The following is a 142,182-nucleotide window of genomic DNA, read 5'->3' on the forward strand; positions in this document are numbered from 1 at the left end:
GTTTCCCTTTCCCAGAAAGCAGCACAGAGATCCATGGTCCTTGTTMTATTTGAAATGAGGGCATMATCGCTGCTCSCCTTATTTACCTTCAAGCCAGCTTGGCTGAGATATCCCTTGCAGAGGGACACCCAACACCCCKCACAGGTATTCACCCCTTCCCTTGGAGGCTGGGGACGCTCCCAGGAGCCTGACCCACAGAAGCAGGAGAGGAGTGGGAGGGTGCTCAGCTGGGCTGCATKGGCTGGGGAGGTGGAGGGGCACCTGGGGAAGGAGGCACCTTTTCCATCTCTCAGCCCCTCAGTGTTCCCCAGGATCAGCTCCATGTATCCTGTATCAGGAGTTGCAGGGTCTGGTGTAGGGCCACTCGCAGGGGCAAAGGGGGCCCTGCTCACCCCATCACAGCCAGAACAATGTCGGGGCGGTCGCTGCGGTGGGAGTTGGACACTGATGGGATGGGACAGCCCGGGAGCTTGTGTCCCAAGGGCTGCTGAGTTGACACTGTCCTTTAGTGCCCTCTTCCCAATCCAGCGGAGCCCAGCMCTGGTAGAGCTGTGGAGCTGCCAGCTGCCATCACTGTCCCTTCAGAGCCACGCTCTGTGACAGATCTGCTTCCTCCTGCTGCTGAGCCCAGCTCTCAGGCACTCCCTGGCCTCACTGCAGGGTGTGGGGGGCCTGGCAGAGCCACAGTCCCTTTGGTGCTCCCTTTCAGGGCTTAGCTGGTGGAGCAGGGCCCCAAAGCATGGTGGTGCATGTTGGGGGGAGCTGGGTGCATGCTGCCCCCACTGCAGCTCTCTGCCACTGCCTCCCTCAAAGTCTCTGCTGTGTCCGGCAGCATCGCAGCCAGCTCGGGGAGAGCCACTGGGCTTCTCTCCTGTGCCCCATCGCTGCATCCGGATTACACTGGCAAAGGGAGCTGGGCTGGCATGCTGCAGGCTCTGCCGGCAGCTGCTGAGCCAGGCTGTCTGGAAACCCTACACTTGAGGATTTGTTCAAGGGTCAGAGATTGCCTGACGCCTGCAGGGTGCTTTTGAACCCGTAAGGAGGAACCTGGAGTGTTCCCAAAGACTTCTGCAGTGCCAGCAATGTGCAAGGCCAGCTGCTGCCTCTGTGCCTGGTCCATCCCTGGGTTATGCCCTGCGGTGCTTCCTCTGAAGCAGCGGAAAGCTTTCCATCCCTCATTTCTAAGTCCAGCTGTACCCCTCTACCGTAAGGTCTCCAGTTCTGCCTGCTAGGGCCAACTCATCCCACTCAGCTGTGGTTTTTGGCTGCACTGCCTGGTGGCTCTCTCCTTCCATCTCCCTGGCTGGGTGCCCAGGGTGATGCTGCTCCTCCAGGGCTGGGAACCCCAGCTGCAGAGCTCTCGCTCACTGTCTTTTCCACAAAGAAATGCCAGTGTGAGAGCTCCGTGGCCCTCAGATGTGGATGGGGGATGTCTTCTCCCAGACTGTGCCAGGACACCCCAGACATCCCAGCTTACCCTGCTGCTGCAGAGCCGTGAGAACCAGAAAACCCTCAGGTCACTCCTGGGGCAACCAGCTCCAGCAGGGAGCTCTCCTGGCTCTCTGGATGTCCAGCCCACTCCAGGTGGGTGATTCCTGTGTTTCTAACAAGGCAAGGGAAGAAAATTAAAAGCCCAAGTGAGCAAAGCAGCCAGGCTGAGCCAGGAAAYGTCAGAAATGCCTCTGTCAACACTGCAGCTGAGGCAAGCAGGCAGGCAAGCAGCTTCTTAATTATTGATGGTGCTTATAAATAAATGCTGGGGCAGRGAGGAGAAGGTTATAACAGAGCAGAGGAGCCACTTCTGGGTGGGGGAGGGAACCCGAGAACTTGCTTGTTTTAAAGGTCATTAAGTTTTGCCTCTCTTTTCCCTTTTTTCTGTAAAACTCAGTGATATTTGAGTTGGTGGATAATCTTCCTTGTGCATCTTCTTCTTGCACCTGCCTAACCTGGCCAGGCAGCAGGAGGAGAGAGGAAAGACACCCATAAGCGAGGGCAGTGAGAGAAAGAAGGGGGAGGGAGGAAACACTGTGTGGAATGTGGGACAAACAGGCAAACGAGGAGACAACAAAATTAGTAGAGCAGCAAATCCCAACCCAAGTGTAAATAATTTTTCACCATGTGAAAAGAAGGTCTACGTAGGCTCAGATTTATCTTCCTGCTCCTGGAACTGAAGCCCAGGCAACCTCTGGTGCAAAGCAAGAGGAAAGTGCGTGACACAAGGCTGGGCAAGRACTAGAAGGAGATGCAGGGATCTTGGTTGGGGACTGGAACAGTAACCCAGTGTCTGCATAGCCTCAGGGACTTGTGCAGCAGGCTCAGGGTGGTGTGTCCCAGAAAAAMCAGACTATCTGGTGGCAGTAGTTCTGGGATAGGGATCCCACAGCCAGCTGAAAACACAGGAAGGGTTTTGGGTTAGGATTTCAGATTGGAATTACAGCTGTTCTTTGAAAGCGACAGCCCCCACAGGAGTCTAAAGTGTACAGCAGGACTTTACAACGTGGTCTGAAGCTCTCCGGCTCACAACAGTGAACATACAAGCACTGGGTGCAATAGAGACTCAGGCACAATGGAGCTCCTTCTAGTCTGGAAGGAGCTGCAGATCCTACTGGATCACCTTCCATCCCTGCCCAGTCTCCAGGGARCCATTACACCTCAGTGCCTGGGGCTGCTCATGGGTACAACTTTGGGTATAACTTTGCTCATCTTTCCACTGGGGCCTGCCGTGTTTGCACACCTGCAGGATGAGCAGCTCTGCAGTGCACAGGGGATACAGCAGCACGTGGCTCTCTGGATGAGGGCCTGGATGCATTCTGGGTAACACCAAGACAGCCTCACTGACACCCTGGGACCCCACAGCCACCCTCCAGTGATTCAGAATGACATCAATCAAAATTCAGCCCTTGATGGAAATGGGCTGCTCCCTGTCAGGAGGGTGGGCTCAGTAGCAGAGTGCTCCAACAGCAGGGATGGTGATGGGGAGGAGATGTAGGAGGCAGCAGAATAATTGTCCCTGTGGGTTTACCTGGTGCTTTCTGGAGGAGAGAGGAGCTCTGGGTCGCAGCTGAGCAAGTCACGCCTCCCTGCAAGCGGCATGGAAACGCCAGCTGCAATCCAGGCTGAGCAGCTGAATGCAAAGTGCCAGTGCTCTCACACAGGGWACCAGCTGGCCGTGAAGGGCACACAAAGGCGGGCTGCTGGGATTCCCCAGGAAGTGCCTCTCCTGCCTCCTTGGGCATTCAGCACGCTGTGCAGAGTATTCTCCTGCGGTGGAAACGTCTCTTCCCCAGGAATGCTCCCCAGAAGCCAGGSACCCAGGGCTGGAGGGGTGATTCAGCCATGGGGCTGTTCCTGCCCAGCTCATGCTGCCTGTGCTCCAACTGAACACCTCTAGCACAAAGCATTTCCTCCTTTCCCAGGCATCTGGGATGCAGAAGGTGAGCAGTAGCAGCAGCTCGATGTAGCCCTGAGCTGCTCCCRAAGGATGGGAAGTCTCGCCTCATCGTGGGTGCGGAGTCCATGGTTCCCCTCTGCAGCCTTGCACATGCTGCACAGCAGCTGTCCACGAGTGGGTGCTGGCTGCTGAAGGAGCAGGGAGCCCGTGGTGCAGGGCAGTGTSAGGGTGAGCCCACAAGTGTATCCCAGAATTCCACAGATCCGTGGATGTATGGGTTCCTGGATTACATGTGTACGTGTGTGATGTGACCAACTCGTGTCACTACACGTGTAGAATCACAGAACTGKACAACAGTTTGGGTAGGGAAGGAYCTTTAAAGGTCACCTCTGGTTTCCTGTCCCTGAGGGGCTCTCCCTCCCTGCGGGGCTCAGTGAGGACGTGCTACATTATGTTCAGTGTCTCTGGGAGACRGCTCAGCTCCAGCTATGAGGGACCAAGCTCCACAGCTTTTAAGCTTGTGGCTCAGCATGCTTTAACATCCTCTGCAACTCTGCTACTACCACTGCAATCCCAGGACCTTCCCTAGGTGAGTCCTAYGGCACCCAAGGTGCAGCATGTCAAGGTCTTACAGCAGCCTGTCGCACGGCTTGGGGTGGCAGGGGTGTCTAGGGAGAGCTGGGCTTCTCCCAGACACTGTGTGCCAGCCTTCCAGTCTGCAGCCCAGAGTGCAGCTCCCAGAGCAAAGTGCAGGAGGAGAGACATGCAAGTACTTTCTGCTCCCCTTTTGCCAATGTCAGGTAGCTGCTTGGGGTTGAAGCTGGCAAGCGTTTGCATTTCAGGTGCCCTTAAGAGACCTCAGGGTCCATCTGGCCTTACGGAGGTGCTGCCAACCTGACAGCACCTGCTCACAGCAAAAACCCCATCATCTTTTAATTAGTTTCCCATTTCCTGCCATCCCTTCTGAGTGCATGCATTTGGAGGTGCGAATGTGTGCCCAGGATACTTAGATCTGTGATGTTAATAAGGGAATGTAGGCTGCAATCTTGGCCAAAGAACTCTATTTTAAGCTTGTGTTTARTTTCCTGAAGCCTTCCCAGCTGAGCATTACCTAACCTGCTGCTGAGATGCAGGGCACGCCAGGCACAAATGTGGCAGCTATCACAGCTGCAGCACAGGATGTGAGGATCTTGTCCTCCTGCAGCAGGGACAGACGACAGGATGYGAGTCTGTGCACAGGTGCTTTACCAGAATGACAGGAAATGCCCGCTCCTAGGATCAGCAGCAGCCTGGCATGGCTGCAGCACAAACCCCAGCATTTCTACTGCAGCAACCCACTTTACCAGCCTGAGGTGATATTGGCACCACAGATGTCTCCACAGAACCACTCTTTGGTAGGGTAAGATCCATTTTSTCCTTCAATTCCAGAATGGTTTTAGTTCTACTGCACTTACAAGATCAGTGGTTATGCTGTGGCGTCATTGATTCTTGCGAGCTCAGAAAGGGTACGGGAAATACTGAATTTCATGTCTATAAAAGCCAAGTGCAGCAAAGGAGGAAGAAAATGAGTTCCCAAGACTGCCTCAGCTGAGGCAGAAGAGCACCACTGAAGCAGGCTGAAGCCCTGCTCACAGACTAGGTGGTTCTTAAGGTTTATAGGAGGGTGGTGCAGGAGATGCAGCAGCCCTGGGTGTGGCAGGTGCTGGGGCTGCTGCAAATATCCTGGGAACAGAGAGTCATCCCTCTATCGGAGGGGACATCAGGAAGGGACAAACAGAGCTGGCATGCCAAGGCATCAGTTCTTTGCTGCTCACTCATCACACAGTGCTGAGAGCCCAACAGCACCCACAGCAGAGATGGATCTCTTTCCAACAGCTCCAAGAGCCACTGCTCCATGGTGCCTCTGTAGCAGCAGTCCTTGGCCTTCCAGGGAAGTGGTGTCAGTAAAGGCTTGAAGGGCAGCACCCAGACCTCCTTCCCTTAATGGGTTGAGGGTTAGGTTCAGTGGCTTTTAAGCTAACAATCAAGCCAAAGCGGGTTAATTCTGTAAGGCTGCTGCTGGCAAGCTCGGGCTCTGCTTTTGGAGCATCACGCAGGAGCAGCTCGAGCCAGCATTCCTTTCCTCCTCCTCACACCTACTCTGCAATACCGGGAGGAGACAACATCTCCTGTAGCAGCTATTAATACACTAACACAACAACACTCCAGGAAAGCGCCTTCCCAGTGACACAGAGCACCCCTTCCCAAGCCCACCTGCTGCTGCTGCGGCCCAAGTGAAGCACGGGAATTGTGCAACAGGGGCCACTGACACTGCATTCAACTGACAGCATGAACCATCCTCTCCAGCACCCTACCAGCCTTGTCACAAGGGCCCTGAAGCACTGGGCTAGGTATTCCTGCTCTCCCYAGGGCTCTGCATCCAGAAATGGAAAGAGATTTGACAAGGCACCAAACTGCTCTGCTACAGTGGAATGCAGGCAGGGGCAAGCAGCAACCTGCCCTACTGGCAGTGATGAAGGAAAGGGGCCTATACACCCCTCTGATGGCTGAACTCTTGCCAGGAGGGGCAGATGCCCTGAATCCTTGGCTCACAGATCCCTTTGCAATAAGCCCCGCTGCTTTAAGCTTCCTGGCTTGAAGCAGCACTTACTGAACCAAAGGCTTAAGGTCTGCACTCTTGCAGTAGCTGCCAGTGATTTGAGGAAGGGAAGTACAGTTGTGAGCACCACCAGCCTCTAAAGACTCCCCATTCCCTCTGCCTCTGAGTCCTCATATTTATATCTGGCACTTCAAATGCAAAACCAGCTGCTGGCACTTTGCAAAGATGARTAGGAACCACACTAAGCCACAGGGATCACATAGGAGATTTTGGGCTGGACAACCACTGAGATATGGAAGAAAACCCCTCGTCTGCTAATGATGCCCCAAATCCCCATCCTTTTTCCCCGAGATGCGCTGTTCACTGGAGAGAAGGGAAATAACTCTTTGCTCACAGCAGCTATTCACCCTCCCTCCCTGAGGCAGGCAGTGAAGTGGGAAGTCTCTCATTTGGACACAGCCATTCCCTACCACATCCTCTTCACTAATCGGTATCTTTGTGACAGCCATTTCCTGCTACCCATCCATCAGCACCACCGTGCTCCTAGCCCTCCTCCCTCTCTCCCCAAAAGCAGACAGGTGGTCCACCACCTTCCTTCAGAGTGACAGGCAACTCTTACCTGCTGGTGAAATTATTCTGCTCTTGCTGCTCATAGGGTGAAAACCTGCTTGTATCACTACCCCGTTGCACTTTTGCCTTAGCTACCRTTTGTGATCTCTATTTAGGTCAATTCTGTATCTAAAATAATGTTTTGGCAGGAGCTCTCAACATCACTCTAACACAGAAGTCTGAAATGTCTTTATATATTGAATTTGCTGGGTCCACCACTGCTTGTGAAAAATAACCAGCTGATGAAACCTGCTCACCTCAAGATGAAGCATCCTGCCCCAGGGACTTCCACGCTGCAACACAGCAACATTTCCATTCTCACAACTCATTAGATCAGTGTTGGTTTTCAAAGGAGGTGGTAAGAAGCCAGAARGAAAGCGTTACAAAGGAGTTGCAAGAATAAAGAGAGGTAAGAACATTCATCCAAAGCAAAGAGATGGAGAGGAGGACAATTCTGTTCCCTCAGTGCTGAGGACTGGCTTCAGCACCACCCATTCCACAGCCTAGCAAGCCTGAGCCCATAAGCAAGGTGGGATTTCTCTTCCCATTTCTAAATTAGAGTAGCATTTTTCACCAGAGGAGTGTCCTGAGTTCTGCAGTAGGATGGAACTGCTTAGACTCTTAGAAGAATGCGTGCTGACTTCTAGAACTGCAGGGGCAGAACAAGCCCCTCTGCCAGAGCAGAAAAAAAAAGGTGCAGCTAACAAGAAACATCAGGTGATTGGATACTCTCCACCCTTTAATGGCTTTAGGATAACACTGCRCCAGCTCCCCATGTTCTCAGAAAATCTCTGTGCTGGTCTTGCAACAAGACTTGCATTGTTCCATGACAGGCAGGATCTGCTGTTGCAACTATTGCTTTCCGARGCTCCATCCCCATATGCTTGTGCTGAGAACAGGCAGCATCATTCTGTCAGTGGGGTCTGCTGCTCCTGGATGGTCACAAGTCAAATGCTCCAGGACTGGCTGCAGCAATGTTCAGCTGCTCATCCTTTCAGATGGGCCGAGTATGTGGTCAGTACCAAATGTCCAGCTGGGTGCATACAGCATCAYAGTTTGCTCTGAGCGAACTCCAGTGCCGTAGTCAGAGCTCCCTGCATGCCTTTGGCATTCCCACTGCCCTTAGCAACGACAGGAGAACCTCCTGCCTTCCCTTCCATCTGTGTACAGACAGCCATGGCCCAGTCAGCGGCAGAGAACGCAGGGAGGCAATTCTGGGGAGGAGACACAGGTAGGTTATTGGTACTGTGGGGCACTCTGCAGTCTATGAATAAAGAAGGTAACAACATCCTCTCCTYACCCAGCCTGGGCCCCCACCAACCTGAGGCAGTCTTGACTGTGAGGACCACAAAGGCTGAGCTTACATGTTAATGCTGTGTCTTGCCCCTGGGCAAACACCTGGAGGATCCAGGGATATCTCTGCTATTCAGCAGAGACTGAAAGCACATCAGGTCCCAGCAGTCATCTCAGGTCCTGCCCCTATGTGATTAACTACCAATCTCAGGCAAAACCCCAGAAAAAGCCTCAARCAGGACCTGCTGAGCAGTGAGTCCWGTCCCCCTTTGCAGGCAAGCTCCCCTCCTCTCTACCAGGACTCTGCTTACCTTGGACACTTGACAGGCACAGAGCACCTCACCMGAAGCCTGAGGGCTGAGCAGCAGGACTGATGAGCCAGGAGATTTGTCACACAGCTGGTTCACTACTTTCATTAGGATCTAGGGAGAAGAGGGGTCAGGCTACAGCAAAAGAGGYTGGCATCCAGCAGAAAATGTTCCCAGCAGCTCCCTCTGGCTGTTTGCAGCACCTGAGGTATCGCTGGGCCAACAAAGAATGCGGTTACTCACAGAGAGGGAATCAGCTGGGACAGTGTCAATGATGACAGGCTGGTTGCAGTATTTTGCTAGCAAGACTTGTGCCTTCTTTTCAGCCTGGAGGGAGAAACACACAGCACTTTGAAGGGCTACAGGTGGCACAGGGTGGGCTGGATGGGAGTATCTGCGTGTCATATATACGCAAAGGGATTGCAAGCACTGCTCTGTGGGACAGAGGGCTGATGTATGATAGCAGAATTTCAGCCTGGCCGACTGAAATCTCCACATAGAGACCTGCACAGCCCTCCTTCTCCAAATATAAGCAGAGATGAACCCCTGTCAAAAATGGAATAGAGTGACTCATTCAGTCTACAGACTCTCTTCTGGACCTTTACAGCACCACACRTCTCAGGAAGGCTTCTGTGGCAAGATGTTGCTACTTTAAGAAAGATAGTTTTTCCTTAGTTCTCTAAGTTACCAATAAGCATTTCCACTCTGCTTTTAATGTAAATTGGCAGAGCATAAACACATGTGGGAAGCACAGCAATATGCATGTAGCTGGAAGAAAGACTCTGTCCTGTCTGTGTAACATTGTTAAGCCCACTGTGAGGATCMTCTCATCTTCTCCATCCATAAACAAGGTGATGCTCATGGGCCTATTGGTGTTGGCCAAAAGTGCTGGTATAGGGCACTCCATTCTCACAGGCAGGGACACATGGAAATGCAGCAGCTAAAAACCCAGTCAGTCATTCTCTGCATTTTAAACAATGGCCCTGGAAAAAGCCAGTGAAATCAACCCAACACAAGGCTTGTGTAGCACTGTGTGTGATTTTATGGGCTTTCTTCTGCCTTCTAATGAGACCCTAATGACTGAGTGGCTGTGAAGTGTGACAGAGACATCAGGCCCACTGGTGTGTCTATCAGCTGGCTGCAAGTCAGCGTGCTGCTGCCTCAGTACCTGCTGCAGCTCCAGTTTCTTGATGGCTGTGTTGGCCGTTCGCTGCAGTGCTTTCAGGATAGTCTGTAGCTCTTTTCTTTGCCACTGGGGCATTGYAGTGCTGGCCACCACCTGCAAGACAATTTGCTCCGTAAAAACATTGAACTGTACCTAGGCGTAAAGCGCTGGCTCTCTGGGAGGTCAGGCTGGAGCACGGCCTCTTCCCAGACCCTGCTCTAACTCATGTGCTCAGGGCAGCCAGTCATTGGGGTGAGTTTTCTCTTTTCATCTGGCCCTCTGTAAAGAGCCACCTGGACACTGGTAAAAGCCCTTGGGATCAAAGAGGCAAAAACAAGGAGCAACCTGCCCTTGCTATTGATGGTGGCAAGACGTGAACCTGGTAGGGAAAAAGTCATGTATCTCAAGTGGACAAACCCATGCTGGGTTCTTTCTGTAGAAGAGCATAATCCTTACTTGGGTCAGCTGGCCMACTTCTTTGGAGAGGTTCTGCATCTCAGGAATAGAGGTGATCCTCTGYTTCATTCGTAGGGAGACAGAGTCCACTTCCATAGCCAAGCACTGGCCTACTTCCCGGGCCTGCAGAGGKGGAAGGAATGCATGCTTCAAATGCAGCAACAGAAACAATCCACAGGGATGGAGAAACGGGGGCAGACAGCACGGTCATGAACACTGAAGTGCTRCTCAGGATCCAGTAGGAAGACACCTACAGATGGTTTAGGAATGACTGTTCTTCCAAGACTCTGAAATATAAGATTCCTTTCTAGATTTGCAACCAACACTAGATGGTCACACTCAGGCGGACCAAGCTGTTGAGCTTTATGTGGTATTTATGGTAAAAAATCATGTTTCCTCAAAAATTGGTGCCAAAATGATCACTATTTGCTTGAGGAAAAACTGGGGAGCTCTGTGGAGCATCTAAGAGCTCTTTTTTTCATTAGCAAATGCAATCCTGAAACTACTGACTGAAGAAACAAAAGAAACACTATCAGCCAAGAAACCTCATCAGCCATTCAAGCACATTTCCTGAGTTTAGCTATCTTGGTTAATTTCTTATTATTTTCACCAATCGTGCTACGATTAATAATTTTTAAAAAGCTATTACAAGCTTTTTTCACCAGTGCCAATCCTTATGGTTTGGAGCATTTCCTCTCTGCCAGATCTGTGTCCATGACAGTGCTGCGAGACTTTGGAGAAGGACAGCTGAGTGTGTAAGAAAAGYCATGGACAGTGAGGACTGCTCTGCCTAGCTAGGATACACAACCCTTTCAAGTAATTTCAAGTAATTCTCTCATGCCTGCTGTCTCCCTTGTCTCATGAATACTTGCACAGARCTCCTCTCAGGGGCTCTCCAGGTCAGCACTTCCAGCAAAGCATGCAGATGTGCCCTGCAGCTTTTTGTTCTTCTGCATGAAGAAAAGCCTCTCTGGGACAGATACACAGGGGACAGCCAGCCAAAAAGTAACAGATTTGCAGGGGTGGGCTTTGCCTTTAGTCTTTCCAATTCCACTGACTATGAGTCATTCTCCTCTGACTGCAGCCTTAAAGGAAGGGGGAAGGCTCACGGGGCACCTGACACTTCCAAATACTCAAAGGGCAGAGTGATCTCACAAACACAATAGTAGGTTGCTTACTTTTTATACAGACCCAGCCAAACCAGAATCACAGTTTAGCAGGAAAAAGACTAAAGAAAGGAAGCAAAAGGGCTGTAAGAATGAGGCCAAAGCCCTGTAATCATAAAGTGCAAATCCAGCTGKGATAAGCAGGAGGCAAAATCAATGCACAAAGGATTACACCTTTAAATACCTACTGGGGAATTGAAATTTATAGACCAGACGCTTCCTGATATTTTGTGCCAAGTTTTTACCTTGGAAAAGGGGTTCTGAAGAGACAAATGAAGGTCAAGGAGACAGAAGACTAGTATGGGAGGGAAAGGAGGTGAATAGTGAAGTATAGGAGCAGAGCTGAGTCCAAAGGTGTAACAGAAACCCAGATGAAGCACAGCAGGGAGGCTCCAAACAAAGCAGTGGGGAGCTAATTGTCCGCAAGGAACCTACTAGATTTGGTCTTTCTGGCATTGTCTTCACATGACAGAAGTCTCAGTTCCCTCTTTCTTACCTGTTTGGCTTGTCCCCCTGTCACTGCAATGACACGGCTAATCCCTTTGACAAGCTGACGCTCGCTGATGATGGCCAGATCTTCCACAGATCCTGTTTGGAGAAGGTGCCTAAAAAGCCAGCAGAAAACAGGAAAGTAAGTAAGTTGCTCTTCACAAACAAATATCAGGGAGCCTGCTTTCTTTTCAGAAAACTCTAATGTTCAGCAGTCCTTTCCTAATCCCAATACCTTGAATCCTTTCCAGTCCCTAAAATCCTGATGGTAACCTGTCAGGCAAGAGACAGCAGAGTTGAGGCTACTCCAGAGGAGCCTCTGAGCCTCTGTGCTACCTGCCCAGCAGGCTCCGTCAAATGGCGCATACCAGCCAAGCTCTGCCCTCCTTTCCTCTCCTTTCCTTCAGCAGTGAGATGAATTGGGCTTTTTCTCTTCTAGTCAGCTGCTACTGAACCTTGCAGAAAGGAATATTTTCCTCCAATTCCACCACTCTCYTGTCAGACCAGTTCACAGCCTGGMCAATAGACTCCAGATAAAGGATAGYTGTGCAGTCTCAGGACACTGACAACCTTCCTTTTCCKCCTTGTCTATTCAACAGTGGATATKAAAATTATGGTGTCTCGRGTTCTGTTACCATTCCAGACAGCTTCACAGGAATTAATCATCTCCCATGAAGTTTCCTGTTCCACTACTCCCAAAAGAATGATCTCAGGGCTAGAAAATTGCTCATTTTCGGCTCTTTCTGCTCTAAGGCCAGTTTGTTCCTTTTTTTTTTTTTTTTTTTTTTGTGGTGTCAGCACTATCCCAAGATTGATTAACTCCTACTCTCATTACTGCTAAAAGCAGAATATTCAGAGTCTCAAGTTCTCACAGCTGAATTGGAGTCTCCAGCTGGGTCTGCAGCCCTTTTGCAACTCCAAAGGCAAAGCATTGSAACCCCAGTGTGACAGGTCACACTCAGCTGGTGCTCTCTGGCTTCCAGGTTGGTTTCAGACTATGAAGCAAGGAAAAATGTTGCGCATTTCATTAAAGTCTGCTCACCTTGGACTTCTAAAGCTTCATAACTAGCCCATCCTGTCCTCACAATATTTAYCCAGTGAGGAAACTTAGTTTCACAGGGACAGGGAGTAGTGATGTTTCCACCTCAGCCACCAGTGCCCACACACATGCCTTCTGGCTGCAAGCAAAAGTCACTTACGTCCCACAGCAGAGCTCCACAGAGGTCTGCATTGCAGCCTCGGAGTCACAGGTCAGCACACTCTCCACAGGGACCCCCAGGGACACTATCCTCACTGGATCTGGATACCCCTGACAGAGGAGACAGGGATCAGCAGCTAACAATGTGTTTGTTCAGGGGCACTTACAGACTAACTACATGGCTTCAGGTGTSTGCCCCATTTTCCCCCTATTCTACAGTAGCCCCTGAATCAGGACCAGCACTACTWCTCCCCCACAACCAGCCACTAAGGGGAGAAAGAAACAACTGGTGACRTGACAGGCTTTTGGTCCACAAGCAGAAAGCCTATGCATCTCCAGTCTCCATATTTTACAACACAGTGTCCTGAGATCTCATCTCTRTCCTATTTTCCCTCCCAAGTTTTGGGAGACAATTCCCTTGCAGAAATGTGTCAACATCTCGTGTCCCAGATGATTCCTGCTGAAGGAGAAGGCTCCTGATGATGTGTGCTGCCTTCCTGTCATACCTCATCCACTGCACGGAGTCCTTGAACTCTTCTCGCCAGTGTGAGGGGGACTTCGGCCATATGGACCACCTCATTTTTTTTTATCAGATCCTGGACCACTTGCTCCACTTGCTGCAGCTGCTCCACAGTCACATGGCCCTGAGGAAGCAAATCAGCTACATTCAGGAGAAGCCTCCTGAGAGRTACAGAACAAAGGAGGGAGAACTGGGGCAGAGCCACCAGATGACTCAGCTTGGGCACACCACTCTTCCCCTGCATCTCATCATCTCTGCTTGCAAAAGGGAACTGTGAACATCATGACCCTCCCATCCTCTCCTCCCACGAGGGATAAGGATTTTTAATGCAAGAGCATCAGCTAAAGTCTTCAGAAGAGATACTGGAATGAGTGACAGGTAACTGGGACCAGCACTGAGCCTGACTCAAAGGTTCACAAATACTCTCACCTGAATGTCCAGTACAGACCAGATATGTGCCACAGCCAAGCACCATCTCTCAAAGACCTCTTTACACTTTCACATCAGCCCCATGACCACTGGCCTTGCTAAGTCCTTYCCCTTCTCGATGAGGCCCCCATTGATCCCTTTGGCGGGCCCTGCTCAGGGTCAGGTCAATGCAAAGTGGACACGGTCATGTCCAGAGGACCAAACTTCATTACTCAGATAAAATGTGACTTGTCTCTAAARGGGTGATTATGGTTAGAGGAGAAAGATCCCTGGAGAGAAGACCAGTACTGGAATGGTGGTACTGCTGAGAACAAGGACACTGGATTTCACTCACCTTGGTATCAAAGTCGAATCGCAGCCGCTCTGCTGTCACATGGGACCCTCGCTGCTCGGTGCTGTCACCCAGGACGTGTCGGAGCGCGAAGTTCAGCAGGTGGGTGGCAGTGTGGTTTGTCATGCAGGCCAGGCGCTGCGCCTGAAAGCACACACCAGTGAGCAGGGAGTGCTGGTTCTCCACAGCTCAGGGAAACAGGGGATGGCATCAAGAGAAAAGGAAAAGGCTGCATGTGAGGGGAKGGGAGAAGATGGAGGAAAAACAAGGTAGTACAGCTGTCAGACAGGTTATGTGACAGGGGAGATCTAACTTATTTTTCCATGGGATCATCTTTGTAAAACAGTAATGGGTAGGCTGGATACTCTTGGACAGACCAATGGCTCACAAAGATTACAGAGTCAGTTGTGAGGTCTCCTCCCCATGACATACTATGAAGAAAAACAGGCTCAAGAACACAGGGGACAAAGATCTGCTGTGCACAGGTTACTCAGGACATCACAAGGAAAAGGTTAAGAGCAGTAAGTTATCACCTCATCCACAAAGAGCTGCATTTGGTCACCAGCACGCAGGGTTTCCACAGCAGTGACCTCATGGATGACRTAGCCACCACAGAGATGTACTGACTCTACAGGGAAGAGGACATCCTGAGCAAAGAGACAGAAAGATGAGTTAGGACACAGGGAAGATCCAAATACCTGTGCTATGTACCTGCTTGACCCAACTGAGGAACACAATTCCCACCAATCCCTAAAAGACAAGGATGGGTGGGAAAAGCAGAAGAAGCTTACTGCAAACATAACCAAAGTGTCTCAGACCTTCCCTTTACCCAGCCACTCACTACACAAAATGCTGAGGCTRCAGTGGAGGAGCAGTAACACCACCCAAGCAGATGAATTTTCTTAACAAGTATGCTCATCAATGAGAAAATGGACAGYATCCACCAAGGCAGCTGTCTCTGGCATCCAAGGTACCATTACTGCTTCACTGGGATGGCAACAGAAACTGGACCCCCACTCCAGCTTGGGGAGAAGTGCYGAACAAGGCACCATCACATTCTGCAAGGCTACAAAGACCTAGGGGAGATTATCAAGAGCTGGAATGGGGAAAAGAAAATGCACCCCATGYAACTTCCCAGGAGGGGGTCAAAGACCTCCATCTGGCAAGGCTGAAGGAACATGCTGCAGAAGTGGAGGTCCTCCCTGATGCTCTTGTGAGGGGTAAGAGTTTTGGCACTGGGTCTCATGCTGGGCACTGCTTGCAGCTGCCCAGGACTGAACACAGACAAGTTACTCAGCTTACAAACTCTCTGATCAATGACTGCCTTCCCTCAGCATTATAACCCCAGCTGGCAAGAACACAGCACACTGAAGGGAGACCTAAGAAGATTTTARTCTTCCTCAGCAAGATGAAATTGCAAAGAGCTGTGAGAGACAACAAGAGCAGCAAGTACACCACTGTGAAGTTACTGCTGCTTCTGCCTCACCCCACCAACCCTGATGCTAAGTCAAGGGAACTGTAAAGAGTCAGCAGCTTGCAAATTAACACAGTAAAACAGCCCATCACTTGGAGAACTTTGCCTGGCCTCAGATGCCATGGCAGCCTTGAGCTGGGCAGTAGAGGGCCTTACCTGCTGTCCTAAACGTATCATGTAGCCTTGGTCAGAGTCTTGCCCRCCCTGCTCTGCATAGAAGTTAGTCCTGTCCAAGATGACACCACAGCGCTGCCCTGCCCCAACCTCCTTGTGGAGAGACTGATCTCTGTACAGCATCAGGACAGTGGCCTGGCACGGRCTGAACTCTGCCAGGGGGAAGAAGACAGCAGCAATTAGTGCATACATCCTGTCAGATGCAACAGGAAAGAAGGGATCACTTCCCTACGCCAATGCTGCCAACACCCAGGCTATACTGAAAGCTGGCACTTTGCCTTGGTAGGAGAGGAACAGCWACAGAAAGGACAAAGGGCTGGTCACCCCTCACTGACCTAATGACAGAATTGCTGCGTAGCAGCTAAGCAAGCAGGGACACCCAATCTGGCTCCACATGTGCCTGGTAGAAGAAAATGTGGCACAGACACATCTGCATTTTGCTATACTGCAAGCTTGGTAAACCTGACTGACCTTTATGAAGAGATGACAGACATTGTAGACAGGGGACAGCAGGGACATCACCTTCCCAGATGCAGCAAGCTTCTAACATGCTCTCCTGTAGGTTCCTTGAACCCAAACTTGGGCACTATAGACAAGTGGACCATCAGGTGTGTAACTGKCTGGGCAGCTGGCCCCAGTGAGAGTTGCTCAGTAGTTCAATGTTCAACTGACATTCAGCTACTAGTGGAGCTACTTGGTAGCTGATATAAGGGAAAGCACTACATCCTCATTAGTGACTATCCATGACAAGATGGGATATATCCATACYCCACTTGTATATGTCAATTAATTGGCAGGGACTGGCTGATACATTGAAGAACTGGACTGCTTTTCAGAGGCATCTGAGCAGTCTACAGAAATGGACTGACTGAAATCTTGGGTTCTCAGGAGCAAGCTGAACACGAGCCAGCAGGATGCCRTTGCAGCAAAGAAGGCTGCCTGCTTGCTGGGCTGTATGAACAAAAACATAGCCAGCAGGTCAAAGAAATAGGTTATTCATSCCCATTTAGCATTTGGGAGACCTAGAGTACAGGAAATTCTGGCTGTACATTAGAAAAACACCTTACAGACKAAGAGTGATAAAGAACAGGGAACAGAGAAGCTGTGAGAGCTCTGTCCCTGAGGATACTGAAAACTTAAATGGACAATGCTCTGAGCAACATGATCCAACTGTGAAACCAATGCTACTTTTATCAAGAAATTCGACATCCAGAGATCCCCTTCAACCCAAATTACTCCATGATTCAGAAGCTGAGAAGGTAGGACAGGTTTAGCTTGGAGACTGCAGCCAATGTCACTGCTAGGCTTTTTTCCTCCATTGTGCTCTTGCTGTAGTATATATAGCTTGAATTGCCTCACTTTCTGCTTAGTGTGGGCTGCCACACTAAGTGGCAGTGGGCTGCAGCACACTGAGTAAAAGGGAGTTGGCTGTACACAGCCATCTCTAATTGTCTGTGACAGCCACACCACCTCTTGCTCCCTGTGGCTTACCTTCGTGCCTTCGGCAGAGCATCAGCAGCCTCAGTTACCCTAAATGACAAAAAGCCTGCGCTGGCACCTAGTGGTCTGCCACGGAAACAGCAAGGGCACGGCTTCACACAACGACCTAATCCCCTTGTGTAATTATTCTTCTTTCTCCTGAGCACACACRYCCAGAAGCCTATGTGTTGGAGAGASACTTATCTCTAGAAGAAATCAACAGCCCCAGTTTCACCACTGCACCCAGTGGTGCCAACCCAGAGCTCAGCCTTTTTACCAGCCCAAAAGCCTTCCTAGGGACATACCAACAGCTCCAAGAAAAGCACCCAGTTTGCGATGAAGTATAGGGGTAGGGAAAAGATGCAGCAGCAAGGTGGACAGATTTGGACTACAAAGTACACGTTGTGCATGCATGGAGTTAGGCAGCAAAAACATTCTTGTAAGGGACTCCAGCAGAGCCTGCCTTGCAGAWGGGCTGGGCACTCACCGTAGTTCCCGTGCTGGCCCAGGGTGTAGGCGTACTTTGGAGAGTCATCCGTAGCAGGCACGTTGCTGCTCCGCAGCTGAGCCAGCGAGTGCACATCCAGGTGGGTGTTGGTGTTCCCTGCCTGCCCTGCCTGTGCACCACCAGCCTTTCGCTGCAGCAGAGCAAAGGCACAGTTAGATGGGAGACACCTGCGGGCAAGCAAACAGGTAACTGGAGCTATAAGGCTWGGGATGGCTTCTTCCACCTTTGTGGGAAAGCCTTGCTCAGATCCAGGCTGATGTAGGCTACTGCTAACCAACCCCATCCTTTCAAACCTCCCAAGCACCCAATACCACTCTGTGCTAGCCATGAGCCAGGCCATAAGCACCTGTTAACACATCCCTCCTGGAACAGCTTTTGGTTTAGCTGTGAAGCTTCCAGRACATTAAAGCTCAGGAGAGCAAGGCCTCAAACCAATTACTGCATTGTGGGATTGGGGGTCAGGGGTAGGTAGGGTGAGTTGTCCAGCTCTACAGAGACCACGGAGATTTTGCAAATGCTTCATATTTTTTTTGCTGACTGGCTGTCTAATCTGGCTCTACTTTGTGTGAGGAGTTGGACTCCTTGACTGACAAGAGGACTCTCCTAACCTATATATTTTACAACCTTCACTCCAGCAACAGTCGACATCATAAAATACCCAAAGAAAAACACCAGCCAATACTTCAGTTCCACACTCAAAAACAAAGGGACTTTGATGACACTGCTATTTCAGACTCACTTTCCCTTCAGGGAGAAGGCATWTAGCCCTGTGGTGCTCTGAAGAGCCTCAGCAGTGCAAGGGATCCTGCTTCCATGCTCACAGGAGACAGGTAAGGCTTTGAATTATTTTGACAAGGCATCTCCCTCTTACCTTTGCATCTTCCAGAACAAGTTCATTAAAAGCAGCTGAATCCAAACTGATTCCTTTCTCTTCAAGCATCAAGTCAATCAGATCCAGAGGGAATCCCAAACTCCCATAGAGAGACCAGGCTACTTCAGCTGTGAGACAAAAAGAAAGACAAGAACTCTGTGTGAGAGATCAGACAAAGATCATATCAAGATTTGTCTGGATAGGACCAACCTAGTGTGTGCTTTAGTAACTGGATCCACTGTGTGTGCAATTGTACTGTTTATAGGGAAGAGAAGCCATGCAGTTCTTGCATGGGACTGAGTATTAATGATGCTCCAGAGCCCCATTCTGCTAAAATTCGGTKCAAGCATATCTGAACAGGCAGCCACGTTGGTTGGGTCCTGTTCTACTCCTCTTAGCTGTGTCTTGCAAGGACTAGTTGACCAGGGAATCAAACAGCAAGGGAATGTTTCTAACCTGCCTGATGCCTAGCTTGTTGTGAGGATCAAGTACTAGAAAACAACTGCAATCTGGAGAAAGGAACATCTGCTCCTCTGTCTGGGGCTAGAAGGTCACAGAAAATGCAGGGGAGGCAGACACCCACCAGTTTTGACTGTAATTCTTGTGAGGACCTGGAGCAAACTGTCTCTAAGGGCAGCTTGTTAGAGGAGGGAGAGTCACCTGGGAAATTGGTGGAGGGCTCCATCTGCTGCACTGTCCGCTCGATGATGTGCCTCCCACGTTCCAGGGAGGACAGAAATGCAGCCTCGTTCTCATTGATGATATCCTTGATCTGCCCAAGGATCAGAAGAAGGGTTAGTCACAACATTTCAGGGAGTTCCCCAGCTCAGCTCAGCCCTGCTCAAAGCATATCAAGCAGCCTTTTTGTTCTGCAAGTATCCATCACAACATGGCTCCCATGCATTATTGAACACTGCCAAAGTCAYTGTGCCTCCTGTCACCATTCCTGTCAAGGAAGTATTGAGCATCCATCTGGGGAAGACTTTAAACTGACAAATGTTTCCTATTGGGCATTCATGTCTGTGAYCCAATTACAACTGTGTGTCTGGAACAGCCAGAGAAGTTGCTGTCAGTGGAAGCAAGCTGGGACTAGCCTTAAATCATCACGCCACTTTAGACAAAGGGTACCCAGGCGAGGACATGCTGTACTTGCACTCAAAAAAAAAAGCTACTGTAGCTTTTTTAGAGCAACAGCTGCCTTACAAGGGACATGCAGTCCCGGGTAAGGATCTAGTGCAGCTCCCACATGGAAATCTGCCACAGATACCTCTTGTGCCAGCACATCTCAGCCCACCCACAAGAATATGATAATGGAGGAGACTATGTTAACTCCTCCAGCTAAGTCCCAAGAGCAGACTGATTTCTGCCCCTGAGATAAACCTGCCTCATAAAGATAACGAGACAGGGGGATTCCACRTTGCTCACCTGGTTGGCATTCCTCGTCAGCTCTGGATAAGCATCTCCCTGTGGAAGTGAGCCTCAGTTAGTGATAACAWCCTCAGCATCCTCCTCAGGGGATCTCACAGCACATCACAAACATTATAGAGGTTTCTCAGGCAGGTGAGTGTGAAGAGAGCCCCAGCACACAGCTCCAGGGTGAGCAGTGTAGGGGAACAATCATGCATGGACCATCTCCTGCCCATCTCCCCATGACCAGCCTCTGCTAACCCCTGCACAGCATCTCTTGGCAAACACATCCATTCACAAAAGAAAGCACTGTTGCTGTGGATGCTGTTAGTACTCATGCAGACCAATTTCAGATGGCTTTAACCAGATACAACAGCCTGGAAGTCACTGCCCTCAGAAACAACAGCATGCACTTGCACACACTTGCACATGCTCGTGCGGACAGTACCATTGATCACACCAGGCACCCTCCCTCCCATCACAAGTGATCGGGGACAAGAGATCTTTACTGCTGGAATGCATAGCATCTGGTACACCTTCCTGGAGTTCCTTCATATCCAAGATTRACTCCTGACAGTGTGCAGGAAAGGGACAAAGGGCTGACTAAGACATGTGTGATGACCTTTTTCCCCTCAAGGCAGCAGTTTTACTCACCAGCACTTCCACTACAGTGGGCACCAAGGAGGCCAGGAGCCCAGGTGGAGCCTGCAAGACTTCAGAGCAAAAGCGGACAGCTCTGCGCAGCATCCGACGCAGCACCAGCCTGGAAAGAGGACAGGATTCCTCCGGCACCCTTGTGAATGTCCCTGCCCAGCACCCCCCAGCTCCTCTGGTCTGATTCACCAACACAGACCAGCTGCTCCCCACACTCTACACCAATCCAAACTCTGGCTTGGATGCAGATTGGAACCTGCAGATTGGAGCCCCTTCCCAGCTCTCATCTTCCTGCTCCGCAAAAGCTCATGCACTCCCTATCTTGGGCCCACACCAGAACCTCTTCCCTAGCTGTTCCCTTTCCTCYCTAGACCTACCTAACTCCCTCCACCCCATGCCATTTCCTGATGTCCTTACTCTGCTCCAGAGAAGCCTGGGTAGATGCCATCAGTGATGCACACGCACAAGGTGCGCACGTGATCTGCCACCACACGGTAGGCCATGTTCACACGCCCAACATCAGCATCCCCGACCAAACCTTGGTATCTGGGTGCCCTGCAGCCCTAAAAGAGAAAGCAGSGAGACAGATCAGCAGAAATTAATGGCTGCAGAAGTTTCAACGCAAGAGGCAGCCAGCCATGCTTGACATAATTTTTTCAACTACCTCTGAACCTTGTACACCTGAGATRAACTCATTAAATCCTTCCACAGCACTATAGATCAAGACTTGCRTACCTAACACAGGTTAGCCAATGCCCTGGCACTGAGAAATTTAAGACACCTTGAAGGAAAAAATGAATCAGCAGTGCTGATATTCCAGCAGATTTCCAACCTGGAATTCTCCTGGTTTTCTACAACACTACATTGGGCCTGGCAGGACCTAACCTCTGTCTCAAAATACTGCTCAGTACCATGCAGAGAAGGCTGTATTATGTTATCTTGCAAGCAGTCTGTGCTTAAGGAGCTTTTGCTGAGCTGTGACTCCAAGCAGAAGCACCATCACCTTGTGAATGGCATCCAGGATTGGAGTGAAGAGATCTGTGTCATAGTTGGAGCGTTTGTTCTGCAGAATTGTCACCAGCCTTTCCAGACCCATTCCTGTATCCACATGGTGCTGCGGCAAGGGAAGGAGATTCCCCTCCACCTCTCTGTCAGTCAGACAGGAAAAAGGCAAAAGAGAAGCAAGGATCAGTTCAAGGGCAAAAAAAAGGAACAGGTGAATCAARGAGAATGGGAAAGTGACAGGGGATGGAAACAGTGGGTGACCCAGCACAAGGATGCTTAGGGATATGACTGACAGCAGCCTGCCTTAGCCCTGTCAGCTACCCAGGATCTGAGCATCACATAGTCAGGATAGGCTGGAATGTATCCAGGGAAGGAAAAAGGCCTTCCCTAACAGGGCCAAAGGCCTTCTCTTCCTTCTCCAGGCTGCTGCAGACCTCAAGAGACCTCTGGAATGCAGCATTAAGGGAGAATAGGCAGTGAAAGTTGAAGAAGACAGGGAAGTAAAGCAAAGTGGACCAAGAGCCATGCTGGACAAATCTCCATGGCCTCTCTTTTGCTCCTGGTATTGCCACCTTATGGAAAACAGTGGTAAGTCTGAAMATATACACATGGTTTTGGAGTCAGGCTAGGGAGAAAAGCAATGGAGTTCAGATGAGATGTCTGGTACCTGCTGTACTGCATGAAGACCAAGTTCCAGATCTCCACAACATCGGGGCTGCCCTGGTTCACCAGTGCTGCAGCATTTCTGCCACCACCCACATGGTCATAGTGGATCTCTGTGCAGGGGCCACAGGGACCTGTGTCCCCCATCTCCCAGAAGTTGTCCTTCAATGGGAAAGGAAGCACGTGACTGGCAGGTACCCTGGAAAGGCAAACAACAGAGGTGGCAGTGGTGAGGCACACAGACAAATCGGAGAAAGCTGAAGAAAGAAAAGAGAAAGTTGGAAGGAAGGAATCCTTTCTTCCTACTACAAACTGAATAAGCAAACACATTAGAATTCCTATGCTTCTGTTCACGCAGAATTTCTCTCCCTAGCAAAGTTAAGCTGGGCCAAACCAGACAGGACCCTGGTCTCAGCCCAGAAAAACTGGCAAACACAGCCTGGTCCCTGCTGACAGAGACAGGCTCTCCACTGGGTCTGTGGAGCACCTCGGTCCTTGGMGCAGATGCAAGACCTGACCACAGCACACAAGACAGAATGACAACAGTGGCACAGAGCTGGCTGCCTTTGGTTCAAAGCCCACATACAGCCTGGAACAAGCTCCCAAAGCACAGCAGTGCTCTCTGCAGCAGCTGCACCCTCTCACTGAAGCAGCCACTGCTAGCTTTCTTAGGAGAATGTATTCTTATGATGTGGAGGAAGCAAAGGATTGGAGATCCTGTACACACTTCAACCAGGCCAGCCAGTTTCAGGCACATAGCTGCCCCCACTGACACCATCTGAGAACGAACCAAAAGTTCAAGAGACCCAGTAAGCTCAGAGCCCAGCTGACTTTTAACAGCCCAAACAAACCAGAAACAACATGAATGTAAAACTTTACCTTTGGCCCCTGCAGCTGATGCCCATGAACTAAAGAGCAAATGAGAAACTGTGTAGAGTGAAATGTCAGCACCTGCTGCTCAGAACCTCTTCTTAACACACTTACCCCAGGCGGAGCCACACGTCCCTGCACTCCTCATCTGCGCTCAGCCCCAGCGAGGGGTCTCCACCAAAATAGGTAACATAGAGACGATCTCTAGGGATCTCGTAGACTTCTGTCAAGAGCTCCCAGGCCATGCTACATGCCTCCTCCTGAGCAGGTAGGGGAACACAAAYGAAGCACAGTAATTCAGGAATGGTCTTTAGAATAGGAATAAAACAACAAAGAAGATAATTTCAGCTCTGCTCTCCCTTTCCAATTAGCTGTTCTCTTCCTTTTCAATTTTCAGGTGTATTGCAAAGAGCAGGATGASGTCAGGAGAGTGACACAGCTCACTRCTGCCAGTGGAAAAGTGACAYTCCTAAAGAAGGTTGTGAGACTTTCAGCAAGGTGTGCATCTATGTGCTTACTGGCAGAGTTAATGGATTATCATCTTTCCAGAGAAAAAATATATTTGCTAGCTAAAAAATCTARTATCCTTTATTCCTCTTTTCTTTTCAAACTTTCTAGTAATAAGTATCAAATGAACTAATGACCTCTTTTCACCATATTAAGTGGTCAATGCTGGCATTCTCACAGAGAACTTCGTTTTGTACGTACTGGTTGCAGCTTTGACAGGCTGAGTGCTTGGAGAGTCTTGCAGGGCACATTTAGCAATAGAGCCCACCAGTTGACCACCTCTGCTCCAGGCCACAGAGCTGCCAAGAAGTAATGTGGATCTGACCAAAACACCTTCTACACACAGTCCTATGGCACTACAGGCAGAGCTCTGAAAGAAAGGCCATGTTTTCCCCCAGATAGGGTTCCTTACTCCTATCACCTCACCTTAAAGTAATCCCCAAAGGACCAGTTGCCCAGCATCTCGAAGAAGGTGTGATGGTACGTATCTCGGCCCACATCCTCCAGATCGTTGTGCTTCCCTCCCGCACGCACACACTTCTGGCTGTTCACCACCCGCCGGTGCTGGGCCAGCTCGCTCCGGGGATGCACCGTGCCCAGGAAAATGGGCTTGAACTGGAAATGACAGACACCCGCTATTGACAGATGCCACCCAGCGCAGGGGGCTGCRCCTGGGGCTCCTGAAACACAGAATGGCTGGAAGGGACCACTGTGGGTCCTCTSGTCCAACCTCCCTGCTCAAGCAGGTTGCTTCTAGAACACATGGCACAGCATTGTGTCGACATCTCTTGAATATTGGCACTGAAGGAGACTCCCAAAGCACTACGAGAGGTAACCGGGAGGGCGGCGGCGCGGGCAGCCCAAAGCACCGCCGGAGACCTCCTTGGCWGGGGCCATCCCAAGCCGGGCTGCGCTCCTCCGGAGACGCGGAAGCGCCGGGGAGCCGTAGGAGGGGACGTTCGGGAGCGGGGAGAGCACCTGGTTCATGCCCGCGTTGACGAAGAGGAGGCGTGGGTCRCCGCGGGGCCGCACGGGGGCCGAGGGCAGGCGGCGGTGGCCGTGGCGCTCCTCGAAGAAGCGCAGGAAGGCGGCGCGGACCTGCCCCGCCGGCGGGCAGGAGGCACCACCGCGGCGGGGGCTGCAGCACCAGCGCCACGGCACCGCCAGCAGCACCCGCCGCCGCAGCCGGGCGGCCGCAGCCATAGCGCTGTACGGCGGATGGCAGAGCCGGAGCGCCCGGAAGGGGCGGTGCGAGGGGGAGGCGGGACACGGGGGAGCACGGCCGGAGTGCGGGGGAGCACSGCGGGACGGTGGGAAAGGGCCGCGCCATCGCCCCCGCGGGCTCCTGCGGCGCAAGCGCGGGGTCCGGTGGCGGGCCGAGCTCGGTCAGCGGCGGCCGCCCCGCCCCGTTCCGTCCCGTGCGAGCGCCGTCCCCGCCGCTGCTCAGCGATCGCTCCCGACGATCGCAGCGGGCGGGCGCCATGGCGGTGCGTGGGGCGCCGCGCCTGGCCTGGTGCCTCCGCCGGGTCGGGGCCAGCTGCGACTGGCTCCTGCTGGAGGCCGGCACGCAGGTGAGCCGCGCCGGGCTCTGGGCCCTCGGAGCGGGCGGGTGGGCACGGCCCTCGGAGCAGCGGGCGAGCGACCCTCGGAGCGCATTGTGTCGGGGGTCTCGTTCCTTATAGTGTTTCCCAGGAGGGGAAAGCAGCGCCTCGTCCCGCCTCGGGAGCAGCCGCCGTTCGGGGCTGTTCGGAGAGGCCCAGCCGGAGCGGGCCCCGCTCAGCCCCGGTAACGCGCCAGGGAGGGCGGGGCTGGACCCGGCACTGGAGTCGCCTTGGCCAAGCCTTCGCTTGTTCATATCGATGAACTCTATGTCGTATTTAGATAAGAGTTCTTCGCGTGACGGTAAAGTAAGCGAGGACGGAGGGAGTTAGTTGGCTAAATAACAACGCGATGTTTTGGTGAGGTTAAGAGTCCATAAGGCCTAAGGTATTCAGATGTAAATGAAATCGCGTTTTTTCAGCGATCGTGTTTTTGAATTGAAAAATGGGCCCCGGCACTCCTCTCTAAAATCCAGCAGGCAAACACGTGTGGTGAGCTTGGGGCAGTGTAAGAGGATTGCTGTTCTGGTGGTCAAAACCAGGCAGGTAGATGGTGAGGGTGATGCKGTGGCCAACTCCTTTGTGCTCACACATCGCAAAAAGGCACCCATCGCTAACCAAACGGATACTCTCCCATCGTGGATTTGAAGTCCTGAGGTGTGCAGGTGTGCTTAGTGAAGGACTGGAGGTAATACATCTGGAGAACTTGCAGCCAGGGCTCTGATAATTATGCAGAGAATCCAGTTTGGGGTATTGCTGCTCTGATTACCTACACAGTGGTTTTCACAGGCTGCAGGAAAGCTGACAGGATCCTGGTGGTGCAGGTGTGCCAGGCCACAGAGCACAAACTGAGTTTTCTGGGGATTTAAATCATAGTCACAGAATATTCTGAGTTGAAAGGGACCCATGAGGATCATTGGGTCCAGTTCCTGAATCTGYGCAGGACAGCCCCAAGAATCACACCACATGCCTGAGAGTGTTGTCCAAACACTTGTTGAACCTTCTCAGGCTTGGTGCTGTGACCACTTCGGTGCTAAAGGACACGGCTAAGGTGTGGGGATGTGCTGTGACTTGCTGGTATTGCTGTGGGCAGCACGGAACTCCAGCAGGAGAGTGGACCCCTCTTTGCTGAGTGAACTTGATCAAGGAGGAGTTTTGTGACTGGTCCTGTGTGGTCTCACTCATTGGTGTGTGAGGCCTTGCAGATGTGTGTGACCAGGCCCTGAGGATGCCATGCAGGGACCAGTGCAAAGCTGAACGTATGTTTGAATCCCCATGAAGAGGGGAGTCTTTATCCACCCTAGTCACYGTGCCTCTTACATATGCAAGCCATGCTGACAGAACACTAAAATATATGAAATATTTTAGAGGTAGGTGCCCATGTAGTTAAGTTTGCTTTTGTCATCTTAGTTTGCTTCGTTGCCTTTGGTTATAACATGGGAGTCTGAGTTCTTAAACTCAAGGTGAGACCTGCTCAGGTAATGCACAGATGAATTAAGAGAAGGCAGAGGAGGCAGCAGAGGGAGGGAGAGCAGGGATGTGCTTKAAATGGCAATCTGAAATTAGATCAGATTTAATAAGATACTGTGGAATGGTACAATTAAATTATGTCCCTTCTTCCAGAAGATAGCATTAGAATCTAATGCAATTATTTAGATCACTTTCACTACTGGTTATGGTGGGGCTTAGATTCTGAGCCATAAGACTGACGGTGTGGTTTACAAAAGTGTCATGTATTTAGGGCAATGTTGAGTGTGCACTTTTTTGATGGCAGTTTTCTGGGCTATTTTTTCCTATATCTTTCTTGTTCACAAACAGTTGAACAAATGCAACTAGCAAAWGAAGAGGGTAAGAAGTAATCTTGAGACACACACAATAGTGCTGGTTTGAAGAAATGGTGCTTGGGTAGATAATGAATAAGGTGGGTGAGTGGCTTTGAGCAGCCCTGCTGCTGAGGAAGATTTCTGTGAAACTAAGGCTGTAATGTGCCTCAGAGAAATAAAATTTTCTTCAGTGGGAGAGAAAGATAATACTTCAAACTTTGTAAGCTTYCATTTTCTATCTACTCTTGAATTTAAATGAAAAAAATCATATTTTGCCAGACTCTTTGGAAATAATTATTGGATTTTGATCTAGAGTTTTGCTGTACTTTAATTGAAGTTATGTAAACTGAATTTACCATGTCATTRCTGATTGCAGTTACTAAACTACTTTATTTTTAGGTGACTATAGGCCGAGGATTAGATATCACGTACCAGCTGGTGTCAAAAACCTGTCCCTTGATGATCTCTCGTAAGCACTGCGTCTTCCAGCAGAATGCAGAAGGCCARTGGACTGTCAAGGATAACAAGGTACAGAGACTGATTGAAGACCTTGTACTCTGAGATTCAYTGAAAAGAATCTATTGTTTGGGATCCAGCAATGTATGGGCTATGATACAGTATGATACAAGTGTGATAGAAGGTCCATGAGAATGTRTCTTGCCTGTTGTGCACTTCCAGGAGGAAACTTCAGTCTGCTGCAGTTGGGATGCAAACTATATTACTTTCTGTGTGTAGATCCACCTTTTGGTTTAGCATTTTTCAGACCATTGTGGCCTTGCCAAGGGCACTTTACAGTCTGTGAGCCTGTTCTATGTCACTTTCTTTAAAAAATCCTATGAATTTTGGCATAGGATTTTATACTTCAAAAGGATAATGTTCTTGYAGTGCTAATGAAAGGATAAAAGTGCAGCTCTTTATTGTAATGACACAATTGCTTTAATTAAAATCAACTTCAACAAGAATCTGGTTTAGAACAACCATGCTTCAATTTGTRTTCGAATGAGTTTCTTCTGAAAGTTCTTCTTAGCTGATTAGAATAAAAAGTTGAGATCAGAGTCCCCACTTAGATCTCACTTTAACTACAATAACCTGTTCTTTTATATCGTGATCCTTCACTTTCTGATTCAGTCTGAAAACTGTAAAATGAGTAATTTGCTTTAAAACACTACTGGTAGAACAAAAATGTTCAACGCRTCATCTAGATTTGAAGGATGTTTGGGCCAGCAGCAGATTAGTCTGAAAGGAGTGGAATGGCTGCTATTAAAATTACACTGCTTTTAAACAATAGACATATAAACTTGAAAACATGTTACTGCATGATAGGAAACATCTACCATAGATTAACTATTAACACTTCCTCTCTATTACTGCTGTTGACCAGTTGATCAGCTTGTTTCATTGACTCTCTTTGAGGTATGTCAGTTCCTAATGTTTCTGCAGTTCCTTGTGAGCRCAGATCAGTTTTCCTGGTTTTGAAAACTATTTATTGAGCTAATTTTAAAACCCTTTTTGTGCTTTGAACATTATCTCTAGAATATTTTCCTTCTTCCTTATATTCTTCTTGTATTGATGGAAAATGTTATTTTGTTTTCTTCAAGGAATATAACCAATGCTTCTTTTTCTTTCCTTTTTTTCCCCCTGGAATTTCAGGTAACATTAATTGTCAAGAATAATTACTGCAGTATTCTATGTTCTTGACAATGATCTATGGCAGTCTTTTTATTGGTTAGTTTTTATTTCTGAAGTGCAGTTTTTTTGTGCAGTTTTTTTTGTGCAGTTTTTTTTTTCCCTTCAGAGTTCCTTCTTTTCCTTCTGCACAAGCACATATGTCAAAATGTTTTCTCGGTGCTTGTACACAAAATCTGCAATGCATGAATAATGTGCAGTAAATGATACAATGCAGTAGCTGTAATCAGTGGMACACTGAGCCAATAAATTGGATATTGCAAGGTTTATTTAAAGAGGTGGCTGGTTCTGATTAAAACACTGAAGAGGTTGGTTGTGTTTACAATAGCCAGAAATAACTTGCAGAGGACTCTGTAACTACCTGTTAAATTTTGGTGATTCTGTGTTTATTGGCAGAGTCTAAATGGAGTCTGGCTTAACAAACAACGCCTGGATCCATCAAAAGTCTATCCTATTTCTGAAGGAGACCGTATCCAGTTGGGAGTGCCTTTGGAAAACAGAGAGACTGCTGAGTATGAGTATGAAGTAATTAAAGAGGAATGGGAGAAAATTAGACCCTTTTTAGCCCAGAGAAGTGACCTGGGGAAAGCTAAGAGTTCAAGAATGAAACGTAAATTTAATTTGGAGGAATTGGAGACATCTGGATCAGAAGGCCCCTCAAACTCCAGATGCAAAAGAGACAGGGTAGCCTGTGACAATGAACCTTTGGATAAATCATGGGAACGGGTAGAAGAGGCCAGACGAGTAACTGAGAAGATGGATGTCATGCTGCCTTCTTGTGGACACAGTGAGGGGGATAGTGGTCCAGTGCATGATAGCCCTGTTCACTCCAAGAAAGCTCTGTCTGTCCCTCAAAAGGACCAGAAAAGCTCTGGTCTTGCAGAGTCATGGACTGGCTTGAAAATGTTGAGGAAGTCTCTAGTAGATACAATGAAATTAAAGGTCAAATTGCAGGAGAAGCAGACTGCAGTTCTGAATGTGAAGCAGAAGCACAGGAAGTGTGATCAGAAGGAGATCCTRGTCATGGAACAGGAGCTCCAGGAGTTGCAGAACCAACTGTGCATGGAACAAGAGCATCAACAGCAGCAGGTGGAAGAGCTGGAGAGGACATTCTGTAAAGAGCAGCAGAAGCTAGAGGTATAATAGTGGTAATAATTTTGACCTATGTCTTTACTTCTATGGAATGTGTTGTATAAGACATTGATTCAAAATACCTGAACTGTAAAGTAACATAAATAGTGTTTGTGTGAATTACCCCTTGTCTTGGTTTGAAAGACAAGTGTTTGCCAATGAAGGCAGGGACCCCCCTTGGATGGTGGATATRACCTCCCTTCCCTCCAAATTATTGTAGCTTTGAAAATCACAGGCTTTYAGGCAAGAATATGGGTAAAAGGTAGTAACAGTTTTTGCTAATGTGTATAACAAGGTGAAACAAGTAACAGTAACAATAGCAACAACCAACCCACCCACAAACCCAATGACAGCCTCACACAGACACACCCTCCCCTTTGGTGCAGTTACAGTCCCAGCCGGCAGGGGTGCTGTTGGCTCCCGGCCGGGCAGGGCGGGTGCGATGATTCCCCGGCGGCTGCAGGGGGCGCTGTGCCGCGGGTCCCGGCTGGTTCAGATCTCCCGCGTGGCCAATGGTGGACACAAACCGGCAGAGATGAGTGGAGAAAAGGTTCCTCTGCAAACTCACAGGGGAAAACGCCGATCTTTGTGCTCCTCTGGACAGCAAGAAACCTCAGAATGGCCAGATGAGCAAAGAGACGAGCAGAATCCCGCGGCTGCAGACGGGATGCAGCAGAACTCGACCACTGCAGCTGGAATCTCAAGGGTTCCCAGCAAGGCACGGGATGGGGGGGCAGAAGATCACAGTGCAGCAAACAGGAACCGATGACCGGAGACGCTGGATTCTGCAGCAGCAGGTCCATTGTCCTCCCCTGAGCCAAGCAAGGCAGGAAGTGAAGCTACCTCCCGCCCCACACACACACAGACACAGACACACACACACACACACACACACACACACATACACACACACAGACACACACACACACACAAGCGCGCGCCTTCCCAGAGCCTAAAACTCCCCCTAGAACTTCCCTCTCTCCAAAGAGAGGGGAAAAAAATTGCCAGGCAGGAGGAGTGCCCTTTGGGTGGGTTCTTTTGTCTTCCCCAATGGCCCAGCCATCAAAAGAATGACTCGGCAATCAGTGTATCCCAGCAACAAAATGGGAAAGAAAATTCCCCAAGAAAGGAAACAAAAGGAGAAACCTTAACCCACAACACCCCTGCTAAAATTTTTGTGGAAATACTTAACTTAGTATGTAGCACAGTACCTGTACCAAAAGAAAGTGCCAAGAGAGAAGGGATTTGGCTGCATGGGGAATTTGGAAAAAGGTGCAAAATAAAGCATTTCAGTTGGTAGAGAAGCCTGTTTTTAAGGAAAAAATGAAAGTCTTTGCCTGATCTATTGTGGTTATGGAGAGGACAGGTTGAAAAGTAATAACTTCAAGTGTGAATTTCTTTCTGTATGTGGCTGAAATAATGTCCAGTTTGCATGGCAAATGCACTGTCTTTACAAGCAATGAATTATTGCATGCCTTAATCCCTGTAGGGAGGCAGATTTTTTTCATATATTCAAAAAAATCTTCCTGATAATCTGTAAGTACCTTTAAGCAATAAGTGTATGTGATAAGTAGCTTTTTTGGTAGCAGACTAAAATCTGCTCGAACTTGAGACTGCACAAAATCTGGTTTAAAGAAAGTAAGGATTCATCTTGGAGTGAGTTTAATAATTTGTCAGTTCCTTTAAAGTCTTTAAAGCAAGGTAACAGTACCAGAAGTAGACAAAGTATGGAATTGTATCCTTAGAAACAATGGGAAGTTTACCTGGAGCTTTAGATATCTCCGACCTCTTTGAATGTGCTCAAAGATAGAGTTGCAGCTTTTAAGCAGTTACTGAACACTTTGCTTCTATAAACATGCTGGTGCCTTTAGAGCTAGAATAATATAGAGGTATTCTAAATATGGAACTGCAAATGTTATATCCATTTTAACTCTTCTCAGTAAATGATAATTTCTCTGACACACCTACAGTACTAGAGTGGAACGTCTTGCAGTTTGCTGAAAACCAGTGTTGTTTCTTTAAGCATATCCTCTAAAGGTAGTGTCCAGAGTAGGAGCTTTCTGTCTCTTATGTTCTTCAAGTCATCTTTTTTTTTTCGTTTCTTATCCCACCCAGGGAGAAAAGTGGCAACAAGGGGAAGACAATCTGAAGGAGCAGCTGGCCCAGGTCCTGCAAGAGGCAAGTGGTTATGAGTATAGGTTTGGTCTAACTGTGTAACTTGGATATTTAAATATTCCTAAGTGCTGTGGTCTCTTGGTAGAAGACAAGGCTTTTGCCTTAGGTGACTGTAAAATCTGACTGAAATGGAAGGGTAACCTGGGAGAGGGAATGCAAAGTGTGATGGCACTACGAAGGTCATAAGTAACTGGCAGTATATTCCAGTTATAGGAAGGATATATGTAAGGATATACTGCCTTAACATCTGAACTCATATATGTTGCTCTTCTAAGAGGAGATTAGGAGAAATGAGTATGCTGAACCTTATGACTGTGACCATGTATCTTTAATAGGATAGCTTATGATAGCACTTTTATGACTTCTGGAATGGTATTGTTACAGCATCGTGCTTTGATGGAAGAACTGAATCGTAGTAAAAAAGATTTTGAGGAGATTATTCAAGCCAAGAATAAAGAGCTGGAAGAAACCAAGGTAAGGAATAAGTGCATTCTTAGTTTTATTCATAAATGAAACATGATATGCTGCAGCAGAGGGAATGGTTTATTTAACGTTTGGCTTGACTCTGCGTGGCCTCCTGTAGTGCAAAATTTTGGTGTTGTGGGGTGGCAGTGGACTCTGCTTTCCAGCARTGGGTAAGGGAAGCACCTTGTGCTTTTCATAAATTAGTGTTGAACAGTTGTTACTAGATCTTTCTCCACGATAAAGGAAGTCCAAAGCATCTGAACTGTTTATTATGGAAGAGAAGAGGGCCCATTGCCCCTTTCTKTAAAAAACAAACAAAATAAAACCTAAATCATAAACAGCAGGAAATAAACTGACTGACCAACCAAAAGTGTTTGAAAAGTGAGGTGCTTTGTTTTCAGTTAAAGGGCATTCAAGTAAACTGCAGTGTGACAGCAGTTCTGTAAGGCAGTGTAGGACTGAAGCAACATGGAATTTGAATAATGAATAAGCCACTGTTCTTACTGTCCTTGATGCAAAGTGGTGAATGGAAAATAATTAAGGAGATCCTTTCCTGTGTCTTACTTTTGGAAATTATCCACCACTGACAGTTTTCTTCTTCTTTTTTTTTTTAATGTCATCTTTGGAAATCTGTTGCTATTTCAATTATGGCTTCAGTTAGAAGATTTTTTTTTTTCCTGTTCTTTTTAGAAGATAGAGTAGCCAAATCAGCCCAATTTAACCCTTAGTAATCTAAGAAAAATATTATTGGGCTGTTAAATGCAACTAAATGTTTTAAACTTTAATGCTTCCTTTTTTTTTTAACATTTAAGGTGTTTTGTCTATTGGGTGTTTTGCTTTTTATATCAAACATCAAAAAAACTCTTGATTAAAGCCAAACTTCCCAGGTTGAAAAAGATTCTGAAAAGATTGATCAGCTGATAGTTCCTTTGGGCTGAAGRGAATTTTGGTAACAGTTGCTGTTCTTCTAAGTTCTCTGTAGTGGGTGGGAATATTCTCAATACTGCTTAGAGTACAAAGAGGAGAGACACTACAGACCTGGGTATATAATAGATACCCACTCCACTTGACATGTGGAGATTTGCAGTATGATTTTCTTCTCCTGCACACACACTTCCTGCCAATTGACTAAAACCTTATTCTTTGCTGATAYACAACCATGCACTTTTCCACTAGGAGGAGAAGGAAAAAGTGAGAGCCCAAAAAGAAGAGGTGTTGAATCAGATGAATGATGTGTTGGAGAATGAGTTGCAGTGCACAATCTGTTCTGAGCACTTCATTGAGGTATGTTTAAGCTTGTATGGTTTGCCAGTAAAAAAAAATTGAAGCAATATTTAAGCCTTTTTCTTTGCTTCACTACTTTAACAGTCCCAACAGACCCACAGTGAGTTGTTACGGGAAAGGGTTGATCCAGAAATCTATTCTGTCTGCCCTGACTCTTCTGGACAGCAAATTCAGCTTTAATGTCTTTACCTGCATATATATGAGGGCTTTTCCTAAAAGGCACRTAAGTTTGGAGCACTTGTGTGGATTTTTGAACTGGTGCTCTGAGTTGCTGCTGACAGCTGCTTGGAGAAGAATTATTTTGCAGTGGATCTTGGTTTAAACTGACTAGAGTTGGCCTGTTTGAGGTTGAGATATATGAAGAGGTTATAATAAGAAGAGAGGTACAATATTCAATCAAGTCCTGAGCTGTTCATATTGTTCATWAAAACACTTTCTTTGGGAAATTGGCCTGTTTTAATTTGATTCTAAATATAATAGGCTATGCCGGACACGTAGACTCTTATTTTTTTCATATTTTGCTACAACTTTAGTTTCATTGCATTCTTTTTTACTATGGGAAACCTGATGTGTTAGCCTTGTTATAATGGCTCAAGAGCTAGCTAGCTGAAATTTTAATTTCTGRTTTCTCCATATATTAAGATGCTATCCTGCAGTATCTGAGTTTTTCCATAATTTATCCTTTTCAAAYTGGGGACATTTGTAGTAAAATTAATACATTTTGTCTGTTTCTGACTTGCTATGACAGTGCATTGCTCCATTAACTGACTTGTAAAAGTGGCCTGAGCTCTAGCATGGGAGAGTTTGTGTGTGTGTGACCACTGCACACACACAAAGGCTTTGGGCTCTCTAGTCCCTTTGCTTATACAAAGTACTCACCTAATATTCCCTGTATTCAGTATGTTTTCGCTTTACAGTGCATGTGTGAGCATGCTGTGACCAGTATCCTTCTGCTGAATTCCACAGGCGGTCACACTGAACTGTGCACACAGCTTCTGCTCCTACTGTATCGATCAGTGGACRCAGCGTAAAGTGGAGTGCCCCATCTGCAGACAGGAGATCAAATCAAAGACGCGCTCTCTGGTGCTGGATAACTGCATTAACAGGATGGTAGAAAAACTGGATGTGGAAATGAAAGAGCATCGTCTGACCCTTATCAGAGAGCGGAAAGGTGAGAGGTGGGTGGATGTGGCATGATAAGTACAATCYCTTTCTCTGTCTATTTTGTACTGCTTTCTTTGGCACCTATATACCAAGAAGATGCTTGAGGAATGATGCAGAAACTCTAGAAAAATAATAATGAGATCTCTTGAGTGATGAGCTTTACTGCACAGTAAAATAAAATTAATACAAATTTTGGAAAAAGGCTTCAGTATGAATTCCCCAGTCTAGCTGGAACAATTTAATCATGCTAAAGGTTATGCTCTTTCAAAGAAACCATTAAATAAAAGGAAAATATATAGAACAGTCCCTGAAAAATTTGCCAGGCACTTTTGATTAAACTACGGAGTACATAATTACCCAAACTCAGCAGGTCYGATGAGAAGCTCTGAATTCTTTTCCATGTGCTAGATTTATGTAGGAAATCCCTGAAAGGGACAGTGGTATATCATGTAAGTGTATGGCTGATTGACAGTTGCTCTGACATATTTATTTTTGTGGAATTAAAGCCACTGTGGCTTACAGGCATCACATATTGCCTAGTTGTTGCTAAAACAGTGTGCATGATGGAGATGGCTTTAAKAAAAACACCAGTATGGGTTATTCCTAACCTGCTTCCTTCTTCTAAATTTGTTTCTAGAGCACTTGACACTGGTATCTAGGTGCTAAAATGTAAATGTCTTCCGGCTTCTCCTTAAACTTCTGTTGCTGTGTTCCCTTAATTGTCTTGTTTTCTTCGCTTCATAGAGATGAGTGCATCATCGTTCATTTTGCAATGTGTCAGGCCTTTTACCAAAAGAAAGGTGCTTTTGAAACTTTTCAGATACTTCACGGTGATAKAGAATGACATCAGTAAGCAGTGCTTTAGTTCAAGCCTGAAATTATAACTTATGTAACCCTCTTAGTCTGATTTCCTCAGGAAATGCTGCACTGTTCAGAGGCTGCTAGGCTGAGCTTTGAGAATTGCTTTCACCTCTGTAGAGCTGAGGCAGCCCTTGTGCAATGTGTGCGTCTGTGGAGTGCCACAGCACCCCTGAAGTGTCTCATCAGGTAGCTAATGGGCACCAGCTGAAGGGGTGCCTTTATTGGAGCCCATCATTGCAAAACCAATGTTCTTCATCCTTGTTTGAACAAAAAGCAAATGAGTTCACAGCTTACCTTCAGAAATAACTATGAGCAGGAAATCATTTRGATTCACCCTGACATGCTTCAGCTAGAAGGTGAAATGGTTTCTGTGTGTCTTTTTGTTCAGTGATGGAAACATTTTGATTGATATGCAGATATCTATTTAAAATTAATTCTGAAGAATATACGTGCTGAAAAAAGAATAATGTTGCAAGTGGCACTTGAGAAGCTGTCAGAGCTTCCCAGGAAACCTTTCTAAGAGCCTTATTAGCAGAGGCACCAGAAGGAGAGCTTGCAGTCTTAAACAGATGAAGCTTTTGATGAGGCTGTAAATGTCCTGAACAGTCACTACTTGTTTGAGAGCCCCTTACCACATTTTTTCTTTCCCTCTCTTACCTGGCAAGGCACTGTAATAGTTAATCACTTCTATTGCCAATTGTGTGCCTGTGAATGGGGAATGTCACCTCCTTATGTGTGTTACCTTAATTGGAAAAGACATACAGAACACTTTTAGAACACTTAAGAAAACAAGCAAACAAATAACTCCCAAACCTTTGTTCTTTTATGCTGAAAACAGAAAAGCAAAAGGCCTATATCCTGCAGCTTGAAAGACCTATTGCAGACTGACAGAAGCTATAATATAGTTTCAAAGATAATTAGTAATTTAGCACTTGTGGGTACAGTGGTCACAGTTAACTTTTTTATCTATGTTTTGAATGCAGTGATGGTGAAACCAGCCACAGACAATGACAGTGGTATCACTTCTTCCACCTACTCCATCTTGTCGATGAGCCGTTGTGAGAGTGAGGACTCTCGGGAAGAATCTCATTATAATGGAAGCTACTATGTTACCTGAACACTCTTACTGCAGGCTCATTTGCCTGTGTGCTGCCCAGAACCAGCCTAATGGTGTTTTGTTGACTGCTGCTGGAGGAGTGGACTGGACGCTTGGAAGGAGAGACTCTRTGAAGAGGCTGGAGTTGTAAACTAGCAGCATTTGGAAGAAGGATCTTATTTTCCGAATGAATGTACAGAAGCTTGATCTCTAAAACAAAGTTGCATTTGTGAGAGAGCAGACTGCCATTATGCTGGCTAATTGACATACGAACCCTAAACTTCCATGATAGCTTGTGACCCGCTCGGTGTAATGTAATAGTTTGTATTGCATCATTGCCCTTTTCTTAGTGAATGATATGTTTACATGTGTACGTCAGCTTCCCTTATTTCAGGCAGCAGAAGAAATGTCCCAAGTGTTTTGAGAACTTGGCCATCCCCACCCACAGGTAGGAGATAGGTATATCAGGAAAAAGTGCCAGTGTGGGTGTTTTTCTTGAATTTCATATGGCAACTAGAGTCATCCCAGGCCTTTGCACTAAAGGTAGTAAAGGGTGGGATACGGACGCTGTTGGCTGCAAGTGCATTGTAAACTGAGCTGCTGGCCATTGGCTTGCTCTGTTTATGTAGCCCATTTTCCATTAGATAGGGATGGAGATTACATCTTCCAGAATTCCTTGTGTAGTGTTCTTTTCATGTAGTGTCTTTGGTGTGTTCCCTCTTCAGGCTTTTGCATAAAGTGTTTTAGAACTGAGAAGCAGCACATCCAGAAACTTTAAGCCATGATTTTAAAAACATGTAATCAGCAAAAAGAGAAGAACCTCCACCTCTTTAGGTGTGCTACTCTCCAAATTACTGAAATGTCCTGTTGGCAATTTAGGAAAGCAGCAACCACAAGGCACAGAATGAAACACTTCATTTTATAGTTTACAAGACATAACTGAGCGGTAGGTTGTACTACCCTCACAGCAAATCACTTGTCCCCAAGATSAAGTCTTGCCTCATCCTGTCATGTATTTGTCTGTCAAGTTCCATATTCCAGACTTACACTTTGACTTAGCTGTTACCTGGAAAGGACTGTCACACTGCGAGAAGAGATGGGGAAGCCCTTCTCATCTGTAGTATATCTTTGGCTCTTTGTMCTTTTTTGTTTCTGTATTTATTTTGTTTAAGAACGAAAATATAAATCCATTTCTGCATTTGTCTTCCTTGGTGCAGCCACTGAGATGAATGTATTCTAGTTGTCTTCAGACTTCTTTGAGCAAACAGACTGTCTCATTCAATGACTTTGCTTCATGTTTTGATTGCTGTAAGGAGTGTGACTACTTTAAAGTTACTTGAAAGATTTGGATTCAGGAACTGATAAAAGATAACCCAGTGGTTATCTGGGTAACCACTAGACTGTGACTACCCTAATACTAATTTAATAGCTACAATCTTACCTTCCACCAAAAAAGATCCCATTAAAAAGGTGCATGAATGATAATGCTATCCTAAGGAAGTAGTGCATTCTGACAGATTGAATCAGTAGGACTTAAGCAGGGGAARCCCTGATCTGTGGGCCAGGAAATTTGCTTAAAATTTTAGTTAAAGGTTTCTTTTGTGAAGGAAACATTACATCTTCCATGTTCTTCTTTCTCTTTTAATGTTCACTTTCTGTATGTGCTCTTGAAAGTTTCTTTTGTGAATCTATTCTTTCTAGAGTGTGCAAGAGAAGAGCATTCCTCAAAATGCTCATGGAATAGGCTGATGTGRAACAGGCATTCCTGATCAAGTGGAGTAGAAGGAAAATAATCTGGTTACCTAGGACTGCAAATTCTTCTAGTCTGTATCTCTTTCATATTGCTGTGCTTCCTCTCTCATTTMATTTTGCAAAATACATATTTATTTTCTTACATTGGTGCATATTGCAGAGAAGGATAATGCTTCTCTTGGTAACAGAATGGTAATCTTTGGTTTGATTTCCGAGTATGTCCTTTTTTCACTAGAACATGAAGAATCTAAGTGGTATATCCCAAATCATTTCAGCTCTTAATGGTAGGTGCACAATGTGTAAATGTCCACAGAAAGAGGTTAAGTATTAATACTGTTCATTTTACAAAACCTTCTCACGGACAAAAGCAGCTCTGTATATCTAGCAGTGTGCTCTCCTTTGCTCTAAGATCTGGATCCCTTCTTCTACTTGGTTGTACTTGGATGTGCCTTTGGAGATGTTATGCCCTAAACTGTTACCATCTTGGGGTGGCAACCCTTCCATATTACAGGTTACAACTGAGCTGGTCACAGAYGATGCATGGCAGGCTTGGTGCAGGTTCAAGATTTGYTCTTTTCTCTTGGAATACAGCTGTCAGGGAGTGTGATAATTAAACACTGTCAGAGCAATATGTTGTCAGCATCAGTGGAAGAGCTGGGAGGGGTGCTAGTGGAAGAGGACCATAACAGATGGATGTTTAACTCATGCAGATCTGTGAAGACTGAGTCCAATCTGACAATCTCATGCAAGAAAAATCTACCACGTGTGTGGTGAGCCTGTCACAGGTGAGAGTTGGAGCTTCAGACAAAGTTTATTAAAGAAGCCCTCCCATTGAATCACGAGGTACAGAAAAGGGCCCCCTTGCCTTCTAAAATCCTTCTCAGAGAGGACTCTGGATGTGGCTGGATSCAGTCTTAGCCCCAGACTGTTGATGGTTTATGTGTAAAGGATTATATAGGCGTAATTGAAYCTTTATACAACTTTATCCTGGAGGATTTTTCAAGACAGCAAACCATATAYATTGATATATATGATTTATTATAATGATTGGACAAAAATATCTTAATCAGAATTATTTACTACACTGTATAGGAGCTAGAACACGTATTAGAGTGCTCTGTGATGCAAAATTAAAGCAATTGTTTTAAAGCAATTTTATTAAAGCTAGGAGAAAACCTAGAGATTGATGTTATTCACCCATACCAATGACTGTGGGCAAATCTCTTTTGCTCAGCTCAATGAGGAGTACTCTTGAGCAGCATGCCCAGTCAAATGAGGAATCTCCACTCCTACACTCTAAGACAGGGCATGTCAGAAGACCCTGCCCTGGGCTTTTATAGTATAAAGTTACTGACTTTATATGTCATATAGCTCATATGTCAATCATATGTCTCAAGGCCAACAGAGTCAGCTTAACAACTTTAGGTAAGTTTTCAGTAGTATCACTTGTTTTTTTCCTTTATCTGGGTATTTTACCAGGTCTACCATATATTCATCTCACTATCAGGATGTTTGGGGTTGATGAGTCAGGCTGGTTTTAGCATTATTCAACACCAAAATCACTGYGATGACCCCTTCTTCAGTTACCACAGACAGCTTTTCCAATAGGCCTTGTTCAAGTTGYTTTTATCATTCCAGGCAGAGCATCCTGCTACAGAGCCTTGGCAACAACTGTCAAATTTAACTGTGCAGAACTTGCAACAGGCAGTTTAATAAGCTAGCTGTGTCCCCCTCCCCTTAAGTGAAGCGTGGATTTCCTTTCCTRAAGGTATGCTCTGACTAGTCAATGCTTTACTTCCTCCTCCTCTTACTTCTGTCCTGCCACTATTTAGACACATACCTTGTAGCAACTAGATAACCATGAGTTACACTTCCCAAATGGGATCCTCCTGTCTCTTGATACTACCATATTTTGYTTTTTTGAGACTGGGTGTCCAGGCCTGTATGCTGAGCTGGATGTCCCCAGATTTCAAGCTTAATGCAAAGTACAAGACAGCTCTCAGGATAAGACTGGAAAAGACCTCTGAGATAATTGAATCCAACCCTTGATTGAACACCATCATGTCAACTAGACTACGGCATTGAGTGCCATGTCCAGTTTTTCCTTGAATGCCTCCAGGAAYTTTTCCAGGACTGCCTCCACTACCTCCTTGGGCAGTCMATTCCCATGTCTARTCATCATTTCTGTAGAGAAGTACCTCCWTATATCCAACCTGAACCTCTTCTGGCGCAGCTTGGGGCTGTGTCTTTTTGCCCTGTTGCTGTTGCCTGGGAGAAGAGGCTGAGCCCCGCCTGACTACAGTCTCCTTTCGGGGAGTTGTAGAGAGCAATTAGGTCACCCCTCAGCGTCCTCCAAGCTAAATATCCCAGCTTCCGCTACCATACACGATAGGCACACATTTTCATATCCAATATATGTACAAATTACTGAGTGTGTGTGGCGTTTTACCCACAATTTCGGTGTGCTTTCAGCCGGGGCTGCCCGCCGCCCGCCGGCGAGGACGGGCCCTGGGGGCGCGCGCGGGCGGTGGTCACTGCCGCGCGCCGGCGGCCGGGGAGGCCCCGCGCCAGGGGAGGGGCGGGGCGGGGGCGGTGCCGACGCCGCGTCCGAGCGGGGAAACGAAAGCGGCGGCGGCGGCCTCGCTCCCTGCCCTGCCCTCCCCTCGCCGCGCCCTGCGAGCGGGAGCCCTTCGGACTCGGGAGCGCCTCGGAGCTGCGCAGCCCCCCGCCTGCTCCGCTTCCACCGTCAGCGTTGGCTGCTCCAGCTCGGCGCTCTCCGCTGGCCCCGGTGGTGTGTGGGGCAGCGCGGGGCGCGGCCGCCGGCGGTTCCCGCGGTCTGCCCGCCGCCCGCCCTCTGCCTGCAGGCGCGTCTCGGTTCGGCCTCTGGCACCGGGGGCTGAGCAGCGGGCGGTGCGACGGGGTTGAGAAGCCGGAGAAGGGCAGCGAAGCTGGTGAACGGTCTGGAGGGTAAGTACTGTGAGGAGMGGCTGASGGAGATGGGGGTGTTTAGCCTGGAGAAGAGGAGGCTTGRGGGAAACMTTATCGCTCTTTACAACCACATGAAAGGAGGCTGTAGCCAGGTGGGGATCGGCCTCTTCTGCCAGACAGCTATGACAAGAGGACATGGCTTCAAGCTGTGCCAGGAGAGGTTTCGATTGGATATCAGTAGGAATTTCTCCCCAKAARAGGTGATTAGACATTGGAATAGGCTGCCCAGGGAAGTGGTGKAGTCACTATCCCTCGAGATGTTTAATGAAAGACTGGACGTGCCATGGTGTCGTACACATGGTGGTATTTGGTCATAGATTGGACTCGATGACCTCAGAGGTCTTTTTCAACCTAAATGATCGTGTGAGAGCCTGGTGGTGTGGTGCAAGGGGGTTGTGGGGCATGGGTGGGCATGTGGAGGGGCTTTCCCTTGCAGCTCTGGGGCTCCTGAGGGACTGGGTGTCCCTAACTTGCACTTAATTTTGCATAGTTTGAAATTTGTCAGCAAGGCAGACACRCTGAAGGACCCTTAGTGGGGTTTGGAGGGTGGAGGTCTCAAGAGGGAACTGGTGGGGTGAGCTAAGAGCATGTTGGTCTCTCATTTGACTGTCTCAAAAGCAATATAACATGCACAGTTTGTTAGAGATAAACAAGGAAAAAAAACAAACCCCTAAATTGAGACAAGAGCCAATTTAAAGGTGAGTTGTCTGTAACAGAACTTCTGGTGGAAAAAAAAAAATCTTAGCCGTAGTGCAGTGAGGTTGTGGGATCATTTTGCCATCAGAGTTGGGGATTTGGCCTTATCTGCCGTATATGTGCTTGTGGCTATAAGCTTGATAACTGCAGGTTTGAATTGGTGACCTGGGGCATCTTTTCTACAACAACAGTCCTATGTAGAATAATAAACACTAATCATGTTTTAATTGTGGGGTTTTTTTTCAGTGGCAAGGAGATTTTAGCTGGTGTGCTAAGGACTTCTGCCTTACATTTTCACCTGCTTTCCGTTTCCTTGGTTCTTGTCCTCTGCAGGCCTTCCAAGCTGGCTTCTATTAGCTCTATTTTTAACTTTAGACCTTTCTCTAGGTTTATGCAAAGCTTATCATCCACATGCTTGAAATTTTGACAATGATTCCTGGTGAAAAACACAATGCCCCACAGAACTTGAGCACACATACTTAATAAAATTCTGTTATAAAAGTCATGTGGGAAAGCCCCAAACATTAATTTATTAACAATTAATGTTTGTAATGGTGAGGTCAGAGTTGTTCAGAGTCTCTGGTAAGGAATTGGTTCTACCTTGTGTATTCTCCGTTAGATTAATCTTACATTTTTTTAATGTGTTTGAATAAAATGAGTCTTTGATCCAGTAGAAATAATGAACTGCCATATATTTAAGTTATCCAAGTGTCTTTGTTTGGATTGACTTCATCTACTTGAATGTGAGGGTAAGTAGGTTGTRGAAGTGATTTGAAATTCATCAGTAATAGGGAAACTTCCTTATCAGTTTCCCATTTGATTAGTTAGACTAGCTGTTTAAAAAGTCAGATTCAARCAAAGCCAATAACTTTACCTAAAAACATTTGAGAAGCATAATAATGAACTACCCCTAAYATGATTGATGCCACTATGCTGCTGTGTCTTACAGAGAGTTAATTTGCTTAAGGTTCGCCAAGTGTGATCATCTTCTTTTAGCATTTTAGGAAAAAATGAAGAGAAGGACAGAACCCGAATTTAGCAGCATCCAAACTAAGCAGAAGAAGAGGATAGAAGACTTGGGACTAACCCTCAGTTCTACTTCAGATGATGAAAATCAATTTAGTAATCATACTACTCAAGGTAAGGTTGGAGACCTTGTATATGCTGCTGCAGGGGATCTAAATAATAACCAGTAATTGAACCTGCATCTCCTAAGTCCTAATTTATAGCCTGAGCTTCAAGGGCATGCTCTCTCTTTAGGAAAAAAAAGTACATTATTTCTTTTCGCAACCGTGGATTAGTGTGAATTCTTTTAGGCTTTTTTTCAAATCTTATGTAAACCTTTYCATTTGGGAATTGTATGAATTCAGATGTAGAAAAATGAATTTGAGGTAGATGACATGCATGATCCAAAGCTTTTTAAAGATTCTTGTCATAATGATCTRTTCAGTCTTAGCAGTTGTTTCTGGTTTGGAAATTCAGTAGTGAGGTGTTGCGAGTGTTACACCATAAAGARGCATCATAATTTTGCTTAAGAGGAAAAAAAGAAATCAGTAGTCTTACAACATTTCTTCAGATGGGAGAAATGGACATGAATGCAAAGGGGCCATTTGATTGGGGCTCCTRCATTGTAGGACAATCTCGTTTGCTGGCTCAGTGTGATTTTTCCAGGGGAGAACAGAGGTGTGAGAGCTCACAGGTGTTTTGTTTCGAAAAGAAAATCTGTTTCAGAGTTAACTAATTMCTTCCTTTTTCTTGGAGTGTGCTTTCTCATCTGGAGCTGGGATATACCACAGATGAGGTGCATGCCCTACACAATTGGTATMGTTGTTGTGGGACACTTTAAACTTCCCAGGATGGTACTTCAGGCTGCCTCATGCCTGCTACTTCACTCTTAGGATTTCCCATGGTCATGAAGTACTTGAGAGCCTTAACACATAAAGAAGCATTCCCTTGTGAAAATGGAAGGGGATGTGTGTGGAAGATGAGTGGGTCAGTTTGGGAGTAGCTGTAGTTGTGGGTATTGTGTGTACACCTGTCTGGCAAAGTCTAAGGTGTGTGAGGAGGTCAGAGGTGCAGAATGTGAGAGCTGGGGTAGGGAATGTTCTATGCACTCAGGCCAGAGCTAAAAAAAATCAAACTAATGTTTTTTTCATTTTTCCCCCCTTTTGATTATTGTGGGTCARAATGGGCTCAATGGGCTCAAAATTGCTCATAAGCCATGGTGTTTAAGAAACAAGTTGATACAGTTCAAAGACAACATTTTGGGTAGGGTTAATTGTTYAGTAGTCTGTTACACCCATTGTGGTTTCTGGTGAAAGAAGGGAGGTGGGGAAAAGAAGTGATTTGAGATCTAATCTCAGCTGAGCATGGTTTAGCAAATTAAAAACAAGAAGCGTAGTGAAGGGCTCCCATTGAGACTTATGTAGTGGGTATTGTGTTTGAGGCACATTAAGAGTCTCTAGAAAATAAGACACAACTTAAAAATAGGTAGCAAAGTTAACTGAAGCTGTGTACCGAAGAAACAGAAAGCAGTAAYTGACCTTAAAGCAAAAATAATTTGTAAGCATGTTCTTAGCTAAGAACTCTGTGAAAGAAACAGAAATGTATCTTGTACGACTGATGTTTGAAAATCAAGTTGGGTATAGAATGTTGCAGACACAAGTTGAATCATAGCCTTCCTTGTCTCGAGCTGGAAGACACAAAGGTTGATACTGCAAAATGCTAGCGTAGTAGTTATATGGGGACACAAGTCCTGAATCTTAAAAACTGATAGGTCAACAACAAGCACTGAGGACACATTGAAGGGGTTTTAACTACAGTTGTCTGTTTCACTGTGGTGTCTTTCATTTTTACTTCACTTTCTTGTAATGGCCTTTTTTTGCTAATTTTTCAGTTGTTTCCTGTTACTTCACTGATGCTCAGTTTTCCAGAACAGGAAAATACAGAGATCTGTGAGTTGAGAGAGAAATAGTCTTGTGGTTTTGTTTAAATTAGAGTAATGTAAGAAARCTTCAATCCTTTTTTTAAGTATTATAATCTCTTTTGGGTTTTTTTAACACTTCAGTGGAGCTACATAATTTCTTTTTAAGTAATAAACAAAAATATCAACTCTGCTAACTATTTCCTGTGTTATCTCAGGGCGACTTTGTAGTTCTGCTTCCCCTAATTGTACAAAGTTGCACAAAATGATTTCTAGCACTTGGCAAACAAGGGAGCTCAAGAGGCAGTGKTCCAATGCAGAGCATGGCTGTGCTTGCTGTGGATTGCTGCTCCYGTAGTATGACTGATGAGGCAAATTTGGAAGGAAACTTGTGCCACTGCTTGATCTTCATAGTGATATTACCTCAGGAAAAATGGAAGGACTCACTGGATTGTAGGGCCTCYCTCAGCACTCAGCTGGTGCAGAGGGGGCTGAGACAAATGAAACTGCCATGATTCCTGCCAAGATCCTAGTTAGATCCTGCCTGGAACAGATAGGTTTGGGCACCTCAGAACTGTAGAGCACCAATGAGCACTATACAGCTCATACAGGTCTAGGTTCTTACCAACTGGATCTCAAGGTGGAGCTAGGCACAGACAGAGCTTCATTGTTTGATACCTGTGAACGTTCTGCAGCATCAGTTTTTTGTGAGAAAGGTTTATTTTGAGTGCCTGCTTTGTCTGTTGGTACTTATCACCTTGATTGAACCATTGACTTGAGTCATTAAGTTTTTCCTCAAACCTCTCCTAGGTATTTTTAAAACAATTGGTATCTTCTGACCTTATCTTTCACTTGAATTTCTGTGTATCAGTAAACTCTAGAGGTGAAAAACTCATTTGCTGTAGTGAAGTTGGGGAWCCTTGCTATTTGATTGGATAGTAGGGGTCAAACTAAGTATAATAAGTGCAACTTTCTCTTCTTTCTGCAGGGTTGGCCATTTGGTAGATGCCTGCATACTTGATGTGGGTTTTTGGCTAAATTGGGGATGGATTATGGTTAGGTAGGATATGGAGGAAAATTCAGTATGTTTCATCATGTCACTGTTCTCAGGAGAGAATAGAATCCCTGTGATCCTTCGCAGTTCCTCAGGAGCATTGCAAAGGTCAGGCACACCACACTACTATCGTGGTCATGATGTGGATGCTCTGCTGGTGTGATGGGGTTTACCCAGCCCTTTGTGGGGCCTGGAATCCATTGGCTCAGAGAGGCTGTGTGTGTCCCTGAGGCAGATGGAAAGATAACCAAGTGTTGGTTTCACAGGGTGTTTTATGTTATACCTGCATGCTTCCTAAAGCACATTTGAGATAATCAAGTGTYCTCTGTGTGTCTGTTCAGAGGATTTGAAGAGTCATGCTATATTCTAATGTGTTCACTGAGATGTCTTACTTCCATTTAATATTTATTTTCATTGTCACTTTTTWATTTGTTTTCAGAGTCTTCCAGTAGCACCAGTGGGTCTGACAGTGAGAATGATGAAAAAAGACCAGTCTTCAGCAATGAGTTCAAACAAGACTCTCTCGTGGAGGGTACTTCATCTCGCTACTCCATGTATAACAGTGTCTCCCAGAAGCTTATGGTAGGTCAAAATAGTTTTGGACCAAACTATAAAGAACTGACAAGAACAATGTGAAAATACCAGTTTTTATAACAAAGTACTTTGATTCTGACCTTCTTTGTAGCAGGGTTCTCTGCATATTTGAGCCGTTGACTTGCAGCAGTTGGGGGAAGCTGAGAGATCTTGGTTTAAGGGAATCTTTTAAAAAAGAAAGTTGATYTGTGTTCAAGGCCTGGGAGCAGGGAGATGAAGAAGAAGGAAAGGGTCTCTGGGTCAGTCAGCTTACTGAGCRTGGAAAGAATGTCCTACCATGTCTTGTTTTGCTATGCTCAACTTAACAAATGCTTTGTAAGAAAGGCCTTAGCAAATTCTATGATTGCCATTGATTTATTTGGTCTTGGAGGCTGGCTGGTATACTTTTGGAGAATTATTACCCTAATTATTAAGGTATTTCTTTCCCTTTCAAGTCATACCACTCTGCTTTATGTAGGGCTGGAAATTTCTTAGACAGGGAATTGTAAAGGATAGTGACTGTGACAGCTAAACTTTGAAAGTGATCAGCCACCTCTCAATTGCATAATGTTAGCATGGGGAAGAAAGTGCATTTAAAAAGTTCTGAGAAAATAGTTGATTGTCCCTTTCTCATGGTAGAACCAAATTTGGCAGCTTGTTCCTGAATTTAAGGCAACATTAGGTTGAAGAGAAATAGAGTCTTTTGATGCATGCTTGTTTCCTGATGCAAACTTTGTCACTGTAGTAGCATGAGTATCTCGTAACCATGAAAGAACAGAGAAACAAAAATATTATTTCTGAGGGCAGCAGAGAAGATGAGCTGTATAGTTGTGTATGGCTTGAAATGTGACAGAAAGTTTGGGACTCACTGAGGGGCTGACTGTGTGTCTCCCTTTATTCTGTGCTGGTGCTGTACTCACAGGAGCTTGAGTTGGTTATCTTTCTGTGGTGGTAGGCCAGCTTGTATCTGCCTTTGCTAAGGTAGAAGTTTAGTGTTCTGCTGGAAGCTAGGAAGTGCTAGCTAGTGGGAACAGGGAGCAGGTACTGCTTCCCAAGGAGTTGGAATGCTGCTGGCGAGCAAGATCATAGCTCTAGATGAAACAAACTTTCCTGCTGAATTAAAAATTCAATGGGATCCAGAGGCTGAGAGTTGCTGATTGTTCCTCTCTGTAGTTAAATCCTGTTGCTGATCATTCAAAATGTGTCCCTGTGCATTTTTGGCACTGGGCAGCAGTTTGCTGATTCTAGAGTAAGACTGTCTATCCTTTGAGTTTTCTCCTGAGCCAGTGAGGAAGTGAGTTTCCAGTTGCCCCAACACAGGAGCTTTTACTACTGAATCTATGGGACCTTTTTTTATAAGGCCTCATMAATTTGATTTTAAAGACTGATGTGATATCAAGTTTGGTTGAATGATTTGACAGCATTGGGTAAGTAAAAAGAAATTTGCCCTTAATTAATAGATTTTCAAAATTCTGTCCTTGGAAAACTGTTGTAAAACAGATTCGGTGGCTGTGACATCTGGTGTATATCCTTCAAAGTCTGATTCAGAGCAAAGGCAATGGGAAAAAATCATGTACCTTTGTATAAAACCTGTCAGATGTTTTTGTGTTGTTTCTCATAGATTGGTAACAAACAATGTTTTTGTTTCTCACAGGAAGGGGTATGTRGATAACATTCAAAGTGAAATAGTCATTAAGTTTGCTATTTCCTTACTGCCTTGTACATGTGAAATTGACTAAATCCCTGCTTTTTGTTATTGCTCTCTTATTGCTAAAATTTAGTAAGAGAAAAGCCTGAAAAAAACAGCAGTTAATGAACATAGTTCTTCTAACCTAMGAGATGTGTATGCGTGTCAGGAGCAGTGTGCCTTGCATTCCTCCTCTGAGTTTTACCTGAAGTTTTAACTGATACTTGAAATACATGTGAATGCATGTTGTCAACAAAGAATATCATCACAACATGATTTTTTTTCTGGTACCAGCATCTTTTTTTTATGACCCTCCCATGTTTACTGAACCCTGTGATGAGTGGCTSTAGGCACCTCACTACTTCTCCTTCTGAGCAGGCTGTTTCTGCATTACTGAACCTTTTGTAATTTGCTGTCATCTCAAACATTCTTCAGATCAAGTTTTTTTTAGTATCCCGCCTCAGTGAAGTGAACTCACTCGAAAGTCCTGAAAGCTACAACTGAGATTAAAGATGCTCAGTGCCTTCAAGTCACTTCAGGATGATGTGCCATTTTCCTCACTAGTCTTTGACCTTAGCAGTAGTACATAAACTCAATTCTACTTGCCTCAGTGTGTTCCCTTTGCTCTCTTTATAGGCCAAGATGGGCTTCCGGGAAGGAGAAGGTCTGGGAAAATATGGCCAAGGCAGGAAGGATATTGTTGAGGCCTCCAATCAGAAGGGAAGGAGAGGCTTTGGCCTGACCCTCAAAGGATTTGATGGGGAGCTCAATATTGATTGGCAGGATGAGCCAGAGGTAAGTGCTTTCTGTTTTAAGTCCCATTTCTGTTGTTGTGTTCAGCAAAAACTGTGACAATGTGTAAAGCAAGTGTAGGGGGTTTTTGGCAACTGTCTCTTTTCCAGTGTTTCTAAGCTGTACTTTRAACACTTGACTTTTGTTTTGCCTTGATTATCAAACTCTAATAAAGGGGAAAGTGGTGAGGGTTTTTTTTTCTATGGTGGAGATGTTTGGGGTCTTTTTTAATTTTGAAAAGAAATAAGACATGTTTTAGTCCAGGAGGAAAAACTGTGGTTGGCCCTGAACTCATGGCATAACCCCTTATGCTAGCATTGGGAGGCAAAGCTTTRGGGAGCAATTAGTTTTTGTATTTTTCTAGTAAAAACATCTTTGCCTCTTCCCATGACTTGTGGTTGCAGCCCAGTGCCTACGAGAAGGTGGACTGGTGTCCTGAGTGTACCACAGAGATCCCAGGTGCCCAGGAGCTGAAGGAGTGGATGACTGTGGGGAAGGTAAATTTTAATGTCTTGGTACTTACCAGCCTAAGACAAAGCAGGGCTACTCAGCCCGGGTCAGTTGCCATGTCAGATMGTTGTAGAATAGCCTAGACTGTGAACAGCCTCTGAAGATTGCTAGTTTAGCTTCATGCTTAAAGCAGATCCAGCTAGATCTGCTCAGGTTGCTTGTTTGGTTGTTTTGAGTATCTTCAAGGATAGAAACTTTACAACCTCTTTGGGCATCTGTTCAGTGTTTGATGACCCAGTTGACGAAAGAAAATTTCCACATAGCTAACTGGCATTTTTTATGTGGTTTTTGTGTCTTCTTTCTTGTCATATCATTGTACATATCTAGGACCGTAGGTCAATCTTTTCTGTCTCCTGTTGTTAGGAAGTTGTCCCACTGTTAGGTACAGCAATAGRATCTCCCTTTCTGCATTCTGAACAAACTTCTCAGCTTTTTTGTCACACACGAGGTGCTTTTTTCCCCTTGTCATTTTGGTGGCCCTTTTGCTGGTCTTGCTCCAGTATGTCTGTTTTTGTACTGGGGAGTGCTAAAGTAGATACAGTATTTCATAATGTGGTCTCAAGATRCCTGACACGGGAGAATAATTCCTCAGCCTGATTGCCACACTTTTGCTAATACAGCCTAGTATGTGGTTGGCAGCCCTCATCCACTACTGTTACATTCTGCGTTCTGAAAAGACAATATCATGCTGATTGCTGTGCTTTTTGTCCTGTTGCAGAGGAAGTTGATGATTGAAGATGAAACAGAGTTCTGTAATGAAGAGCTTCTACGTAATGTCCTGCAGTGCAAGGTGAGCCCACTTTTTAGAGAGGAACTGAAATGCTGGGAAAGCAAGTGAAATAACTAATTGAAAAAKATTGAGTAGTTAGATAATTGACAAGAGCTCAGAATATCCTCTGTCACCTCCATATTGCTGGGATGACCTAGCATCCTGGTTTTTACTATCCATTCAGCAACCTTTTTTGAACTTKAGCCTTCTAAGGTATTGTCTTGGTTTAACTCCAGCCAGTAATGAAGCCCCYTGCAGCTGCTCACTCACTCCTYCAACCAGCAGGACTGGGGAGAGCATGGGAGGGATAAAACTGMAAAACTCATGGGTTGAGATAAAGACAAGTCAATGAATAAAGCAAAAGCCACTCAATGGAAGGAARGTAAAACAAGGAGCTAATTCACTAGTTCCTGTGGGGATGCAGGTGTTCAGCCATCTATCTCTAGGAGAGCATGGCTCCATCATGTGCAAGTGTTACTTGGAAAGACAAAAGCCCTAACTTTGAATGTCCYATCTTCTTCCCCCAGCTTTATATACTGAGCATGATGGGATATAGTATGGAATATCAATTTGGACAGTTGGGCTCAGCTGTCTCATGTATGTCCCCTCCAAACTTCACAAGAGTGCACTCCCAGCCTACTCACTGGCAGGGTGCTAGAGGAAGAAAAAACGGCTTTAATGCTGTTCAAACACTGCCGAGAAATAACAAAAACATCTCTGGTTTATCAGCACTGTTTCCATCACAAATCTAAAATGTATCTCCATACTAGCTACTATGAAACAAATTACCTCTACCCCAACCAAAACCAGCACAAGAGGTGATTGAAAAGTCTCTTGCCCTTAGTGTGACTGAAAGGCTGAAGGCTTGAATAAACCAAGGAATTGAGCTCCCCTTCTTTTCTTGTGTGTGTAGTCTTCCCTTGTGTGTGCTGTCTTCCCTCCTAGCTTTTATCATGCCCTTGTATATTGCAGTAGAGTGTGTGTATGTATGTGAGAAAAATACTATAGGCTGRGACTGCTTTTGAGGTGGCTAACCAGATTATCAGGCTTTGGAGCTATCAGTACAGAATTTGCCAGTCATTAAATTTGCTTAAGACCTGAGGTGGCTTAGAAGAAGAGCAGATACCATTATGAGATGGAAAAACATTTTGTATTGGTGAACCAATCCTGCATGGARTATGCTGTCTAGGGAGAGAGAAGCAAGAAGATAGGATATACTGATGCCTACCTAGCTCTCTAGCCTGTGTCAGGTCCAGCAGAACTTTGTTTCTGTTTGTGCAGAGCGTATTTGATGAGCTGGATGGAGAAGAAATGCGTCGAGCCCGAACAAGGTCTAACCCCTATGAGATGATCCGTGGAGCTTTCTTTCTGAACAGGTTTGTAGAATGTCTAAAGTAGTGTAGTCCCTTTCCCATTTATGTCAATTTTCAGCTGTGGGAGCCAAGGATGAAGCTTCGTAAGGTCCTATTCTTATGTTCACAGAGCTGCRATGAAGATGGCAAATATGGACCATGTCTTTGACTACATGTTTACAAACCCTAAGGACTACCAAGGGGTGAGTGCTTCTAACTTTCAAATAGGAGTGCTTTCTTAGAGAATGTGGGAGGTGGGAAGAAAGGAGAATACTTAGGATATTAGCTGGGAAAACAGGTACTTGAAAGATTCCTCTGAGCAGTGTCGTTTATGGTGTATGTRCTTTGACTGATGGGAGCTGTTACGGATCAGTAGAATTTCCTCAGTTTCTTTTTGCAGGTGCCTTTGATAAAGGAATATGATGCAGAGCTGCTCTATTTTGCTGATGTGTGTGCTGGTCCTGGAGGCTTCTCTGAATATGTCTTGTGGAGGCGAAAGTGGCATGCAAAAGGATTTGGCATGACTTTGAAAGGACCAAATGATTTTAAACTGGAGGACTTCTATTCTGCTTCCAGTGAGCTCTTTGAACCTTATTATGGTATGTAGTGCACCCATGAGTGTTACCTGATGTTTTTGCTTAGGCTGCACCCTCTGTATTAGTGGCAGGACTGGTATTGATACCAGCAGGGGGATCTTGGAGAAGTCTTGGAGAGCCCATTTTGCAAGGTAGAAGGGGACTGTCATTGGAGAAAATAATTGAGATTGGTGAGCTTGCATATCAGGTACTTTTTCTGCCTGGGAATGTGCTTCATTGTAGTATTTGATATTTAAGTACTTTGCTTATCTGAACATTATGGAGTGCTTTAAAATTGTTYGGCTGTGTTTTTCTCACATCACTGATCTCAGTCTGAAGAACAGTGAATGAGATGACTTATTTTAGAATCAYAGAATTGTGTGGGTTGGAAAGRACTTTGAAAATCRTCTAKCTMCAACCTTCCTGCTGTGAACAGGGACACCTTCCACRAGACCAGGTTGCTCAAAGCCCCATCCAAGTCTGAGCAGAGACTGGGTGTCCACAACTTCTTTGGGCTATGTGTCCCAGTAACTCATCACTCTGAGTAAAGAATTTCTYGCTAATGTCTAATATAAATATACTGTCTTTCAGTTTAAAGCCATTATCTGTTATTCTGTTCACTGTGCTCCCTGATAAGAAGTCTCTTCCCATCTTTCCTGTAGCCCACTTTAGGTACTGAAAGGTGCCTGGAGTCCCTAGAGCCGTATCCTCTCTAGGCTGAACAGCCTCTGTGTTCTCAGTCTGTCCTCATGGGAGAGGTGCTCCAGCCTCCTGATTTGCCCAAAGCTCTATTAGCAGAGCCAGAGATAGAAACCTCATTTGCCTCACYGTCAGCATGTTTCTATATCAGACCTCTCTAGCTGTGTTCTGATAATTGATTGTGGGCTCCTAGTAAAGATAAATAAAACAGATTTGGGCTAGAGGCTGTATCTGAATCACTGTGACTGACTGAGGTACTTAATCCAAGGAAGTTTATTATGTTAACATGTTTTACCTTGCTTTGAGCCAGACTAAACAGGTGTTTACAGACAATTGCTGCATCTCATCTCATGCATGGTAACTTGTTAATCCTGGTGATATGTATGAGCCCTCCATCTGCCTTGCCTTTATGATTAGGAGGGGAAATTCAAGGATTGCTAGTRTTTGTGCTTCTTATTTCAGACTGTATAAAAGAAACTGCAAAGTGTCTGTCTTGCAGAGAAGAGGGTTTGCTTTTCTGTTGTTGTGCTTTGTGTGGYTTTTTTTTTCTCCCCACCACTCTGACTCTTGTTGTCTGTTGCTCTTGACACCTGAGTATGAACTCTTAGAGAATGGTTATTACACATAAGGATTGGTTCTTAGTTAAAGTGAAGGTTCATGGCAAGGGCAGCAAGGCMGATAAACACCTTGACCTAATGGTTGCAGTGTTTGGGTCTTCATAACTCGCTGCAAATTGGTGTAGTGGAGAAGAGGAGATATGTGGAGAAATTAATAGCCCAATGATTTTGATTAATTTTCTGATCCCTTTCTGTTATGCTGTGAAGTCTAGTGAGGTGTGTACAGGCTCTCTTCCACTGATRGGAAGGAAGTAGCTTGCCATGATATTTCTGTTGTCAAGAAGGTAAATTCCATCACTTCACTTATTGACAGGATGGTTGGTGAGGAATTTAGTTATCAAAAGACTACCATGCATTCTGGTCTCTTCTGCTTTCTAGTCCTCCAGTTGAGTTAATAGAATCTGTAGTTGTTGAAGATTTACAGGGACTAATACCAAATAGAAATTCAGGCTTCCTGAAGGGAGAATTGGTGAGCTCTACAATACACCTTAGACCAGCTTTCTAAAACACSAGCTGTGGGATAGTGTAGCTCTGTTTTAAAAGACCATATGAGAAAACTGTATGAGTRTTTGTGCACAAAACCCTCCATCTCTTTCCCTACTCTCTTTATAAACTTTTTCACAGGTTTTTTTGGGGGTTGCTTTTTTAAAGTCCAGATTACATTGTGTTTGAAAATAGACCATTATGTTTCTTTGGAATAATTTGAATTCTTAGTGGAAAGTTACAAATACATAATATAAAGGATTTTGCCTTGTCTGTAATAACATGTTTTTAACAGCTGAGCTCTGCAGTGAGGTTGAATCTTACATTTTCAGTATGTTCAGCTATGTGCCCTTCCTGCTTGAWTGAGAATATTATGTTGTCATAGGGTCTTCATTTGTCTTTTGCTGAGGCTAATGTACCACTAATCATTTGAGCATGATTATTATATGGCTTTGTTTCAGCCTGACCACACAATCTGAGTAATKTTCCTAAATGGAAAAGCATCTTTTATGGTGAACAAGGGACTTTGTTAATGCTTATTCACCTATTAAGGTCTTTGTAATCTCTGACTAAATGTTGATTGAATACAATAGATCATCTGCACATACTGATCTTTTGTTTGTACTTGCAAACATGTTAATGATTGTCTCTTTTTTTTTTTCCTTAGGAGAGGGTGGGATTGATGGAGATGGAGACATCACTCGATCAGAGAACATTACTGCTTTCCAAAATTTTGTTTTGGACAATACGGATCATAAGGGAGTGCATTTCTTAATGGCCGATGGGGTGGGTCAATTTCTTTTTYTTCTTGCACTGAAAAAAATCTCACAAAACTGACACCTCAGTCTGCATACAGTAGTGTATTTGGCATTGTGTTTGTAGCTACAATGTGAAATTCGCCAAGTCTTGCCATTAACATTCTTGGTGTCAGTTCTTTTACCTTTAAGAAATAGAAATTATCATGATTCCATGAATTAGTTCCTCAGAGTCCTTTGTTTGACCAACAGATTTGTGGAGATACTAACCATATGCTATGTGCTTTGCAGGGTTTCTCAGTGGAGGGTCAGGAGAATCTGCAAGAAATCCTAAGCAAACAACTCATGCTTTGCCAGTTCCTTACAGCATTGTCCATTGTCCGGACAGGTATGTTTTGTCCATCAATCTTCCTCCTTCTCTAAGGTGTGGGTGGCACYGGGGAATRTTGCWCTACARTTTTTATCAGTTCCTTGAAGTCTGYGCTKCTGTGAGGCCCAGTTGCACAGAACTGAATGTGTATGCRTAAATCTTGAGGTGGTTGTCACAAAGCTGAAAGAACTGGTCAGAAAGATAAGATTATCTGTGTCTATTTTGCTTGTAGTTTAAAGCATGAGTTAAAATGCATTAATTTAAAGCACCTAATTTGTTGGATTATGTAGCTGTCTTGGGGTAAGGTCATGCAGTGTTATAACTGGACAGTATATCTGAGTTTTATGGCAGTAGCTGGACCAACTTCCTGAATATTCCAGCTGAAGGGAACAAAGTTGTCTTTATCCAGTTCATCCTTTCYTCTTACTTTTAAAGGCTTTTCTCCTTTAAATCTGCCATCTATGTGATCATCTATAATGATGCCACACCCTCTCTTAGCTGTATGTCATTGTTGCTGAATGATGGATGTTGCAGCTGTGTCTGATTTTGATGGCTTCTCTCTTCCACTGAGTTAATTAGCCTTTGGCACTGGTATAGAAGACAAAATTATAATTTTCATCTTGTGCCCTATGTTTAGAAGAACCTGAGGCARTGATCTACTTAGCAGTAGTCTCAAATGTGATACGATTAAAGGGGCAGCCTTCTTTAAGTCTTTCTTACATGGGCAGATGATAGTTCTGTACAAATGCCTGYTTTTTTCTTGGGGAAATGGGGAATYTTGTTTGAAGGAGAGAGGCAACAYAGACTCTTTYCYCTCTAGATGGCAAGTTACTCCATTTAGGTAACATCTGTTAGTCTTCTCCTCTAGCCTGAGGTTCCTTGTTGCATGTATTGGGGYTCCTCTTCCTTGAAGGYKTTGGGATAGCATGCTGCCATGCCAWAGGGCACAGTTTGGGCCTGGAAGGGAAGGATGGGGGTTAGATAGAAGGTTTGTTGATKCCTACATACAGATTAGATTCCGGTCAAGCGAATGCTTTTCTCTCTTTGCTGCAGAGACAGAAGGAAGATGTTTCGTGAAGCCTTGTTGGCCCATTTTATAACTGTTGTAGATGCTGTTTAATTGTAYGAAAAAACTGTTAATAGTTCTGCAGAAGGATTGAGGTGCCTGGTATGTCCTTGTTTCTTTATAATCTGCTGGCATTGGTGTACTTCCTCTTTTTTCCAGGAGGACATTTTGTCTGCAAAACCTTTGATCTGTTTACTCCATTCAGTGTGGGACTTGTTTATCTGCTATATTGCTGCTTTGAGAGAGTTTGCATCTTTAAACCTGTGACAAGCCGCCCTGCTAACTCAGAGAGGTGAGATGCTTGAGCATGAGTGTCTACTAAAGAAAACCATCCTCTAAATACAGTGATAGATGAATTGGGTAAGCCTAGTGGAAGCTTTGTGACCTGCCTCAATTAGCAGCTGTCTTGGAGGAGGAAACATTTTAGATGTTTAGCAAATTATGGACAAGGTAAAGATGATATTTGCCAAATTGCCCTTCTGGGAAGGAAGCTGTGGAACTGGATATATAACAAATCCTGTTTTTCATGAAACAAGTATGGYTTCAGTGAAGCCAGAGGATATATGAGATGTTGGACATGSGCTGGCACTGTGTGCTYACAGCCCAGAATGCMAGTTGTGTYCTGGGCTGCATCCAAAGCAGYATGGACAGCAGGAGGAGGGAGGGGATTGTGCCCCTCCACTCTACTCTYGTGATACCTCACCTGGAGTGCTGCATCCAGCTCTGGGGTCCRTCCCTAGTACAGGAAGGTTTTGGACCTGTTGGAGCAAGTMCAGAGGAGGAGTACYGACATGATTAGAAAGATGGAGCACCTTTCCTATGAGGAAAAGCTGAGAGAATTTGGATTGTTCAGCCTGGAAAAAAAAGAAGGCTTAGGGGTAACCTAATTGGGGGCTTCCAGTATTTGAAGGGAGCCTACAAGAAAGATGGAGAGGGACTTCTGCAAAGAATGTGTAGTGACAAGAGAAGAGGGAATGGATTCAAACTGAAGGAGAGTAGGTTTAGGTTAGATATTAGAATGAAGCTCTTTACAGTGAGGATGGTAAGACACTGGAGCACTGTTGCARTGAGGTTACCCAGAGAAGCTGTGGATGCCTCATCCCTGGAGGTTCAAGGCCAGGTTGGATGGGGCTCTGAGCAATCTGGTTTAATGGAAGGTGTCCGTGTCCATGGSAGGGGGTTGGAACTGGATGATCTTTAAGGTCCCTTCCAACCCAAGCCRTTCTAGGATTCTGTGTTACTTATGTGTGTTTTCATTGTACCTGCCAAGTTCAGTAGAATTGATCTACTACTTGAGGGACATCTGTGGGGTGTTTATGTAGGGCTGCATTTCCGCATCTTTCCAGAGCATGGAAAATATACAGTGAGATTCCTCCTGGATATCCCTAAGAAGATGCAAAGAGTTCCTTGGGATTTGGGAAACTGCCCATATAATGGGAGTGTGGCAGAAAAGTTGGCTGTGTGAAATGACTGAACCCACCTGATCTCTCTGCCTTGCTCTGCAGGTATGTGGTGTGCAAAGGCCTGAAGTCAGGGATTGATGATGTGCGGGATTACCTCTTCACAGTGAACATCAGACTCAACCAGCTGCGCAATTCTGACGTGGATGTGAATCTTATTGTCCCATTGAATGTGATCAAAGACAACCAGGACTTCTACAATTACATTGTCCAGTCCAATGAAAAGTGAGTGACTATGAGTGATGAGGGCTGCTGGTGGTGGGCAGATTAATTTACCATGGCTTTCAGRTGTAACTTCCTGCACTCATGGAGGTACTTGATGATGCTGCCACACTGCTCTGCTTTTGTTCCCTGAGAGGCTGAGCAGAGCAGGGGGACTGTGCAGACAGAAATGCTGTAYTACTGTTAGTGACTATTTGGCCTCTGAATACTGTGTAGACAAGAAAGGAAAGTACTGCCTAATTTGTTCCAGTGATCTTCCTGTCAGCTTGAATCATGTTGGCTAAGATGCCTCTCTGCTCTGTGAATCAGACTGGCTTTCCCCCGTTGTCCCAGCACTCTTTCTTATTTGGAACAGTACAATAGAACAGTACAGAAGAACAATCTTGGTAGTGATTCTTTTGTTCCCTAACCAAAACTTCTCTTCTCTTTTAGCCACTGCAAAGTTCAGATAAAGGCACTAGCCAAAATTCGTGCTTTTGTTCAAGACACGTGAGTATATTCCTCTGGCTTTTGGTGAGGACTGAATTAGCCTACTATTAATGAATTGCTTTGCTGTACTTTAATATGTTCTTGATTTGAGCTGRTACTTGCCTTGGCCTTTGGAGCCAGGAAAATGAAAAGTGCTTTTAGGTAGCTTAGTTTGTGTCTCTTCCTGAGTTATTTGCAGAGACCTGTGGGTGGCTGGAGGAGTCCTGAAAATTGATTATCACCCTTATTGAGAAGGCTTCCATGCATTACATGATTTTCAGTTACTGTAAGCGAGCTTGCTTCTTAGCAGGAATGTAAGCAGAAAAGAAACTTGCATTTGATATGTTCATTTCAACAGTAACCATCTAACTTGAATGTGGCTCATAGCTGTTAGTTTTTCTGGGGGCAATTCAAAGCATCTAAGTTACAGACCTAGAATTACCTAAAGCTTGATGTTAATTTCTTGCATAAAACTAAAGCCATTGTAATGTTTCCCTGCCATGGTTTTTCTGTTCAGGTGTAATTCAGAGATAATACATGGTGGAAAGTTGAGTGAGTTTGGTAGTTAGGAATTGTCTTAGAGTTAATCCTAACATTCATTGTTTTTTTGTATAGCCTTCAGCAGATCTTCACTGTTAGTCTTAAGTAGGGCTATGTACCCAGTTCTTGGAAATTAGCGTAAGTTTATGCTAGTACATAACTTTTTGAAAATATTTATACCCAGGCATACTTTAATGGAACAGAGTGATAGCTGCTAGTTAGTAGTGCAGACCATGAAGCAAAGCTAAACATGAAGAGAGGAAGGCGGGGAGGGAAGGCAGCATCCTCTTCTGTACAATCTATTGTGGAGCAGTTCATGTTTGTTGTTGCCAAGCCAGCTGTGAAAGATCCAAATTTTATAGGGCTGGGATACACAGTGTTGTAAAATCAAGGAGGTTTCACCATCTTAACACTCTGCTGTCTTTCTTTAGAACGCTGGTTGAACCACGGCAGGCTGAAATCCGAAAGGAGTGTCTCCAGCTCTGGGGGGTAAGTAAGGTACCAAGCAAAGGAGATTGTGAAGGTGTCCTTACTGYAGTGAAACAAGACCAGAGCTGTAGTACAGATAGGACTTTCTAGACAGAGGTTTAATACCTTGTCTTGTGGGAAGGTCAAAGACCATTTCAAGCTGTTTATGTAATCAAACACGATGTCCCTGATTTATTGTTTATGGCTTAACTGAGCAGGCTTCTTTGCAGTTGAGAGTATTTCACTGTACACAGARAGAACTCAGCATCTAGATCCCAAGCAGCAGAGCTCTCTAAAAGGTCTTGTTTAATGAGTATGCAGTTTCTGTTTCCTGAGCTTTTGACTGCCATGGGGCCATARATATGGCAGTCAGTTTCCCAGGCTGATTGTGTGTCTTTGATGAAAGGGTATTTCATCAAAACATGCATGAAATCAAAGGTTTMGACTAAATCTTTCTGGAGTTGCCTGTTGGTTTCTGTGAGATCTGGTATACCTACATTAAATTTGCAAAACATGAGATTTTTTTTTTTTGCCACATGATATTTCTTCTTCATCTGGAATCCCAAGAGTAGGAGTTTCAGGGCAGGATGTTTTTTCWTATATTGAACCAGAAATGTTCCTTTGAATGTGCCGAAGAATAATACTCAGTATCAGTTGTTTGGATTTGTTTTCAGATTCCTGATCAGGCTCGTGTTGCTCCTTCATCTTCAGATCCCAAGTCCAAGTTCTTTGAGCTGATCCAGGTGAGACCTTGCCTGGGGTACTTTCATACAAATTTAACCTTTTTCACATTGGAATTAAGAAAGGAAGAAGCTGTCCTGGGTTATTGTTTCATGTRGWAGTTATGTTTATCTGCCTATTGATRTGTTGTGTCTATCTTGCCTTTTCAATACTTTGATCTTTAGGGCACAGACATTGATACCTTCAGTTACAAACCCACTCCTCTGAATGTCAGCACACTGGAGAAGATTCGCCAAGTGTTAGATTACCGGTGTATGGTGTCTGGAAGTGAGCAGAAGTTCCTCTTGGGGTTAGGGGTAAGTGCTAAGAACAGTCTGGGAGTTTTGCTGATTCATTTCAATGCTACTATTCTGCCTTGCAGTTCCACCCCATGCTTTATTGTCCTTAAAGGCCTTAAAGAATCCCCCCAGCAGTTCCTGAGACTTCTAGTTATTTATGTTTCTTTCTCTTGATGTCACTGCTTTTCACACTAATTAACCCTGTTTTTTTCTAATCTCAGCCTACACAGAGACCTGCACTCCTGCTACTGTCTCTAATTATCTTCCCTGTCCTTTTAAAGGTGTTCTATTTCTGGRTTCTTTGTGTGGGCGTGAAAAGTCATTGGCAGATGAGAATCGGTGTTTTTGTTCCTTTGCTGTAGAGGTTAAGGTTCTTCCTTAAAACTTATGACAAAGAAACTGCCTGTGACAGCTCAAGACAAAAAGATTGTCAAAGGGTAGCTCTGCAGTCAGAGGTCTCTCCTCCACCCCTGCCCTCAGGAAGTCTTGGCTGAGCATGACTCTGTCTTTATGTACAGAAATCACAGATCTACACCTGGGGTGGTCGCCAGTCAGATCGCTGGACAAAGCTGGATTTGAAAACTGAGCTGCCACGAGATACTCTTCTCTCTGTGGAGATTGTTCATGAGCTGAAAGGAGAGGTAGGAGCCTATCTCTCCCTTACCAAGCTGCTGCAAATAAAAAGATGAATTTCACCTAATCTCTGCTAAGATACTGACGAATAAATGTTYCGCCTTTGCCAGGTCCAAGTTTTCTTTGTAAATGATCTTTAGAGTAACTATTTTGGAATTAAGTTCTTCCTGTCTGGTTCTAGAGATACAAACTTTTAACGTTGTTTTGAAAACAGTTTGATGTGTTGCTATTCTATGTGGAGCTGCAGATGACATTGCCACCATGACTTCATGTGTCTGTGGCTGTTTGGGTACATAATTGCTCAGTAGTGGTTGCAGACTGTGGGGAGAATATCCTCRTGATACATTCACAGTGTACGGTGAAAAATGCCAGCTGCCTGGGAGCTTCCCTGTCCTTTTGCACCTCAATATGCTGTAGYACTCTGAGCTTTGTGGTACCTGATAAGGCACAGATAGCTGGTAATGGCAGCTGTGGTTCTGCCCTTTCTCTCTCCCCTAAGACAGAACTGGGTATTTGAGAYAGACTATCCTCCAAGGACCAGTGTATTGCTGTGTAATGGGCAGCAGGGAATTTGTGTGCTTCTAATAYCTGGAAAGGTGCTTTCTTGCTAGAAGAGATGTCCTGTCAAGAAACAGGCTATAAATCAAAACTGAAATATCAAGAGTCTGAATAATAAATCTCTGTATTGCCCTCCTTAGGGGAAAGCCCAGCGAAAAATCAGTGCCATCCACATCCTTGATGTYTTGGTGCTGAATGGCAATGATGTTCGAGCACAGCATTTCAACCAGAGGTAGGTAGGATCTGGAGAAGCTTTTTTCTTGTATATGAGTAGGAGTGACTGGGAAACAGTGTTCAAACAAAAAGCAGAATGCTGAGCACAGGAAGACAAGTGTATTCAASTGAAACACTGCTATAAAGATGAACTGTGAATGAAGCTCCTCTGAAGTGAAGTACATTTAGACTTTYCCAATTGCATCTTCTCTGTGAATGAGGGCAGGTCTAGCTTCTTTCTTGATGTGGSGTGAGCCACACTCAGCTGGGATAAACTGACCATTCTGGGAATATAAATGACCATAGCTGATAACTGGCTGAGGGAGAAGCAACAAGCCCCTCCATTTCCTTCCTCAGAGGCATTAAGTCTCTGCTAGTCCTGCTATCCTGATAAATAGATCAGTGTTCAACATCATGTAGGTTTATACAGTAAGCTATGGAGATTCATTCCTAATGGATAATAGGCARTATCACTGGGCACTAAATTGGGAGGGTGGGGTGAAAAGAAGTCCTGCTAGACCCACTTGATTAGCAGTGGAGGCAGTCTGCATTKACTGAGGTGTCAGTCAGTTACTCTGCTGACACTTTTATCTACCTGCTGTGTCAAAGACCTTGTTAAATTAGTGGGTTCTCTTTCCATGTTCATTCAGGATTCGACTGGCGGAGAAGTTTGTCAAAGCTGTTTCTAAACCCAGCCGGCCAGATATGAACCCCATCCGGTGAGTGACGCCTCCTTCCCTCAGCCTAGTGTRCTTTGGTGTCAAGAGCATTGGAGGAGCTGAAGGGGAATTACATTTCAGGCTGAAATTTATAGTTGTCTTATGTTCTTTGAAAAGAGGCTAAAAGCTTTTTACATATTTAAGGTAAATATTGTTAGTGGAGAAGTTGTGCCCTCCTTTCACATGTCAGTCACATTTTCATCATAGGTGGATTGGCTGGTTTTGATTTCAAATATGTGTGATTGTATGTCTAGCACTYAGTGAACTTAATCACTGTAAAGAATTCTGTGTCCTTGTCTGCCCTGAAGGGTCAGCAGCAGTACAGCAGTGCTGACTGTTAGTAAATGCAGTACTGACCAGCATTGATGAGGACAAGGCTTTTACAACCCCCAGGAAAGTTCCTGACACAGGTCTTCAGCTTTGGTTGTCTCCTGGCATTCCATTTCATTAATTCTACTGTGGTGGAGCATAAGAGCAACACTGTGAGGGCATCAGATATGTACTATGGACAAAACAGCTTCTCATTCAGAAGCTAGAAGTGCAGCAATGTTATGAAAGAATCTGGAGGAAGGGAATGATAATGTTGTCCTTGATGGCTTAATGAAAGATGAGTGGAATCTCAGCCTAATAACAGACAGTTGTAATAACTGGAGGATCCCAAAACGTCGGGAAAGGCYGAAGGTGAAGTGAGAAGGAGAGCTGGGAAGATAGATTGTAGAGGGGTCTTTTGCTGCTCTTGTGGAAAGGTGTTTAAAGTGTTCCTGCTGTGCTCTTGAAGCCTGATGYTTGTAGCAGTATGTGGAGAAATGAGCGGTTGAGGTGTCCAATCAGAGGCAATGCTTTTTAAACTTACTGATTGTTTTTCTGTGCCTCAGAACAACAAAATCAGTTTGATGTAATGATAGAATGATGACTCAAGATAATTTCTACTGATTAAAAAAAAAAAGTTCTTTTTACCTCAGAGTAACTAACAAGTTTTTTGGCATCTCTGAGGGTAATAATGGTGATCACATTGTTTAATTTTAGTGTGTGGCCAGCATGCTGAGGGCAGAACCAGCCTGGGACCAACCTTAGTCAATTTATATGATGGGAAAACAAAAGCACCTGACTTTCACTGTTTTTACTTTCTTGTATAGTCAACCTGAGGAAAAAATGCGYAACTTCCTTAGCAGCAAGGATGCTTATCTGCGCCTTAGAGCAAGCCAACCATGAGTGTGCAGGTGTCAGGTTTTTTCAAACCAGGAAAACTAGGAACTGAAGCCTAAGATAGAGGAGAAGRGTGAACTTCAATTGTGTGTGACTCTACCTCATGCTGTATAAAATCAACCATTTGGCTGTTCCCTGTAGCTGGGCAGAAAAAAAGCAGTTTAAACTTTTTGACATGTGTTCATCTTTTCTCCCAGAGTGAAGGAAGTATACAGATTGGAAGAAATGGACAAGATTTTTGTGAGGTAAGCAATTGGTGCAAATAAAATGTCAGGGCCCACTGATGTTTTCAGTCACTGGGAGAGATATTCTGATCTGTGCTAGAGAAGTCATGGAGAAAGGAGCTGTTAGAGCTCGTTCATCTGGTGGYTGCTGTTCCTGAGATGCTGCATCATTCTGCTGCATTCTAGTGCCATAGATGTGGCCGATGGACTTCGTAACAGTTGGAGTAGCAACAGCATTTGAGTTTGTTGCAGAAGTATCAGTGGCTTGAAAGACCCAGAATTTGCACCTGAAATAGGAACCCCATTTGGATTAATTATGGTAGATCATCACAGATTTTTTACCACAATAKTCAGTTCTCAGCCTGATCTAGACAGGTCTGACTGGTTTCTCTTGTCCCATCTGGGAAGGCAAGAAACTGAATTCTTCAAGATGTGATGATTTGGTCCTGTCCTGTGCAGTGCTGTCAGTTCTCACTGTGGCACACTGGAGAATGGGTCAGGTGGTGCGATGTGTGCACAAGCACATGGTAAAGGAAGAAACAATCTCTATCACTGCCTTCTCTCAACATGTAGGTTAGAGATGAAAGTCATCAAGAGCTCAGGGGGAATGCCCCGGCTGTCGTACACTGGCCGAGATGACCGGCACTTTGTGCCYACAGGACTCTACATCGTACGGACTATGAACGGTAAGCGGAGAGAGTCCCCAGTCTCACTGGACTTTTCTTTTTCTCTCCAAGTAAAAAGTATTGACCAGGCTCACATTGTAACTTGGTAAAAAAATAATGACTGTATTCCAGTGGCTAGAGATTAACTGTTTGCATGTAGTGAGGGTAGCTTAGATTTGGGTAAAGTTTAGAGTGTTTATATAGTAGGTTTTTCTGTTGTGGGTTGATTAGCTATTGTGTGGGTAATTCCATGTATTTATATGACTGATTACCTTCTTTCTAAAGGAGGTAATGATTTTTCATCAAGATATTTTCCAGAGTAATAGRACATGGAAATACCCTGTTTCAAATGTCAACTTCTAAATGCAGTGAGATGGGGTTTTTCTTGGTGATTAGAGCAGAGCTTGGGAAGCAGGTTTTCTTGGAAGAAGGAAGGAAAAAAAGGAGTAATTGAAGTACCACACTTTATTCTTACAGATTCTGCTTCCCTACTTRCACTGTATATGTATTTCTTCTGTGATTATTTTTCTCCCCTTKTATTTTTTATCTGATTTCTGTAACCCTTCTACTAGATCCCTGGACAATGGCATACAGCAAAAACTTCAAGAAGAAATTCTTCTTCAACAAAATGACCAATGTAGCGACATACAACCTCCTTCCTGAAGCCATTGCACCCTTTCAGTGAGTATAAGCCAGAGCTAAGGCTATGGAAAGGTATCTATCTGCGTGTGTGTGTGTGTCTGGGTAGGAAGGCAGCTCAGGAGTGCTATGTCCTTGCAGTCGTTCGCAGTGCAAGCACAGCTCGTCACCAGCAGGGTGTGCTACAGGAGCTGGCACCTTCTCAGACGTTCAGGAAACTGCTGATGTGGAATCATGGATTTTGTAATTAATGGCTATGAATAACAAACATCTCACAACTTTGTTCTGCTATCTGCAGCAGAGTACCAGTTACTGGACCTCCTGCACACAGGGAAGCAGAATTTGAGCCCAGCGACTCTAGTTTGCAGCATCTCTGTATTTAACATGTTTGGTTGTAAATTACTAATTTAAAAGCAAATCCCAGTTCATTTAGCCCAAGCTTCTGTGGGAAGCTTGGAGCTTTTTTTTTTAAAGAGAGTGAGAGAGAAAAGCAGCAGCTCCTTGGGAAAGGATGGAGTGGCTTACCATTGGACAGTCATTAACACTGTGGCTGCTGAAAACCATCTGTATCTACTGGGTACTGGCTGAAGGAATTACCTAAGTACAGCAGATACTCAGTCTGATACCTCAGGGCTCCTGGGTAGAGCCTGCACACCCTACYCTCAGGTAGTCTCAAGAGTTGCCCTCTACCACTGTTACCCAGGACTGTGCCTCCTAGCAAGAACTTGATATGAAATAGGGCTTCTGATTTTGTCCCTTTGAATCTCCTTATCTGAAAGAGTAGTGCTTTCAAGAATCCTTAAGCCTYCCTTAATATGGTGAATGGCAGAACAGGTTTAAAAAGAGAGGCACATGATGCTTTTTCCTTCCATGTGTCAGGGTGGGGTTAGTTCTGCCTATGTGCTCTGAAATAGGCCAGCATGGACCTGCAGGAATATCTTAGGAGGTGGAGGGAGTGCATGTGTGGGAYGCCAGAAGGGATGTGTTGTGGTGTAGTGAGTACTAATATGTCTATAATTAGCCACTGACATGTGCTCTTGTCACTGTGCTAGTACTGCTTTGTTAGAACAGAAGCACTAAGTAAGCTATGAATATTAAGTGTCAGTAATTGTACAAAACTAAGGGTTGCTGTGTTGGCAGTAATTAGCAACTCTGATTTCATTATGGCTGGGACTGTGTTGATACAGTGAGGGAGGGCTGTCCTTGATGGATGGAGTGGGAGATGGCATTGTAGGGCCAGAACTCTCAACAGCTAAGCAGGRCTCAGTTATTGCACATGAGGGGAAAGAGGGAATGATCCTAGCTGCTTTTGTACAGTGGGAAGTGCTGTTTGTTTGCAAAGCTCCATAGGACAGCTGTTACTGATTATAGTAGGTATGTGGTGAGTGATTAGGTTGCTGCTCCTGGCAGACTTTSTAAATTCTTCATTAAGGCCTTTCCATTGCCTGCAATGACAGTTCCATCCTCTGATAAACTTGGGGGAAGGTATTTTTCCCCTAGTGACCTAACTCCTTCCAGCAAATATTGAACTGAATTTGAGTGAAGCTAGAATTAAGAAGTTTGTTTCCAGGAAACCTCTTAGGCTTTGCCATTGCTGTACTTTGAGGGCTGCAGAGTTTGTAAGGTGAATGAATGAGTGTACTGGTCTTTTCTAAGGCACCTATTCAAGTATCAACTGCTCCCATTGCAAAGGCAGTTGCCTCTGGCTGGGATAAGTGTTTTCCTTTCCCTTCTCTGCCAAACTAATCTTGCTCTCCTCTCTGCCCACAGTGTCTGCCATTWCAGCCGCCTCTTCTGGGAATGGGGGGAAGGTGTCAAAGTGCACGACTCTCAGAAAAGACAAGATCCAGAGAAGCTATCAAAGGAGACTGTCCTGTCTTTCATCCAAGCACACTACCCCTAACCCTGCTCTCTTGAGAGTGCAGGAGGGGACTGAGCCCAGCTTGGATTCTTCAGGGACTGATGACACTGGGAARGCTCCACAGCTTCTGTCCTGGTATTCTCCAGAGCTGATTTTCTGGAGATGATCAAACCAGAGGGTGGTATGCAGAAGGCAAAGGATGAAGCTTTACCCTGGTAGTGTATATATGAGTACAGCCCAGGTAGCACCTGCTGCCGGAGTATCTGAGGTGACTCCTGGAGCTGAGGTCTAATGTCCTTTTGTCCTGACCTACTGCATGCACGAGGCCAAGGGTCTGGCAGCTTTCTTTGCTCCTGTTCAAACATCCAGCGAGGTTTGTGGAGCTCTGTGTGTGCCAGAACTCTCCAGGCTTCTGCTKCTTTTGTAGTGTGGGAAGGAGTAGAGATGTTTTGATGGCAGAGCTGGGCAAAAGCACATTGAAGCAGCCCTGCATCRTTCCTGGCAGCTGTCTCCTTGGGCTTGTCAAAGGCATCCAGYGGAGGGTGTGAACTCTTTGGCGAGCTTTGGGACAGAAGTTACATATTCTTGTCGGTGTCTCCAACACTTCTGCTTATCAAGGCATTCAGCTAGCTACTGGCAATTCTTAYGTGATGGTATCCTGTTGGACAAAGGCCAATGCCAGTGATGAGTAGAGTTCCTGGCACAGTTTTGATGTGCTCACACACATGACAAGGATTTCCCCTCTCCAGGTTAGTGACTGATCCCAAGCCAGCATCCTGGGGGTAATTTGTGAAAATGTACCATGGTTGGTATACGTGCTTCATGGTATTTGAGACCAAGGCGCTTTGATTCTTGGTACTCGACATTATTACTTAAACCTTYAGGGAGGAAAGGATGTGGGATGGAAGACATAGGAAAGCTAGGATGGATGCTGGAGTCTTTGGAAGAAATGATGGAAATTGCCTAACTTAGATAAAAAGACCCAGGGCTTCAGTAAAAAGATATCTCTACTTTAACCATGTTGGTTAATCAGAAGAAATCCTGTCCCTTGACTCTGTCCAATGGAAAGGTTACCAGATTTCCCTTTTTAAATGTCAGAGTGGCTTTGAAGTCCTCTGTATCTCATTTGGCTTTGGAACTGCATCTGAGGTGAAGGCACAGAGCTGGGAAACTCTSAGTATGGCATTTCTCCATGCACTTCTGTGCCAGGCTCGAAGTTGGCTTCTGTTGAATGTTTTGCCCTCACTTCTGGCTTCCATGGCACTTTGCCAAGTCTTCCACATAAATCAGAAAATAACACATAGTTGAATGCTTTTGAACAAGCAGCAAGTTGAATGCTTTTGAACAAGCAGCAAGATAGCCCCTTTTTTTGTTTTGATTTTTGTTTGTTCTTGGCTTGTTTTTAAACACAGGTTGGCAGTAGGGAGAAAAGTGATTTAGGGGTTTGTCTGAACTGTGCCTTAAGGAAAGCTATAGTTCTAGAGTCTTTAGCAATTGTTTAGACTGGATCTTTCTCTCCACATCCATATGAATGATTTGAACAAGCCAGTGCAGCAAAACATAAAAATTTACACTCAGACACAGGTCTRTCAAAGCAGTTGAAGGACTGCAGGCTGTTAATGCATCTTCCTGGYTGATCTGTAGACCCTCTCTACTCTCAAACATTGGTAAAACGTGTATGAAAGAAATGGTAGCCCTTCCCATTAAACAAGAAATGTGTCATTGGTAGCTTTGTCTTGGCAAAGGCACTTTCATGAGGGATGAAGAGGAATCTCTCCCAGTGGGCAATAAAGTACCTTAAGCTCTGGTGTCCAGACCTATGTACACTTGGCTTTTTAAACCAACCAGCAATTTGAGTTGAGGACCTCTGTGAACTGCCTTGAGGCTATTCCAATGCCAGCCAGCAACACATGATGCTCCCTCTGCCAGGCTCCTTTGTGGAGTGTTGCACCCTCAGTTAGGGCTTTGACTCCTGTGGGTTGGCAGAGACAAGAGTCATTAGGGAGTAAACCAGGATGACTGTAGGCCTTGGAAGGTATAAGAAAAATCTGGTAAATCTGCAGGCTAGCTTTTAGGAATAGATACTTTGTTTAATCAGTTGTCTCTAGTTCCTCATTTTAATTTGCTTTTATTTTTGATGCACTGAACTTTGATTCTGAATCTCCCTTCAATAAGRCAAGCATGAGCCACCAGGCTACTTGCTTCCCTGCTAAGGGATTATGTTGAGAAGGGGAGGTGAGGAAAGTTTTGCTGAAGGGAGTGTTTATGTATGTTAATTGCACAATGTATTGCTATTAAGCTTTGTATCATTTTGTGTTGACTTCTCTGCTTTCATGTTCTATTACCAATACAGCCCTTTAGTTCACAGCAGTGCTTCTTTACTTTGTTCCCATAAAATTCTGGCCAGCAGTATGTGTCAGTGTGGCAACACAAAATACGCAGCAGTGTTAAATTTTCAAGGCAGTCCCTTTTAAAGGCTTTTGTGGCAAGTTTGAGCATTGGAATGAGAGGGCACTACAGTGAACAGTCTCTAGTACTCCTGCCATATGCTAGGCTCCATTCCACTCAAAGGAATTAGATTCCAGGCCACAGCAGACCAGWAACCAACCTGCTGTTGAGACCTCACTGACCAGGGGATTCACTGTTAAGTGCCTAAYCCAATTTAGGCTTACTGTGGTGCAATGTGTGCCAGTAAGGAGATAGGAGGATGAGAATAAAGGAGTGGTTGAGAAACAGGACAAAACGGGGAAGAAAAGAGAACAGCAAACTAAAAGGTCAGATAATTTTATTTAAAGCTGTACAGAACCATTTCCATCTCTGGGAGCTGATAGTAAATTGTCTTCTGCAAGTGCTGATTCTCAAAGGCACAAAATAGCTACCAAGCTCTGATGCACTGAAGAGGTAGGCAGATCCTCTCACAGACCAAGCACCCAGATCACAATTTTGAGTCTACCCACTTTCAGAGATACCTACATCCCATCTGCTTTTGTGGAGGTAGGAGTCCTTTGGTCATGGAACTCAGGGTGAAGGAAGAAGCATCTTTAGCTCACCTTTGGGAACATAGAAAATTGTGATACCTACAGATTACCCTTTAAAGCAAGAGCTTGGTCCCTTCAGTTTATGACTGTCACAGGAGTCAAGAAGGTTGTGTTGTATTCCATCTGGGCTGGGCAGAAAGCACCTGCCATCACAGAGGTCTGCTTCAAAAGGGAGAATGTATTGCCGTCCTGGATCAGGCTGGCTGTTTTGTTTTGGGTAAGATGGCATCACTGTGAGTTCTGCTTGACCTGATTTCTAAGTGCAAGTGTTCTGTGATTTCTGGTTTGTATCCTGTCCTCAATTTGCAGAGAAAAATCTTCCCTACAACAAGGCTTGGAGACAACAAACAAGAACAGTAATTTGAAATGCTGATCCTCACYCTTGGGGGAAGCACAATGGTGAGAGGAGGAAGAGTTCCTTTCAGGAGTCATTTGTTCAGCAGGGAGAATTCTTCAGTGCAATCACATCGTCCAGCAGGCGTAAATAAGAGCAATCAGCAATGCCATGGCCACAGCAAGGGCAGCATTCTTGCGATTTTCCTTACGAAGCACACTCAGTTCTTTCTCTGGAAAACAAACAAAAGCCTTGCTTGTGAAAGTTCTTCATGTTGCAGCTACACCTGCTTTCAAAACTCTGTTAGAAGCACATATCTTGGCCACAGGCAACGATTTTGGGAGCAGTATGCAAAGCTGCCAATTATAGAATGTGCAATTTACAGGAAGTAAACCAGCAGGAACCCTTTCATTTGTTCTCATCCTAACACTCATGGTAGCTGTACTTGGGAATACATCAGTGCCAGACCAGTTCCTGTTTGCAAATGACATTGCTGTAGGCCTCTACTAAGGACAGACTGTGTCATTAGAATAATTGCTTGTTCCCTAAGAGAATGAGGGAGACAGGAGGGCAGAGAGCTATTTCTACTGTCTTCTAGATGTAACAGCCTGGTAGCTTTCTAGTACTAAAATTTAAGTACAAGTGTGGCCACATAGTTGAATGCTGCAGAATTTGTGTTTCTTTATGCCTCAGAAGGATCAGTGKGGAAAAGGTCTGACCCTGGACCCTCTTATTCTGTTGATGTCTGAAACCTTTTCAAGAGAGGTTGCTTTCCCTCACTCTGGTTTACATAAGAACCACAGATGCAGAGAGGAAGACAATGGCTCCTTAAAGTATAGAGTCTGGCTTTACTCTGTCCCTTTATCAAATATGAGAACCCCACTCTTAATAGTTCTGTACCACAAAACTGTGTTGGGTGCTACAGGAAGCAGTGGGGCCTCCAGCCTTACACACTGGTTGGCCAAACAGCAGTGTTTGGCAGGCAAGGGTGGGTGTGGGTTGTCTCCAGAGACAAACTGCTTGTGTTGCTGAGTTCATCTGCAGTGAAGGCACAGGTTACTGCCTCTGCAGTTAGCACTAACTGCAGTTCCCCAAGTGGTGTTGGTATCAAAAGACTTTAACCCGTTCTTTCTGCCCCCGTTCATCACCTAATACAAGCAACCACACAATGACCTGCTTGAATTTGCAASGTCACAAAGGAGGTGACAGGGTCACATAACCTCATGCACAGCAGTGCCAGCTTAAACTGATGCTGACAATGGCATTGTCAGCAGCTGCAGTTCATGGCCTCAAGTGCATCAGCTGGAATAAAGAAAGATTTAATCAGAGACCATAGTAGTGATGTTACCATTAGGTGAGGCTGTTGCTGCTGTCTGARATGCTGTCAGACTACTCTGCTGATGCCAGCAGTGATGGCTGACTGCTGGCTGGTAAAAGGGTGGCAGCAATGTTCTACTGTCCCTAGTGGTAGGCCCTTAGGGAACAGCTTTCAGTCTGTTTAAAGGAACTGTTAGTCTTCTGGAAACAGTCCTCTAACATGACTTATAATTACAAATTTGCTGACCCTATGCCAGCTTTCAACCCTCCAGACCTAAAAGAATACTTGTGCCTCTTTCCCTTGTATGAGCTCTGGTGCTTGCACGGCAGCAGAGTACTGTCAAACAGGTAACATACAGATCAATACCAGGAGCCTCAAGACGTGCAAAGAAGCATCTCTAGTGTGCAAAGAAGCATCTCTAGTGGAAGTGCTGTCAAGTGTGGTATCTCAGAGGGACTCTCATTCTAACTGTCTGCAGCAGGACTTGTACCAAGGAAACACCCTGGTCCTCTAGAACTGCAGCTGGCRTATCAGTTTGAATCCCTATGCTCTTGTGCTGAGCAGCCCCAGAAACTGATGCAGTAAAAAACCTCCTCCAAAGAAGGTATGCTATTTGCCACACTCCTGATAGCACTTGCCTTCTTACCTAGCAAGCCTCTGTTAGGAAAAAAAAAAAAAAAGGTAGGGGGAGGGATGTTAAGAGCTTCTCGAGCCAATCTGTTAGCTATGATTATCTAAAGAATGATAATTTGGGGTGTGTGGAAGGGACATTTTCTCCCCTTCATTAGCTGATGCTTATTTTTTTCCCTATAGTAGTACAGCACAAGTAGGAGGATACAGATGCCTATTACATGCTGACTACATTTACCTTAGTCTAGCTCCCTTTGGTTGAAGCTACTTTCAAAGGCAGAAGTCAAGAGGTGGCAGGAGCTTGAAGACAAAGGTAAGCTGCAGCACTGATCCCATCCTGCCCAGAGGGACCATTTTTAATGAAGCTCTTACCGTAGTTGTCAGCTTTGGTCATTAGTAAGTTTCTCTCTCTCTCCAGTGACTTTCTGTAATGAGAAGAGGAGTTCATTACCTGCGAGGCACAAAACAGCCTATTTCATTGCTTACATGATGGAAGAGAGACTGTCCCCACTGCTGGGGATATCTGCTCACAGAATGAGCCCCTCACCCCTCAAGGTGGAGAGGTGACAGTTTAGAAATACCCAATTGTGAAAGAGAAGAGCTGCAGCATTTTAGATTATTTCTTCCTTCCCCCAAACTGCTTCCTATCTCTCCTTTCAGGACAGCAGTGTAGRCAAGCAGCTAGAAAGGGATCTGTGTGTCAGTCCCCTACTCTAGTTACCCCCAGGTGAGGCAGGAAGTTCTGACAYGGCTATGGAATGGAGCATGTCCCTGTATGCTCTCTGGAGGATCCCATGTCTCCAYATCTGGCTTAATACTGGAAGCTGGTATCCCTTTGTTAGGGATATYCAATTTACAGAAATTGGTGAACGCAAGAAAACAAGCTGAATCCAAGCCCAGTACCAACCAGTTAAACAATCTGTSATTAGACTGAAGACTCATGATAATAACAGTAAAGACTAAGTCAGGCCAACACAGCCCTTGTCTGAAACTGCATGAGGTGATWAATATACAGTTTAAAATATAAACCCAAAATAAAATTCCTGAAAGCAGCAGTGTTTCCATAATAATAGTGAGGACATGGTCACTCCTTTCTGACTGTGCACATAAATAAACATGCACTAACAAATTATCTCCTGGTTCAGAGAAGGCAGCAAGTGTAACAGACTGTTGCTCCCCTTGGGGCATGGCAAGAACCTGTAGGAGGAAAGAGATCCAAATCTATGTGTACAGCTAGTTAAGTGTAAGGGAGGGCAAGAAAGCAAGCTACGTCAAGAGCTGCAGGAGAGGAGAGGGCTCTTAAAGAAAATCAGGGAAAGGCAAGGTGGAGAGCAGCCAGGAGGAAGTRAGAAGACAGATTTACCAATACGACTGAGCTGCTACTTAGAAACTTGTGAAAAAAGTCAAGGGAAGAAGCTTTGAGAATGAGACATGAAGAAACCATGACAACTRAACTTCAAAGTGGGAAAGCAGAGCTCTTCTTTGTGTGCTACGCACTGAATCAATAATTTTGGTCATGGTACTTTCCCTCCAAGGTATTTCAATGGGTCTGGAATAGGGCAATGGAAGTTCTGTTTCTATTTCCATACAAGCTGTAAAATTCACAGATGGCCCCAAAAATCCCAATTCATAATTCTTTGCTCTAGGCTTTGTATTTCAGAGAGAAATTATCATAAATTYCATCTTGTCAAGTTGTCACAACTGTAGGTTTGGTTGTTGGCCACCTAAGTGCCACATAAAGAATACAGACAGTAAACAAGGAGAATTTAGGCTTAAAAAAAGATTGTTGAGATCAGGAGCTGAAGTGATGAGGGACAGGAAGAGGYACAGCACTGTCTAAATATGGATGGGGACATAAAACTCCAGTATAGGAGGAAGGGGAGTGCAAAGGAGAGTTTAACAAAGACATTAAACTGAGGCTGATAAGYATCAGGGGACAGAGACATCACTACTGCTGTGATCATTTCTAGTGGGGTTCTGTAGGACAGTACTGTAAAGGAAACAGCAAGATCATCCAGACAACTCCCTGGGTCTGAGCTTCTCAGCCTTTTTTACTAAGAGCGGAGCAGGCGAATGCTAGTGACTGAAAGAATGTCCTCAAGCAGAGAGATTTGAGAATCAGCTGGGAGATCTAAGATCTCTTGCTTCACGCTCAAGAGAAAGAGCAGGTTCTGCCTGTGTCTGCTACAAAATCCAGGTGAAAGTCCTTGCTTGAGTCCCAGCTCTAGAAGTCAACAGCTCCTGCCTCTAGAGCAGCCACAGATTCCATGGGAATTGTCCCTCTTAGCTTTCCCAAGAAAAGCCAGTGTGTCAGTGCATCCCTACATCCAGACACTTTAGCAACACAGGCACTCAGCCTGTGTTTTTCCCTCAGCCACTTTTGCAGCTGGATCCTACCCTTGATTGGCTCAGTAGTAGCTGCTACAYCTCTCCCCTGCTTGAATTCGGGTGGCTTTGGGAAGGCTCGAGCAGCAGTGTGCAACAAACCTTTGCCAGGCTCATGGAGCTGGTTCATAGCAGGCCAGGAGCCAGATCTGCAAATGAACTGGCAAGGCACTACTTGTCTGGTTGTGGCACAGGCTGGAGTCAGACTTAATAAGTTACAATTAATAAGRCAGAGCTTTCTGTCTGTATCACTGAACTGCTCACAAAGGCAAGTTCCCCAAGAAAGCTCCAAGCTGGGGGAAGAGAATCTTGCCATGGGAAAATTACATATTTATACGCCTTCAAGAGTCCTTGCTTGGTCCTACAGCAGGATGACAGCCAGCTGATGTGCATAGACACAGCTGTGAAAGATGGACAGGAGTACCTTCCTTCAGGGCTGAGCTTCTCCTTGCGCAGCTTAAGATCCACCTCTTCCATGCTCTGTCTGCAGCGTGCCAGCTTCTCCTCCAGTCCATCAATCTGAAAAACACCACACCAGTCACCATCATGTCTTCTCTCAGCTTACACAGACCCATTCCCACTCAGATGGTGAAAGCTCAGCCACTCCATCTTCTTCCTCCCAAAATCAAGGGAAGAGATTACAGCACAGAGAGCTCATCATTTCCCAGATCAGCCTGTATTGTATCCCACAAAACTCTAACATCACCATCCCAGRCACAGCCAAGCCAGCTCTGACACCGTCAATTATGTGGCTGGTCAGCACCTTTTTGCTACCATCTGATCCTGTTCCAGCCTGTTCTAGTTTCTTTCCATGTGGGTCCACAGCAAAGATGTGATCTACAGTATCTTTATACGATAAAAAGAGACACTGGCCTAAACCAAAGACTGAGTGACAAGGTCTTGATTTAGTACTGTGAATGGATGCAGAAATTCATGGGATTTGACTACAGAGTGCTCTCAGCTGTCTGGTTGGGTGAGAGGGGAAAAAAGGGATAGTCTCTTTTTCCCCAACTAAATCTGTAACAGCAACAGGAGTCTGCACAGTATGCCCAAGAGAGCATTTGCCACTGCCTCCTTCAACCTGTATCCAGTGTTGGCAGCAACGTTTCCATGCAGAAAAACGCTGGTTACCTTCTTGTGTCTCTTCATCAAGTACCCCAAAAGCCACACTCCTGTATATTCCTGTGGAGGGGAGTAACCGTGGCTAAGCACTGGAAGGTTGATTTCCTTGTGTGCAAACACACTGTCCAGGAGGGAATCCTACCATGGATGACTCTTCTGAGAATAATTCTTCTCTTCTGCCTGGCAACCAGAGCTTAGAGATCTTGAAGAAAACTGTCTTTCAGGTTTGCTTCCATCAGGGAAACAGTGGGACTAATCAGATAATATGGACACAATAACCTAACCTGAAAGAAAACAGCCTCATTGCACTGAGGTGGCAAAGACCTCTCTTTAGCAGTATTTARTACAGCACTCCTGCTGTGCCTGGCTCTGCAGGGAAGGCCAAGGCTGGCAGCATGGCCTCTCTGTGGTGGGAGCCTTCACACACCAGACGCTAAGAGGCAGAACAGTCCCGGGTAAAGGTGGAATGAGCTGCCTGGACAACGGCCTCAGAGGCAGCCCAGAGCACAAACACACCCATAAACAGTGATAAGGGAAACAAAATCAAAGGTAGTGATCCCTAATTATTGCTGCTTTGGGATTAGCTCTGTTCTGATCAGCTCCTGTTAATGAGCTCATTAACAATCTCACACCTTCTGCTCAGGAAAGGCAGGCAAGCATTATAACTAAGCAGGATAGGAGAAGAGGCTTGACATAAAGCAGACCATGAAAAGAAGTTTAACCAGTCAGTTAAATAGTCTGGAAAGAGCACAGCAGAGCTGGGGAGGRGGACACATACAACAAGGCTCAAATAAATCTTTGATTTATCAGACAGYAATTTTGAAGTCCTGGGTTATTAAGCAACTCTGCCAGTGCTGTTGAGATGCCAAATTCCCCAGAGGCACATGTACAGCTTCCTGAGCCTAAGGGGAGCACCAAGGCGTRTTACCTGATCCCAAAGCTCATGGARTAGCACTTCTGTGTATGGCAATGCTCGGGTTTGCCTGGATGAGGATAATTGTCCTCCTCCATTTCCAGCTGTGCCAGTTAAGAACTGCTAACTCCAGCTGCTCCTTGCTATGTCATCCATTACAGCTCAGCCAGCATGATGCATTGCCCCAGTCTGCTTCAGGGCCAAGAAAGAGCTTCACCCAGGGCTGCTCTGACCACACGTATCAGCAAGTTAATTTAATAGCAGAGTGCAGTAGAGCAGAGGTGGGGTGTTGGTCCCCTCAAATATAAGATTTACCACCTCCCTCATCAGTTTCTACCATTTGCAAATGGCTCTTTCTGCTCTCTTAGCTGCTGGAGCCCCTTACTACATACACAGCAAGAGATGCTTCAGCACGTGTTACCGGATTTCTCCTTAGCTAGTTAACTTATTAGARTGCACCATGGTTTCTTGAAAATACATTTAAAAATAATGCTAAGTAAATTATTAATGAGAGCTTTGGTTAGTCAGCTGCCAATCTCACCACTAACTTACCCATGCCACTGCACTCCTATCCTGTCCTCCAGAACTGCTCCTCTTGCTCAGTTTGCAGTTGCTCTCACTAGTACATTGTCTGTCCATACCTCCCTCATTTCAGTATGAAAGTATATTCTGCACAACTCTGTCAGGGCTTTTACGTTCTGCTGACTAAAAATCTCCAGATTCCCCATAATGCTTTAAAAGTTTCAACTGGTTTTACTGCTCTTAAATCAAAATCCAAGTTTGGGTCCCCTGCTGGAGAGCAATAATTTGCTAATAAACCACATGCCCTAGAACTGCACCATCAGCTTTGCTGAGCTGGGGGCACAAGGGACAAAAAAATAATCAGAAAAAAAAAAAAGGAGGAACATATTGCTGAATGAACAAAATACTTTTCTTTCAGAATCCCACTACTTCTTTTCTTCTGGCTAGTCTGGGTTATTAGGGGTTGTAAGGAACAACAACAGTGAGGATTCACAGATGCTATCCGTTCACTGCCTTAGTTTCCCCAYTTATAAACTGTCCTAATTTATAAGGACAATAGAATCTGCCTTCTGAAGGCAGCTCATTTGAGTAAGAAGCCTCAGACACCAACTCAAATGTCACAGTAGAGATGGACAACGCAACACAGATAATGAGATAAAGACATAGACAGACACAGAAGACAGACCGCTTTATTATGGGGCTGAGCCCCATTTATCTATTTAGCCACAGGTGTATACTAAGTCTCCTGCATAAATGGCAACTATCTATTGGCTAATTAGCAGCCCCTYCTCTACTTATCAGCATATGACTGGTGTGTTGCAAAAGCTGCAGTGTCGTTAATTCTCGAGATTTTGCTCTGTCTTTGGCATCTGYCCTATCTGACTGCTCTTCTTCAACATTCCATTTTCCTTTTCCCACAGACAGTCAAGGCTGACTCAGTCGCATTGCTTTGGTAATGTCCTCCTCTGTCCTGTCCTCCTCCATCCAGACTTTCAGACTCCCTTTTGTTTTTCCAGATCTCAGGGGTACATTATTACTGGTTGAATTTCAGGTTCATAACCTGCAAGGCCGCAATGCCAGCTTTCAGCCTCCACAGCCAACTATGGGCAGAGCAGCATCTTGGTATGTCACTACCTTTGCCATGCTTGCCATTTGGGATCTGCTCCTGCAAASCAGGAGTTTCTCAGCAACTCAGCTATCCAAGTAACTCTTCACTGCAGGACAAAAGGAAGACAGAATCAGAAAATAAGCACAGTGAAAAATCAGAGTAATGCCTAGGAATTACTGATTATTCTCTGTGCTGCTGAGGAAACTCCAAGGGGGGCCACAGACTGTAAAACTGTAGCACAAGAAAATCTGTAGAGCTTTGGCAYGATTCCCTGCTGCAGCTAGCTCTCCAGGAGAGCAATCCCAGAAGCAGGTGCTCACCTGAGCTTGCTGTGGATGGAAAGCCTTCCCTCCTACTAAATCATACATACCAACTAACCTCATGTACACTGGAAGCTCACAAGAAAACAAAGAGCCAAGCTCACTTAGCTGAACCACCCCTGCACTTCACACTGCCTTATCTTTTAAGTGGCAATCTCAGCACAGTGCCTCCTACATTGCAAAGATAAACCCTTGTTCCTTTGAGCTCTCCTTTCCATGAAGGGGATCCACTGGGACAGAGCTGTAATGCAGCAGTCAGAACATGACAACTCCTCAGGTTCACACAGATGGTTGCAAGGACACAGGACTTCACTCACAGCAACATCTTCAAGTAGTTCCAGTTAAAAAAGGGGAATGAAATGTGCCTCATGTCCAGGCAACAGGTATTGGCACAGAGAGCTGTCCTTCTGAAGCTCCTCAGGAGACACTCCAGAAAGTCAAATCCCAGAAGCTTTGGATGCACACAGGGATCTAAGACCAGATGCCTCCTCTGCTCCTCAGGTATGACAAGGCATTGAGCTAGTTTTGTTGAATTCTGGCAACACTTGTTCATGATTTGGAAACCGTTTTAAACCAGAGAGACCTGGGATGGATATCAATCCAAACTGGCTTACATGTCTATTACAAATTCCATTTGTTGGGACCATCTTGGGCAGAGAGCCCAAAATGGCTCACATAAAGGCAGACACAAAGAGAGAAGTGAAAGAGAAGCAGCTTTGCTTATAGAATTGAGCTGGATCCCATTTAATACATTTTTGTAATGAATTAATGAAAGCTTTCTTTCCAGCAGAAAGGCTAAAAGCGCTTTTCAAGAACTGGCATCCACCCTCTGCTTTTATGAAGTCCCTAATTAAGATACTGGCAAAGAGCCATATCACGCATACGTCGACATCCAACAGCATTAGGTAATGAGCTTTTAGTCTTCTGACCCTCATAAAACAGATCAAARCCAACTGAAGAGGTGGGGGCAAAGAAAAAAAAAACCCTCCCTGAGCAGCCTACATGCCCTGTCACCTGCCAGCACACTTGAGCCCTTCTTTTCATAGAAGAATTAATGGTTCCTGCATCCGCAAATTTGGCTGGATTATTAAAATCATTCCAGCAGAGACAAATTTTGTTTAAATTCAAGTGCTAACTTGCAGTTCAGGGACACACTTCCATTTTCTCCATGCTCTTAAAATAATTTTTCAGGTTGGAAAATAATTTCACAGACATTCTGCCCACTGCATGCTTGGAAATATTTACCAGATAAGCTGCTCACAGCAGAGGATGATCCACCAGCAAGGTCTAAGATGACTCCTGCAGAACTACCCTGTGTGATGCTAAAGGAGAAAAGGCTGGATCCTACCTACACCTCCTCCTCCAGCCTTGCAGGGACCATTTCATTAGTCAATGCATCCTGTCTCAGCCCAGACTTTGCAGTATTGCGCAGAGATGTGAACACAGGAATGCTTGGTAGCATTTCTTGCATAGATGTTTTGCACACCTTTGATCATCTGTGTCAATTCTCTTGAGTTCATTCCATTTTCACTATTTTGCTACAAAATGGACCAGTCTTCCCAGTTTTCTTTTCCTGATGAGTTTCCTCAAGAAAGCCCTATGTAGCTAAGCATTGGCGACAGGGCTGCCTGTCAAAAGACTAGAGCTGTATGAAAGGAGAAGTGGCATGAATATAAACCACCACAACATTATGGAGACGCATTTATATCTGTTTAAACCAGATCATATCAATTACATCTGCAATTTGTAAGTGCAAGCTAATCTGATAAGTGTCCATATAGAAAATTGCATTCATTTAGCATCATGACTTCAGTTAAACAAGCATGACTCTGCCTAGATGAGGTCTTTCAAGGATAGTCATGCATCATGTCATATTAAGGCTCATTTGAAAAGTTTACAATCGTAACAGCTCAAAAGGTAATATAGAACAAAACAAAAGTTCAAATGATGAAACAAGTATCTTGGTTGTCATGCAAACTGAAAYACACCCCTCTCTTCCTCTAGCTTAAAAGGATTTTGTTTCCTTCCTCTGTAACTTCTCTTCAGTACCGTTCTCATCACTCCAAGAGAAAAAAAAATATCTTGTAGTAGTATCTTTGCACTGAGACATTTTCATCTGTAACACACCAAAAAAGAGCTACAAAAGTTCTACAATCCTTTCAAAACTAGTATGTTCTATCATGAAAACTTCTAAAACACTCCCTAAAAAACTAATCTAAAACTACTACAAATCCTCAAAGTCTTTGCAAGAATTTTCTGTGGTAGCTAAAATCAGTCCCTTTTCATTCTGTGAACAGCAGGTCTCTAAGAGGCTGAGCCTTTTTGCCATCTCTCTTTTTGTAAGGTAAAGCCTACCATCTCAGCTCTTTTTGCCTGTCACCTCTCAAACCACAACAAAAAGACTATTCAACTCTCCCTGGCAGGCTCACCAAAGGAAGACTGGACAGTCAGCACACCCTGCTGGACTCCCTTTGGTGGTTATATTTGGAATAGAGTCCCCGTAACAGTCTGTTTCTCCAATGAAAGCCTAAACAATTAAGCAAACCAGAAAACTATAAAGTGAACTGCCATTCATTTGACCCAGCAGGATGAGCAGGGATCTCATTAAGACATATARATGTCTCAGGTGGGTGTCAAGAGGGTGGTGCCAGACTCTTTTCAGTGGTGCCCAGTGACAGGATGAGGAGCAATGGCCATAAACTAAAACACAAGAATCTCCACCTCAACGCAAGGAAGAACTTCTTTCCACTGGAGGTGGCAGAGCACTGGGACAGGCTGCTCAGGAAGGTTGTGGGGTCTCCCTCCCTGGAGACATTCAAAACCCACCTGGACTTGTTCCTGTGCAACCTRCTCTAGGTGACCCTGCCTTGGCAGGGGAATTGGAGTGGATGATCTACAGAGGTTCCTTCCAACCCTAAGGATTCTGTGACACTCACTTTTATGTTACTGGCTGGTAACACATATATGGCRAGCCCTGCCATTTCCCTGGCCTTTCTGCTCTGGTTATTTTGGTCTGTTGTGCATGTGCTCACCTGAAAAGACTTCAGGACAGAGAAGCGACCAGTGAGATTCACTGAATCGATTCTGCACCATTTCAGCCATTCGTGAGGAATGTTCATGATTTGCTGTCCCCACTGCATCCACARCTCACAAACTTTAACTGTGTATTGGCTCTCCACTGCTTCCTCCAAGTCAGTCCAGACTGCACTGTGCAGTGCAGGAGMCAGAAAGATGTACACTTCAGAGAGACCTTTGTTAACAGACTCGCTTTGCTAACAGAAACACAAAGCTTCAACAGAGCTTACCAACAACCCTCCTGCCACCCAGGAGATCACAGAATCAGTAAGGTTTGAAGGGATCACAGTAGGTCATCTGCTCCCACCTCCCTGCTCAAGAAGAGTCATACCCGAGCAACTAGCACAGGTGAAATATCTTCAGTGAGGGATAGAGAGCCAAAGCACCCGAGTGCAACARTAAAAAGGCAGCTTTAGAAGGGAGGTGCACTCTTAAAACCGAGCCTTTCCCCCTTCTCTTCGTGTGATTTACCCGCCCCTCACCTACTGGTTTATCACTGGGCTCAGCACTCGGCTGAGTTCCCCCGCCGCACGCACACACCGGGCTGAGGGCCACGGCCCGCCGCAGCACCCCCACGGGCACACACCCTCACGGCACCGGCCCAAGCGCTCGGCGGCAGCAGGGACACCACAGGCCGTCGCTCAAGGCCAGCAGCCAGGACGCGACTCGGAGCTCGCCGTGACCCGTCACCCCCCGCCCCTCACCTCCCGGGCCACGCTCGGCCCCGCTCGCCGCCTGCCCATGGTCCGGCCGCGCATGCGCAGGGCCCGCCCCGCGCGCCGTGGCGGGGGCCGCGCCGTGGGGTGGGCGGGTGCCATCTTGGGGATGGCGCTGTGCTTTGCTCCGCTCCGACGGGGCCATTGCCCACAGCCCTGGGTCTGCCCTTGCGAACGCTCTCGGCGTGTTTCCGACACCGCCGAGGGGGAGAGGCAGCCAGAGCGGTGCCTCCTGTGTTTTCTCGGTGCTGCCCCAATCGTGCTCTGCCCTCTCCAGTGGTAGTGGATGAGGGATGGTTGGGAAAGGACCAGCAGGCTGGGAAGCTGAGGAGGGACCTCTTATTTTWGCCTGGTTCTGCCTCTCCACCCCTCTGAGACCCCGGCTCCCTCGGGTGCTGTCTGTMCGGGCAGATCCGAAGTGATCAGTCTGTTTTCCTGCAAGTGGAGCCAGCGCACTTCCTGGCTGCTCCAGACCAGGTTTTGGGGTCGGGGCTCACCCAGGAAGAAGGCAATCTTGGAAACTCAAGGCAAACCCAGGACGGCTGCTTTGCGTGTTAGGATTACTGAGATTKTTTTTGGCCATCAGGAGGAATTTCWTCACAGGMAGGGTTGTTAAACATCRSARTAGGCTGCYCAGGGAGGTGGTGAAGTCCTGGTRTCTGGAGGTGTTARGGAAAATACGATGTTGCACACAGTGTCATGGTCTAATTGATGTGCTGGTGGTCCATCACAGATTGCACTCAATGGTCTTTTCCAACCTAATTGATTCTGTGACTCTGTTATTCAGATTGTCCTTGGGATTTCCTATTCAGCCACTAGCCTTACGCTAAAGAAACTGAGGAAAAGCTKGCTCTGTGATCTACCGGAGATAGCACTTCCTGCACGCCAGCCAGTTTGTTGCAAGATGCTAATCACAATGTTACATATGCATGAGAGTTCTTGTTGTGACCCAAGAAATCATTTTATGAAACACTACTATCTTRTATTAAACAAAGAAAAGAAAAACAAGGAGCACCACTGAAATTGATCTGACTTCAGGGTAGGACATGGCTGCTACATGACAGCAGCAGAGCTATTTGCTGGCAAAAAGAATAGAAGTCTGGGTAGCATCAGCATTTATTAGACACAGACTGGATTTTAATTTTGACTAAATACCCTCTGGTGACTGAAATTTTGCTAGAATGGCAGGACTGCAGATATGTGTCATAGAAGGAGTGATAATACTGATACCTAATTAGTGTGTTTCATTTTTCTTTCAAACACGCCTCCCCTTCCTTCATTTTTACTATGTGAAGTGGTGTGTATTGGTAACAGCATCACTCTCATTTTATGTCTGGAGAAAATGAGGGATAGCTGTATTTTCTGCTTCCYGGTGTGGTACTTGAGTCTGTTACAGAGCGTGTACTTCTGGACCCAAAGGGGCCAGAACTCCCACCTCCAAGGTGAGACACTGTGACATAACTGCTTTCCAAGCAGAAGCAGCTCAATCAGAAAGCAGTAAAGAAGCTGAGTAGGACTCAGCCAGCAGCCCTGGGGAAGCACAGCATCAGGAGGAGGGAGAAAATGAAAAAGTGGGTGGGAGAATGTTATTTTTTCCCCTCTTAGACAGAAGACTTGGTTAGTGAGTGTAAATACAATCTAAAAATGCATAGAAGTTTGAAGAAACCCATCTGTTATGGTTTGCAATGGGCTGAAATAGCCGTCAGTTCAGCAGAAAGCATTTTCTCCTTTACAAAGGTGAGTATTGATTCAGGGGAGGCTTGTCAATTCTCACATGCGCTTCTCCACAGAGAGACAAACATACACCATTTTGTGGGCAGGTGATTGTGACCTTTGTTGTCACATCTTTAGAGAAGACAGAAAAGGGGAACTCGTTCCTCCCTCCCAAGTAAACCACCATTGGAAGCAGCAGTTTTAAATTCACATATTACTCTTCCTGGCACTCTGGATCCATCAAGCTGATAACTTTATTATGCCTGTTACCTGATCTTGTGTCTCCTGTTTCTGCCCTCAGCTGACACCTTCTCTTCATCCTTCCTTGTCACATCTTTATTTCCTGTGTAATGCCATTCATGTCATCTACATACTAATGCAAGAAAGAAAAACCGTTTTTTCCAAATTTATATTTTCCTACTTGAAACCTGAGGAACAGATCTGGAAGTTATTTACAAGCAATGACATCAGTTTCTGTGTTTTAGGATATCCATGGACATGAGTATGAATTTGAATTACTCCATATCAAGCAGCTGCCATGACTGTCAACATGCATATCTAAGCTGAAATAAAAAATTTTTAGCTTTGAGAGCAGTCACATTAAGGAACACAGAAGGGTAGGAGGAAAAGAATGGAATAGCTTTTAGTAAGCTCTGGAATGGGATGGTCTAACAGAAAGCCTGTRGGAGGATATGATGACGTACAGGTGAACACCAAATAACATATCCAATAATAAGACTGAATACAGTCCTGGTCAGACCCTGCTCTGATTAGGCTGTCTCTACTGCACCCTAGCAGCCAAAATGAGTGACAAAGTGGTGTTAGAAACTAAAAATATGCAAGGGTAATCTCGAAGGAACATTCAGAAGACACTGCACCTATGAGCCCATAGGCAGGATCAGATACACTGATGCCACCCAAGCAGGTGTTTGCCTTACCTGTGCTAACACAGCAGGGATGCTGCCACCTCCTCAGTACCTGTTACACTGCTCGTTACACTGATAGATGGGAAGATTTGCCTCCTCTTTGTAACCTGATTGAGTTTGTTGCATCTTGACCTATTCTCAGCACACACGTGTGAACAATTGATCAGCATCTAACAGCCTCATATATTTGAGGTTCATTATCGTATTTCCTCTTCTGTTTTCTTCCTGCTAGACTCAATCCTCTTCTTTCAACCCTTTGCATTTTGCACCTCTTACACKGTTTGTTGCCTTTCACCAGCCAAACCTAGACTAATCCTCTCTAACTTGGGGGTATTGAGCAAGCAAAAAATTGCCCTCTTTGTCTTATAGTAATGCAGCCAAGAAGGAAATCTGTCTTTTAATGCAATACTTTCACAATGGCAATTCATATTTGGTTCACAGTCCTGTAATTACTCAATAACTTTYCTCAGTGCTGAGGTCTAGATAGGTGTTCTCCATTTCTTTATTGGTGCATTTAATTTATTCCCCTTCTCAGTTCAGTATTTTGCACCAGTTTTATGGAATTTTAGCTGGCTGATTGTGAGCTATTTCTCCAATTTGCCAAAATCTTTTTTTTTTCTTATCATGGCTTCAGTCTTGCATGATCTTCCAGACTCATGGCCAATGCATTTTATAAACACTGTATTTGAATATACAAGTCACTGGGGAAACCAGTTGCTGGATCTGTTCTCTGTAAGTCCTCCTGGTCTGATGGCAMACTACTGATAACTAGTTTCAGAGTGCATACCTGTGAAAAATATGTTTCGAAAAGCCTTACTACACTTCAGGACAGCCTGGATTGTTGGGCTTGCTATCTATACTATTCCAATTACTGTGACAAAGAAAGCTAAACAGTTTACATGATTTGTTCTTGGCTTTTTCTCTGCCGGCTTTTTCGTATTACCTGATTAAGTGATAACAAATTGATTATTTAATATTATTTTCCACATTTATTGAGGAGATGGGAAGGTAATGACTGAGGAATTGAAGTTTTCAGGAAGGTTTAGGGACATTTGTTGATTTTTATCAGGGCAGTGCTGACTTTGAGGGTAATTTAATAGAACAGACATTAAGTCTTCACTAGTAATTAGGTCTTTACTAGTAAATTAAGCAACATCAGGAAACGTTTCTAGAATACAAACTMAATCATCAGATTTAAGTGTCAGCATACCCCTGGCATGGTTTGATTTGGTCCCACTAGGACTGTGACACATAATTTCYGAGCATGATTTGGGAGTTACAAGCAGGGGACCTTTCCCAGTGGACTTCTTCATGAGGTCATGGTTTCAGAAGTGAAGAGAGTTTAATRATATGGATGTGAGCCATTTGGTGCTAGTTTACAGGATGTGTCTAGGAGAATGTTCCTGGGCACTCCTGATTTACTACCTTCCTACCTCTTTTTGCCTTCTCTGCCTGCAAGATTCATTGTGCTTTGTAAGCACAAATGAATCAGGCCTCTGACAAGTCTGAGAGGAAGGTGAGGCCAGACATCTCACTTTGTACATGCGGGGCAGTATCTTACCCAATCTCCACAGCAAGTAGCTGGCCTAGCACTGAATCAGGGGCCTGACTTCTTATGCTTGGCTGTACCATGGGAGCAGCCCTTTGTATCCCAAGCACATCCTTCCCCAGCTTGTTAGGCAGTGTCTCAACAGACCATGAGACAGGAGGGAACTTTCCAGGGACCTTCTGAGAACAGGTTTCCCCCAGCATAGCGAGTGTCCAGCTCTAGCCCAAAGCCATGYCTCCTTTCCCCTTCCAGCCCTGTTGTATCACATGCAGCCAGTCACTCGGATCACAGAAAGAAGGAAATCACTGTGCTGTGCCAATGGAGAAGTCTCTCTGTATGGAAAAGCAGAGGTGAGTGCAGGCAGGGTGAGCCAACCTCTGTCTGTATGCTTGCACCTGTGGAGGGAAGCATCATGCTGCTGAGGGCAGCCAGAAATGGGGAATACTGGGAACATTATGATGTTAGGATGACTCCATTTAGCAGCAGTAAACACATTGGAATAAGAAGAAAATTTCTCAAGAAGTTGTGTGTTGTGCTCCTGTGGGAAACAAAAACTAAGTGCAAATGAGGCAGACAACAAGCTGAGAGGTGCCATGAGCTAGAATTGAGCTAGAGCCTCATTATTCCCCCACTTCCCTCTTGTAGGATCAGCATATAAATTCCCAGCCTTATCCCCAAGCTCTGTAAGCAGGGAAGAAGTTGCATCTGCAATGATGACCAGGGAATGCAAATTCCAGTGCAGACATGTCTACCCCTACCAGTGAAAAYTGCAGAATTAAATGCCACCAGGGAGCAGAAAAAGAACAAAAAGCACTGCCAAATTTCAGTTGTCTGAAAGATGCTCCTGTAGGGTGGGGTGTTATTTTTCTCTGGGAAGATAAATATTGGGAATCCAATGGACTGCATCTTCAGTTTGTGTGCATCATATTCTCTGCTTCCACCTTGATGGGCTTCACACAGATTCTGGGAACAGCTTGAGATTATAGAATTAATTAAATGAAATTAATCAAAACAACCTACCGGAGATAAAACTGGCATCAGTGAAATGCAGAGTTGGACCAAGAAGGGATTTTGTAGTTAGGGCTAATGCCTGCCCTCATCACTRGATTCTGTTTGGATGAAAGCCCATGTCGTTCATAACTCGGTCAAACATGAGGGGCTCTGAGGAGTTGTGTGCCTCATGCAAGATCACGTCTGTCCATGCAGTGCAGTAATTGTGGTAGGAACAGATGGAGTCCTGCTTTTCACAGAGCCAGGCACAGCATGTAATCACAGATCTCGCTTTGATGCTGAATGAAGCTGAACTCYAAATTGTGCTGTGTTAGTGTGGAGGAAATAGGAGAACTGGAGTAATGGCTTTTAGAGAAATGGTCTTAGAGGGTTCCATGGGTCCAGTGGATGTGTGCCATTCTGCAGATCTGGAAGCAGAGGTGCAGATTTTCCCAAATGAATTACTGAAATTGGAGATTCCCCTCTCCTTTAGTCTCTGCCCATTCCCCCAGCACATGTCATCCCAAGTGTTCTTATGCCAGGTGCCAGTTTGGAGGTATTATTTTTGTGTCTGTCATTTATGTGCTGTGCTTTATGAAAGTATTGCTGTCCTCCCAAAACCACACTGCATCATCTTGAGGATCTAAGAAATTTTGTGGGCATGTTTTCTATCTATTGAGCAAGGATAAGAGTGCAKTTACAAGAAAAAGTATCTGTTCGAGTGAGAGTGGTCAGATATATTGGAGGGATGCATCCCTTATAAATATCTGAGAAGAGAGAGAGAGACCCAAGCAGCTTTATGAAGTGCTGTGTTATTGGGGCCACAACCCTGTGGCTGAGTTTATTCTGCAGCCAGCAGAGGTACATCCATCACAGAGACCAGCGGCGTGATCCAGAGGCAGTACAGGGTCCTGCTGGTTGCCAGGCAAGTCACGGGGAGATGTGTATTCCTGAATCAGGGCATGGCTGACTAGAACAGCATGCCCTGCTTTTGACATTTGGCAAGTATCAGGCGGGGGGAAATGTGGCCATTGCAGTTTCCCTGGACAAGTGTGCTTCCGACCTCCATGTGGGATCTTGAAGGGTCTCTTAAGGAGAACCCTCTGGGCTTCCCTGCCAGTTCAAAATTGGGTGACTTGGCTTTATAATAACAATGTTTTTAACTTGGGGTCCCTCAGCTATGTTCACAACCTGCCCCCCATCTTGGACATTTATCCCCTTGAATAGGCTACAGGGRGCCAGAAAGTACTTTGCAAATAGGCTGCAGAGATTTAGGGTGGTGAAGTTGGTCTGGTGATGCAGAGCTCACACGMTGCATTTGTGGTCTTGTCCTGGGCATCTGGTTTCTAGCCCAATCATTTGGTGCACACAGTCTCCATTCCCGGCCTTGTCACTTCATTTTCACCTGCTCTGCTTCCTTGCCTGGCTTTTGTGAGATAATGGGCCAGTGGCAAATTYTGTTCTGTTTCCATCTTGACATTTCCACTCAATTTATGTGTGGCATTCCCCCATCTCCTTGTCCCAGGGGCATGAAGATCTCCAGTTTCAGYTGACAGTGCTGTAAAAGGCAATATGAGAAAGCTGAACCACATCTGCTGTTTGTCAAAAGCACCATATTCTCTGTCCAGATCCCATGGGGAACTTGTCCTACAAAGTTCCAGGTGCTGTTAGAGTAGTGAAGTGCTCAAGGATTCTGTAGTCTTGCTGACAGAGGCAGGAGCAACCAAATCTGTACCTCTTCCTACATTGTCTCTTCTGCAGGCCTGTCATGTGGCAGACAGGGTGCTGAGTGCTGTGGCTGATCCAAACAGAGCTGTCACTTGTTATGAGAGAGGACAGCCATGTAAATGTATTCCCTGGCTCATGCACCTTGCTGTGCAGTCAGGCTGCGTCCATCCTCCTCTGCAGGGACAGAGAGGGACTTGCCCTCCAATGTGTCCTGTGGTTTCCTGAACAGTGAGATGCTCTTTGAAAAGAAAGKGCCTAATATTTATGCTAAGCACTGTCGTTCCCAGTCATCCTCCTGCTTCAAAGCCCCTCTTGTTCATCCTGGTGGTCATCAGGCCCCTGTACTCCTAGGAGAATGTAGTTCACCCTTTGCTTCTCATTTTCCCTGGGGTTATGGGARAGAGGYTTATAARGACAGGGGGTGCATTGAGCTCTCTKAGGAGGGAGAAGAAAGGAGTTTGCTCCTACACAAAGATGTCTGCAAATGGAAGATGACAGCACTGTGCATCCCTGCATGCTCTACTTTAGGTAGAAAGAGAGTGATTAGATCCTTCCAGGTCTTTGCTGAGCTCAAAGGGAACATGCGGCTCACTGCCTCTGATCAAGAGGCTAGTAGGGAGTCTGAAAATAGCATAATTTCTTATGCTATCATTTCTGCTTTCTCAAATGACTTACTGGGTGATTGGTGGAGACAAATGCTCCAGGAATGGGAACCTGGCAAGKAATCTGAATGCCCCCAAGTCTGAGATCACCAAAGAGCTGAAGTCACACAGACAGACACACGCACCGCACACATCATTAGCTGCTAGCCTGCATGTGAAATCAATTGAGATTTCCTGAGCTGGGATCCAGCTGGTGCCCTCATGAAGACTTCCCCTTGTTTTTGCARGCAGACAATAAAAAACAACCCAGATATGCCCCCAGCTTCCCTGCCCACTACTACATAGAAGTAGTCCGGGTCTTGATCAGTGTTTCTTTAATTATCTCTGTGCACCCACATAAATATACTGTGTGTGTGTTTACACAAAATCCGTCTATCTACCCCACAAACCATTTTGCTGGGAGACAGCATGGTCTCCTGAATTTTTTATGGCTCTGCTTAGGTTGGAAACAATCCAAAGGTCAAACACTGTGCTGTATCTCCAGTCACCTTGTCAGTCRGCACCGAGCATGGGTCTTTGATACTTTCTGAATCTGCGGATTGCCCACAGGGCACTAAATTACAGCTATTACACTGCAATTCGCTGTACAATTTTATTCTTTGATACACTACCTGCCTTTGTCTGTCTGCATAGCAGCAAGAGCAGTATGCATTATTTACCAGGTTAAGGACACTGCTGCTGCTAGTGTGGGGGGAAAAAAAGAGAACAGGAACAAGCTTGAAATATCAAAAGATTGCACAAATACAGCTTCCTGGGAAATGGTTTCACAGTTATGTAAAACTTTCTGAGATTTTTCAATCCCTTTGGTTTCTCTTCACAGAAGTGTCTGTGGTCTCCCAAAGTTCTTCACGAAGAACAGAGGTTCTGGGGCGGATGGGAAGTCCAATCTGGCCAGTGCCCTGGCTTAAGAGGACCCCATGGCAAGCACTGTGCCTGATGGGGAAAAAGAATGAAAAGCACATAGTGAGTAGAGCAGGATGCTGCTGCTCTTCTCATGGGGTACTCCCGGGCCTTAAATTGGCCTATGTTCCTTCTGTTTTGGTCAGAAATCCCTCTGGGCACTACRATATCATTCCTGTGTTACTTCATTTGATATGTTCCAGCCTTTCTTCAACCTAGCTTGGTTCGTGTTCCCTCCAGGTTGTCTCTTTGAACCTTGAACTTACTGGGGCAGGAATCTGGGGAATAAAATCAATTTCAAAAGTTTTCCATTTAGTGCAGAGATCATCAAAAAAGTTCTTCCTCCACTTTGGCAGCCTAAGAAAATCAGGTTGTAGCTGGGCTTTGCTGCCCTTCATTGGCTGMTGTGTCCTTTGGGCTTCATTCCAGGGCAGGTCTGTCTGCCTGGCAGCTTTTGGAATGTGTGTGGTGGAGCTGGCTGTGGTTGATGCTGCCCCTGGCTGACCTGCTGAGAGGCAGTGCCAGGCTTCCCTGTAGTGTAAACAGCTGGTGGAGGTGACAGAGCAGAACCGGCCAAATCGTGGCAGGAAGGCAGGAGTGAGTGGCAGAGCCAAGGCCAGCCCAGAAAGGGASAGCCTGGGATAAGTAGGCTTGCTGTTTCCACCTGGTGAGAAGAGGCGGAATGTGCATGGTGATCCACTTGTTGCACTTCTTCCCTGCAGATGTTCCCTTCATTTCCCCCTCATCAGCTGGCAGCAGCAGCCTGACCAGCTTGTTGGTCTCTGGTTTAGGCATGACACAGAGCAAGGGTCAGAAACACCTTATCCATCAAGTCGTGAGTACACTGGGTGCTACTCCTTAAGGGAGAGTSAAAGCAGCTGTGAACAAGCCACCTGAAGGAAGAAAGTGGAGTCATGCACTCAGATCAGTTCCTGGTCTTCTATTTGTTGAGATAAGCTGCAGACAAAGTGGTTTTCAGTCTAGTCTGTGGTCAGGAGTTTGCTTACTTATTCCAWGAGGGAGGTTTGGAGGTGAGAGAGAGCTGGTGCTCTGATTAGCACAGAGCTGGTTGAAGCAGCGTCATCCTGTATTGAGGCAGTCAGTGTTCTGATTGTTTCACCCTCCCCAGTGACTGGAACCTTATTCGCTTTCTTTCTGTCTGCTTTCCATCTCACCTGGTCACATTATTGCTCAGYATTACAAAGTAGATTGCAGGTTGCTTTCTCTGTTTGGGCCCCAAAGTAGTCCTTACAGGAGATGTGTTTCTGATTGAAATTCTCCCTTCTCAATTGCTGCTGGGATGGTTTCTACACAGCATGAAGACACTTCTTGTGAAATTGCTGTCAAGAGAGTGCTGTGTTTCCATAAGGCTCAGGCTTCCACTTTCTTCCTTTTCCTGGCAATGCAATACTGTCCCCATTTTAGAGCTTTTGCAGCCTCCTGAAGTGGGACCATCAGAGCAGCCCATGACCCCCACCCTGTCCTTTCAACAAGCAAGACTGCAGACTGGGCTTCCCTAGATAGGTGTCTTCCTGAAATCAGTGCTTAGAACTGAGTGTTTTCCCTTTCCCTGATGAGGTCAGCCAGTTCTGGGTGAACCCCAAAGACTGTGTTTCTGAAACAYAAAGCTTCAGTGGTCTTCCTGTCCCTTGCGGGGAGCTGGGTTCAGGCCAAGAGCTGTGGGCTGTGCTGGGCAATGTTGCTCTTCCTTGGGCCTGAACAGTTCTGACTATGGGAACAGGTATTGAACCCTCACTTGGATGAGATACAGCTTCCTTGCTGAGAGCCCATTCCAGCCAATCTCTCAGCCTGTTCCAGGCTCACAGTATATTTTTTAGCCCAATCAAGATGTGTTCAATTATGGGAAACCCTAGGAGACAAGGTGAAACTGTGCATACAGGTTAAACACAGTCTGAAGTTTGGGTGGGTTCCCGTCTACAGGCTGTGCTGGAGCAATGCAGGAGCATCCTTTTTGTTTCTGGTTCTGGAGGCTGCTCCGGTAGACCAATGTGGATATAGTCCAAGAGACTTTTCAGCTCAGCTGGGAGGTCGTTCAGGGACAGTTTGATGTCCTCCTGCCTTGTTTCAAGGGTAACACTTCAACCATCGTGATGATAGTGTGAAAAGGGACTTCCCTKTGGTGTGACGTTTTCCTTCTGGGCACAGCAGAGGCTGTGGCTTTGTGAAGCAGACTAATAACCTTATTACCTTCTCCTCTCAGACTGTCTGTCTGATGAATGTAAAGAAGTGAAACATCAGCACCATTTTCTCCATCCCATCCTTCATCTGACATTATCTGCTTGTGTCTCAGACCTGAGAAAAGCTTTAAGTGTCCAAAAGCTCATCTGTCTTTTCCAGCTAGAGTAGTTGGAAAACTGATTCTTCAGCCTCACTTATTAGGGATAAAGAAGCTGTCCTAGTTGGGCTGATTCCTCTCCCAGGAAAAATATGTCACCTTCATGCTCTTCTGATGGCTCTGAACCTGGCACCTTGCACATGGAGATGAGGCCAGATACAGCTGTCTGTGCWGCTCCAGGTTGTGTCTCACAACCTTTGCCTTGGCTGTGAATGTGGCGTTGGCAGGCAGGAGGGAGACTAGGGCATGGGGGAAAGAGGCTGCAACACAAGGTATATGTTTTCTATTCTAKTTTGGAATTTGAACTGTGTGTGGAACATGCAGGTGGGATTTGAATGCTTTTTGATAACTTTACAAAAGGATTCCATTGTTCCTAGATTTCACAACCTGGAAAGAGAAAGAAATTAGCCAAACCACTTAGCTCCAGCCTCCAATGTCCAGTCCTTAAAATGACATAAAACATGTTGCTTCAGAGGTACTGTCAGAGTTTGGAAGAGAATGGAGAAGTGTCATGAAACAGGGCAAGACATCTATAAGGGAAACAAGTAGACAGACAAAGCTGTTTCGTGTACCTGCTGCTGCTAAGACTGACAAACACGGCTTAGCCATATTTTGCTCCCAGGTGGAAAGGACTCGGATGTGTTCCATATGTTCATCTCTGCAGTTTAACTTAGAAGGGATTTCTTTGTCTCGGCTGACATGCAGCCAGCAAACACAATGCCTTACTGACCTCATTCACGCTGCCAGATGAACTTTTGAAGGCTTTATGGATAAACTCATCTATATCTTACTGGAACATGTTGAGACCTTGGCCTGGATCGCCAGTCTCTAATGTATTAAGCTTGCTGTAAATTCCTTTAAAGAAGGACCCATGCTGGGACTGCAGATGTTGAAATACCACGAAAATGTGAGGTCCCAAAGTACTCCTGCCACTTCACTCCTGTGAGATGACCTGCTTCCCATGTGGGGAAATTGGAAGATGAAGGTCATGTGGTTCCTTCACTGAGAAAACATGCTGTTCTCATTTTGGACTGAAGGTCTCTGCCAGCAGCAGAGCTTTTAGAGGATTAGAGACAAGGAGCCCAGGAAGGGATCCCAGTTCTCCTGGGATTTCCCACATGCATTTCCTACACTTCCCATGGGAGTGTACTGAAGGCAGCACTTTCCTGTGCAGACTGTCCTGACTTTAGGCACCTGACAGCTTTGTCCAAGAGCTCTGTGTTTGCTGGTAACCCAGTGTGTGGGCAAGAGACAGTGTGATAGAGAATCCAGCTTKTGGCAGCCCTAACTCTGTGTTCAGCCTGGCTGCTTTTCCCTGACTATCCTGACAGACTGTGGGGAGTGATGCAGAATATGTGTGACCTGATGTCAGGCTGAAAGAGAGGGATGGGTGCAGTGATAGCTGTGAACCCCTTGGCTCTTTKCTTCCCCACCATGGGGGCTGAGGATCCCTATGGAACACATCCCTAAGGTGCTGCCAAGCCTAGCTGCAGGAGTCCCTAACACCAGGTGTCTGGAGGAGCCTGGGGTGTGGTTGGGACCTACTGTGTCCTTGTCTCTGCAGAGGAAAATGCTTTTCCCCCCGCAAACGTGTTTGGCATATCAAGGCAGCAGGTATGGCAGCTGAGGTGAGACCTACTCCATGAACTGCATTGAGGCAATGCTCCTTTCAACTTCAAACATGCTCAACAGGAGACCTGACTTTTAAATTAGCAAGAACAGTGTTTTTATGACTTCTCTCACAGTCCCTGAGTGGCTGCCAGCCCTGCAAGCAGCAGGGACCCAATGCTGTCATTTGAAAGCCCCAACAATGGCAAAGTGGTAACAGAAACACTCTGGATGAGCTTCTTGGAGAAACCCTCAGAGCAATTCAGTTCAGAGATTGGTATTAGCTAATGTTTGCTTCCTCATGCCCTTTATTAGGAGCCTGGAAGCAGACATATCATCCCTTGGAAATGTCTCCTGACTCTCCTCCTCTAATCTCCATCTGCACCAGCATCCCAGGCACCTCCAGGGAAATGAACAGAAAAGCTGTACATGGCAGATCTACAGGCTTGGCAAGAGAGCAGACACCAGGAGCTGGTAGCAGTTTGGTTCAGAGGTTAATATTCCAAATGGGAGCGCTCCAGGAACACAGATGTGCAYAATACCTGCTATGAAAGAAAAATTCACTCAGCAGGATGGTAGTTGCAGTTCATGAGGAGCCAACCCCTTATTAATTTTCTGCTGTGTGTAAAATAAAGCTGTTAATGATATTTAGTCCTTCTTTTGCACTTTCCCTTTGAGGAGCTTGAAAGCATTTTGCAGGCACTAATTAGTAATGSGTTGCAGCTCCTTGGGAAAACACAGCAAAACTGCATCTTTTATACCTAGGGAAAGTAAGGAGGAAGGACAAAACATTTCCTACTCAAGGCCAGGAGGGCACAAAGCARCAGGTGACTAGGTTGGAGGCACAGTGGGGGGATTGTATCTGTGTGTGTGTGTAAAACAACCAGCCTTGTTTGTTCAGAGCAGGTCAATGCAGGAACACAGGACCGAGAGCACACAGCAATCTGCAGCCATAGCCTGAGACAGCTGTCCTGGGGTTTGCAGGAGCAGCTTGYAGGACTGTAGGAAATCCTGACCCTTGCCATCTGCCTCTCAGCTTGAACCGTGGTAGCTCTGTCTGCCCTGCCCTGGCAGAAAAGATGGAAGCAGAAATTAGTAAAACTGTTTTGTCTATTGAAAGACAGGCTGAATTGCGTACCTGGCAGAATGCTTTGCAAGTTTCTCTGCTGAGGGTCAAAGAAGGAAAGAGGAGTGAGGAGAAGAGGTGGCTGGTGCTTCTTCAGAGTTTGCGCAAGCTTTTCTCATCAGAAGCTCATGGCTTGTCAACGTGCCTCTATTCTCTGGGCTGCAAACCCAGCACATTCAACAGCAGACAACAGTCAAATCCCCGTTGTCCCATGCAGCAAAGACACCAAATACAGTGCTTTAAATTGGAAGAGTTCTGGGAGAAGGACTTTKCTCTCCAGATGACCAGGCACTGGTCTTTAGGTGGGGTTGCGTGTGCCTGAGTTTGACTCTGCCTGTACTTCAGACTGTGAGAGGAATGTTTGGATGGGTCACAGGCAATGACTCTTTTGTGGCCATGCTGGAGGTTGGTCTTTCAGAGCTTTACAGGCACAGGCAGTAATTTGTAGGCCTGGCAAGCCAGTAGCTCATCTCACCTGAACAAAACAGGCTGTAGAACTCCATGCTGGTCCCTTTTATTGTGTCCAGCTGTGGAAACAGTCACACACAKTAGCCATTGAAGTCCACTCTGCTGCTCCTCTCCATTGAGCTCTGGTTCGTCACTGCCAGCTGGGAGGATTTGTGTCTCCTGCAGAAATATTCACAGCATTTTATTCTTGGTTTTCTTCCCTCTGTGGTGACAAGCTTGGTGTTTTCCACCTGCCCTTTTAATGAGCACTGCTTCCGCAGGACCTGTTCTTCTGGGGTTCTGCTTGGGTGTGCTTGASCTGCAGCTTAAATCCTGCTGTGAAGGATAGTAGGATTTTGAGCAGCGGTGGAAGATGGGAAGTTATTTATTTTACTTTTTCCCAGTCTTATCTAAGTTCAGTAAAGATGACTTTTCATCCAGGGAAAAGACTACCTGTCCTCTACTTTATTCAAGTGAGAAGAGATTCTCTTGGAAGAGTGTATTTTCTACTTAGAAAAGTATTTATCAATTATTGTTATTAAGGCCTGGTAAATGCATGACAGCTACTGTGTGAAATGAGTTTGGCAAGCTTATTTCACATCCTAGGCTGTAAAGTATAGGTATCAGAAGCAAGGAGCTGTCTCTTGTCTGGCTGTGGCCACTGAAGAATCCAACAGTGCTTGGGATCTGGGACCTTAAGAGCTGCCGGATCAATTCAAAGGAAAGGCAGARGGAGAGAAGCAGGCAGTGTTCTTTCTCAGCATCTCTGGAGACAAATGACAAGATTTCTGGAGCTTTCAGTTGGCTGCCTTTGTCTGGGGCTACACAAGAAAGCGAAGAAGGGGCATTTCAAGGTCTCACAGGCTCAATCTGTAAGCAGTTCATCAACACCATGCATTTGCTACCGTTTTAGAAAGATTGACTGACTAASGGTTAATTGCTGCTGAAAAGCCTCCCCCAGGCAGTTCTTACCCTAATGTAGCAACAGCATGGCTTCAGTATCCTCTGATCCATTAGAGTCTTATCTGGAGTTCTTTATTCATCTTCTAAAATCCCTTTAATTCATGTCTTCCCAGAAGACGATCAACCATCTTCTGACTTCATCCTACTTAGCCATGTATATAATCACCTAAAGTAATTCACAAAACCAGTCATGATACTTTGCAGCATGGGTTATAAAAATCCACTTTATCCTCTGTAGGAAGAAGTTTTTTATCTCTTTCTTCCTTTTTCTTTAGACAGATTAATAATTTCCTGGGTTTATCACAACCCCCCTGGGTCCTGGACTATTCCTCATGCCTGGTATAGACTGTACTCTTGTTTGATGCTAAGTTCAGCATCGCTTCCACTATGTTAGTAGCACTCCCTCACAAACAACTTTTTTTAAATTTGGTATACATTCTGCTCTTAGTTTTTTCCTGTTTTTTCCCCTCTAGTATCACATAGGTTTCATTTATTCCCAGTGGGTCACCCTGGGATGTGACTTGGTGTATCCCTCAACAATACCYGGGAGCAAAGGCTACTGAGTGCAGTTGTGTGTGGTGCATGAGAGAGAGCAAGCATCTGCCACTCATGTGGACCTGCAAGGACAAGTTGGTTGGTACCTCACCTGGACCCACAGAGCCCTGGATCAGGCACCTTGGCTATCTTATAGGGAGAGATGGGCACAGCTAACTCAGCTTTCTTCTGGGGCTCATGCATCCACTTCAGCCTCTGCAATCCTCCCTTGTGAGCAGGAAACACTGTCTGAAACATAGCCTCTCCTCTCACCAGCTTTTCATTTATCTCTTGTCCAATGCAAGATCCAGGAGTTGGTCAAGCTGTGCTGTTAACTCAGAGGTTCAAAACAGGAGCCACCTGTTCTTCACACATCATGKAGCTAAGCAGTGTAAGTTGTTACCACAGGATGTTGTGTGTGCTTGAACCATACTTATGTTCAGGAGAAAACTGGTCAGCTTCTGGGTGGCTAGATGGCCTTTGTGGGACTGAGCCAGTTTCAGGATGTTTCTTACAGTCCTTAATCCAAAAAGGAAGTGGGTTCAGCTCCTAGTGGTGTACTCGGGGTGATCAAGCCCAAATCCTATAGGTGCCTCCAGGCTGGTGGCAATAGGTCACTCCCCAGGCCTTCTCTTGGGAGAGAAGGAGAAGCCAGACTGGGGCTTGCCATGTTTTGGCTGTGCCTGTACCTGCTGAGCTGAGGTAAGGTGTTGCAGGCACGGGAGCAGCAGTTTCCCCCAGCTGTGTTCTTCACAGWGGCTGATCTGGCAGCATGATCTGAACAGGCCTAGCAAGGGGGAGCAGGCAGGTGGAGGGTTGCCTGGTTGATGCATTGCAATGCTCTTAGCTGCTCACAGAGCGATAATTAGAGGTCCTTAGAGGTCCTGCAGGGATGTTTTAATGATTTGCATTTTGTGCTCACACAGGCTGCTTAATTCACATGTTAATTTTTCAGGTCTAAACGGAGATWGTTTTTACCCACTTGCTTCCTTGGTGTGTTGGGCTGCTGAGGTAATCTTAATGAAATCTTTTGCATTCTCAGGATTCAAGATAGTCCAGGGAGGAAAGATCATATGATCATCTAGGCAGGGAAAGGTGGCCTTATAATGAAGGCCTAAGAGATTGGTTACCAGTTTTCTCCTYGGGACAGATGGCAAACCACATTCCTCTGCCACATTCTCCTCCTCTGAAAAGAAGGGATAATGCAGCATGTCTTGTGGGCAACTATCAATGCTGATCTCAGTGAGCAGCAATAAATGAAGCTGAGCTCTTCTCTGTGTGGGTAAATACTGAATGCTAAATGGCACAGATACAAGGCTAGTCTCCTCTGTAAAACCCTTAAAGAATCACTAGCACATACATATTTACTTTCCAGCTTTAGGTAAATGTAATTACTTTAAAACTTTGGCTTTTCTGTGAAAATGCTGAAGTTATGGGTGATGTCAAGATGATTAGCTGAAAATCAGCCAACTCTTCTGCCAAGGAGGGATTCTTTGGTCAGATTTGCAAGAGATAGAGCAATAGCCTCATCTGGCAGAATGCAGAAAGCAGGTTGAATTCTCCTTTCCTACCGAGATATTAAGCTGCTTCTTTGGCCTTGGGAACCAGCAGATGGCTGAACAATGCAGAGATGGAAATGAAAAGCAATTAAAATCCTTCCTACAGACTGCTGGAATTATCTTACAAGAGCATTGCTGCTGCTCCTCTGACTGGTATCTGTCCTCTTTCTCTTCCCAGAACCAAGAGTTACAASAAGGTGGCAGCCACCATGGTGGACATCCACAGTTTAGAACAGAGAATATGCCCAGGAGACATATCCCCGTCCCCTCCGAGTCAAGCAGCACAGGTTCTCACTGGGCCTGGAGGAGTTAAAATCCTTTGCAGAGAGATTTTATTCTGTCAAGTGTAGCAGTGAATATTTTCATTATTCATATCAATGGCTTTTTCTCTTCTGAATGCTGCTAAGCCTCTGTCCTCAGTAAAATTGTGTGGCAGTGAACTTTACAGGTTAAGTATTCATTGTCTAAAAATAGTCTTTCCTTTTATCAGTTCAAAATTCATCGCCTTTCATTCTAATTGCATGTCCTCTGTTCTGGTATTATAGTGCAGTCTATATGAGGGAACAATTTACTTCTGCCTGTCCAGGGGTTATTTTCTACCTATTTTTCCCATCCCTTGTATTCATCTTCTTTCTATATTACACACCTCAATCTCCCTATCTCTCCCCATCAGAAGGCTCCACTGGTTTCTAATMGTTTTTGCTACGCTCTCTGTTTCCTACTGTGTCATTTTGCAGTGCTGTTATAGTCAAAGCCAGAACATGGGACTAGCCCCTGTGTGTTCCATGCTTCAACCCCAGAGTCAAATAGGGCTGYACTTGGGTGACACAGTGGCAGAGCAGGGACAGGCCATTATCACAGAATTGCAGAATATTCTGAATTGGAAYGAATCTCTAGTTCCATGAGRATCATCAAATTCAACTMTTAAGTGAATAGCCCATGCAGGTGTTGAACCCACAACCTTGGCATATTCARTACCAGGCTGTAACCAACTGAGCTAGTCTCAGSTGCCTATCAGCTTTTTGTTCTTTGTATCTCATTCTTTATGTACCCAAATGCTGTGTTGATCTTTGCAACACACAGCTCAGAGGGCATTTACCTTGTGGACACCATTTGGGGTGCCACATCTGGCAAGGAAAGGTGCCACATCAGGCAATGCTGCTTTCTGTCAGCATTTGTTGCTATGCTTCAYTTGTATCTGCCATTAGACTCCTGCATCATCACAGCTGTGGTCCCCCTAACACATCACAAGGCAAGAGGCAGSTCCAAAATGAAGTTGGCTTCAAAGTTGTGTTGCTGTAAGTACTTTTTTTTTTTTTTTTGAGTTTCCTTTTATCTGGGCTTTTAAAATGCTTAGCAAATGCAATTTTCAGCTTCCTTTTCTGTAATCATATAGTTTGAAAATCTATAGAGGCATAAGACAAGCRGAGATGCTCAGGAAATGCCATGCCATCAGGAAGTGAGTATTTGAGACTCCTTCTTTTACTATCTTTGAATAGTATAAGATTTATGGAAGAAAGGTAAAGACTGATAACAAAGATTCAACTGGCTTTCCATGGTTTCCTTCAGGACCAGTGAACACAAGCACTTTTTTTTAATCTTGAAGAGGTGGCAGAGGTGCTCTTGTATGAGGGCTACACAAAGGGAGGAGGAGAATGCTAAAGAATCCTTGCACTGTGATCATTGGTTAATTCTTTTGCCCATACAGCTGCTGCTATGTGTGAAATCACTCACCAGATTGACCACTGATTGTGTTTTAGCAGTTCTTTGAACCTGTTTTGATCTTCAATAGCGGCTTACATCTTGCTTTTGACTGCTTTGCTTTCAAATAGTGCCAGTCAGCTTGAGGAGTGTAGATGGGTTTTTTTGACAGTCCAAATAAACCACCTGATTTTTCCTTTATCTGCTGTTTTGCTGACATGCACAAAGCATGTGTGTTGTGTGAAGCATGAATACTTTTGCTGAAGCAGTGTTGGTTTGTTCCTGTTACATCACCACTGTCATCTTGATGTTTTATTCTTTRAGCTTTAATTATCTTTTCAGCTAATTTGCCTAATTCAGAGTAAGGCTCATTGGCCTGTAATTCCCAGGATCACCACTAATGCCAATTTTAAAGATAGGTATGCTTTTACTGCCCTCTAATCCTCCTTCAATACAGTAGCTTATTTTAATAAAGCATCATAAGCATTAGAAGACATGAATAAAGCATWGAGGCTCTGTGCTTTCCTGATCTCTGGATACATTTGGTTGTTCCAGCACCTGCTCTCTGAGCCTCTCTGTCCTTTGCAACCCCTTCTCCATTTTGCTTTAAAAGAGTTATCCTGGGCTAGCCTCATCCTCTTACTCCCCTGTCCTCCAAATGTGTGCTGGGAGGGATGCTGAGGAGAGATCACCTTCTTTCCCTGCAGTGTCTTCCTTGCTCTAGCAATCCCTCTCAGTCTCTTCCAGCTGACTCCTGCTAATGCTTCCTGYTCCTGGCAGTGCCTTGAAGAGAGATTTCCCAGCAATTTTGATCCATGGACTGACAGTTRTGGTCCCTCAGTGGTGGTACAGACCAGTACTCACCAGACATAAGGCCTCAGGTCGCCAGTGTACACTCCTTACTTCTCTTTACAGCCTCAAAGAGGGCACAAAGGCTGGAGGGGGGAGCTGCCTTGTTGCAAATCTCATTTCTTCAAGGCTAAGTGTCTGCTATCACTTTAGTGATTCTCTGCAACCTTTGGGGGCCAGCATTTCCTCAGGTCAACTCCCCCAGGGCAGCAGAAGTGCTGCAGGCTGGTGCCAAGGCAGGACCTGCATGTCAGACAGTGGAAGCAAAGAGAGGATCATTTGCCTTCAYGATTTCCTGTGTCTTCAGGCTGCTGCGGTCTTGTCTCTTGCTTCCTTCAGTAGTGCTGRTTTCTCATGAGGTGAGGTGAAGAGCCCCACAGAAGAAAAAGTTGTCATGATTTGAAGACTGCAGGGTTTGTTGCCTGATTCATGTGGAGGGCTGAAGGGCTTGCTGGAGGTTTAAGCCAGGGGAAGGGATGGATTGTGAAAGCTTGAGGGATAAGACAGAAGTCTTTCCTCTTGGGGATTCGAGGTACTCCATGGTACCTCCAAACCCAGGTACAGGAGGCTGAAAAAGCTTTGTGTGGGACACACGAGGGTTTAACAGAGTCTGTTGTTGTCCAGCTTCCCGCAGCAACACAAAGAGATGACACACATGCTGAGGCCTTATGAATAACGTTACAGGTGAATAAAGCCTGGAGCAGATCTTTTAGTAAAGCTGGATCATTTATGAGGCCTAAGGGGAGGCAGATASTGCTTTTTCTTTCACCTCCTCCCATGCTGAACTGTTCTTTTCAACTAGGATTGATTTATCTACATAAGAATGACATTTAAGGGCAATCTGTTCACATTTGGTACATAGCAATTTATAACCCATATCTGCACCTTGTTTAATCCTGCTGCTCTAAAGYAAGTCTCTTTATCATCAGCTGGAAGTCTCAGTAAGTGAAATGATACATCTTTGCTCATTAAAAACACAACTCCCTTTCTCTGTGATGAGTATGTAGCATAAAATATTTTAGCATCCCATTTGCTTTTCATTTTCTCATGCGCACTATCTGTCAAATGGGTCTTTTGCCTCTTAATATATTGATATTGTGTGTGTGTATCTGCCTTTCAACAGCCTTCTCCATTCCTGAAGACTGCTATGACAGAAAWGGCAGATCCCACGGTGGTTTATAGACAGTGACTCAACTCAGGTGGCCCCTGGCTGATTTTTCTCCTAGCCTTCAATGTAATCTCACACYTAGGGACTTCAGCATATGTGTCTGAGACCTGAGTGGGAGTGTGTGTCTGAGGATGACGTCTAAGAATAAACTCAGTCTTGCTGGCACAAGATAAGCTGTGGTGACTAATAGCACATCTAAATCMTACCACGATCATCAGCAGTGTCAAACCTCTGTGCCCAATGTTGTTTGGAGATGGGGCAAACATGGTTTAATGCTATCCTCTGCTGTGTTCCACAGGAGGCAACCTGATGGTCCTGCTTGGATTGTCTAAGGATGCAGTGGGATGGAGAAGACACCAATTGTTCRGTGCCAAGCAGGTGCTCAGCAATCCCATTTCAGCCAGAACAGATGAAGTAAAGGCAGCCAGCACAGTCTGGAGGGAAATACCACACAGTAAGCTCTGCATCTCTGCAGGCTGCATTGGCAAAGGTAGGATTTAGTTGCTGAAATACATATGCCTTGTGTTGTTTGAGATGCCTTAGGGCATCCAGAGTATTGACACTGGACCCAGAACCCYCTGAGGTGCAACAGAGGCAGCCTGGAAGTCTGCAGTCATCATGCTAGAGTAATGAATAGCTAAACTTTGTGGGAAATAACTTACCTTGAACTCTTAGACTGGGTTCAGACTGATTTTGAGATGTGAAAATGTGTGGTTATAGCTATTGATATAATGATGGAAGGCATTCATAGAATTTCAGGGTATCAACTCAGACAAYGGTACCTGAACATCTTCACCCTGCTCCATCATGTCAAATTGGTTGTGGAAAGGAAATAATTTTTAAAAATGCACATTAAGGAGCTCACAAACTTAAAAGAGTCCTTATCAATKAAATGCCCATTTTTGTAGGCATTGAACAAATACCAGAATCTGCTTCTTTTCTCAACAGGATTTCTAGTACAGAGGGGGAAAAATCCATAAAATAAAGGTATGTTCTGATAATCCTCAGCAAAGTGCCAGATACCTCTTTTATACCATCCACCTAATCCCTGCACACAGTCAGTGTCTGGTGGACATACACTGATGACACAGCTTCTGGAGAGATGGATTATTGCACAGAYACTTTATGGACTTGCTTTCTGTGTGTGCATAGAAAATAATCTGGCAGCAACATGTAAGAAACCTGCCTGGGTAGCTAAGGGACAAATGAGGACAGTGTGTTTAATTTTAACTGTCGATGCTACATGCTGTCCTCATTTGTTCCTCAGCCAGGCTACTAGCATGTTTTTCTCTTAATTTGATCTACTACTCCTAACCTACTTTATTTCTAGCACAGCCTTTCACCAGGACAGTTACCCATCTGCCAGCTGCACAATCATTCTTAATGCAGGGAATAAAATAAAACATCTTCTATGCTGGAGTTCCCAAAAGTCCTAGGCCAAACCTGTGGGTGATGCCTGTAGGGAAAGCAGCCCTGGTGCCGCCTGGGAGACGCTCTGGGCATRTACTCTGGGCTCTCATGTACTTGGCCATGTCTGACCTCAGCAATATTTAAAGCTTTTGAGCCACTTGTGAASGATGGACAAATTAGCATAGGTAAATGGAAAAGGTCATACAATGAAACATGAGTTTGCCCTTGGCAGGTCATCATGAAGCAGTCCAAAATCTCTCTTTGATAAGACAGCTGTTTTTCTAGACAAAAGAGATGTGGAAGATCTATTTGTGCTTAAAATATGATTTCAATAGGATGCYACTGAGAAACAGGTGGAACTGAAGTGTTTGGAAATCAGTAGAGCTGACAATTGGAGTAAAAAACTGACTCAAGAGGAGATGACAGCAGAGCTTATTTCACAAGAGTGTACTGACCAGGCTTAAAGGTCTAGAGGTGTTTCTTACGGATGAATCTTAGGACTGATCTAATGTTTTCATGAACAGAAACAGAGGTGTCCTCAGGTAGAATTTGATACTCAGGGAAAGGTAAGAGAATCAGCAGGACAGAAGAGGATCTGAATATCATGCAGCAGAAATTGGGTTACTTTCAAGACTAGAGAAGTGTCCAGTTTGCTACTAGTAATTGCAGTGTCAGAAAGTCTGAGAAACTGCTTATAAGCTGCAGGTCTATGTCTTTGAAAGATTCATGAAGGCAGAGATCCTGGACTTGCTACTGCATCATAATGGGTGGCAAAAATGATGACTGGTTTCTCATACGTATCTGAAGAGAAGGTGAAAAGAAAGCAGAACCAGGTTCTTTTCAGTRGTGCTCAGTGGCAGGACAGGAGGCAGGGGGCACAAGCTGGAACATGGGAAGTTCTTGAATGGCAGGAAACACTTTTTCACTGTGAGGATAACCAAGAAGTGGCACAGATTGCCAGARATGTGGTAGAGTCTCTATCCTTGCAGATGTTTAGAAGCCGTCTGGACACAGACTGGGGCCATTCTTGCAGCCTCAGCCTTTCTGTGAGTGTGTGTGAGAATGACACAGCCAGGAGACAGGCAAATGCTAGTCCTCTCAAACAAGGCCTTTYCTGCAAAGAGTGGGAACTACTACTGCTATTAGAAGGGCTGCTTACAAATGAGAGAAGGCTGGAAAAAAGGCACTGTGAGTATCAGAAAGCAGTGAGATTCTGGAAAGGTTTCTCAGCTGGTACAATGGGAGAAAAAGCTCCAGGGGAATCCAAAAAGTATTTTGTCAACATGTAAGAAGAGTATGGTCATTTGCTTGCCAGAGGGGACAGGGGTTTGGGCTCAGATACAGCAAGTGCAAGCCTGTATTTTTAAACTGCCAAGAAGGGCAAATCCACCTTTTAGGGTATTTCCAAGCCTGAGGCTTCAGACAGGGTCCCTTGGTATCAGCAGGGCAGTTATATATTCTTTAACTTTCTAGATTATAATTTATATATATATAATTTCTAGATTATAATTTTTAAGTCCTTGCTGAAAGCTCACCTCTTCTTATTGGCTTCCTAAACTGGGAAAAAACTATGGGCATAACAGACTTACAATACAATCTTCCATTCTTTTCTAGGTTGTTGTAAGATTAGGTTTTGGGAAATCAAATATGTCACTATAATTGGCCTGGGCTGCCTTCCTGATGCTCCCTGCTCCCTGCTAGAGATTTGTGCAGTATTTCCTGTTATTGGAGGGTCATCTTTTATAATAATATTCCAAATATATTTAACGGTGCACTCTGGGARAATTTCTCTGTTCAGCGGTTTCACATTTCTGGGACACCTGCTAAGAAATGTAACACTCTAAGGGCATGAGCAATGAGCTCAAGCCCCTCATTCTGCGCATTGCACAAGAAATGTTTGCATTCCCACTTCGAATTTTCCTGCTCAGTCATGGTGGCTCACACCCTTTGTGTGCACCCACCTCTGCTCTCCTGAAGTCTCACTAACCTGCCAGTGTGGGTAGGATGGCAGGAAGAGAGGTGAAGGCATGTAGCTCTATGTCACTTAGAGGTGACAGAAGCTGGGGAACAGGAGGGTCAGGGACATCTCTGTAAACTGACTCCCAGGTATGGCCTCTGACATGTCTCCCTCTGCTTGCTGTTCCTCTGTATATGTTCATGCCTGGCTTGAACCTTGGTGTTTGCCTCGCAGTGCAGGGCCTCCTGAGCACCAGCCAGCCTGCTGCAGTGCTCAGAGCATTAGGGAGACAAGCTATGCAAGAGAGAAGCTGATTCCAGACAGGTCTGCACATACCCAGCCCTGCCTCTGCCATGAACTCTAGGCTAGCCACTGCAGATTGCTAGAAGTTTCTAAACACAGGAAGAGAGAGATAAAATTCAGGTACCTTMATCCAGGCAAGAATGTGATGAGTGTGTCCTAGCTCCCAGCCCTGCACTCAGGTGCTGGTCAGTGATACATCTTATTTGGGGCTAATGGAGGAGCTGTGGCACAGACTTAACTGCAACACAACACTGATGGATCTGTCAGTAGAGAAGGATAATATTTTTTTTTTTCCTGTTGGAATGTATGTGTGATTTTTACTGACAGTTTCAGCTGTAAAAGAACAACAGAAAGATGTTTGTGCTCCTAGACCACAATCTGTGACATGCTGAGGATCTGTGCCTCTCTGCTCTCTGCATCGTAGATAACAGTACTGCCACAGTGCATCTCCACAGCTGAACAGAAACACCATCACAAAAGCAGCACAGGTGCTGCAGTCCAGAGTAATGATGCCATTGCACTCACAACTATTACTGAGAAATATTCTCCTTTCTGTGAATATGCTGTGTGCATTCAGGCTTTCCCAGCTGTGGTACATGTTCTGTCAGTTGGAGTGGCAGGCTTAGAGACACTGAGATTCTGGCTTTTGATTCAACTTTCTGGTGCTGCTCAGAACAAACAAAAACTGAAAAATGAGAAGGATCTGGCTTGCATTGCTGCTGACACCAATGGCATTTTTTTCTGTGGTCAAAGTTCCACCTGTCCAGGCTCATATGGGTGAGAGATGCAGCAAGAGGGAGCCGCCATTGCAGCCAATGCTCAGAGCTTTCTACAGCCTTGCCTTGCTCTAGGAGCCCTGTCAAAACTGGGGATTGAAGCAGAGGGGGATTGGAGCTACCATCCTTTTGTGTGCACCACAAGAGCGAAGAGGAAGCAACCCAAGAGCCTGGGAGTATTTGCTTTCTGGAAAAAGCTGGAGCTTTTGAGATCCTGTGTTCCTGAACATCTAATTTCTTCTCCCTAAGCRAGGTCTGACAGCCACATTTGTTGTGCCAGTCCCCCAGTTAGAAAACAGGGGATAATGAATCCACTAGCAAATACTTTATTTACCTCTTGTTTCCGCCCCCCACTGTTTCCAATTTGCACAGATCACTCCTGCCTGTGTTGCTGACTGACTTGTTCAAAGTGCTACCCTAATGCAAGTGACAGTGACAGGTAGAAGGTCACCCAGCATATTCCTCCAGTAATCTGTAGACTCCTTCAGTGGGCTGTAACTTGAACTGGCCTAAGAAGCCTGTGGAGGCAGCATGGCACCAAGTGTAGAGGTAAGGGGGGTGTCACTCTGTTGGGGTGCTCCTCAGAAGGTGAGGAACAACAATCCTGGCCATGTACTTGGCACTTCTCTGCAACCTGTCTGAATGCTTGGATGCATAGGAACACACAAAAGCTTTCCAGGAGAGAAAGACTGAGGAAACAGCGTAAGATGTTGCTGCATCTCCTTGCTTAKCTCACAAAGGACTTAACTGAAGAACAAAAGTTCACCCCTGTACTCTGGGGCTCACTGGTACTAGAGTAACATTGGGAGCAGTGCATGAGCTTCTGCCCTGCAGGTGAATCGTGTTTCCATGGACCGAGTCTGGAGTTTGACCCCACTGAACTGTAGCCCAAAGCCACTCCTGGTTTGCCCCCTGTCTGTGCTGTACACTCCAGCCTGGGCTGGGAGACTGMCCCAGCATGGGCAGCAGGCTGCTATTTATGCTGAATAAATGGAGCCCATACTGGTACAAGGGTGTCCCAAGCTTCGTACCTCCCACAGACACTGCAGGTGTTTTAAGCCTGAACTACCAGCAGCACTGTGAGCATAAACACGCAGATCACAGAGCCTTAAGGAATCATGACCCTCACAAATCTCTTAAATGCTTTTCTCACAGCATGTAATACAGGCTGATTGGAGTGAGAGAAACCTCCTCAGGGATATGTGATACTTTTCAGGTTTCTTTCTGTTTCCCTTGGAAGAGTGCAGCACCAACCAGTGCCAAGAACTGGTCACACTGAGCCCATCAGCTCCTCTATTCTTAGGGAAGCAGGCTGAGCTACTGCTTCTTAAGATTCAGGAGACAGTAGAGAATATTTCAAGACTCATTGCACCAAAGCCTCCCTCGCTTCAGAGCTTTGATACGCAAAATATGGAAACAAATCCAAGCTTCGCCTTTTCTAATTACTGCTCAGTGCTTGAGATGTGTCTCTCACATTTCTGTCTGCCATGGGAAGGTGGTGATGTGGAAAGCTGATGTATATTAAAAGAGCTCCAGTTTGGCTCCCTGTTGCTGTTGCAGTACACCCTGAATTTCTGTAGATGTTGCTGCATGCCTATAGTCTCCCAGCAAAGCTTTCCACAGAGGGAAGCCCACAAGTCCAGAGCATCTGGAGGGAGCTGCACTTTCARAGGGGCCTTCTTACTCCCTGGGCTYCAGAAARTSAAGATAAGGGTGTGARGGCYGATTGCTGCTGGCTGACAGTGAGCCTTGAGGAGCCAGCTAACTAGGATGGATTGGGATGGGTGCTGAAAGGTTGCTGTGCCTAAGACTGGTGGAGTTAAAGGTTTACTGAAAATCATTGCTGATCTGTGTCACATTGCCTGTCCCACTGAGTTCCTCAGCACTGACCCCATGCTGGTGGGTTAGCACTGACCCCATGCTGGTAGGTTGGGCCTGGTATGGAAACATGGCTAATGTAATCCTTTCATCCTGCAGAGTCAAAAAGTTTGCAGGTCATGCATATCCCAGTGTGCCCCAGAACATCCCACAGGTCTCAGCCTGGCCCTTCTCTGCATTGCATGTACCCACCCTCCTGGATTATGGGACCCCACCAGCTCCAAAACACCAGATCTGGAAACAGAGGGAATGCCTTTTGAAACCCTAGACTGCCATGGCCTCTGCAAAGTCGTGTRCAGAGTTACCAGTTGAAACTCTTGGTGTGCAAGCCCAGGTGTTCCCTGCTGCCCTGGGGATATTAGCTGAAGCCACRTTAGAGATTGATGTGACTGCTCTTGATTGAGGGTGGATAGGCAGGAATGAGCTGGGTCCCAGGAACCTGAAGGAAAATCCCAGCAGATGGGAAATACTCCTTTGTGACAGATGCAAGACCTTAGAAGCAAGRAGCCTTCAAAGATGATTACCCTGAGATGTGATCTGTGCCAGGCACACACAGAGTGACTGGAAAGACTTGCATCAGTGCCCTCAGCGCCACATATCGCAGGGCTCCTCAGCCCCATGGGATGGACACAGTGCGTTGGGGGAAGAGAGGAGGGAGTGGGACAGCAGACTTGCAGCTAGGGAGGGAGTTRGGCTGCTGCAGAGCTCTTCTCCCCTCCTACCTCCTGCAGCAAGCAGTGCACAGGGTAATGGAGATGGTGGAGSTCTGCCTCCCTTTTTCTATGCCACTCTCCAGTAAGTCCACCTTGTTTTATTAATGAAAGTCTCTAATTCRCAAACACAGGAGAAATTTCTCATGGGAGAAATTACTTACCTTGGTTTAAAAAAGCAGACACAGAAACATGATCATGGATTTAAAGAATTTAAATTGCAAAACACGTAGACAGAGCTGGAACAGAGAACTGAGATATTCATGTSAGACCTGCCAGGATCTGCTGGGGCTGATCTACAGTATATGGTAGGCTTGGCATGAGTGTTTGGCATGTTTGTTTGTAGATGTTKCTTTTCAATGTTTATGTCCTGAAATGAAAGATACGGTGTTTTGGGGAAGCTAACAAGTCACTGGTTGTCACTGTCTTGGAGTAGGGATACAGCTGTGACCCAGAATGGAGGCTGAGGGTGCTCAGAATAATCAGATGCAAGTGCAATGGYGATGCTGTTATAAAACTATGGCCCTATCCTAAAATGGTGGTAGTCAAAGGTCTTAACAGTTAGTAAAGTATCTGGCAAAGGCTGTGACAGAGGGGTTAGCCCTCCTCATCCTTAGCTCTGCATGTCAAAACAGCCAACCCTGACTGCTGGAGGGTGAGTATCAATATGTTGAAGGGTGTGCAAACAGTTACAAGGGCTAAGGAGCTGGCAGTGCCACCTGCAACAATCAGAGCACAGAAGAAATGCACCCCTGTGCCCTGCCTTCTCTCAGTCCTCTGCTCCCTGCCASTGGCATAAGTCAAGGATGTTGTGAAGGGTACAGCAGGGGCCATGGGCTGCCAGAGCACAGCCTGGCTGGTTTGATAAACTTACCACTTTTTGTGCTTTGACCTTAGTTGGCAACYAAGCACCACACAGTTGCTTGCTCACTCCCAGCCCCTCAGTAGGAAGGRGAGAGAATTGGACAAAAAAGTGAAGTTCATGCATTGAGGCTGTTTAATAGGACAGAAAAAGAAGGGGAAAATAAAATTTACAAATCAAGTGATGCACAATGCACTTGCTTACCACCCATTGACTGATACCCAGCCAGTACCTGTGCAGTGGCCTCTGGACAGCTTTCCTCCTAGTTTATATACTGAACATGATGTCATAGGGTATGGAACATCCTTTGGACAGTGGGGGTCAGCTGTCCTGGCTGCGTCCCCTCCCAGATTCTTTTGTCCCTCAACCTCCTCATTGATGGGGTGAGGTGAGAAGCTGAAGAGCCCTTTGCTCTGGGTAAACACTGCTTAGCAACATCTAAAACATCAGTGTGTTATCAACATTATTCTCATCCCAAAAMCAAAGCACAGCGCTGTATCAGCTGCTAGGAAGAAAATTATCTCTATCCCAGATGAAACCAGAGCACACTTCYGCCTCCACTCAGATCCTGGAGCATTTGTTTGTCCTGCCTGCCCCAGGCTTGCAAGGATGTGTGACCCCTGTGGAGACTGAAATGCAGGAGCAACCAWCAGAGCAAAACTGATGGCTGCTGTGAAGGAGGCCCGAAAGGGTGTTCATGCCCTACATATTTTTGGGTTCACATCCCATACAGGTGTGCAGGGTCCAGCTTGGCAACTCACCAGTTGGTCATGTAAACTTGGGATAAGTGCGAGTAAAAGACAAGTGTGCAGTGCAACCTCTCTAAAATACTCCCTCAGCTCCCAGAGATCTGAATTCAGGGATTCTCTGACCAGAGCTGCTTGGTTAAGCCATCAATAGGTTTGTCTTTCTTGATTTTGGTCCACTGCTATTTGTATCCATGTTGAGCATCCCCAACACCCTGTAGCAAGGAGTCCCATACCCTAACAAAACATTGCATGAAGAACTACCATTTCTTTTTTTGTTTTTGACAGCCACTTGTATCTTAGGCTCCCCCTAGTTCTGGTAGCAGAAGAGACAGCAGATATCTCTGCCTTTGGCAAAGGCACTGAAATCTACTTAGCTTGCCCTAGATCCTGGTGTGTCTAAGGCAGGCTTAGGCTACATTAAGTTTGCAAGCTGTAGATTTTCAAATTATCTGGACTCAGATGTCACCCTTTAGCAAGGAAAGGGAGAAGTAGCAGATATATCTGCTCTCATGAAAAGCTAGGGTCGAGGCACAGGCTGCTCAAGAGGCCCTTGCTCAGCAGGCAGAGCTTGAAGGAGGGCAGGGCAAGACCAAAGCTGTTCTGAGCTCCTGGTATTGCAGTTCCCGTGCAAGGTAGGCTCCCTGTCCGACTGGAACCTGGTAAGCAGATAGATCCCAGTCTGGTTATGCCATGGGGCTTGAATGCCTTGWTCCAGACAGAGTATGGGGCAAAGATGAGCTGGTTCTCATGGGCATGTGCATTGGGGAAAGATAAGGCAGTCAGTCAGCTGATGGGACTGAGCCACTTTCTGAAGGGCTGACAGTGGGTGGAAAGCAGGCTTGCCCTGTCTACTGAGTGGCAGCAGCAACAGCAGGACCTCATCTCTGCTGGGGTCTCCTGTCCTTTCAGCATTAGCCCTGCACACAAAGGGAGGCTACTTTGTCCGCCAAGAGAGCTGAGCCTGGCCTTTGATCAGCACAGTCTTCCCTTTCACTGATTTCAGCTGCCTCTCTGCACTCCCTGAGGGTCTGGAAGCAGACCCTGGAGCACTGGGAGCCTGGARATGGGGAGCCCTTGGCATGGAGAACTGCTGCCCTGGTTATTTGAAGCAGCTGTTTGACTCCTTTTGGATAGGCAGTCCTTTCTACCGAGAGCTGCAGCATCAAAACAGTGACACAGCTACTCTAGCACCTGTCACTAGTGCAGGTGTAGGTGCCTGTTGTCATCTGCACCTCCCTGTGCTGGCACCCAGAAGGACAACAGGTGCTCAGGAGCCCTGCCAAGCCCAATGCCTTGACCTGGCCACCAAGATCTGGCACCCCTCTTTGAGAACGGTGTTCTGGTGTGCCAGTTCACTTTTCAGGGATAGGGAATGGTGATCCACCCCCTCTCTGACCAGTCTGTGACGTGACAGCTTGGCTCAGGAAGCATTGGTGCTCAGGACAACAGGTCATTCAACCYTTCTTTCATTTTCCTTGTCATGCATCTCAGAGCGTCCATCACTATCTTCAGTCATTCATCTCCCTGCTTTAACATGTTTTAGAAGTTTGTGCTCATTTTAGATAGTCCCTCAGAATACCCTTGCATCAGAGAGGTGTACCAGGGAGTGAGGGAGGTGGGGACCAGCTGGTGCCAGCATCAGTCAGGCTGCAGGTAGGCAGGTCTTGGCAGCCAAAAGTGGTAGAATATATATACATATATATATATAAATAAATATATGTATATAATTTTTTTTAAAATAATACCCTAGGACTTCTAAATCCTAAAAGGAAATCAGCTTTGTCAAAAGCCAGACCTGCCTTCCAGAGTCTGCTTCCTYTGGTTTCTTTGTGCTCCTGAGCAATCTGCTCCTACATGTAAAGAAGCACTTAGTAAGTGACTAAAAGGCTCAGAAAAGGAATAACCTAAGGATTTAATAAACTGCAAACGAAATTATATAAAAAAAAGATTCCCGAGCAGTTGAGTTTTCAGTGATTAAGAAAATACAATTTCCTGTAATTAAATCTTAACAAGAAATGTTATTAAAAACACTCTGTCCCGRCTTTTGTAATAATTGCCCATTCCCCCAGAACAGTAAACAGAATTAGAGTCTGCAACACACACTGTAATCCATGTGTCATTTTGATCAAATTTACCTTAATAACTTTATCTGGAGAGAAAAGTTGAATCACAGTGTCTGAAACGGAAACCCCTGCACAGCAAATGTGGCATGAGGCTGCTTCTGGGGCTGGGGACAGCCTGGGTGGGTGATGCTACCAGGATGGTTCTGTCCTTGCCTGAGCTCCCTCCACAGCTACTGTGGCACCCTAAACAGGGTTAAACAGGCTTGGTGCTTCTCTCCATGATGTGGGAGTTGTACCCTGTTTGTGGCTCTAGCCCTCAGCATCTCCATCCCAAAATTCCTTGGTGTCCTAGAAACCACCATGGCGCTCCAAACCTCCCTCCTGGGAGGCTCTGCTCTGCAAGGAACCTTTGTCCACATTCATGGTTTCGGTCCCTTCTCACAATGTCTCTTGTGCCCCTTGAAGCATCCTGGCACTTTCTTTGACAACACCACTGCCACCTGTATTTTAGAGCTGGTGTGGGACTTTGTGCCAACATGTCTATGTCTCCTTCTCCTTCGATCTGGCTGCTGGGGTCTCTGGCTAACCCATGCTGCTTGACTCCCCTTCCCTCTCCTTGCCCATGGCTACAAACAACTGTACCATTTCTGCCTCTGCTCCCTTACAGCAGAACCTCACAGCGTCCAGCCTTTGGCTATTCTTTCAGACTCCYCAGCACTCTCCATCACCATCTGGCCCTGGCTGCTGGCAGAAGGGTGGTTTTTCTCCCTGCCCAATAACTCTGCCCAGTGTGGCTGATAAGGCATCATGCATTTCCTCTCTGTTTTCCCCTAAAACCTTCTCCAAATACCAGGTCTAGGAATAAAAGTAGAGTGCAGCACAGAGTGGGGAGTGCTGGCACATGTTTCYCGGGCAGCAGAGACTAACAGGGGCTCTGTCAGCTGGCTGGCTATTTCCAGCCTAACCTGAAATCAGTCTGACAGTATCGGGCAACCCACTCACCTGGGGGGTAATTTTTAAAGTCAGTAATTGGCTGTCATTGCTATTGTGTCAGACTATGCTACTCACCTTCCAGCAAAGCCTGGGAAACAGATGAGGAACCTGCTTGCAAGAGAATGAAGGTTTCTCGTGTGTGCCAGGGTGGCCATGGGGAGAGATGGGGCAGTGCCTGCATATGCCGGGCAGGGCTGTCCTGGGTGCTCCTGCTCTGCATCTTGCAGCAGGGAAAGATACAGTCCCTGCTATGAAGAGGAGCTGTGTGAAGTGATGTGAAAGGCATCTTGCGAGAGGCTTGCTGCAGAGAGCTGCCAGAAGACTTTTTTTAGGAAGGGYAGAAAGATTTGGAAAGTGTTAGTCTTGGGAGGGGCGTGGGCTTGGATTCAGACAAGTCTAGTYCCAGATACTGTTCCCAGCTGCAGGAAGAGGCTGGTTTCTCTTGGATGTATTGTGCAGATGTGCTACAGGGATGAAGAGCCTCTGCCAACAGAATCCAATATCTGCAGGCACTTCTAACATTTCAGTGGTTGCTTACATCACTAGGTGGAAGTGAGTGTAGAAACTGGAGGGGTTTGAGGGGAGCAGAGAAACTTTTGAACTACTATTCCTTTTTTTTTTTTTTTTTTTTTTTTTTTCAAAAGGCAAGCACCTGGACAGACTGTACAATTTTGTTGAGTAGGACATTGCATTTTTCCACCCAGCTTCGTTGCCCCTTTGAGCTGTAATTTAAGAGCCTGATGTCTTGGTTCTCTTCTAGTGCTCCAGCTTCCTAGCCCTTGTGCACCAGTACCATAGCCCTTGTGCCTCCTATGAGAGCCTGTAAACTTAGGGAGGTTCTCTTTGTTGCACTGCAGGAGGTGCAGGCTAAACGCAAGCAGAGAGGATTCAGCTTCTCAACGAGAATCTGAAGCATGGACTATGAGCCCTGCCAGGGTCTCTACTGACAAGGAAGCTTGGGTTCAAACCAGAAAGAGCTAATTAACCTGTGGCACTCTGTCTCCTGACCCTGTCAGTAGGTTCCTGGCTGTGAGAAGAGAGATCCTGCCAAGATGTTGCCAACCAGCATGGGAAATAGGCAGAGGATAAATGGTGGAATGAAAGCCTCTGTCTGTCTATCTATCTATCTATCTATCTATCTATCTATCTATCTATCTATCTATCTATCTATCTATCTATCTATCTATCTATCTATCTTTCATTCCATCCTTCCTTCTACAGTTACACCAATCCATCCATCCATCCATCCATCCATCCATCCATCCATCCATCCATCCATCCATCCATCCATCCATCTTTCTTTAATAGAGAAGTGCCACATTACACTGTTTGATGACAGCATCTCCCTCTCTGAGTACTGTTTCTGCAGGGAAAATCCTTACAGTAACCTGCCATCATCTACCTACAGAAGAAAAGTCTTGGAAAAGTCTTTGTGAAATATGGTGATCAACCATTTTCCAGCTCTGAAAACCTCCAGACAAATGTACAACAGATGCTGTCTTTTTAAGCAAAGGTTTCTCGCAGAAATGAAGTTATTTGCTGTAGGAGATACAGCGGTCCTGCTCCCTTGGGACTGAGTCCTGTATTATTTCAGGGAGGTGGCAGGGCAGACTGCACAGTCCACATATTCCATCAATGCATTTTGCTGGCCAATTTCTTATCTTTCAGAGTCTAAAATGCCTGCTGCTGTTAGAGCATTTGAACAAACTGCCAAATCCTCACTCTGTGTCACACTGCTGGCATCTGTTGCTTGTTCTGGCAATAAACCAGTTTATACTGTCATGATCCAACCCAACGGTTCTCCTGAGTCAGTGYAGGATGGCTCAGGAAGGCAGTTTCCTTTTCATAAGGTTTTTATTAAAAACAACATTGGAGAGAAGAGTTTCTGTGCTGAGATGGTGGAAGCAGCTGGGGGATTGTTTTTTTTTCCAGCACACCATGCAGCAGGTATTTTATGTGCATTCATCCTGCGGGGGATGGCCTTGATCCTTCTCTTCCTTCTGCAGGTGTAAAAGAGGCATCTTTTTAATGGAGTTACCCTGCTGTGAAGCAGGTGTAAGTGAGAAAAAAAAATCATGCCCCTTCTAAAAAGGATTGGCAAAGTTAAAGTCTTTGGTAGCATGTTGGAGATTGCTGCTTCAGTAGGCACTTGAGGAATATTCTCTGTCAACACAGATAGCAGGGCTGTTGGCAGTAGAAACCAAGTTTAAATAAAAACTTCCTCAGCTATTCATTGAAAAGCAAGGCTAGGGCAGGGCTAGGCTTAAAATACAAGGGCAGCCCCTGTGGGAATCTACTTACCTCTCAGGGGAAAGCTTGATGTGACCAAGCGGCTCTGATGAGAAACCAGGGATCCTGAGGCTGGTTTGAGAACCAAGTGGAGCTTGAAAACAGGCAGCACTGAGCCTTCCAGCAAAGAAGAAATTATTTCAAAAGAACCAGTGTCACKAGTGACTCAGACACGGTGCTTTGAATCGGAGCTCCTTGTGGAATCTCAGCACCTGAAATCTGTTGGGGGTTGTTTCATGCTTGATGTGTCCACAGCAGAGTCTTTAGCTGTGAGCCTTCAGAAGTATACAGGAATGTAGCAGACTCTTGTCTGGAAGTTGCCAAAGGACTGGGAAAAGTTCCCAAAGGACTGGGAAAAGTTTGTTCAGAGCAAAGTCAGTTTAGGGTTCTCTCATATACTACCTGCTAGAATTCCAGCTCAGGGGAATGGGATGCTCCTTGTACCTCTGTGTCTCGGTTTGAGACAATGCTTTCAGAGAAAAAAACATTACAGAGTAAATGTTTCCTCTGAGGTGAAAAATTTGATAATTTTTTCCCACCAATATGAAATAGATGTTCGGGCAAAAGTGAAGAGAAAAAAAGTCGTTTATTAACAAAACACAGTGCCCACAGGACACAGATAAAAAGTAACTGTTAGATAGTTAAAAGTCCAGGAACACACGTTGCTCCCTCCCCCCACGGCCGCTCAGCCACATGGTGCGGAGAAAAAGATGGTGGCTCCTGTCCCCAGGAAAAAGAAACAAAAGAAAAAAAGTCCACATGGTGCTTGGGCAACAGTGGAAAACCTGATGGCAGTCCTCTCCTCACTGTGGATGAAACAGAGGGCTCGGTGTGCTTTTCTGTTGCTGGCTTGGCTTCTCCCGGAGTCTGGGACGAGACGGAGCGGCATGGCTTGTTCCTGCTGGCCACCGAATTGCTCCAGAAGAAAAAATCACACGAGTCGGAGAAGGGGGTGGCAGTCCAGGGAAAACTGTTTGCCCAAGCTAACAAACCYGAGCTAGCTAAACAGCAACAATGTAACTCCACACAGCGAACAGGGCTCCCGCAGTGCCGAGCTGAGATCCACTGCGTGGCCTTCCCAGCTGCCCCTGCCCCTTCTTCCGGGTTGCCTTTCAAGGCACCAGCACCTTTTGGGCGCACAAGCTGACAGAATATAGGAACACAGGATTGGCACAAAATCAACWCAAGACACTCTGTTTTTGGAATTCTGGCCTTATTGCCTGCTGGGAAYAGAAGTGATTGGAAACCATCTAGCTCCAGCCACTGGAGTACAAGGGTTTATCTGTAGCAAAGGAAGGAAAAGGCATCCAGCTGAGTCACAGGCAGTGTTCCACAGCCTCCTGGATGCATTATGAAAGCTGGAYGATTAACACTGATACCTCAGGTAGCAATTGTGAGGGAAGCGGCTACTATAACTTGTGCACACTGTGCATTTGCTGGAGAAGCCTAATGGTCACYGGCTGCCCTGGGCTACACGCCCCAACACCCCTGCCATTATTAAACATGACAGCAAACATTTAGAAATTGATCCTAAACACTTGTCCATCTAGTGAACCCACTCTTGGAGACCCAGCGCTGGCAGATGTAGTCAGAGTAGAACTGTGCTGATACAAAGCTGTAACATCAGAGGTGTTTATCCATCAGGAGACTGGCACGTTGATTTCAGCAGTGAGGGTGTTTAACCTCACATCTGTGGTCCCACCCAGCAATGCACAGACTTCCCACCTCTCTTCTTTCCCCTGGCTCTGCAAACAGCTGGTGCCCAAGCTCTCTTGTCTTACCTCCAAACTTCAGTGTCCATTCATCTTCCTTATTTTCAGCAACACAGTCCCCTCCTGCCTCCACCTCCTCTAGGGARGGAGCAGCAAGACGTGATTAAAAGCAGAAGGCTGTTAGGAAAGGTGGCTTTTCTGTAATAGCAGATACAAACAAGAAAAACTACAGAGTTTGTGTGCCTGGCTCAGTTTCATTAAGGTTTTGAGCTTTTGGCTCATGACAGGTGTTGATTTAAATAAATCTGGTCATGTTTCCTAGTAATTAAAAAAAMCCCCAAACATAAAAAGTGAGAGATCGTAAGAAATTTTCACGATTTCCCCTTCCTTTGTGTTACTGCAAAATTTTAATTCTCTCACTCTCTACTTTGCACTAATCTTTGGATGTTAAGACTGAGACTTTAAGTGAAGGATCATGCTCAAATTTGACATTGYAGCTGCATAGTAATACAGCTCCCTTGGCACTTTCTGCAAACACTGAATTCTTCTTCTAAATGCTACACTGGCTGTTGGGGCAGCAGAGCTCTCTRCTTTGCCTGTGCCTCTTTTGAACATCATCCACTGCATCCACCCCCGCCCTAGGAGACCATGCAATCAAAGTGACACTCTTCAAAGTCATCCTGTCCTCCAGATGTACAGATACAATTAATAACCTCCCTACCCACCTGCATTTTTGGTATCAACCCTTCCTTCCCTTTGAAAACACCTCAAGAATGAGCTCCTGTGATCTTTATCATCTATCTGAGGTCCAGAGAATATTAGAGTCAAAAGAAATGTGAAAATAGTCTGTTTTCCTCTAAGTGGACCCAATGCAGTGAAAATCTGTGGGGCTTTGAAAATGAGGAATTTCTCACCAGAGGATGTTAAGCTGCCAAAGTCTATATGGGTCCAAAAGAGACCGGACCCAGAGGCAGGTCCCAGCGAGTACCTGTGCTCCTCCTTGGCCCTGACACGCTCTCCTTCTGCCTGATGGGTGGCCTGGGCTGATGCCCTCCTTTCAGATAAAAAACTGCTGCATGTACCCATGTCCTGTGTCTCTGCACCTCTGAGGGGCAAGTACATTCCTGCAGAAAGGTGACAAGAGCAGACAGGTGCATGAATATATGAAGTTGGTGCAGGTCAAAGTTACAGCGCTTGCTTTGTGGAAGCCACAGACCGACTTTAAAGCACAAATGTGCCTGTCTGCTTCCATTCATTTGAATTTTGCCTGGCTGTTTTTTGAAGGCCTTGAAAGGGCTCTAAGTTTGTACTGTGTTATGCATGTTCAATAATGCATTTCCTGCTCACAATGTTTAAATGGTTATCTTCATTGTTATTTATTAAAACATCTCCAAGAATGTCTGGACATTCATGGCTCTGCATCTCAAATGATTCATTAAAACACTCACTTTCCCTGTCAGAAACTCCACTCTTGCATTATGTTTTGATCTCCACCACCAAGTGAGTGAGAGGCTCGTGTCAGGTGGAATTAAATCTTTATCCCACTGCATATCCRCAGGACAGAGGTGTCTGTGCAGTGTTTTGCAGATGGAGGTGAGCACAGACTTTCAATCCTCCCCTCTTGGTTACAGTGAGTCAGCCCTCCCTTGGTATTAACCCCTGCTAGCAAGGTGCTGAGCTGCACCTGTCCTGGCCCTGTCTCTTCATCATGGCTTGGGAATTTGTGTCACATCTTGATAAACTGTCTACACGGCTTCTGGATTAGAGCTGGCTGGTGCCGAGATCAGAATGCAGGCAGACAAAGCTGGCTGGCAGAGTCTGCATTGCTACCTGCAAYAATCATGATGGAAAGCTCATGGAAGTGTGAAGATGGCATTTGCAAGCCCAGGGAAAGTGTGCTGTCTTCAGTCAGCCATCCCCTCTGTCTGGCACTTGGAGAGTGCATCTGGAGTACTGGATCCAGTTTGGGGCTCCCTGGGAAGAGATACCAATGAAGTGGAGTGAGCCAAGAGGAGGGACATGTTTGTGKCTGGAGCACCTGGCATGTGAGAAGAGCTTGGAGATTTGGGGATGCTGTCGTCTGTTATCAGAAGAGCCATTGCAAATAAGATGGAGCCAAGTTGTTCTCAGAGATACATAGCAAAGGGTGAGAGACAAAAACAGCTCCCATGAAAATTTTGATCAGACTTAAAGGGAAAAACAAACTTTCCCTGTGAGAATGAACTGAAAGAGGTACCTGGAGGTTCTGTGGAATCTCTATCCTGAAGATACTCACAGAAGGCTGGACTAGGACTASGTGTCTTCAGGGGTCTCCACCCTGAATTCTTACCTTGTTGACTTATTGGTGGCAACATTTTATAACCAGCTCTTCTCATAACAGTCCTCTCTTGATCTCCAGGCAGAGCTTGTTTCTCAAGCTACACCTTTTTTTGCCTCCTGCCACCCTTACACAAAACACAAACAGTCAAGGAAGACATTTCTTCCTTCCAAGTGCCCAGACTTGCTGKCAGAATTCCCTACCTAAGTCTCTCAGACTCCACCTTGTTTTGTTGCMGGTAAGACCTCCCTCACCTCAGCCAGGTGTCCCAGAAGGAGTTTTGCAGATCTGGGAATCAGGTCACAACATTCCCTAAAATCTCTGGATTTTAGGAACAATGCCACTGGATTTTGGCTTGTCCCTCCTATCTTCAAGAGCAAGCATCATCAAACAAAGCTAGTGGGAACTGGGCTTGAAAGAAGCAAAAAGAAGCATCTCTTCCCAAAAGAKACTTATTCTGCCTGACTCTGCTGAAGGATGTTATGATAAAGTTTCCATAAAAATCAAAAGAGGAAAACCCACAGCTAGTTACTAAGCAGGAAAAACTGCCTCTGTTTCAGTAAGTCTCTGTGTTGAAATTGTATGGAAAGGAAGGGGATTAGKAGTAAGTTTAGTATGTGCTTGTCCTGCTCTGCCCTGTCCCCTGGTCCCTGACAGGACTSTGGAATCCTGTGGAATACCGCGTAGATGTTTTGTGTGGGAGGATGGCATTWTCCTCACTGCAAAACACTCCACTGCAAAATGGCCAATAGAAGCCTGCTGACTTTTGTCAGGCAATTAGCTAAGACAATGAGCAGCCGGGGCTTTTGTGRTTGTTGAGAGTGTGCCACTTCCACCAGCAGCTGTGCAGTCTCTGCTCTTAACCTGGTCTATCGAGATTTTTCAGGGATGTGACATTTGACTATAGCTGTGCAAATAAGCACTGCTTTAATTTGCCACAGGAACAGCAGCATYAAAAAAACCCACCAAAACAAGCCCACAACTGGGGGTCATTGGGAAATTAATTATTTTTCAGTTTCCTGCTGAAATGAAAAGCAGAAAAATCRTCTTGTGTTGAGTAAATTATTCAGTTTGAAAGCAAATGTTCTGCTTAGGGATATAAAAAATAAGTTCTAATGGGCTATTAGAAATCTGTAAAAATAAATGGGTATTTCAAGAAGCTAAACCAGCTAATTCAGAAAATGCTGAATTGAAGCCTTTGAACTTCTCAGTTCTTTCCCTTCAGTTGAAATAATTCACTGATTTTTGCAGYGATGCATGACTTGGTTTTGTCTAACCAAAGAAGAATCTTTCAGTCAGAAACAGTGACCCTGAAAGTTAGCTCCTTCTCCTGCTCAGGACCAGCCCTAAAAGGTCCTCCTGCACACAGATTTTCAAATGCTGCAGCTGCACTGCTGTCCTTGCCACTAATCAGGTCTCTGGCACATCCCTGAGACACTYCTTCCCTGGTGAAGGTCTTCTAAAAAATAAGCTGTTGCAGTGTTGTCTGCCTCCTTTCAGCCTTCTCCTCCTCAAGGGTCTTTATAATTTTTTTCCTGAAGTGATGGGGTGGCGTTAGGTGTGCTTTCAGCTGGACAGCACACAGCATTTATCATGGTCCCTGCTTTGCTGCCTGACATGGAAAGTGCAAAAAAGGCAAAAGCAGCCAAGGTTGGAAAAGCTTTGTGGAGACCTGTGTTGTTTAGGAGGGGGTGACAGTGTGTACCTCATCTGGCTGGAGACCTTCAGATCCCATGGCATTTATGCAGACCTCCAGCACAGATCCACATGGCCTTCAGCTACTTTAAGAGAGGACAAAGTGGATGCTGAGCATTGTTTTTAATCATGCAGTGCTAGGTGGATATGGAGCAGTGGGATGCTGTGGATTTGGAGGTTCACTCAACAGAGAAACATCTCCAGCACAGGCAGGACTTTTGGGTGTGTCTGTGCTGTTATGGTAGATCAGGACTTGACTTTGCGTGCCAGCCCAAACTCCCAAGTTGTGCCTTATCGTTGAAGCCTGCTCCTGGTCAGCATGGAGACAGCCAGCTACAGCCCACGAGGCAGTGAAGGTCGGCTCTGCTTGGCAGGCATGGGGAGGTGAGCCAGGGCAGAGCAAGAATTTGCATGCCCTGCTGCATGTCCTCAGGGAAAGTGATTTCCTCCATCTGAGTCTTGTCTCCGTCCCCTTGAGAGGCACAGGGAGGGTGGCCCATTTTCTAGGGGCTGTGGGGCGAAATTCACCTGTGTCCTCGAGGAGTGCAGTAGTGGCAGTGGGCAAGACTCTGGGGAGAGCATGGTGGTGATAAGTCACTTGTAAATGCCCCCATGTTGACAGGGAGCCAGGCACKTGCTAAATCACATTCCAGGCAAGCAGAGTCCCTCCTCTCAGCTGCTCTTCCTTCTCGGCCCCCTCTCACTTCCCAGAGCTGAGTGCAAAATTAACACATTTATCACACACCATCTGAAAAAAAAAACAGAGAGAGATCAGTTTAGAACAGGTTGCATTTGCAAATATCTGACCCCAAAATAATGCAAACAAGCAGTCTCATGACAACTCAATGGTTGCTTTTCATCTGAAACCTTTCACTGGGGTGGAATGTGCCCCTTGCCTTGCTTTTCACTATCCTCTGGGAGGTGATGCAATACATTTCCATACTCAAGTCTCCAGTTTATCCAGCAAAAGCTTTTTAAGGGGCAACACATAGGATCTCAGCCCACCCATGYCCACCACTGGTGCCCCAGCACCATTGTGTGCTGCAGGGTGCTTCCCAGGGTGGTTTTCTCTATGCAGCTGGGGTGTCCTCRATGCTCTGATCCTCAGGAGAAGGTATTTTTGTCCTCAGTGGACTCCCACTTCTGAACTGAAAGAAGCTAAAAATAGCTGCATTTCCAGGCTGGGAAACACTTTCTCCTCTGTAGTAAAAAGCAGAATCTGATTTTACCCACATTTCCCATCAACAAACAGAAAATGTGGTGGGCCTAGAGGTGAATGTGCCACCTCTGTGAAGACACAGTGCAAGAGGGGGAAGCTCCTCTTCTAATCCAGAACTGCCAGTACATCTACACACACCCTCCAGTGATTCTGATGGGGATGAGGAGCAGCCTGAGATGCCATGGACCTCACAGCTCCCAGCTGATGCTCTCAAGGKGCTCTGCTTCCCAATATATGTTTTGGTGGGATTTGTTTTGCCATGGTGTGGGTCTCCCATGAGGCTAAGGTCTGGAGAGATATCTGCAGTGGGAGAGACTCTCTGTATGGAGATCTTGGAACATCTGTGTGACTTAGGAGGGGAGGAGACCTGGAGGGTGAAGGGGACAGTCTGTTAGACTCCATTCCCTCCTGTCACTGGCCCCYTGCAGAGACCTGACAGTGGAATTGTCACTCTCAGGAGGTTATTTGTACAGACAGGAGTGGATGGAGGAGCAGAGACATGTGGGAAGAGGTGTTTATTTTTAATCTATGCCAAGTCTTCAGAGCCGACTCCCTTCACTATGCTTCTTTCTCAGTTCTCTCATCCCACCCTTCCTCTTGTCACTGTCACAGGCTCACARGGATGATGGATGAAAGGCCTTAAAAGCAGCTGGTTTCACATTTCATCACTGTCACATAACTTGCTTTCCTCTTTGCCTGAAATCGCTCCTGCTGCCAGAAATGCCCTTGGCATCCCAAGGTGTATTCATCCCTTGCCAGTGCCCAGCCAGGGATGGCCTGCTGGAGTCAGGTGCCTCTGTAGTTTTGCAGAGCCCCCGGATGCCTTGAGAGGAAGGATTAATCACAGCCCTCTGCTCCTGACAGCTGGAGACRGCAGCACTGACTTTCATCATGGGAAGAAGGGATGATTTGAGCATGGCATGGTTGTCCAGGCAGAGGTGACTGAATAGCTCTGATGAGAGAGGGRAGGGAGCTGGGATGGGAAACCTTGCTGGCCCAGGGACATGTGGGAATGCCTTTGGGGCTCTGTGCTTGTGCAGCCCAGCCTCCTGCTAGCTGTGTGCTGGGTAGCTCTGCTCTGCTCACAGGGAGGGGTGATGGCTGTGCTTCAGGTGCAGCCAGCATGACAGTGGCTCCTTTGGGGATTAACACCAAAGGGGTGTCTGGGGTCCCCTGTGGCACCAAAGGGGTTCCTGTCACAGACAGGATGTGATGGGGGGCAGAGGAAAGCAGGTCCCACAAGGACTGCAGTGCCAGCACCCCTGGACAATGCTCATGGACAACCACACTGCGTCTCCATGTCATCCCTGTGTSCCTGGGCATTGCCAGACCCCACCCTACATTCCCCTGTGCTGGTAGGCTCAGGTCCAAACCGTGCCTCCCAGAAAAGCCCTGATTCTCAAGATGGATCTGGGCAGGGACTAGGTAGAAAATATTTGTACTGTTGCTTCTCGAATTTCCTCCGTTTGCAGTGCAAGCAAGTGAAAAGCTGGGTTGCAACCCCCCTTGCAGGCAGCTGTGATTGAATGCCTGAGGAGGGGAGGGGAAAGGAGGGAGGGAGAGGGGGACGAGAAAAGAAATGATTGAATAAAAAACCCTAAAATAAAATAAGAATCAGTGTGAAGCGAGAGAAGACATTGTAAATCAAATTCTGCAAAAGGAAGCAGAGAGCAAACACTTCAGCCAGGTCTAAGCCACCACCAGTTATTTATTCAGATAACACATTATTAGTGAGGAGAGACACTCACATCTGATATATATCTCCCAGTCCCTGAGAAATATGAAAAGGCAGCTGGCTCTGCTCCTATCAGAACCATTCCAGATGTTTTCAGCTGGTGTCAGACGTGCTGCTTGGCATGACAAAGCAAAGAGGGGAAAAAGCAGAGAGAAAGAAGGGAAAAGAAATGTCATAATATTTTTTTTTTTGTTTTAAACACAGAGGGAAAAAGAAATCATGGCTTCACATATAAAATGTTTCCCCTGGCAGCTCCTGGTGTAGCTGTCATTAACAGCTGAAACAGCAAGGGAGATAGCAGAACACAAGGCTCCTATTTACCATTGTTAATCAAGCACTAATTGGTAGTTTAGACATTCTAAAATTATTGTGGGGAACATTTCAAAAGTGTCAAGAACCCAAGATCCAGTCTCAGAAGTGTCACCCAAATCTGATTTCTGCATCTGAGTCATTAAAATGCTTCTGAAAAATTTTACCTGAACAGTCACAGCTGAGACTGGAGCATAAACTTTGGTGCCAGGCACTGCAGCATGGAGCAGCAGCCGTGCCCCGAAGGTTTTGATGAACGTGCTGGAAGAAGCTCAGTCATCCTGTTCTACATCTGAGGGATTAAATTATGCAGGAATTAAGGGTGGCACCTATATTGCTTTACCAGGTAGTTCTGGAAACCACCCAGGCTGGTGTGTGTGCACAAGGCACCTGTGAGTGTGCCACCCCACCTCCCCTTGCAGCGTGCCTCTCGTGTGGCACTTGCTGATGCCCACTGGCACCTCCAGGCTCCTACCAGGCTTCAGACACTCATTTTTTGCTTTGGTGCTTAACCATCCCTGCTGTGAACCCGTGGAGACTCTCAGGTGATGAGCAGGGAAGGTGTTGAGTGAGTTAATGCCTTACCTGTGGAGATCTGCTTGTCTGTGGTTAACACTCTCTCGGGGAAAAGAGGCTGGGAGCTGTTGTAAGACCTCACTTTCCACCTTTGGTCATGAGAAAGAAGGARTGAGCTGCAAATGGAGCATCAAAGATAAACACAAGCACTGTTGAGGAGGGGCAAACATGGAGCTGGGATGCAGCTGAAGACAGTTACCATAGTTACTCCCCATCCCTGCAAGGACGGAGGCTCAGGCAGCTGCCCACTGCTTTGGCACATAGAGCAGAGGTATCTCCCAGAGCCCAGGGCTGCTGCTGCTGGCAATGGTAGTCAGCTCGGGGGATATCAGTCTGCTTGTCCTGGGCTTAACCCCTTACCTGTGCTGATCTGGGCAAGGGAAATGTCCCTGTCACCCTAAAGCRAGCAGCCTTGAGGGTGGTGGGGTAGTGCAGCTGGGTGCACAGGACCAGGGCAGGGATTTGCTAAAGGATGGGCAAAGCTGCAGGAGTGCAAAGAGCCTCCTGCAAAAGAGGAGTGTTCCAGAGGTTGGTTGCAGACTTAGCTGGGATGCTTGTGGTGTAGGTATGGGCCTGGGAAACTGAGGGGAAAACAGGGCTTTCCTCGAGTTTCCTGTTTTTGGATCAGATTAGGGTTTGTATCTCCTAGTCTGGTTGGGAGATTGAGTTTAGATCTCTTTAGGGCCACCGGAAGAGGTGCATGCTGGATGATTATGCCGATTGAGGATTGAGATGAATGGAGATGATTATGCAGCTCCAACTCAAGCTATGCTTTGGGCTGACAGTGGAATGACAGGACATGGAGCACACTTTACTTGTACTCAGTAGGAGCCTGAACCCCAGAAAAGCCAACTAGAAACTTGAGGCATGTTACTAGTTGACTATGGAGAAAGAGCAGAAATCTTTCCACATCAAGAAAAGCCTTTGAATCACATCAGCTGATRTGCAGTGACACCTCATTAGGCAACAGCAGGCTTTTCTTCTTAGAAAGAGTGAAGAGAAAGACATGTACATGCAAGAGATGAGCAGCCTACAAAATGAACCACAGGGCCCTGGAAGGTGCCTGTTCAGCTCCAGCCTACCAAAGGCCATCTACAGCATGTCAGCTTGGGGCTTATCTCCYGATGGGCAGCCCCAGCATCAGCCAGACCTGCTTGTGCTGGCTTCCAGCAGYCCCACTACTGCTTCCCTTGGGTGCAGGGCTCATCTTGGAGTGGGATGTGCTGAGTGCTTTGGTGAAACTGAGACGTGTTTCAAAGCCTGAAAGTCTGCAGGTACAGAGATGTGATGCCGAGGTGGCAAGAGACATTGTCAGTGGAAGGTGGTGCCAGGCTGCCCTGTCCCTTGGGGAAGAGGTCAGCATGGCACACAGGCTCCCAAGGCTCAGCCCACTCCAGAGGGTGTAGCTGGGAGCTGGAATTTGGCTGGTTGGGACTGTAACCATGGCAGCAGCAGCTTCTGCATTGCAACATGGCTTGGGGACCCAAAAAAAAAGGACCAAAAAATAAAAAGAAAAGCAATTAGAAATTCTAATAATTATGTAAGCTTGGTGGCAGATGAGCTTTGCTGAATGCCTTCCACCTAGGCAGAGCCCACCCCTGGGCACCAGCTGAAGATGTGTTTTCTAGAGGAAGGCAAGCATGTGCTCTGGGAAATCAGGTTATGAGTGTTCAGCTGGAGCTGGGGAAGGGGCTCTGCTGGCTTCTACGCTCCTGCAAGCTCTCATTACACTAACAGGGAGCACTGTGGGCAGAGACATGGGTACCAGCACCCTTGCTGTGCACTTAATAAAGTGCCTGAAGCTCCTCTACGTATTTTTATTAAAAAAGTGTCAGTGCCTCAGCGAAAAGCAGGAGGGAATGACTAAATTGCTGTTAAGTGACATGTTCAGACATGAAATCAAGCAGAGTGCTACATTTTTAAATTAGTTTTTGACAGTTTTTTCCCCAGCCTCTCACCAGGCTGCAGCTCCTGGGAAGATGTGTCCAGTCCCACTCCTGTCCCCAAAACAGCCCCCTCGGCTGGGACCTGCAGTGCCAGTTTCTTCTTTTGTGGAGTTGGGATGACACTGCCTTATGGACCATGTGCTTCTGGAGTCCTAAGGTACCTGGTGAGAGCTGGGACAAGCATGGTGGGTGCATCAACACGTSGGCTTCACCAGCTCATGTGGCTGCACAAACTGCTGTCTGAGTGGCTCCTGACTGCTTCATGCCATCATGGAGCTCACACCAGGGTCATAGGCTCTCTCTGGGATTGTGTCTCCCAGGAGATGGCTCTGAGGACCATTCCAGACTCCTGAGTGACTCGATGATGAGCCCAAGTTTCATGGCTCCTCAGTWTCAGACTGTCCCACTGCCAAAATTAACTCTCAGTCCATGCTTACAGTCCGGCCCATGTCCAGCTACCCATCCCTTGCCCCAATCATATTTTGGCTCTCCTGAATGGCATCAGAGGCTGGGATGAGGGATAGGGTATTCCTAGGGGGGATACAGGTGTGTTGGACTCCCAGCAGTGCTGGAAGTAAGCAGACTGAACTCAATGTGTGGAGAGGCAGACTTGTTCATGTTGCTTGGCACTGAAGGATACCCCCCCCTAAAACCCACTCTCCAGCAGCGGGATGAGGAATTCAGCCCAAAGTTCCTGAGCTCAATTTGCTTCAGCTTGTCTGRAGTTTTCATAGGAGATTTAGTGTGCAAAAAAAACGGCTTTGCAAGCTAGGAGTCAGAGTTAGGAGCCTCATTAGCTATCACAGAGAAGAGAGCAGTGACTGAGTGGGGAAGGGTGCAGGAATGAAGAGATGTTCAGAGAGGAGCTGTGGACTTGTGCAAAGCACTGGATGTCTTCAGGGCCACTCTGTCCCTCCTCTCCCAGCTCAGTATGCTGCAGGGATTCTGYTGATGTCTGTGGAAAGGAGGAGCTGTGAGTGAGGGGCTGTGCTGCTTTAGCACTGGTAATGTGCTGGTGGATACCAAGGCAAAGCTGATGCAAACTCAGGGATAGGCATGAACTCACCCAGCCAGGAGCAAACATGCACAACCCTGGCTCCTCCATCTCAGCACATGCATGGCCATGCAGGGAGACAATGGGCAAGCTTCGTGGCACACACATCTTCATCCCTGGCCAAGCAGTCTTGGAGCTTAAGCTTCTTGAAAGCATCCTGAGATTTATCTCCAAGATTTTCTCAGAGCTCTTGGGCTGCATTTCTGGGTGCAGGGAGCTCATATCTAAAATTTAAAAACTCATCTGCAGTGCATGCCTTGAAAGCCTCTTAGGTCAGATATGTGAAGACAGTCCATGGAAGGAACAGAGGGGGCAAGCTGTCATTTTCRATGGGGAGGGCACTGCAAAGAAAGGGAGAGTTTCCTGTCTGACACCCGCTTGTTTCTCTSATCCATTGCTTCTGTTATGGACTATTAAAAATTAACCAAATCCTGTTCGTCATTAACATACGCTGCCTTTGTTCTCCAGGCTCCTAGTACCCATTTGTAGGGCTTTTGTTATGTATTTTTCAGCACTTTGTCTCTTTAATTGCTCACTTCTCTCTGATGTGCTGGGCTGTGGTTTGCAAGTCAGCTGGAGGGATCAGAGGGGCATTTTTATTGCTCCAGACTGGATGTCAGTGGAAGGAAAGGCTCGGCAAGCCCCAGCCGAAGCTGCTATAGACCCTGGAGTCTCTGGTGCCTATGCACCAGATGCGCCTTGCTTYCCCGCAGGCAGACAGCTCTGGAGTCTTTAATCCATTATTGGGGAGAGGGAGGGAGGATTTCTGAAGCTTAGCCTGCCTTTGCTCTTCTTTACCCCTCTCCTCCCAGATGCAGTCCTGCAGCTTTTCTCACCCTCTCTTCTCAGATGATGTAGCTGTGGTTGGCACCCTGAAGTGCAGCGTGGGGCTGGCTGCAGCGCTGCGCTGCTGGATGCCCTGGGCTCTGCACTGCAGGGGCTGGCATGGCTGTGGAAATGTCCCCACAGCCCTTTCCTGATGTTAGTCCCTTCCTCTGAACCTAAGCACTGCCTTCACTCGAGTTCAGCTGGGGCAGGCAGGCCTCCTAACAGCTTGCATGGTATGAACCCTCATAAAAAATGGATGCAGCATGGTAATCCCATCAGCTGGGCTGAGACGGAGCAAATGCCAGCAGGAGGTGTGAGCACCTGCCCCGCTCTTGAGGCTGTGGTGTGGGCATGCAATGGTGGTTGTGGTGATTGTGGGTCTTGAGATGACTCCTCCTGCTGAGGGCTCTGGAGAGAAGGGCTGAGAGCAGAGAGTGAGCTCAGTAGTAGGCACGTAGGCTGCTCCTGCTGSCAGGGGAGCTTTCTCCTTTGCTGACCTGGGAAAAAGCCAGGAAAAGAGTTTGTAGGCTAGCGTACTATCGCTGAGTCTCCTGGGGCACCCCGTCACTTGAAGCTACCAGGGTATAGCTGCTGCTATCCTGGCAGTCAGCTGGAGAGTACGGAGAGATGGGTCAGCTATTTGATGCTCATGCAAACTGAGTCAGACCTCTGCCCACAGCTCCCCAGTGGGATGCTGAGCAGAGCTGACAGGCAAAAGCGAAACATCTGCTTCAAACCCTTGTTCTTTTCAAGCTCAGAAATTCTCAAGCCAAGTGCTCACCTCTTRGAACAGAAATGCCCAAGGGAGAGGTACCAGGAGCTGGGGGCTGTGCTTTGGGAGCAGGGCACTGTTCGGCACTGATTCCTGCTCTTTGGCAACTTGGCCTTTGGGTGTGGACAATTAAGACTAAGGCTGGGATTTACCACTTTGATCAACAAAAAAGCGGCATGTGTGCAGTTCAACAAACCATGCTATTAGGAAAGGCAAAGATAATCAGAAGTTTCTTGTGCTCTGAACCTCTGTGAAAAACCCTGATGGAGGGGCATCTTTGGTCTCAACTACYCTAGTTAGTCTCCCAGTGGTTTTTATCAGAAAGGTTGTAGATCCCCAAAGCACTAATGTGTAAATGCAAATGAGTCTTTGGGAAGGAGTCAAGTCCTGAAAATGATGTAAATATTTTCTTTGGCTTCATCAGTCTACAGATCAGGGGCTAGACTCATTGTGATCTCTGCATGGCAAAGGGAAGTACCACTGTGATCGAAACACGCAGCTGCAGGAGTGATGGCAGGAAGTGTTAAAAGGGGAAAGGCTGGTGTCAGCATTCCCTCTAAGAGCTTTAATGCCCAACATGTTGAAATTTAATAATTAAGGAGATGCTTTCAATTTTTTTCTTTTTCTTTTTTTTTTTTTTTTAATACTCTAACAGCATGAACTAAGCCATTCAATAATTAATTGATAAAGTTGAACTGCACATGCCAGCACCCGAGCTGAGGATGTGGGCTCAGTCTTTGCAGACAAATGAAGTGAGAAGTAACTGCTTGATGAAGAAAAGGAAGATATTAACATAAGATTTGTCAGGTCCCTCATAGGAATTCATCATAGTGGGTCTGGGRCTTTGAATTGGATTTGTGCTGCTAATTAATCACTAATTAACACTCTAAATTGGCCCAGGCATGAGGGAGAGACGGAAGGAGGGAGCTGGGCTGATTCTAGACTACAACAAGACCAAGCGAAGGGAGAGAGAGAAAAATCTTTATTTATCTGGGGGATGATTCAGAGGGAATAAGGAAGAAACTAATATGGACTGCTCATGCTGGACAACATATGCACATGTGTGTTTGCTGTTGGGAGGGATCTAGCAACACTGACATCCACAGAATGGTCCCAATGTATCTGGGTGGAAACTCAATTCTGAGGAAAGGAGCTCCAATTTGGGTCCTGCCTCACTCCAATCTACTTCCTTCTCATCATTSTCAGGATACCTCTGCTGAGGCAGATGTTACATCTTGTCTGTCTGGGTGAGATTAGCAATTCAGCCTGACTGTGGTGCTCTGTTGCCTGTGCCTTGTTCCGTGTACAGCCTGTAGAAAGAACGAGGTGACACAGCGAGGGGACGCACCTCTCCTGTGCAGGCTCAGTGTGGCTCTGAAGYGCTGCTGTCATATGGGAAATAATAAATCCTCCCAGCTACCGCCTACAAATGGCAGCTCTGCCTGCAATAAGACGTGGCACCTCAAAGTTGCCCCGATAATTGAAGTCTGTCTCACCAAGTATCTCTTTGTCCCTGTTGATGTGTTATGTGACTTGGGTCTCTCCTAATTATTTGTTACCTTGTGGGACATGGGGAGAGACAGAGCGGGCTCAGTCAGCATGCCCTAACCTSGCATCTGGGTACTAATTAAACTTGGGGTACGCTGTTGCCCTGCGTGTATTCTGATTCCCCAACTATTTGAGGAGTATCACCTTTCCTGTGATTTTTTTTACCTTTGTGAAACAGCTCAAAAGCCTATTTCAGCATGATAAAACCACTAAAATCTTGAAAAATGTTCCTAAGGGAATGCTTTCTCCTTCCCAGCTCCAAGTTTATTCCCAAGACAACAGATTAGTAGCATTTAGGGCTGGAAAGGATCACTGGTTTAATCAATAGATTAAAAAAGATCACAGCTGTTAGTGCCAGACTTTGATTTTTACACTGCCACTGCATTTTATGTGGCTGCCTCCCCTTTTGTGGCATTTTATAGCACTCAGGATACCTCTGTGTTACCCCAATCCAATTTATGCTCCAATCTTATCCTAACCACCTATTTCTTTGCTATCCCTTATCTCCTCAGATATTCCTGGATCCATGTCCTGCTGTATTTCCATCACTCGCAGGTCGTGCCAGGTGGGAAGCAGCTCCACGAGAGGCTGGCAGTGTTTGTGTGACACATCCAAGGCAATGCAAGGGCAGTCTCCAGACTGCCTGCTTTTACTTCAGGACCAGCAACTCCTAATTTTGGCTCGAGACTGACCAGGGATGGGTGATTTTTCTCCCCAGACACTACAGCAGAGTTCTGAACTAAGCCTCTTCACCTTGAAGGTGATGATGAGGGTACCTGAGCAGGCTGCCAGAGTCTTCAGAAGTGGGACTGCTGGGAATGGGGTCATTTCTGGTGAAGAAAAGGTACTTTTCTGCTCTCTTAATTTCACTGTTTACAGCAGCTGAGCTACTTATTCTCTCCCCWCCCAACATGTTTTTGATCTTTGGCTTGCCCATGGTGACAACTCTGAAGCTCCTATGAAGGACAAAATCACAGGCTTCAGGCAAAACGTGCTGCTGTCAGCTGCTGCTGCAGAAAGGGCAGTGGCCAGAAGTGCCTCTGTGTCTCAATGTTTGCAAAGAAAAATAAGTAGATATAAAGAACAAACATGTTTCTTCAGAAAGTCAGCTCTGAAGGTCCCCTGAACTTGTGTAATCTTTTTGCTGCCTGAATRTGACTAGATATGTGAGTGGATGGATTGAGGTGCTGCAGCAGGACAGGCTACAGACAGAAATGAAGGCACTGACAAATTACAGTGTTTCTTTGGTGCAGTTTATTCCAGAGACCTTGCTGCAGCTTYSAGGGAAGGAGTTACCCTTGAGGTAATGCAGCAAGTTTTTAAAAGTCTCAGGAGATAAAACCTTCCATAAAAATGCTATATTGGTGTTAAAGTTTAAGTCTATTTGTTCGGGAAAGCGTCGGGAGAAACAGCATACTGACTACTTATGACATGATCTGCTGAACTCGCGCTTTATTAGAATTGAACATGCTTTTATAACCACTATAATGAACTTCATGAATATTCTAAGTAGTTACTTCTCATTGGTCACTTTAAACACAAATTCTGATAAAGGGATGTATTTTGCAACTGTTTGGGGGTCTTACATCAGCCAGGGGGGTCCGAACCTAAAAAGGGAGGCAGGAGTTTTGCCCATWYKCYTGTTGCAACACCACCCTCTCTGCAGCTGGCTGATAGCTCTAAAGCAGGCAGCCTTAGCTTGCCACGAGCCTCTTCACACAGCGATGTTTAACCCTGATAAATCCCAACATCTCCCCTGTTTTCTTTAAGCAGAGATAGAATTTGCTTAAAGAGCTTGATGCAGTAACTTATTTAACACTTTCTGTAAGTAAGTAGAGAAATAAAGTTTAAAAGGTAAAACTAACAGCGGGATTAAAAGAGTATTAATACACTAATTAACAAGGTTTTCTACAACACAGCAATTTAAAAACGATATAGAAATAATTGTCTTAGTTCTACAAGGCTGTTATACTTTTAAGGTAGTTATCTAAATTGTGAGTGATCACTAAGTAACAAACATGGTATGAAGGGGTACAATATTAGTGATAGAAAGAATCTATCTGGCTTAGTATTCTGATTTTGAGATTTGAAGGTTACTGTTGTTAGCAAAATTTCACTGCATTTTAGTAGAACAAGAAAAGTATATGTATGTTATGGTATAGACAATATTGCTGCTTATACTGGATAGAATTGTATTTTATTGTGTAGAATACTAGAGGTGCAAATGCTCTGTAGGATACTTCTTAGAAATAAAATGGAAAAATAGATATCAAAACTTTATCTAGTGAAAAAGGGTAATTGGGTTATTATATAATTTAGAGTCTGGTAAAAGAAAAGGCTTCAAAAATGGTCTGAAATTTTACAAATTAAGTGCCTTTTTAGGTTTTCTAATTAGCTAAGGAATTTCATGTTTTTTGTGGGATTAGTTTCATCACTGGTCATCATAACACTATTTTTGTTTAGTGTCATGGGATCATTTTAATTTTTTTTAAAGCTGACTAAACTTACTATTGCTCTTCTTCAGAATGCTATTACTTAGTAATCCTCTTGACTTTAATACAACAAAAACAATTAACTAACTTTTTTTTCTTATTTTTATTATCTTATAGTGAATAAATAAGCAAAAGAAACAAGCAAGATAACAACAATAAATTCTAAAACAATAAGTGTAAAAAGGTTACATCAATAAATCTTCAAAATAGTAACTATAGGTTATCTGAAGTCTGCATACTGTCATTTGGTCAGCAGCAAGGGATAGGGGTAGTCTTTTTGTGCTGTCTCTTTAGACGATTGACGGCTTTCAAAGCAGCTTTTGAGGACTGGTCAGGTCCTCATAACTGACTTCTTCTAGCAAGTTGAAATCTACTTAAGCCTGTCAGGGTAGAAAAGCACAAATATTCTTCGCTCTAAACGATACTTTTAGTTGGTTCTTGCCAGATATTCATCTCTGGGTCTGACTAGATTTTAAAACATACAGCGGCTTGTAACTTAAGAAGTAGTCTTCAAATCAATGTGAAGTATATTTTTACAACTCTTTTTTATCTTAAAAAATACCTTTGTTATTTAAGTTAAATGTGTGCATCTTTTATTCAGAAAGCAGGTATATCTAAAAAAGGAAAGCTGAAAGAATTAGCAATGTACTGCTATAAGTGGCACACAGAACTGTAGTCTAATTTATATCTGTTGTAATAGTCGAATCACAGAGTTGTTGAGAAAATAGGGGTAAAATACAACTCACTTTGAGGTTAAGCTTATTTATACATTATTAGCTGTGCAAGAGTATGAGAGGTTTGACTCCTTTWGTTTCACACACAACACTCACAAGAGTATCACTTTTATGTCAGAGTTATGTAGCAACAACTAAAGCTTCTTCAAAGAGACTTCAGCAGCAATTTAAGCAACTTAAGTATTGCTCTTACTGCAGATATACAGAAAACTGCGCACAATTTACTAATACTGGATAAATGTTGGCATGAGGTCTCTTGTTTTCTCTTAGTATTCAGTATGGGCTGAAATACACAAGCCTTCATCCTTAAGGGATGCTGCACTGTGTTAACTCTGTATGGCATTGTGTTCTATAGACTTCTATATGTTGTTTCTCAATATTTTAGCTCTCTGTGTCATTTCACACTGGTATAGACTCATACAAAGCTTGTTTTTCTCTATGGCTAAGAAATCATTGCTAGACTGAATATTGTAATTTCTCAACTTGTTACTGTTTTTCTGTGTATGACTTGYGGTTTTAAATATTCTGAAATACACAGGGTAACTTATCTATATTCTTATAACTCTTAGGAACAAAGTTTATTCATGTTAATAAAGCAGACAATTAATGCACTTGTATCTTAGAGCAGAAAGTACTCTCAGGAGAAGAACTATATCTCTTTTTTCTACAGTGTAACACTGCAACTTGAAAAGATGTAATAACTATTAAAATCTAAACATAAAATACAAATACAGAAGCAAAGGAATATTGTTAATAATACTAAAAGACAAAAACACACTATTGTTAAAAGAAGTTTTAAATAATTTTCTAGATCTAACTTCAATTCTCTTCACAGGAGAAGATGCTCTGAGGTTAGAAAAAGAAATTAACACTAAAGTATATTTTTAATAGTACATGGGCATGGTTAGCAGACTTATCCTGTGACAGTTATTTTTAAAAAATATAATTTCATATTAAAGATGTGCATTGCTGGAAATTAGCTGTTTAGCTTACTGCAACTCGTAAACACAATGTGCTGCTTATGCTCTACACTATCAGAAGTTACTGTGTGTGTGTGCTTTTTAACATCTTAGTATAAATCTTGCTCATGAAATAAGGCACACTGAAAAAACAACATGGTCTTTGCAAAGGTATGGCATTTCTGAGTCTTCAGAACTTATAGGCTTTTGTTGGTCTTGACTATAATATTTTAAGGTTCTGATTATTTTAATTTTCAAGATTAAACTTATATTATTAATTAGTTCACATTTTCTTTTTTGAAAGTGGAACTTTGATTTTGTAATTTGGAATTGGTTACACATTGTGAGATACACACTCTAAAATTGATTTAAACTGTACTACAGAAATTCTCAATTCTACAAATCTAGATATTTAGATTCTTTGTTTTACCAAGTAAACATTAAACTTAGTGACACGAAATGAAAAATACTGTCACTAAGATACTAGCAACTGGTTTTATTCAATTAATTTTTGTTCTTAAAGAAAATTCTTTTCTTGAATAGAATCTGTATTTTTTGATCGAGACAATTTGACAAACTCTATTTATATAAACCAATGATGTTTTTAAGTATCAATATTTGCTGCAAGGTAGTTTAGGCTACTTTGTGTATAACTTTTGTGGCTCAATATATTATTTTACTCTGAGTCTCATAAAGGACTCTGAGTCAAGCTGAAACAAGCAAGCAATTTGAAAAAACACAAAATTACTTTTTATAAAGAAAATATTTGGAGAGATATTCAGTGTCTTTGATCCTTAGTTGAGTGCAGTCTCTGGTGTTTTAGTCACCACTACTTTGGTTCTTTTCGCTGGTACTTAAAAGAGTCCTGTGGAAAAAGAAACACAAAAACATCCCTAACTCCAGTACAACGTTAAGCTAGATGGGTCTTCATGTGGTGCTCAGGGACAAGGTTGTGGTGCCAATCCCGGCACTCAGGAGCTCAAAGGCATATCTTTTTAAGCATCTGCAGTATCCTTAGGGTGCAGGCAGATGTAACTTCTTGGCAGGGAAGCAGAGACTAGTAAAAGAAAAGCTTTCAAGGTGTTTATCCTTTTGTGTGCATCTTTTTGCTGGTGTTTTCTTTCTACATCTATTCTCGTTTACATTCTCGTTTCTACCCAAGTGTCTGTTTCAGGTTTTTCYTTTTTAGCGGCTATTGCTTCACAAAAGTCTCAGTTCTTATCAGTAGGAACAGACAGGCTGCGCCGGGCCGGGCCCTTAGTTAACTAATTTATGYCATTCGCAGCGGGGAGGGAGTCGATTGCGAAATTTTCTGCTGCTTGCGTCTTTTCATGTTTTTAGCGAGGCTTTTTGCAGCTCTGCTAGCAGAGCCCGAAATGTCCACTGTCTCCCGCGCAGGCGGCTCTCAGGAGCAGGACAGCAACTCGGACAGGAACCCGCCCGGCCTCCACGGCAGGAACCGTGGTATATTTGTTCGCTGTTTCTCTCTTTGCTATTTCTACTTGCACAACTCGTGCTCGGCAGGGGGCTCTGAAAAAACAGCTCCGGTCACAATTGTGATTTAGTAAATTAAATAGTCTCCTTATGGAGGTCAATATTCTTAGCTTAGCGCTTTCTTAGAAAGCAAATAAATAGTTTGTTTGCTGCTTGTCTCTGCATATATTAATATCTCTTCGTTTTCATGTTTCAACACTCGAGCGCGCTTTTTTTAATGTAGCCTTCTAAGACTTCGGCGGCACTTCGGCTGGACCTCAGATGAGGTCTCCAGGGCCCGGCACCCTTCTCCTTTTTATCTTTTTACTGGTGCTTATGGCCGTTTCTCGCTGCCTAGAAAACCCGGTTCAAAACTTACGACGCTTCAGCCGTGATGCATGAATCATTTTTGCTCCAGCCCGAACCGTGGTACGAGGCCATCCTCGTCCTGCGAAGTGGCCTTTTCTCCGATTTCATCACGTCGGGGTCACCATTATGTTAAAGTTTAAGTCTATTTGTTCGGGAAAGCGTCGGGAGAAACAGCATACTGACTACTTATGACATGATCTGCTGAACTCGCGCTTTATTAGAATTGAACATGCTTTTATAACCACTATAATGAACTTCATGAATATTCTAAGTAGTTACTTCTCATTGGTCACTTTAAACACAAATTCTGATAAAGGGATGTATTTTGCAACTGTTTGGGGGTCTTACATCAGCCAAGGGGGTCCGAACCTAAAAAGGGAAGCAGGAGTTTTGCCCATATGCTTGTTGCAACACCACCCTCTCTGCAGCTGGCTGATAGCTCTAAAGCAGGCAGCCTTAGCTTGCCACGAGCCTCTTCACACAGCGATGTTTAACCCTGATAAATCCCAACATATTGGCTTCCAGACAAAACCCCTCTAAAGAGCGTCACAGTACGCTTTGGGCTTCAGGTTATCCATGCACAAACATACCCTTTCCTTATGCTGTATGCACTGAAAAGGAAAATTTAGGTGTCAGCTGTTTTTATGACTTTTGGAATCTTGAAAGAGAGAAAAACATAGGCAACTTCATTGAAGAGAGCTACAAGTCCACTCCCTGACTTCCTGGTCCCTCAAAGTGCTATAAATCCCGAACCTTTTGCTCTTTAAAAGGTACAAATCAGACTTCCACTTTCTTGGCAATGTGGAGGCTGGAGAGTCCTGGTTTTGTTATTGCTTCRCTGTGCCAAGAACTCTGCATCAAACCTATTACTTTTACATTCCTGCCTTCTGAAAAAGGGACGCAGATAACAGTAYAATGTAGCTGGAAAACACATCTGCAATGTTAGTTTAGGCTTGTGGCTCCCTGGAAAGTCCTAGTGAACTGTGAGCAGTAGCAATGCATCAGAGCACTGCCAGAAAAAGCAATGCATTAGCTCTGTACAAGCGATTGTTTCGCCGCAATAGCCAGCTCAAGCAGCTCTAATAGCTTTCCACCGACTTTCTGCTGAAAGAATGACTCTTGGCTCGAACAACAGAGATGTATCTGTGGCCAAGGGAGGWTCCCTTGTACCAGAGGCTGCTGTGAGCTCTGTGACGGACACTTCAACATTTCCAAACCGGAAGATCTGCAATCAAAATGACCCCGAAATCACCACTTCAGTGATGTTGAAAAGAAACCTTACAGCTTCATAAATCACACTGCGGTGAGGAAAGGAAGTGGAGGTTGTGCAGTCTGAGCCTCGAGGGTATAACCAGTGGAAGGAGCACCTTGGGCTATAAATGCTCAGAGTCAGTTTTATCAAACTTTTGGGAGTGAGCGATAGTGTCCTGGCTGTGTCTGATAGTAAGAGGATGGACGGTCTAGTACTGTCCAGGACAGGCAGATCTACAGCTGGGCAAATAGAACTGAATATGCAATACACATCAGGCAACTCAGCCTCTTTTCCTCCTGGGGAGAATGCTGGCCATCTGCCATTTCACTAAATCCTGTTCATGTACAAAATGATGGGAGTGACTTGCAGACTGGGGAAATAATAAATTTTTTTGTAAGTGACAGCAAAAGGATCAACTGCCAGCATCTGATCTGCCATGGCTTGTGGCAAGGCTCTGGCATTACTTCCTAAACTTCTGCCATGCCCACGGGAGTGTCATGTGAGGCACTGGAGGGACCCTCCCTTAGACACCTGTAGTATCTGCTTTGCTTCTGTTGGCTGCTTAAAAAATTGCTTGTCTTAAGTAGCCTGTCCATCTGCCTCCCTGGGGACTGGTGCCTTCTCCTTTCTTCCAGCATCAGGGTTGGAGCAGAGGGTGAAGTTGCTGCTGGTACTTCACAGAGCCATGGGGACAAGCCAGTAAGAGGTGGAGGAACATCCCACGGGTGCCACCACAGAGCTGACACTGACAGGCACAGCCATCAGTGCAAGACCAGCCAGGGAGAGCAGAAAGGTGTAACCTGTGCCTGGGGAGAAAGTCGTGGTGTTCTCTGGTCCCCTCCACAGCCCTGGCYGGTGCAGCCCAGGAGAGACCATGCTTTGGGGTAAGGCACCAAGGGCAGGAGCCACCCAAACCTCCTTGGTCCGTCACCTCTTTTCCCTCAGCAGAGCATTGCCTGTCCCAGAGGAGCTAAGATGGAGTGGCACAGGGATGTGATGCGGGGAAGGGGTGACCACACTCTCAGTCATCCATGAAGTTTGCTGCCAGTGGCAGCAGGGCTGTAACTCTCCCCCTTGTAAACAGTCAGCGGTTCCTTCTTACAGGCAGATGTAAAAGGAAATCCAATTCGCACTTGCAGGCTCCCAGCCTATTACCGAACGGGTTCATAAAGCAGTGAACAAAGGCTAATCAATATGCTGAGTGCAGGGGAGAGGCAGCCTGAAAGCGCTCGCTAATCAGGGGGATGCTGCCCGSCTTATAAATAAGGAGGGTGTCTGTGATGGGGAGTGGGCCCAGAGAGCAATTCGGCACCTTTCATCTCCAGTCGCCCCTAAAGCCTCTCCCCAGTAATGAGCCTGGCGCTCCCTTTCCTCCACAGTGGAGCGGAGAGAGGAGGAAGAGGCAGACGGAGCTGCCGCTAATAGTGACTTGCCACAGGGATCAATAGATGGGAAGCAAATTAATTAGGATCCCGTGGGAAGGGATTTGTTGATATGCGGGGTGACATCGGATCGGATGGCTGTGCGTTTTTGGAAA

At 45.6% G+C, this 142,182-nt stretch overlaps 4 protein-coding genes across 5 annotated transcripts; 2 read left to right on the top strand and 2 right to left on the bottom strand.

The window, feature by feature from the left end:
- Nucleotides 1-6,638: 6,638 nt before the first annotated feature.
- Nucleotides 6,639-24,791, bottom strand: AARS2 (alanyl-tRNA synthetase 2, mitochondrial). The gene is made up of 22 exons (XM_057370844.1): nucleotides 24,545-24,791; nucleotides 23,993-24,181; nucleotides 23,174-23,319; nucleotides 22,194-22,388; nucleotides 21,525-21,669; nucleotides 20,939-21,084; nucleotides 20,522-20,630; nucleotides 19,886-19,924; nucleotides 19,121-19,232; nucleotides 18,461-18,588; nucleotides 17,569-17,719; nucleotides 15,585-15,754; nucleotides 14,488-14,601; nucleotides 13,958-14,098; nucleotides 13,181-13,318; nucleotides 12,676-12,785; nucleotides 11,484-11,592; nucleotides 9,822-9,944; nucleotides 9,369-9,479; nucleotides 8,444-8,527; nucleotides 8,204-8,314; nucleotides 6,639-7,813 (listed from the first exon to the last, which is right to left on the bottom strand). The coding sequence occupies exons 1-22, from the start codon at nucleotides 24,767-24,769 to the stop codon at nucleotides 7,649-7,651; spliced, it is 2,961 nt and encodes a 986-aa protein (XP_057226827.1). The 5' UTR covers nucleotides 24,770-24,791; the 3' UTR covers nucleotides 6,639-7,648.
- Nucleotides 24,792-24,983: 192 nt separating this feature from the next.
- Nucleotides 24,984-39,740, top strand: RNF8 (ring finger protein 8). 2 transcript variants are annotated; one of them, XM_057370856.1, is made up of 8 exons: nucleotides 24,984-25,137; nucleotides 27,387-27,515; nucleotides 29,070-29,810; nucleotides 31,920-31,982; nucleotides 32,364-32,453; nucleotides 33,621-33,728; nucleotides 34,695-34,899; nucleotides 36,737-39,740. In XM_057370856.1, the coding sequence occupies exons 1-8, from the start codon at nucleotides 25,048-25,050 to the stop codon at nucleotides 36,868-36,870; spliced, it is 1,560 nt and encodes a 519-aa protein (XP_057226839.1). In that variant the 5' UTR covers nucleotides 24,984-25,047; the 3' UTR covers nucleotides 36,871-39,740. The 2 variants fall into 2 exon arrangements, with proteins under 2 accessions (XP_057226839.1, XP_057226848.1); XM_057370865.1 differs by having other exon boundaries at nucleotides 34,695-34,906; nucleotides 36,737-36,832.
- Nucleotides 39,741-41,183: 1,443 nt separating this feature from the next.
- Nucleotides 41,184-69,770, top strand: CMTR1 (cap methyltransferase 1). The gene is made up of 24 exons (XM_057370880.1): nucleotides 41,184-41,568; nucleotides 43,282-43,425; nucleotides 46,702-46,844; nucleotides 49,159-49,317; nucleotides 49,719-49,811; nucleotides 50,543-50,614; nucleotides 51,875-51,969; nucleotides 52,076-52,148; nucleotides 52,346-52,544; nucleotides 54,987-55,105; nucleotides 55,366-55,462; nucleotides 56,670-56,802; nucleotides 58,016-58,195; nucleotides 58,625-58,681; nucleotides 59,632-59,689; nucleotides 60,343-60,411; nucleotides 60,574-60,705; nucleotides 61,206-61,328; nucleotides 62,019-62,110; nucleotides 62,742-62,810; nucleotides 64,214-64,261; nucleotides 64,814-64,926; nucleotides 65,478-65,586; nucleotides 67,315-69,770. Exons 2-24 carry the CDS (start codon nucleotides 43,296-43,298, stop codon nucleotides 67,445-67,447), a joined length of 2,496 nt encoding a protein of 831 aa, XP_057226863.1. The 5' UTR covers nucleotides 41,184-41,568; nucleotides 43,282-43,295; the 3' UTR covers nucleotides 67,448-69,770.
- A 409-nt stretch (nucleotides 69,771-70,179) lies between these two features.
- Nucleotides 70,180-82,931, bottom strand: CCDC167 (coiled-coil domain containing 167). Its single transcript, XM_057370890.1, has 4 exons — nucleotides 82,875-82,931; nucleotides 75,535-75,629; nucleotides 73,098-73,150; nucleotides 70,180-71,009 (listed from the first exon to the last, which is right to left on the bottom strand). The coding sequence occupies exons 1-4, from the start codon at nucleotides 82,926-82,928 to the stop codon at nucleotides 70,906-70,908; spliced, it is 306 nt and encodes a 101-aa protein (XP_057226873.1). The 5' UTR covers nucleotides 82,929-82,931; the 3' UTR covers nucleotides 70,180-70,905.
- Nucleotides 82,932-142,182: the final 59,251 nt, after the last annotated feature.

This window comes from Malurus melanocephalus, unplaced genomic scaffold (genome assembly GCF_030028575.1).
Source record: "Malurus melanocephalus ecotype Western Australia unplaced genomic scaffold, MMel_1.1 scaffold_5, whole genome shotgun sequence".
In the NCBI taxonomy this organism is placed as follows: domain Eukaryota; kingdom Metazoa; phylum Chordata; class Aves; order Passeriformes; family Maluridae; genus Malurus; species Malurus melanocephalus.

Bases quoted from the DNA above. Each gene is read 5' to 3' on its own strand.
- CCDC167 (XM_057370890.1), bottom strand. From the start codon at position 82,928: ATGCGCGGCCGGACCATGGGCAGGCGGCGAGCGGGGCCGAGCGTGGCC. The intron at 73,151-75,534 runs GTACTCCTGTCC...TTCTCATTACAG, and splicing joins AAGCTCAGCCCTGAAGGAAG to AAAGTCACTGGAGAGAGAGA. The intron at 71,010-73,097 runs GTAAGAGCTTCA...TTTGTTTTCCAG, and splicing joins GACCAAAGCTGACAACTACG to AGAAAGAACTGAGTGTGCTT.